Source organism: Enhydra lutris, unplaced genomic scaffold, assembly GCF_002288905.1.
Source record: "Enhydra lutris kenyoni isolate GAN:26980312 unplaced genomic scaffold, ASM228890v2 scaffoldscaffold7, whole genome shotgun sequence".
Classification (NCBI taxonomy): domain Eukaryota; kingdom Metazoa; phylum Chordata; class Mammalia; order Carnivora; family Mustelidae; genus Enhydra; species Enhydra lutris.
Genome location: NW_019154091.1, coordinates 8146971 through 8286777, shown reverse-complemented (window position 1 = coordinate 8286777; position 139807 = coordinate 8146971). Strand labels below are relative to the sequence as shown.

The window sequence follows — 139807 nt, the reverse complement described above, 5'->3', positions numbered from 1 at the left end:
GTGAAAAACAAAATATTTCCAAAGGGCGGGAGTGATGCGGATAAAAGAACACCTGCCAAATCAGATGTTTGAAAAATAGTTCTCCGAACGTCAGTTGGGGGGGGTGTGGTCTTCAATTTGGAGCAACTCCTCCTCATATTCTATCGGCTTTGGGATTAGGGTTAGGTATCAAATTTAAGGAAGTGACCCCCAAAACTTAGTTATCAAAATAAATAACATGTTAATGCAATTTTTTAAGAATTCCAGGGGGAAAAGTCCATGGTGAACAAAATATTAGGATTTTAATACAGATGGGATCTGACTGTGCGCCCCATGACCCCAAGAGTGAGCACCTCCCTTGCCACACCTTCGTTCCGACCCACGGATCTCATCTTTATGTACATTTTTGATATTTTGTTCATCGTGGAATTTTTGCATTCATTTTTATTTTTAAAAATAATGAAATAAAATGTTGTTTGTGTTTGCCCTCCCCTTAGGTTTTGCACCAAAGGTAAACGTTTCCCTTGCTTCACCCTAATCCTTGTCTTGACTTTTTACACTTTTTAATATTATTATTTCTCAATGAGCTTGTGTAATGTTTACAATGAAAAAAGTAATAATGATTCTTTCACAGGGGAGGAAAAAAGGATATTCAGGAGTTTATATAAAAAGGTGTGTCCACACAAGAACAATGGGACAAACATCCCGTTTCAAGCTGTCCATTTAAATTTATGCCTCAGGGGGGAGGGGGGTTGGGGGGGGGTTATGGACATTGGGGAGGGTATGTGCTATGGTGAGTGCTGTGAGTTGTGTAAACCTGGCGATTCACAGACCTGTACCCCTGGGGATAAAAATATATTAGATGTTTATAAAAAATTTAAAAAATAAATAAATAAAATAAAAACTTAATAAATTAAAAAAAAAATTTATGCCTCAGGTCTCTCAAAGAGCCATTTTGAAGAGACTCCCGGAGGCATTTCTAGCAGATGATTAAAGATGCCCACTATGGAATGGAAAAGCCAGCTTGATATTTACAGATGGTTTAATATTTACAGATTTGATATTTACAGATGGGTATTTACAGATAGTGAGCAAGATCATTTAACATTCAAAAAATATTTATTGAGTACCTCCTATGTGCTAGACACTGTTCTGGGTGCCCCAAACAGGGCAATTTAAAAATGACAGCAACAACAGCAAAAGACAGAAAAACATACTTTCTTCGTGGGGCCTACGTTTCAATTACTCAGCAGCTCTGAGCCTCAGTTCCTAATCCATCAAGTGGGAATATAATTTCCCCTCTTCAAGCTTTCATGAGGTTTCAATGACATCATGTGTATAAACCGGCAGGCAGGGCGCTCGGCCCACACAGCAAACTCAGTAAGTGGGAGCAATTTTGTGTTAATATTTACCAAGGAGAATGTGATTTTCCTTCCAGTGATTATAAAAACGAAAATGGAAAAGAGGAAAGAAATTATGCTAAAGCTTATAAAGGAGAAAAGATTAACAGAAAGCCTAGGTCATTAATGTTATACTTTTTCAGATTACTGAAGATTTTTTTCCGCAGGCATTGGGTTCATTCTGACAGTGGAAAAGAAGGGTCGGTGAAAAATTGACGACAGTCTGCTGGGTTGATGTATTTGGAATTTGGGTGGCCAATAGTAAAGATTTGTAGGTTTTTGTGTATTTATGTGCTCTGCACTCATCCAAATCCCTAAGATTCTGCTCAGTTATTTGACATACATTTCCTCTTTCAATTCTCCTATCTATTTAAATTCATTCCCCTATCCAGCTCCACTTTCGTTCACTTTGTCTTAAGTCTACCTGGAACAAAAATCTTCATCCCTGGGTTCTGGCACTTTTTCCCTCCTAGAAAAACCAGAGGTTGTCGTTCCTCGAAGCCAACTGCTAATAGCAGGTATCTGCTCTGACTCCATCTTTCCAGTAATTCATAAAACATGTGAATGGAACCAGCAGTCTCTAGAAGTTGTTATACATAAATATGTACTTCATCTCCCTATTGATGAATGAAGGGTTGGTGAAGAACCCAGGGGAGAAGAAGAGAGGCAGCTATTTCTAGAAGGGACTGTAAAGGTCTCTGAACTAAACCAATATAATGGGCCAACCAGGAAAAGAAAGTCAAAGCCAGTGAATGTCTTAGTTGTGCAAAATCAAAGTAGCGTGACTACACAAAGACTCTGTACTAAAACAGGGGGGAAATGTCATTGGATTGCATAGCAAATGCCTGCCAATTCACACCAAAAATATATGTTAAAAATATGAAACGTATGTTCAAATCCAACTTCTGGCAGATGAAAAAGACGAGGGGCTCAGAAAAATGAGGGCCTTAAAATGGTGATGTGTGACTTCAGGCCGTCATTTTCAGAGGTGGCAGAGGCCATTTGTGAAAAGCAAGGACTGTCATTATGTTCCTTAATCCCCATGCCTCAGTTTCCCCGTCTTTCAAAAGGGCGGGTAAGAATGGCGCCTACCTCAGGAGATGGTTAGGCGAGTTAACATGTGTCCCCCCACACTTTGGACAGCATCAGGGGCTCAGTGAGCACCACAGCCGTGTAAGCCCATGGGGAAAGCATTCTAGAGAGGAGGATGCCTGGTGTGTACGAGGAACAGCAAGGAGATCTGTGGAACTTCAGCGAGGTGAACAAAGCGCAGAGTGACAGATGAGATCGGAGAGATCATGAGGGCCCTGTGGGCCATTTTCTCGTTTGCCATTCCTCATTTCCAAGTGAGAATCTGGAATGAGCCACTCTGCCTGGGAGCTGCGAAGAGACTGTACAAGGGGGTGAGGGTGGAATGAGGCCCCCTGCTGGGAGGCTACCGTCAGTGGGAGCAAGAGACCGTGGAAGTGGTGAGAGGTGGTCAGATTCCAGATACATTTGGAAAGGACTGGCTGATGGTCTGGGCGTGGGGTAGGAGATAAAGAGCCCGGGAAAGAAAGGATGGAGTTGCAATGGATGGCGACAGAGCGGCTGTGGGAAAAGGGACAACTGGGAACATCAAAGGTTCAGTTGGGAATATGTGACATTTCAGATACATTAGACATCCAAGGGGATGTGGGTGTAAAATACACTGTTCTCCAAAGTGAACACCCATACCGGTTGATTTAATGAATGCTAGCATTCCTCTAACATTATGCAATTCAGATGAATTGCATTATGCCGAGTCAGATGTTTGATGTATATCATCACAGGGGGAGCGTGGATGACACTATGGAAAGACCATGGCCTTGACGGCAGGCAGGTTTGAATCCTGCCTCTTGCTCTTACCAGCTCTTTCTCTTAGGCCTATCTGAGGAAACTCCGTGCATCTTAGGTTCTTCTATCCAGTACGGATGTTCTCAACCACAGGTAATGCATGCAATTTGCCTACTCACGGTAGGCTGATAGGGAAATAATTGCCTATAATTTCCTAAAGTAGATAATCCAGATCTGTCTTCTCTCTAGTCCGCTCTGTCTTGCAAATAACTACCAGCATTGAAAAGGAGGGATAACTGACAACCAACTTTTTTAAGAAACCCTGAACTCAAATTCTCAAAACTGATTCATTTGCGAGGAATCTCAAGCCATATCAGTGCAAGTGCGGGGAACCTGACCCACCTTCGCGCACATTCTTAACATTCCAAGCGTCGTGGAAGTAGAAAAAGAGGAGTGGGGTTTTACAATGCTCAACCCCAAAGTCCAAGACCAGCTCCGAATACAATGAACGATAACAGTATCTACCCGATATTATCCGAAGCAGTTTCTGTTTGATTTTCTCAACAACTCTCTCAACTCAGGGAAAATGGATTTCCAGTCTCTCAGTAGGACATAAAAAGCTTTGTTGATCTCCCATATACAAACAAAGATTAGACAGATTCAGACCAAAAGCCTTGAGGTTTTTGCCCACCTCTTTTCCACCCACTTGGACAAATACTAGGAGAAAAGGCTGTAAACTGTGTCCTTGGATGGTGTGGAGAGACCAGACTTAGCAATTTTTTGTTTACCTGAGAGCCAGGAGCCAGTAGGTCCTTGGCCTGTTCAATGACCTGCCTCTTTCGATTAGGTCAGAAGCAGAGCACAGTGATGAGGAAATTACCTTCAGCTTGACCTTTAAGGCCCTGCTGGCGTATTCTGTGTAGACTTTCCTGTTGACATTTCTGACTGCCCCTTTCGCAAACTGAAAAAACAAAAAACAAAACAAAACAAAAGGCCCCCTGGGGGTTGTAAAAAGTACTGTGTGAACAAAGAAGTGCTATAGGGATGTTGGTAATCACTGAGGAAATTATCTATAATTATGTATTTAAAAATGACCGAGGAGGAGAGAAGCCCACCCTTGTCCTTGCTTGTGCAAACCTTTTGCTTGCAGGGGTTTCTCAGGCCGTGCCTATGTCACCCACAAATCATCCCCGGGAATAGAGTGACCATTCCTTTTTGACTTCCCCAAAACGTATAAGCTTTCAGTTCATGGTACATTCTGTGAACTCAGGAGGGGACCTCATGGCCGGAATCTTCTATTGAATTTAATTGACCAAGAAGAGAAAAAACAGGATTAAAATAAACTAGCTCAGCAGCAGAATAATAATAATGATCATGATGATAACACCTATTATTTAGAGCTAGAGACTGGGCGAAGTGTTTTCCATTTCATCTTCTCTAAAACTCACACAAGACCATAAGATAGAAAGAAACAATTACCCTATGAGAAGATGGATGGAAAACTGAGGTTTGGGAAAATTAAGGACATTTCCCAAGGTCAAACAGCTCATCAGTGACAGTGGGATTAAGACCAGTTTATGGAAGACCAAAACCTTCTCTATTTCTATAATGTCACTCCTTCCTTTACACCTACAACCTCCTAAGTCTGCAAATATGCCTGTAATAGCAAATGGAACAGATTCAAGTCTTTAGCAGAAATGTTAGAGAGAAAATTTAATATTTCTCTATGAATTAGTGACTTTATATGTTTGCGTTTCACTATTTCTATTTCTCTTGTATTATTTCTCTCTATATACCTTTCTCTTCAAAACTGTGTATAGGCACACCCATCTGTTTGTGATTTTATGTCTGAGCTGTGAGTAATGTATGGATTTTTTCCACCCATCTGGTCTCTTTTACTCACATCCTCTACCGACTTCTTTTCCATTTTTTTCCTTTCTTCTCTCTTTCCTACCAATTGGTTTCTCTCTTGTAAGACCAAAATACGAAGCTAAAGTATATTCTTATTTATTGTGTTTTATCTAGAGGATTTTTTTGCTTTATCTTGTTTTTAAGTGGCTTTTAAAATAACAATTGACTTACTTTTGTATTTTATGATTTTACAGGCCTCAGCCTGCTTTGATGGTCTGTTATTCCTGTTTGTAAAGTGTCTCCCTTTAGACTGTCGTCTTTGCGAGGCAGGGAAAGTGACTTTCCTGTCTCTATGTTCCACAGCCTAACACAAAGCTGCTACTAAAAGTGTATAAACAGAATAAAATAACTAAGAATTAAAACAGTGCCTGCCAGTGTTTTCACAGCAGCTGATAGGTGAGAAGAGATGCGGGTGAAAATTACCGACCATCTTCCTTAAACAAGTTTGATTCGGTCTCCAATCTTGGTGGCAAATTGAGAGTAGCAACCCCCCACCCCCCACCCCCCACCCCCCACCCCCGCCCCAGATCCAGTTGGGGTGAGGATGGGGGCGGACACGGAGCTGAAACCACTTTTACCTGCAAGAGTTCGGATCCAGGAGCCGGTCCAAACCTATCCTTCAGGAAGACGTTAGGGGACACTGGGCAGAGGCGCCAGTGGATTCTCTGGTCTCGGCTCTGTCCTCCCCCGCCAGGATCCCCCTTCATCTCGGGGACCTTCTGGTAGGGGATTCCGGAGCGGAGCTGGCCAACCGAAAATTGTGAGCGGCGCGCGGCACCCGTCACCCTGCTCCACGGCCGCGCGGACCCAGGGGCAACTCCCCCACCGCACGCCCCTGCTCCCCACCTTCGGGTTCCTTCTGCCGACCGCCCGTCCCGTTCGAGCCGGCGGGGCAGAGGTTCCCCCACGCTGCCTCTCCTGGGTCTCTACGCCCGGTTCCCGCCCCAGCTCCTGGGGAGAGGTTTGCCTCTACTCAGCCCCACCTGGGCTCCCCGGCCTTTCGGGGACCCCCTTCCTCCTGGCCTTGTGTTAAACGGAGCCCACCTTTATCTCTCCCGGTAACCCAGCGTCAGGTCCCTAATCTAGAAAGTAGGGACTACGGTCTCCATCACATTTACCCAGAACATCGGGCGACCAAAAAAAGAGGCGATTCCAGGATCACGTTTATTACTAATCCCCCCCGCCCCCTCGGGTCGTCGGCCCCTGCTCTGCAGCCGCGCCGGCCGGAGGGAGGCGCGCGCTCCTCCGCGGACGGGCAGGGCGGCGGCGGCGAGCGCCGGCCCCGACTCCACCCTCCCTGCCCCGCGGCGCCGCCCGCGGACCGGCACTTTCCTTCGCCCGCGCACCCGCCCGGCGGCCTCCCGGAGACCCGCGGCGCGCGGCGACATGGCTGGCGGCCACCGCCTCCTGCTGGAGAACGCGCGGCAAGTGGTGATGGTGTGCGCCCGCGGCGAGCGCTTCCTGGCGCGGGACGCGCTGTGCCGCCTGGCCGTGCTGGAGGGCGCCAGCCTCGTGGTGGGCACGTAAGTGGCCGCGCGCTGGGGGCAGCGGGCAGCCGCGACCGGGCCTGGCCCCCTTTCCCTAACTTGGGCGCTGTGGAGGGAACCGCGTAAAATCCTGCATCCAGGGAGCCACCGCAGGCCTTTTAGGCACCTGTTGCTACTTACCTTCGAGGAGCCATTCGGTGAAGAAACGCTCTCAGGCTGAACCCCCACCCCATCCCCTCTCCCCAGATCTTGGGAATCAGCATCTCTGTGATGGAGTGCTGGGACTTTAAATTTTTACAGAACACCCTCCAGCCCACCCCACTTCGTATACTAAATTTGAGAACCACGGAAGACGTTCAGATGGTTTAGGGTGAAAGGAAATTCAGAAAAAGAGGACATTTTCAGTTTTTTCATTTAACCCTCTGTGCTTCCTGCTAGACATGAATAAAAGAACAGCCAGAGTTTGAGGTAGGGGGCGAACCTGCAGTAGGAGTGGGGTTTGGATGCTGATGTGAATTGGAGAGCCCCACGGCCCGCGATTGTGCAAGATTGTCTCAGCCCTTATCTGACGCCGCTTAGGGTTGTGCAAGAGCCCAGCTTTGAGGGACCATGTGTTTTTAATTAACGAAGGGATAAAAACATTCTCAGTGTTACTGTTGAGAATTTGTTACAAACGAGTTAACAGAACTGCACAGAGGCAGGAATCCAGGGCTAACTGAGGCCATACTCCATGGAGTTCTGAGGCTCTACTGTCGCGCCCCTGTGCGCAACCCTTTCTCACTCCATCATCCAAGATGGCTGCTCCACCACTCCGTATGGAGTCTACCTTCCAGATGGTGGAAACAAGGAAGTGAAAACAGTCCTATTGGTTAGAATTTAGTCACATGGCCACACCCGGTTGATGGGAAACCCAGAAATGTAGATTTCATTCTGGGTGTTGATGTGTTCAGCTAAGATTTAGGAATCTAGCCCTGTGGGGAAAGGGGAACATTGATCTTGGGGAACAACTAATATTCTATACATATGATTTGACTTTTGGGCTTGCGTGTGGCTGGAGTCATTTTTTTTCTTCAATAACACAGATGCAAGAAGGACATAGGATAAAGTTGACTGATAGCAAAAGACATGGACAACATATTTTAAATCATTAGTCAGCTTTTCCACAGTATTTCCCCAAACTTTAGTAATTATTTCTTGATTTTTCTTCAGGGATGGGTTTATAAAAGCCATTGGTCCTGCTGATGAGATCCAAAAAATGTTTTCCGAAGAATCTTTCGAGGAAAGGATTGACTGTTCTGGGAAATGCATCTTGCCGGGTACTAACCTCTTTTTTCAGTAAAGCCCTGCAACCAGTTTTAGTAATGTAAACAGGAAGAGCTTGTTCTAAATAGGGTGTCAAATCATATTAAAATATAATAATAGCTACCGTGCTTCGCATTTCTACTACTGAATGTCTAGCTATTTTACAAACATGTTTTCATCTTGAATCCTTCTAACTGCCCTGTAAGGTAAGTATCATTATCTACATGTTACAGGTTAGAAAACGCCAGTATAGGGATGAAATACCTTACCCCAGATTGTCGGACAGGGAAAGGGCCCCTGCTTCCCACTCACATGCCGAAGAGAAACCAGTTGTGTTGTGTTTAGGTTCAAAAGCTGTTGAAGAGGGGCGCCTGGGTGGCTCAGTGGGTTAAAGCCTCTGCCTTCGGCTCAGGTCATGATCCCAGGCTCCTGGGATCGAGCCCCGCATCAGGCTTTCTGCTCAGCAGGGAGCCTGCTTCCCTTCCTCTCTCTGCCTGCCTCTCTGCCTACCTGTGATCTCTGTCTGTCAAATAAATAAATAAAATCTTTAAAAAAAAAAAAGCTGTTGAAGAACTTTACTAATCTACCTCATATAGGAGGCAGCTAGGGCAAACTGCTGTTTCTAATACCAGAATAGATTCTAAATTTACATGGAGTATGAAACAAAGAACACATCTTTGGGCAGAAAAGTGGGGAAAGAGGGAATCCCTAGAGATTTTACTGAAGTTTATTTATATCTTAGTGATTGACACAAAATCAGTTTGTTAACCATCATCTCCCACATTGTTTTATGGCTTCATGAAATCCTCTGAAACAAGTTTCACAAATTTTGAGTCCTACACAAAACAGAGAGGCTAAGATTTATATTTTTAAAATGTTTACTATGTGTATCTGATAGAGCTTCTGTCTTCCAGCTCTGGGAGTCAGGAAATGAAGTCAGAGTGAAACGTTATGAAAAAGAGCAGAAAATACTAGAAAGCAATCTGAACAGAGATTCTTTTTTTTTTTTTTTTAAGATTTTATTTATTTATTTATTTGACAGAGAGAGATCACAAGTAGGCAGAGAGGCAGGCAGAGAGAGAGGAGGAAGCAGGCTCCCTGCCAAGCAGAGAGCCCAATGTGGGACTCAATCCCAGGACCCTGAGATCATGACCTGAGCCGAAGGCAGATGATTAACCCACTGAGCTACCCAGGGGCCCTGAACAGAGATTCTTGATCTTTGTCCAATTGCAACCACTAATGAGACATTTAATTCACAAAGTATTTTAAATATTCTGGAAAGACACACTTTACTTGAGTTGTATCTGGATAAACAAACGAGTCACAGAATTACTTTATAGTTTCTCTTCAATTAAACTGCATTTCTTTTTTGAAGAAAGATTCATATTCCTGATTCCATATTTTTCCTTCTCAAAGTTGGGAGAGATTATATTCTCTTTTCACACACAGATTATTCCTTGGCGATGTAGTCCTTGGTTTTGCTCAACTAATAGATATGACATCCTGTTTCCAAAAGCTTGTTTGGTGAGCATGGACTTAGTGGGCAAAAGGACCTGTCTTTCTTTAATGGATATTCTCATCATGCCAAATCACGCTCTTCCGTTAAAGCCTTCTAGACCAACCATGCAGAGAGTGTTGTTGTTTCCTGTCTGTGGAGGGAACCCATAGACAAATTCTTCTTCCTCTCTCCTCCTCCAAGATGGCTGACCATCATCTTGCTTTCCCAAGAGTGGCATGGGGTAGTCTGCCTACTATCTAAGGGCTTTCTATTTCTCAGCTTCAAAGATGATTTGATTTATTGATTACAGGTTTGGTGGACGCACACACACATCCAGTATGGGCTGGTGAAAGAGTTCACGAGTTTGCAATGAAGGTAACTGCCATAAATGATGATAAATCAAAATAAGGCACAAATACAAATCTTTTTATAAAGATTTGATAGGCTAACAGGCTTTGCAACATATGTCTACATTTGTTTTTTTTTTTAAAGATTTTATTTATGTATTTGAGAGAGAGAGAGACTGAGAGAGTGAGAGAGAGAGAGAGAGAGCATGAGAGAGAGGGGCAGAGGGAGAATCTGACTCCTCGGAGAGCAGGGAGCACGATGTGGGACTCGATCCTGGGACTCCAGGATCATGACCTGAGCCGAAGGCAGTTGCTTACCCAACTGAGCCACCCAGACGCCCCTACATTTCTTTTTCATGTATATTTTTACTGGCCTGGACTATGGAAGATAAACTGGAAAAGAAACTAACTTATAACTGTCCAAATACTATGCACAGGCCCAGCAATCATTTTAGGTATAACAGTTTTCAAAAATTTTTAGCAATAAAATCCTTATATATGTATATATGTATGTATGTACATATGTATGTTTTAGAATCCTCCTTTTAAAAAAAAAAGCTGAGCTGCCTTTGGGCACCTGGGTGGCTCAGTCGGTGAACCATCAGACTGGTTCAGGTCATGATGTCAGGGTCCTGGGATCCAGCCCCAGGTTGGCCTCAGCACCTGGCAGGGCGTCTGCTTGTCCCTCCCCCTCTTCCTCTGCGACTCCCCCCGCACTTATACAGACACACTCTCTCTCTCTCTCAAATAAATAAATAAAATCTTACAAAAAAAAACCCAAAACCAAAAACAAAAAACCCCACAAAAAACAGAGCTGAGCTGCTTTGCTCACTTTCTCCTCTCTTTCCTTTCCCACATTTCAGCCCTCTGCCCCTGGGAGCCTTTGAAAGGGCTCCATGATATAGTTTGAAACTCACCATTCATTGGTTCAAACTTGGAAAAATATATTGCTAATCATAAAAATAAATTGTCTTGTATTCCCCCCCAAAAATGACTTATTAAGAAACATAAAGTGTAGTCTATGTCCTGAATCATTAATTAGCCAAGGCCAACCCTCAAACCCATGGTTGCAGCCATTTTCACATTGTTTCTTTCTAATAGATTTAATTTTTTAGAGCAGTTTTAGATTCATAGCCAAATTGAGTGGGAGGGACAAAGACTTAGTGGTCCACCCTGAGGCCAGCTGGGTTGTTGGAACACTGAGATACTTCTGGGCTAGTTGGTAAATTGTTGCTGCTTCCCGAGACCCTCAGTGCTCCCCGCCCCCTCTCCCATTTGGGCCATCCCTGCCATTCCTAAGAGGCCCTGGCAGGGCAGGAGTCTCCATGGCCCTGCTACCCCAGCATCCTTTCTGGTCTGCTGGTGTCTCTGACCTATCAGTTGTTAATCATTTTGAACATCACCCTGGACGGGGATTCTGTGGACCTGCCCACAACCTCCCACATTTGCCCAGCCTAAAGGCGAGCCCTGTGTTCAGTTGGCAGGAGCCACGTACATGGACATTCACCAGGCTGGAGGAGGGATCAACTTCACCGTGGAGCGCACGCGCCAGGCCTCAGAGGAGGAGCTGTTCTGCTCCTTCCAGGAGCGGCTGCAGTGCATGATGAGGGCGGGGACCACGCTGGTGGAGTGCAAGAGCGGATACGGCCTCAACCTGGAGACCGAGCTGAAGATGCTGCGCGTGATCGAGCGCGCTCGGAGGCAGCTGCCCATAGGCATCTCCGCCACTTACTGCGGGGCTCACTCGGTGCCAAAGTAACCTCAGCTTGCGGGTTTGACTGGGGGCATTGATGGGGCATTGAAAACAAAGAAAGAGTCAGGTGGTCCCTAAGTGGGGACGCACTGTGGTGTGGGGCGGGGAGGAGGGTTAGGGAGTCGGACCGGGTGGAGGTGTATCTATGCTTCTGTTCTCGCAGAGAATTCAGTAGAAGCTGTTAGAAAGGTGTCCTGGTTGTAATAGTCGTCTCACAAGGGTGGTTTTTTGTTTGTTTTTGTTTTTAAGATTTTATTCATTTGAGAGAGAGAGAGAACACACAGGCAGAGGGAGAGGGAGAAGCAGACTCCCTGCTGAACAGGGAGCCTGATGTGAGGCTTGATGCCAAGATTCTGGGATCATGATCTGAGCCGAAGGTAGACACTTAACTGACTGAGCTACCCGGGTGCCCCTTGCAAGGGTTGTTTTAAGAAGGCAATCCCCATCAGACCCAACGGTTTTACTGGTCTGCTAATGATGAAGGAGGAAATGGAGATATTCAAAATTCTTTTGGTTAACAGAAAGCAATGTCCTCTACTAGATCCTTTAAAATGACAGATATTACTTTAAATAGTTGCCCGTGACCATATAATTGCACTTTAGAGATTAAAAGTAACACTCCGTAGGTGATAGAGCAAATCTCTAGGTCAGGATGACTCAGAATAGTTTTTATTTTTGTTCATCTTTTTGTTTAGCAGCAAACATGTTTGTTTTCTTGTTGTAAATGGTTTTGAGCTTTCCTTTTACCTAAAAAGTGTCTCCTGTATGGCTTTGTTGTAGAGAATTCTGTCCCTTTCTGCATCTGCTTCTGCATCTTACCTGTCCCAGAATTTCTAGAGCCAAAGGCCCACAGTTCCAGAATTAAAAGGTCCAAAAGAAATCCAGGACTTGGGGGGCACCTGGGTGGCTCAGTCGGTTAAGCAGATGCCTTCAGGTCAGGTCAGGATCCCAGGGGATCAAACCCCTAATTGGTTCCCTGCTCAGTAGGGAATCTGCTTCTCCCTCACCCTGCGCTTGTTCTCTCTTTCTCTCAAATAAATAAAATCTTTACAAATAAAATCCAAGACTTAAAAATTAACAGGACAAAGTCTTAGTGAAGTCTTGAGTTTTGATAACTTAGATATGTAAGTACTACAGGCTTATTTGAAAGTTTCGTGACATATTTTTATATTTATTTAGTTTCGTGCAATTTGGAAAATAACTTTAGTGTTAATTTTTTGCTTATCATTTCAATCAGAGAAAATTAAAAAAATTTTTGAAAGATTTTATTTATTTATTCAACCCAGAGAGAGAGATCACAAGTAGGCAGAGAGGCAGGCAGAGAGAGAGGAGGAAGCAGGCTCCCCGTTGTGCAGAGAGCCCGATGTGGGGCTCGATCCCAGGACCCTGAGATCATGACCTGAGCCGAAGGCAGAGGCTTAACCCACTGAGCCACCCAGGTGCCCCCAAAATAAAAAATTTTAACATTAAATTTATGATTAAGAATTCAGAAAATTAAGTAGAAAAGAAAAATATTTAATATTTCCAATGATGTTTTTGTACATTTTTAGCATTTGTACTTCCGAAATTATTAAAGCTTAAACCGCACTGAGACTTTTGGGACATCCGTCTATAGAAAACTTTTTTTTTTTTTTTTCCGAATGGAACATAAAGTGAATGATAGGCAGTGTAGGGTGGTAAAGAAGTCGTAGGCTTTGGAGCCATACCAGACCTGGGTTTCACTCCAGCTTTGCAACTTTCCCAGTGCATGATTTTGAGGGCATCACTTAACTTTTTTGAACATCTATAAAACAGCTAAATAACATGTAATTCTATATGATTGTCTTGAGAATTAGGGACAACATACATGAGCGCCTGTCTCCTCACAGTTCACCTCTATCTTCCCACCAATACGGTTTTTGCTGAGCAAGAGACTTTGGCGTGCCAAATACAGGACTAAAGTTTTACAGAAATTTTCTCCTTATGCCAATGAGTCTCTGAGGTCTGATCCCCAGTGACACGGTCTGCAGCTCAGAGTATGCCAAATGATGGCTGCGTGACCTGTCCAAAGTTAGGTCGCCAGCAAGTGGTGGAGCTCTGTATCTATCTGACTTCAAAAGCCCAGCCCTTTCCTATGTACAACTACCCCAGAATCTTAGAATTTCAGTTCCTCCCACAACCTTCTTTCCCATGCTTCTACAAATAGTGTGGAAGAAGAAAAAGGCAGAGTGAACAGTAGGGCCCAGCAAAGGAGCCTGCAACTGGGTAGTTAGGGAAGCATTCAGGATGCCCTCCATGTGTCCTTGGCAAGCAGATTCAGTTTTTCAGCCCCCATGGCCTTGCTGGCATTCTCGAAGGCAACATGGCTGGGCCAGAGATGGATGAGCCCTTTGAGTCTCCGTGTACAGGGTCAGTGCCTATAGTAGTCTTATCGACATCTCTGCTGTGTCCTCATTGTTAAGACTCTTGAGGTATAATTTGGATTATTTCTCTACTTTTTGAGGCTTGAGGTCATTTGCTCATGGTTCGTCAGATTCTTCAAGGACCAGAAAACCAATTAAATCAATTTTAAATTTTTTTAAATTAAAAAAATTTAAAATTTTAAATTAAATTTTAAACAATTTTTAATTAAATTAAATTAAATTTTTTAAATTAAAACAATTTTTTTTAAGATTTTATTTATTTATTTGACAGACAGAGATCACAAGTAGGCAGAGAGGCAGGCAGAGAGAGAGGAAGGGAAGCAGGCTCCCTGCTGAGCAGAGAGCCTGATGTGGGGCTTGATCCCAGGACCCTGGGACCATGACCTGGGCCGAAGGCAGAGGCTTTAACCCACTGAGCCACCCAGGTGCCCCAAAACAATTTTTTAATTAAAGAAAAAAAATTTTTTTTTTTGCTTCACATAATCTCATTTTCTCGCCCAGAGGGAAGACCGCATCAGAGGCTGCTGATGAAATCATCAGTAGCCACCTCCCGAAGCTGAAGGAGCTTGCCAGAAGTGGGGAAATCCACGTGGACAATATAGATGTGTTCTGTGAGAAGGGGGTCTTTGATCTTGACTCCACCAGGAGGATTCTTCAAAGCGGAAAAGAGATGGGATTACAGATTAACTTCCACGGGGACGAGCTGCACCCGATGAAGGCTGCGGAGGTAGGGTCGACCTTCTTCTTTTCCTTTGTCAACACTCACGCTATGGAAAACTTCATTAGTGGGTTCAGAGGTGGGAGGAGCCTTACTGAAAAGACAGAGAAACCGGAATTTGTTTGAACAATGTGTGGATCGGTCCAGTCGAGCCTCGGAATCCCTGACCCCTGTTAGAAATATACTTTTTTGCTGGTCGTTTACTTTTATGATCGCCTGCTGGTGGCATTAGTGGAAAAAGAAGTACTTCTGTGATCTTGTTTAGCAAACCCACACCCTGTTTTGGTTGGAACAGAAAGCCACGCTGGCAGAGCGGAGTAAAAATTGCTCATGTTGTGGCTAAGGTCCTCCTGGGGCAGCGGCTAGGGGAATGCTGGGAGAGCACGCCGGTCATGGTCACGTGATGCTCTTCTGACCTGTGTGTCTTGCCCAGATTCATTTATTCACGCTTTCAACAAATACATGAGTGTCTGCTCTGTGCCAGGCTCTGAGAATTCAGCCGTGAATAAGACAGACAGACACAGTCCTTGCAGTTGCAAGTCTAGCTGTCTCTCCAAACCACAGAGCGAAATAAACAACTGCCCTTGGGGCATAAATACAGATGTGTATAATGTGGGCATAAATACAGACACTCCAGACGTGTCCAGTGTGATCTCTTCACATCGCTTCCGGATCTTGGTCCTGTGTTTCCTGCTCAGTGAATGACACCATCGTCTAGTATTGTCTAAGCGGAAAAATTTGGACATCACCTTGTCTCCTTTCCCCGTCCCCTGTCCTGTTTTGGTCAACCAGCAAGTCCTCCAGGTTTGCCTCCTGATTATGTCCAGGTCCACTTCTCTTCCCCCGACCACCTAGTTCAGACCACCATCAGGGGCTCTCAGCAGGATCTCCTGCAACAGCTTCTCTCCCCGTGTCCAAGCCCGCCCGCTCTTTAATCAGTTTAATCCCTGCCCTCAGTGCATCTTCTCTTCCTCTCTGTTGCTGGAAAGCCCTGAAAGGCTCACCTATGCCAGCAGGACAGATTCCCAACTCCGCAGCCATAGGCTTACCCGGATCCAGCCCTTTCTTGCCTGCCATGTTCCTCTTTGTCTCCTCCCCCTCTCGCTTCCCCTGCCCTCTTTTCTGTGAGCCAGCCACCATGAACTGTGTTAGGACACTCGATCCCCCACGCCTCTGCATGTACTTTCTCTTGTCTGAACACCCCTCGCCTGGCTAACTCTACCTCCTCTCCGTGTTTCTTCTTAGCTACCACTTCTCTGGGATCCTTTCCAAACCTCTGCAAGAGGGAGTTACAGACCCTCCCCACACCTGTCCCACCATGTTCAAATTGCCTCCTCGCTCCCTCCTGGACAGTAAAGGGGCTGACAATTGTCCCCGCGCCTTTGCAGCTCTGTCCCTGGAGGTTAGCACAATGCCTGGCAGACAGGTGGCCTTTAGTGAGGACGTAAATGGGGCATGTTTGTTGAATGAATGTGAACTAGGTGGTCAACAAGATACTTTTGGCGGCAGAGAGTGCACTGGTGAATTAAACAGAGGTCAGTACCCGGGATGACCAAATCGAGTTTGGGAGAGTGAAGGTGATTCCAAGGTTAGAAGGAAGCTCCGCCTGGGGAACAGAGTCAGTCTGTGGGGCATCCCACTCCCCAGAGCACCAAACCAGAATTGCCCTTAGACCCAAGCTAGCTGCTGACGAGGGGCCAGCTCCCTCCTGCCCTGCTATGGCTGTGCTGCCTCCCTGAGCCATTGCTTAATGTCAAGAATGAGTCTACTTTCCCTTCCCTTGGAATGCTTAACACAATCACCTTTCAGCCAGGAGCACTCTGTGTGTGTGTGTGTGTGTGTGTGTGTGTGTGTGTGAAAATGTATCAAGCTGAGAAGAAACCCACTTTTTTTTTTTTTTTAAGGAACCCACTTTAATGGTATGTTTTCATTACCATCATAGCATTACCTCCTACTTTTCTTCTCACAGTCGAACCCAGATTTTTCCTCTGGAGAGAAATCAAGCTCAAGTGCATATTCTCAAATGATACATATAATTTCACATTTTTCCAAGGTTGTTTTTTTTTTTTTTTAAAGATTTTATTTATTTATTTGACAGACAGAGATCACAAGTAGGCAGAGCAGCAGGCAGAGAGAGGGGGAAGCAGGCTCCCCGCTGAGCAGAGAGCCCGATGTGGGGCTCGATCCCAGGACCCTGGGATCATGACCCGAGCCGGAGGCAGAGGCTTAACCCACTGAGCCACCCAGGCGCCCCCCAAGGTTGTTTTCTTAACTGATCTGTTTTCCCTGAGTGCAACAGCACTGCAAGATACCTTGCCTTACTGTGTTTTTGACGATGCTGTAAGAATCAGACTTTATTACCAGTGTCACTCTGCGTGAGGAATATTAGTGAGCACTTGGACGTAAGGACAGTTGTTGAAGTAGCACGCTAGCTAATTTTCCAGTGAATGTCTGTCACAAATCTTTTGCCCATCTGGGGGCTTGTGCTTGGCAGAGGCAGTTGCCAAGGCATTTTAGTAATAGATTGGTATTTATTTTTGCAGGAAAAACAATGTTCTGGCCCTTTATTGATTGTTGTTGCTGTTGGTGAACTCTTCCCTCTCTGCCCATTCTGCTTAGCTCGGGGTTGAGCTGGGAGCCCAGGCCATCAGTCACCTGGAAGAAGCGAGCGATGAGGGCATCACTGCCATGGCAACGGCCCGGTGCTCGGCCATCCTTCTGCCCACCACGGCCTACATGCTGAGGTGAGTTGCCCCAGTGGGTGCCAGGTGGGAGGACACAGACCCAGAGGCCTGTCTTATTTCATTGCCTTTCCACATTCCTTAAAAATGCAGATCAGGAAAACTGAGCTCTGGAAGATGCCAGTCCTGGAGCGAGGTTCAGGAGAGAGCTTAGACCCCAGTGGCCGTTGAGTGGTGGGATTATTGGGAAGAGTGGAGCTGCCCCTTCCTTTTCCCACCTCATTTTTGGAATTTCCCAGTTAAAAAGTCAATATGTATTACTTTTATAAGTACCGAGTAATGAAATAGGCTCTCTACTTTAAAAACATGCATCAGGTGTTAGAGATACTGGACAGTGTTCGGAATGTGAAGGAGCTGTTTTCTAAGAGGATGCAAGTGGGTACCACAGTCCTCAAAAATCCCCAGGCGTGGGAGGAAAGAGGAGATGTGTAAGTATATTTTGCGAAATCTCCCCCAGGAATTTTGCTGGTTGCCCTCTATAGACTGAATACACACAACACAGTCCATAGTCCATCTTTATGAATGCCGTTTCAGACGTTGGACAGTGTCTGGAGGCAGTTTGGGTTGTCGCCCACTAGGGGGCACTACTGGCATCTAGTAGGTAGAGGCTAGAGGCCGTAAACCTCCACAGCGCCCAGAACCATCTCCCACCACAGAGAATTATCCTGCCCAAGAACTACCCAGCCACAAATTATGAACTGTGCCATGGTTGAAACACTCTGCCTTAGGCATTAGAAAAGCCAGGCTTCGAGTAACTTTTACATTTATTTATTTATTTATTTTTTAGAGAGAGAGGGAGTGAGGGCACTCCCAGGTGCCTGTGACCTGCGGGAAGGGGCAGAGGGGGAGAGAGAATCTAGAGATTCTTCATGCCCAGTGTGGAGCCTGACAGGGGGCTCGATCTCACCACCATGACACCATGACCTGGGCCGAAATCAAGAGTGGACGTCTAACTGAGAGCCACCCAGGTGCCCTTCGAGTAACTTTTTTTAAGAGAGAAGAGAGGAATATGGCAGTGCTTTTCTCAAATATATTATGACGTTATACCCATACAGGTAATATTACACATTTCTCTTACCGTTACTGTTCTCTGAATTTCAAGAGTAAACTTCATGTAGATTGCAACCAGGAAATATCAATCAATAACCATTCTTGGTATCTTGGCATTCCCAGCAAGTCTTAGTAGTCAGAGTCATCAATCGATACCTAATCTGGTTAATTTTCCATCACCAGGAAATTAATGTTTGACCAAAAAAAAAAAAATTTCCTTTCCCTCCCCTTGAATCTCTTGAAGATGGAGCAAAAATCCGAGACTTGCACTGTGAAGGGCAGCTCAGCAGTAAAAGTCTGAACTTTGTCCCTGCGCCAGAGGTGGCTGCCATCTGTGCTCACTGCAGAATGGGCTGGCCAGCTGGACAACAGGAAACATCACCGAGGCCACCCTTCTCTCTCTGGCTTCTCTGTTCTGGTATTTTTCTGATCTCTCCAACAGGCCCAGCCTGCAGGGCTCTCTGCTGGGCCTTGAATTCTCTCTTGACTCTCACTTCCAGAATAACAGTGGCCTTGTGCCGCTTCCTTTAATCATTATTGTATGCATTTTTGTGTATACTCTTTAAATTGATTTAGGATACGTTCACCTCAGTTTTTCTGGAACTCCCTTGATACTTCTACAGCATCACTTTTTTTTTTTTCTCCTTCAATATTTCTGGAAGGGGAGGGGAGGCCATCCGAATGAACTGTGCATGGGCACCTGAGTGGCTCAGTGGATTAAGTGTCTGGCTCCAGCTCAGGTCATGATCTCAGGATCCTGGGCTTGAGCCCCAGATGGGCTCCTTCTCCCAGCACCTGGGAGAAGCCTGCTTCTCCCTCTCTTCCCCTTTATGTTCTGTCTCAAATAAATAAAATCTTAAGAAAGAAAGAAAGAAAAAAAAGGAATGAACTGTGGAGAGATTTTAAGTTCTACCTTTCCACATGCTTATCCCTGCTTCACCCACCTCCTCTCATGCATGATGCTGATTGAGGAACATTATCTTAGGTAGTTCTGCAAACTGTCCGTCATCGACTGTGAATGTTTCAAGGGCCTCAGTCTTGGCCTGTAAACATGTAGATTCTCAGACAACTGATTTCCATCTATCCCTCTCCCCCAAACCCTGGGAGCCTTGAATAAACACTAGCATAGTTTCTGACAGCTCAAAGTTGTCTGCCTAGGATGACCCAGGCCCCCTTACAGCGCCTGAGGAAGCCCAACCCGCCAGGAAAATGTACTGCTTGTTCCCGCAAAACCAGCTGATTGGCAGATAGGCCCCTGGACTTCCTCTTAGAGCAGTTACTTTACAAAGCTTGCAATTACAAATCCTTTCTCTGCAAAGACTTATATCTGAGATACAAGTCTCTGACCACCCAGGATTGCCTCCTCAAGGACCCGCCCCTTTTTCCTCCCAACTTCCTCTTTCTTTCTTTAAAACGCCCAGTTACCTCTGCACAAATCAAAATTGAGTCCAGGCCACACTGGATCCTTTTCCCTTTCGCAGTAGTTATTACTGAATACTGTCCTCACCCTTTGAGCTAGTGTTTGGCTCCGTTTATCCCTGACATGACTTTTGAGTCACGTCCTAAAGGATAATATTTTGCCAAGGAAATCAAGGAGACACGCAACCCAGGAAGAAGTGCAGCCATTTTACATATAAGATTCTTGGGCCTTCAAGGTTTTAAAGGCCCTACCAGAAATGTTTGAGGCCCCTCTGCCCCTGCCCAGGATGGGGAGAGATATGAATTAAAAAATTGCAAACTGGGGAGCGCCTGGGTGGCTCAGTGGGTTAGGCCGCTGCCTTCGGCTCAGGTCATGATCTCAGGGTCCTGGGATCGAGTCCCGCATTGGGCTCTCTGCTCAGCGGGGAGCCTGCTGCCCTCTCTCTCTCTCTCTGCCTGCCTCTCTGTCTACTTGTGATCTCTGTCTGTCAAATAAATAAATAAAATCTTTAAAAAAAAAAAAATTGCAAACTGGAAGTTAATAAAAACAACATTATTTTAACCTCATTTTTTATATTTGAGAGTCAAAAAAAAGTGTTACTTTTTTTTTTAATGTTAAGTTAGATTTTTCTTCCTTAGCAAGGGTCTCTGGAAGTATGTAAAGATTGCCAAAATAAACACTCCCAAATTAAAGAGGTTAGTCATGGGCAAGTCATTTCAAAAGCAGAGATAAAAATCAGGCATCCTGGGGTTCCACCTGACTTATGTGATGGTTAAACTCATCACTTAACCTTGAGTGTCTGTTTCTTCCTCCAGAACACAGAGGGGTTGGATATCTTGAGTTGGTTTCCATTGCAAACATCTAGTCTATAGAAGCTCTACTTCCAGAGACTTCCATCTTTCTTTTTTTTCCTTCCTCTTAGACTGAAGCAACCCCGCGCTAGGAAGATGTTGGAGGAGGGGGTAATCGTTGCTCTGGGCAGTGATTTCAACCCAAATGCATATTGCTTTTCAATGGTAATTATTTTTAATGTGCCTTTCCAAGCGGAGAATCAGTCTTCCACTGTGTGTATCAATAATTTAAAAATAGTTCCCGAACTGTTAAAATGTACCAAAGATCTAAGAAACGATTTTCTCGAGCAACAGGAAAAAAAGTGTAGATAGCAGGGTCCTTGGCTATTTCTGTGCCACACGAATGCCTCTAGGCAGAGAGAGAGGAGAGAAAGTTCTATGTGCATAATTTTTTGATTCAGCCTTGGGTGTGGTGGTTTGATGATAACTTACCTCCGTCTTGGAGGACAGCACAGGCTCAAAGAAATTTTAGTAAATAAGTGTGGAGGTGGGCTTTCATCTTACATAGATAGTGGTCTTGAAAAGTTGTAAATAAACACTCAGTACCCAGGGGTTCGGCGGGGGTAATCTCTCTAATAAAGGAATCTTTTCCAAAGCATAAGAATCTTTACATGTACATCAAAATGTTCTCATACCAGTGTAGCCGGTTCCTCCCAGATATTTAATTTCCATTATTGGTTGTGCTGCGTTGAGAAATGTCCTAGGTAGCAGCTACCATTTTGTTCCTTTCCTCTACTGCGGTTCTTGCCTGCCTTAGCCGGTGGTCATGCACTTGGCCTGCGTGAACATGCGACTGTCCATGCCGGAAGCCTTGGCCGCTGCCACCATCAACGCAGCCTATGCCCTGGGAAGATCTCACACACACGGATCTCTGGAAGTCGGCAAACAGGGAGATCTCATCATCATCAATGCATCCAGGTGAGTGTTCTCCCAACGGAGCTATTTTATTTTGTGCCCCTTGTGATACGTAGGCTGGGTTTAAATGGCTTTTCTGCTCGATATTAGCATCTGGCCCTGAAGCCTCTGCAGCTTCCCAGTCTCCTTTACCATCACCCCTTTCCAACCAGCAAGTCTCCCTACGGGTCCTCTACCACACAGGGTAGACCAGCTTGTCCGGTCTCTTCATCTGTCTTCCATCTGCCCTAGATCTCCAGGAGTTTGTTCTGTTTACCTGGACTTTGGACTTGTGCCACCTGGCTCGTGTTCTTGTTTTTCTGCTGGCGTTCTGACCTACAGCTGGTTCTGGGCGGTGCGTGTCCCAGCTCCTGCTGGCCACCCTGTGTTTGATTCATTACCTCTCTGGCTTCTCACTCTTACCAGATCCCAAAAGCCTTGCTTCTGTTTTCCTGCCACTGGGTTCTTATTACTCATCCACTGTCTACTGCCAAGTGGGCCTCCGATGCAACAATTTGAGTCTTATTTTTCTCAGTCTGAAAGTTGTAAATCCTTGACTCAGGAAGCCTGTTGCATTCCTTGGTCCCCAAGTTCCACTGAAGAAATCGACTTTAATTCAACTCTTCACTGTCTCTATCGAAAATAATGCTGATGTCACCTTTTACATATTACTTGATTGGATCAAATATTTTCAGGTCAAATACTTCAATAATACCATTAAATAATATTGAAGTTGTAGACTAGTTGTCATAGTAATCAACTGTTTTTTTTTTTTTTTAAAGCCCTTTCTTGATGACGAGGTATAAAGAAGTTTTTAGAGAATGTATTTCCACATTAGCATTTGTTGACAAAGTGATCATTTTGACGTGTAGGCATTAAAATATGTTTGATTTCTTTCTAGATGGGAGCATTTGATTTACCAGTTTGGAGGCCATCATGAATTAATTGAATATGTTGTAGCTAAAGGAAAAGTCATCTATAAAAAATGAAAGATCTAAAAGGAAAGAGAAGACCTTTCGACTACATAAGTCAATGTGGTTGGAGTCCAAGTTAAAATACCATAGTAATTTGCCAGAGTGATGTCACTTAAATATATTTCAGTGCTTTGTTAATCCACTTGAAAAAAACCAAGTCATTAATTTCTTTTCATTTAACACATGCACCTGGACATCTAAGCAGGTAAATCATTTGGATCTCAATCTCAGAACATGAAATCATTTCACAGAGATTTGCTATAAATATTTTGAAGATTAAGATGGTAGCGCATCATCGGAACGCCTTCATGGGGAAAAGCTGATTGGCAGGTAGACATGGCTTGAAATTCCCATTTTGTTTGTGCTTTTCAAGTTTCAGTTCTTAAACAGTACTTTGTGAAAATTAGGGGATGGTGAGAAATCCAAGTGATATGCCCCAAATTAAGCAAATGTAGCCTTCTATTATAAGCGGCTAGTTTGTCCTTTTCCCACATGGTTTGTCTTTCTAGAAGCTCTTCGAATGCATGAGTGTCCCTTGAAGGAAGGTGTCCTTTGAGTTCTAATTCCTTCTGGACTCTAACAGTAGCGCTTCACAAGAGTTCAAGACCCGTCATTTTATACATGGGGACAGGGACTTCCTAGAATGGATGCATTTGGACCAAATCTGATAATGTAATTTTTAAAAATCACTCTGAAGAGTTTGATTATTCACATTATAAATGTATGACAGAATGGATATAGGTCTCAATAAATATATGTTGACACTGTTGTTGTTTCCAGTCCCAGAAGTAGATGGGTGGTATTACTTATTACAGCTTTTAAGGAAATGAACCCAATTACATAATTACACATAAAGAAATCATGGATGACTATATGAATAGGTGTTTCTAAAGGCATATGAGCTTCCTTGAAATCTTTTAAATGTTTCATCATCCTTATCATCCCAATGGCGTTATTAAACTTTGTCCTCTTTATGAATAAATGAATTGAGAAGTGAAGATTAACCAAGGTATCCTCCCTTTCATGTTAACAGAGGATGAATCGATGAGGCTTTACTGTGTTCCATTTTAGATGCTCCTTGTTGGGAGGTTATGGGTAATAGTGTGCATGGCTGTCACTGTCCAGGAACATGGGGTCATTGGACATTTGTCCCTCACAGGCTCGGTCAAGGAGTCTTGAGGGGGTGTGGGAGGCACGTGGTTGCCATGGGTGATGCCTCCCCTATGACCACCTATACAAGGGTAAGAGTTTGGGATGCAGGCAATAAATACAAAGGCCAAAACTAAATATGAGGTCTGTTCAAACCCGCAAGTCTATCTTGATACCTATGGAATAAGTAGGGGAAGTGCATCCTATTCTCTGTCTAGGAGACATTCGCTTGAAACAAAGAGCGTTAATGTCTTTTTCAAATGAAAGCAGAAGAGGATACCCACCCAGAACTGCCTTCGTCCTTCCAGGCCAGTGTCCTGTTAGTCCTGCCACTTGGGAGCTTGCTGGTAATGAGAACCTCGGCCCCACCCCAGACCTCTGAATCGGAATGCGTTTCTTAACCCCCTGCCAGGTTATTTGTATGCTTGTTAAGTGCTACAGTCTCGACCCTAGCCACACCGGCTGTCACACTGTGCCTCAAAACGGTTTGCTTTTGCTGTTCCAGGCTTTGCAGCCCGTTCCTTCTGCCTGGACTGCTTTCCTTCTCTTCTTTATGCGGGAAAGCAGAGCTAGTCCCTCCCCAACCCTACAATGCGCCCATCGTCCATGCTAACCTTCATGGCGCGGTGTTTTAACTGTCTTTCCCTTTAGAATGGAAGTTGGTAGAGGGCAGGGCCCCTCCTCATGCCCCAGGATCTAGCGTGGTGACTGGTTCATAGCAGGTGATCAGTAAATGAGTTCATGGATGGCCGTACAAACATACTGGTAGTCACAGTGAAAATGACTTAATTAAAACACACCAAGTAGGCCAACCCAGGAAGACAGTGTTAAAAAAAATACTTGTTTTGTGGATTGAAAAGAGCATATGAGTTCCTTAATATAATACCAAAGGATGATGCTCATGGGGGAGTAAATTAGAAAAGCAAAACCAAAGAAACAGTTCCATGGTTGGGTGGAGAGGTGGGCTGCCCTTGTTAGCTTTAGGGGTTGGCAGGATTTCGATGAGAAAGCCAGGCTCCAGGATGGAACATTATGAGGTGCTCAGAAGATCAGTGATGAACCCTACTAGCTCCTTGGGGAGCTAGGGCTGGGTCAGATTTCACAGGGCTTTGAATGTCAGCCTTGCTAGTAGGAGTCTCATTCTTCAAGGTAGGAAAAGCCACTGAAAATTTTTGAACAAGTTAGGACCAGGACAAGAGTACTGTAGGAAAAATGAGTCTGGTTTAGTGTGCTCAGTAGGCACTCAAATTCTGTTGTATGAATGGACTCTGACAAGATACCTTGAACCAGTCCTTGGTGGAGAGAGCAGGAGGTATCAGGTGCTAAAAGTCCAGCTGGAAAGCCCTCACATCAGTGAGTGAGATGTGAAAACCGCTACTCTGTGCTCCCCAGTGAGCTAGACCAATGTTTCTTTTCTCAACCTTTTACAGTTGTCAGGCCTCCCCTCACCCCCACCAGGAGGAAACTTAAATTTCTACCTAAGGAATAAGATTTTGTCAGATAGGATTGAGCTTTGGAAGACCACAAACCATCATAATATGCGAGTTCTTCTGCCTCCCAAGAACCAATTTTTGCCTCCCTGTGCACAATATCACCCCCCACTGAATTGAGGGGGGCACATGCCAGATGCCATGGGAGAAAGACGAGGTAGCGTGGCATGCTGGAGGAAACACACATCTGGGGCTTGACATCTGGGCTTTGATTTCTTCCCGAACTTCTCATCTGTAGAAGTTGGATTCCTTCCATCTCTGAAATTCTGGTGCTAGACTGTCTCCTGCCTTCAGGGAATTTACGATCCAATGAGGGCGGTAAGACCGGCATTCAAGAGTAGAGTCAAAGCCAGGGTGCACTGAGAGCGGGTTCTCCTAAAAGGAACTCTGGTGAAACACGGTACTTTTGAAATTGAAATATGTTTTGCCAGATAGCCCCGCAAGCATGAGCACCTTGGTCTTTATTACCGTCAGCAGTAAAAGGATAAAGTCAATGCCAGCCCCTTAGATTTTGATCTGGTGGAAAGTTATTCCAAAATATGAAGGCATGTCTTGTCCAAGTGGTTCGCTTGCAGCTACTGCTGGCTTCAGGAGCCCAGCGTCCTGAGTGTGGGAACTACCCGTGAGCCGTGGAGGTCCGTCCTGGCCCACCCACCCTTGAGATCTGAGGTGCCCTGAGCTGGCAGACGTTCGTTTCCCCTGCTGGACCATTAGCACGAGTTCTCACGCTCTCCATGATGATCCTGGCCGCTACTTCCCAACCTTCCCATCTTCCTGCTTATACATCGCCCCTGTTTGTTTAATCCTCTGGGCCCACTGCCTACCTAGCCTATATGCCGGGAGGGCAAAGACCCGGGCTATCTTGGTCACCGTTTATTTAATGATAGAAATGAACAAATGGAGACTTGGTTTCCTGGCACAGATGTCTTCTGACATTGACGTTTAGCTTCCATTTCTCCTTTTCCTCCCTTCTCTCTCTGACTGCCATCACTCAGAACCCAGCTCAGTCACCTCCTCCAGGAAGCTTCCCTGATGATCCAAAGGTGCTGTGGTTATATGGACACACGCTTGGCACAGTAATGGCCATTTCATGTTCCCAACTGGGTGAAGTCTTTGAATACAGGACTACATGCCGTACCGATGTACTGTATAGCCCCATACGGCACCTCAGAAATAGCAGTGGTAGGGACGATGCCAACAGCTATGGATTTCAAAATCTGACTAAAAACTGCTTGTAAAAATAAGGAAGCATATTAGATCACCCTTGGAAATTCACCAGACAGACAGGCTTCAGGACTGGTTTATTCAGCAGCTCAGGAATGCCAAAGACTCAGATTCCCTCCTTCCTTCTGCTTTGTCACCCAGCCTTGGCATCACCCCATGGCCGGATTCCTTAATGGGCTGGGCTGGCTTTCAACAGCCCTCGGGGTTCTGTGCCTCCTCCTCATTCACCTCAGATAGGTGGATGAGAAAGCCTGGCTACCATGGCTCTCAGGAGAGAAAACATTTTCTCAAAGCTTCCAGTAAAAGTCATCTCCATCTCATTGGCCCAAATCGCGACCTCAACCATTTCTTGAACTGGTCACTAAGCCAAGGGAATGCGACACCTCGTGACTAACCCGGCCTATGCCGCGGCCTGAAACTCGTCTCTTGGCTTTGATTTTTGGTATATTTTTAATGTTTACATTTAGTAAGTTAACACCTTTAACCAAATAACCCCCCAAATGCAAAATGACCGTGCTCTTCATGAGATAATGAGAAGGTTTAATAAAACGGTAACAATCCCGTGACCAGATACAAAGATGAGGCTCAAGTTTAAAGTAGTAATGAGGGGCACCTGCGTGGCTCAGTGGGTTAAAGCCTCTGTCTTCAGCTCAGGTTGTAGTCCCAGGGTCCTGGGATGGAGCCCCATATCGGGCTCTCTGCTCAGTGGGGAGCCTGCTTCCTCCTTTCTCTCTCTCTGCCTGCCTCTCCGCCTACTTGTGATCTCTCTCTCTGTCAAATAAATAAAATCTTAAAAAAAAAAAAAACTGTTAAATAAAGTAGTAATGAAAAGCGTCTTGAATGTTTCAGTTTCTGTGTTTGGTTTTTATGTATGTGGTAGATTGTTACAGGATGGACCGCAGATCACATCCCAACGTCATTGAGTAGCACTCTCCCCGACTGGCTTTGGCCACCAGGACATTAGCAAGTGTGTCACTGGAAAGCACAAGAGCCCAAAGGCTCCGGGGCTTGCCCTCTCGCTGCCCTGAGATGGCAGGAGAAGAAGCCCGGGTGAGCCTGCTGGGAGGAAATCGAGATGCTTCTAACTCTTCCTGCCACTCCCCTGGGATGGAGAAAGGATACCCAAACCAACCACACTTTCTAAGGATGCATGGCCATGTGCTAATAACATTCATTGTCTAAACCTTTCAGAAGCTTGATTAACTGCAGCTCGAATAGCCTTTCCCTAAGGAGGTGCTACACTTGCTTGTAAAAATCTAAGAACATTGTGACAACATAAGACAACAGATGGAGTCTTTCCACGGTTACCTTGACATTTCTTAGCGGCATGTGATAAGCCGTTTCTCACGGAGCTGCCTCGAAAACTTGATCATAAAGTGCCCGGGAAGACCACAGTGGCCTGTAGGGACCCAGCCCTCCCACACTGGAGTGAAGAGCAGCCATCAGACGGCTGGGTTTACTGGCTCGACTGGGGTTCGTGGCTAAGCACGAAGAAGCCTCATTTGTGCCTTTTGACGTTTTGGCAAAGGACGGTACCCAGAACAGCCTTTCTGTAAACAGGCTCCTCAGCCCATTTTGGTCACTGAATTGCTGTGGGCAGCCATTTTCCCTTCGGTGTCCACCTTTTGCTGGAGACCGACCGCCATTTAAAGAGAGAAACCCTATTATGAAATATACTGTTGGACCCATTTTAGGCTGGAAGTAGGTAGGCAAGTTGGCAAGTGTATCTGGCCTACTGTCATTGTTGGAGCCGTGGCTCTGGTCTCCTGCACGGGGAGCCCCTTGCACGCATTCGCACACGTAGGTGCAAAGTCACAGAGTTAGCCTTGCGAAGCGAAGAGGTCATCTGACTCATCTTTCATTTGGGTGATTATACTTAAGTCTTCCCAGATGGTCCTTTGTCTTCTTTTTTGAGGAAAAAACCGATTGGGTAACACAGCCCAGGGCCCCGTGGACCTTTGTCAAGAGTTCCCCCTTTTAAGGGTTATCATTACAGAGAAGGGGTTGGTTACTTCTGAATGTAAGATTCCTTATTTGTGAGACAGGAGGCTTCTCAACGCAGGGTTGTTAGAGGACTGTGAATAAAGTACTAACCCACAGGAAGAAGGTAATAATACTAACCTCTAACTCCAGCTTAAGCATCTGAGATTTTTTTTGAGATGTACAGTGTTTTGCCAGATAGCCAGATAGAGATGTATAGTGATATTTGACAAATATCAGTAAGGGCCACTCTAATAGTAATCCTTTACACAAAACCTCTCGACCTATTGACTATACTCTGAGGCGATTACTAGAAGAAAGAGACGCTTCAGACAAATTATGACTTCAAAAGAAGTTGTTGATGAAGGCCTAGTGAGAACATTCATCATATCATGGTATAATTCAACCAGCCAAAGTTATCTAGTGGAGATCTGGTCAAACTGTAAAAGAAGAAGAAGGAGGAGGAGGAGGATGGGGAGGAGGGAGGAGGGGAGGACGAGGGGGAGGAGGAGGGTGGGGAGGGGGAAGGGAAGGAGAAGAGGAGGAGGAGGAAGAGAAGAGAAAGAGATTCGTAGAAGTCTAATGTTTTTGGAAAAAAATACCAATCTGTTTCAAAATTTGAGTTCAAATGAATGAAGTGGTCTGTGGCCTGTTGATATTGTTAAGGAAGAAAGAAAACTATAATCTGAAAACAACTTCTGTGTCTCAAACCAGGTCAACAAGAACACAGTGCTAGAGTGAGCAATGCTAATGCCGTTACCAGCCTAAACAAAGGAGGTTGTAGAAGGACCGAACAACATAATGGGTTGATCTACTTAGGAGAGTCCTCAGGTCTCTTCTTCAGCATAATATTGCTTGCTGTTCAACCAAGGACCCTCTGATCCACTGATCCATGACAAAGCCTGTCAAAGATCTCCGGACTCGAGGATTTTGGTGGATTTCTTATGTAGAGATTCCAGTGAAAAGGCTGTTGGAGAAACCGGTCTGGATTCTGGAATATGTTCCATTCTGTATTTTTCGATGTATGGGGCAGCAACCTCCCAGACCTGAGAGGGATAAAGCAGGGTCAGAATGTTGACGACACTGTCCTCTCATGTCAGTCAACATCAGCTTCATCGAATCAAACGTCACGAGCTGACCAGGCAGGCACCTAGCAGCTGTTTGCTTGCTTTCATTCAACGCACAATCTGTATCCATTAGACTTTGGTTGCATTAACAGCTTTTAAAATACAAAGTCTAAAGCCTTTCTAAAGTTTCCCGGGAGGGTTTTCAGCTGCTTACTCTTTGGAATCCAAACAAGCCAACACAGAAACAAAACCCAGACAATTCAGTGTGGACGGAATTAAGGAAAGTTGCTCAAAGGTATGCATGTGCGTTTTCTAAAGCAAGCTTTGACTAGCGCAATGGATTTCCTTGTTTGCTGGGTTTCCATGGCACATGTGCTCTACTCCTTACGCCCTTTTAAAAATTTTTTTAAATTTTATTTACTTATTTTGTGAGAGAGAGAGCATGCAGAAGCTAAGGGACAGGCAGAGGGAGAAGCAGACTCTCCTCTGAGTAGGGAGCCCAATGCAGGGCTGCATCCCAGCACCCTGAGATCATGAGCTGAGCCAAAGGCAGACCTGTAACTGGCTGAGCAGCCCAGCGCTCTATTCCTTCCACTCCTGCTGCTCCCACAGCCTCCTGTGAGCCAGCGGCATGGCCTCCCTTAGAACCAGACCCCCAGGAGATTCACATGCACAGGAAAGTTTGAGAAGCGGCGTTGCAGACCCTTGCTTACTCTACAGCTCCACGCACCAGCCTACTCTGTTTCAGGAATCTCCTCTTCTCAAGTTCAGGTCCTGTTTTTGATTCACAGCTGCTTTTTTTTTTTTTTTTTCTTTTTTAAGATTTTATTTATTTGATTGAGAGAGAGAGAGCCTGATTGGGGAGAAGGGCAGAGGGAGAAGCAGACTCCCTGCCAAGCAGGGAGCCCCATGCGGGTCTGGATCCTGGGACCCCGGGACCACAGGATCATGACCTGAGCCGAAGGTAGACACTTAACCGACGGAGCCATCCAGGCGCCCCTACAGCTGCTTTTTTTTTTTTTTTTAAAGATTTTATTTATTTGACAGACAGAGATCACAAGTAGGCAGAGAGACAGGCAGAGAGAGAGAAAGGAGGAAGCAGGCTCCCTGCTGAGCCCAGAGCCCGATGTGGGGCTCCATCCCAGCACCCTAGGATCATGTCCTGAGCCAAAGACAGAGGCTTTAACCCACTGAGCCACCCAGGTGCCCCCCTACAGCTGCTTTTTATCCGCTTGTTGCTAACAACCAAGAAGCATTTCCTTTCCTTTTGTATTACCTTAGAAAATGTATCCTTGCAAAGGCTAAGTTCCTCGAAAACAGTAGGGGGCGCCTCCACAGTCACTGCAGTGTTACAAACTGCCAAACATGGAAGCCCCCTTGGTGTCCATGGAGGGCTGTACGGCACCACTCCAGCCGGTTTTAAGGGTTATCTTGAGTCAAGGTAACAAACTTCTTGCTTGCTGACCTAAGGCCCTTTATCTGTAACAGAATTAACTGACTTTCTTTGAGATTTGCAGACCTCTGGCCTTGGGGAATGAAGGACTGGAACTTTCCCAGGCCCCAGAGGCCAGCAAGTCTGTTGGGAACTGCCTTGGCTTTCTGACTAACCCAGCAATCTGTATCAAAATGGTTTTCTTTTTTAAGGTCACACACATAAATGACTTTCCTGCTTTTTTTTTGTGCATCTGTAGCTCTTGCCCTCCTTTGTAGAAAGAATAGGACACTCTTGCTCCACCTCTGGGTACCAAGGAACTAGACCTCTTTGCTCAACTGACCTCCACCCTCGGCACCAAAAAACTAGAATTTGCACAACCACCAAGCACCAAGATGACTCTGTAGCTGCCATTATCAAGTCTGCAGGTAGGCAAGAAATGTCACAGACCACTGTACTCCCTTAGCTGATTAAATCCCTTTAAATAACTCTGGGTCAGGCAGAAACCTGGGAGTGGGCTTTGGGACAAGAGTCCGGCTTTTCCCCAGGTGGTGGCTGGCCTCATGAACAGAGCTCAAAGTCCTTTCCCATCAAAACTCATTTCTGGAGTCTTGGTCTTTCAAGGGATGGGCAGCCAAATTGGGGTTTCAGTAGCAGACGAATGGATAAAGACAATGCAGGGTGTGTGTGTGTGTGTATTATTCAGCCGTAAAGAAGTAGGCACTCTTGGCATTTGTGACAATCTGAATGGACTGTGAGATCAGTGTACTAAGTGAAATGAGTCAGAATCACAGATACTATGATACGTGGAATCTAGTGCAACGCCAACAAACGGAGCTCATAGATACACAGAACAGACTGACGGTTGCCAGAGGAGGCGGGTAGAAGGTGAGCAGTATGGGTACAGGGTGTCAAGAGGTACAAAGCTCCAGTTTTAAAATAAATAAATCCTGGGGATAGAATATGCAACAGGGTGACTATGGTTAATTAGACTGTATTGTCTATTTGAAAGTTACTCAGAGAGTAGACCGTAAAAGCTCTCATCAGGAAAAGAAAGAAACTGTAACTGAGTACGGTGACAGATGTTAACCAGACTTATTGTGGTGATCGTTTTGCAAAATACACAGGTATCAAATCATTCTGTTGTTCTCCTGAAACAAATATAATGTTATATGTCAGGTCTATTTCAATTAAAAAAGGCTAACCTCTCACACACCTCTCTACGAGCACCAAAGTTGGCAACACGCAAGGCCCCTCAAAGGGTGTAGGGCACAACCTGGGAATGACAGCTGTGAGGATCAGAGGGAAAAGTCATTCCCCAAGAGCAGAGCAATGGTTCCAGGGGAAATCAAGAAATTCTAGAGAACAGGAGGCCCACAAATCACAACAAAAGGCCCAAAGAACTTTAAAAAATATATTTAAAAAATAAATCAGCCTAAGGGTGCCTGAGTGGCTCAGTCAGTTAAGCATCTGCCTTCGGCTCAGGTTATGATCCCAGGATCCTGGGATCGAGCCCCCAGTCGAGCTCTCTGCTCAGCGGGAAGCCTGCTTCTCCCTCTCCCTCTCCTCCTGTTTGTGTTCCCTCTCTTGCTCTGTCTCTCTCTGTCAAATAAATAAATAAAATCTTAAAAAAAAAAAAAGTCAGCCTATGAGGCATCTGTCCCTATCGGATAAATCTATAGTCAATGAAGCCAGAGGAAATAAGCAGTAAAGAGAACCCGAATCTCACCCAGGATGACGGGCGGGACACACCACAGCGCTAGACAGACCCAAACACCTTTGAAGTAAAACCCTAGGACTTGGGATGCCTGGGTGGCTCAGTGGGTTAAAGCCTTTGCCTTTGGCTCAGGTCATGGTCTCAGGGTTCTGGGATCGCGCCCTGCATCCGGCTCTCTGCTCGGCAGGGAGCCTGCTTCCTCCTCTCTCTCTGCCTGCCTCTCTGACTACTTGTGATCTCTGTCAAATAAATAAATAAAATCTTAAAAAAAAAAAAATCCTGGGACTTTGTTTTGTCTTGAGGTCCGTTTAGTCATTGGGCTCGTTGGAGGAGGCAGTGATAACATCATGGAAATAGAACGTGCTTTTGAACAAAAGAGGATATTTTTGGTGAAGGGGATCCATGAACCTTTCATCTCATTTTCTCCTCAGGAGTACCTGTCCCAAACTCCATTTAAAGTCCTTTCTGTTTCTAATTGCTAGATAGTCAATGTTTGGATGCAACATGGGACACTTAAGAGTTTATCAAAGAGCTTTTTAGTTGCCTTGGAAGTTGCTCGAGTTCCTTTTTGTTCACTTCCAAGGAAGAGACAGGAAACAAAAGAATAAGACAGTATTTCTGCAGTCCCCCCTCCCATTTTGCTTTCCCATAATGACCCAAAACTAAGAAGGAAGCCAAGTGGCCAACTTGCCTTCTGCTCAACGAGCAGCCTGTGCGCTGCCTCAATGTCTGGAGCCATGAAGCGATCTTTTATCCAGGGCCTGCACAGAAAGCACATCAGACCATCAGCCCAACACGAACTGTGGCCAGGGTTCACAGTCCTGAAATGATGTCACACCCGGGGACCTGTTTGTCTTTACCTTACAACAGAGCGCACGAGGTCATAGACCTTCTCCAGAGGAGTGGTTGTTCTCAGGGGGCGTAGAAACTCTATGCCCTGGCAGGCTGCGAGGAGCTCGATGGCCAGCACTACGAGAAAAGTGGAGGGGACAGCTGTTTGAAGCTGACTTCATGCTGGGGGGATATAACTCACGTGGAAGTTGTCAGCCAGCTCTTGCCAACTGAGAGATGATTGGCTTTCGGTCTTTTGGTAGAAAGAGCTGCTTTGGTATTTGGTTACTATTCAAAAATTTCCTCTTCTACCCCACTGGCTGGATCTTTAACGTTTAGAAGGGGAGTGCTGTACAGGTAAATGTCTTAGTGCTCTCCTTCTTATGTCATCTGATCAAGATGGATGACATCTGTGTCCTATTCCCATTTGTTTTAGTCTTGCTGCTTCTCTTGGGGCTGAAATACCTGGCACATAGACTTTCGTCAAAGGACTGAAGGAGCCAGGGAAGGAGCAAATCAGTCTTTTGTTGCACTGCATAATTCTACAATGTTCTTTCAAGCCTTCAAACTCAAAGGCTCCCAAGCCCACTAAAACTCAAATTGTAGAAATTGGTATCTTGCCAACTTTAGGTTTCTTGATAAAACAGTCTTTACATGTTTTTTTTTTCCCTAGTTAAGAACTCTTATTAAATGTACCATACCTTGCTATCAGCTTTGAATATTGAAATCTAAATTTCTCTACTTTTGGATTCCATTATTTGCCAAGAAAATAACAAAAAAGCTTCAAGTTGATCAAACCATTTACGTGGTCAACTGAAATGGAGTATTAAAAAGATTTGGCGTCTTATCTTAAAATTTATGAAGCCCATTCCAAACTCTGGTGAGTACAGACAGGACACCATGGGAGGGGATGAAGCAATGGGATCCATTTTGGACCTGGAAGAAACTTCGCATCTTCTCGTGCAGTCCCCTCACTTTATGCATAAGGAATTGGAAACTTCAAGAAGTTGAGCTGGGGTAGACAGGGAAGACATCTGAGATGAAATCTGCACAGCAACCAAGGTAGAATGCAGAAGTGAACCGTGTGAAGGCCTAGGGGAACAATGTTGCAGGCAGATGGGCCAGCAAGGACACAGGTGCTGAGTTAGGGATGTGTCCTTGGTGGGTACAAGAATAACATGGTAGTTCCAGGGTAAGGAATGGCATGGAGAGAGGGGTCAGCAAGAGCCAGAAGCCAGATCATGTGTGATCCTTGTAGGCTACAGGAATGGGGCTGGATTTTGGTTTGAGCACAAGGAACGAACTGGCAAATTTTCAGCAGGAACATAGTGTGGTCAAAATTATAGTTTAAGAACCTCACCCTGATTATTGCATGTGGTAACTGTATTAGAACAGTAGTGAAAACAAGGAGACGATTCAAAAGGAGATGACAGAGCCTTGATTCAGTGTCTTTTGATGGTAAGTCTGATTTGCTGATGAATTGGATAGAGGATCTGAGAATGGACAAGGGTGACTCCTTAAGCTTTTGGCCAGAGCAATATGTTCAGTGGGGACAATAGGAACACACCGTGGTAGGCAGATCATGATAACAGGTGTTGGGGAAGGTGTGGAAAACTCAGAACTTTCAAAAACTGCTGCTAAGAATGTAACATGGTAGAGTCACTTTGGGAAACAATCTGGCAGGTCCTGAAACAGATGAACACAGGTTACCGTATGACCCAGCAACTGCACTCTAGATAAATGAAAACATTATGTCTGCCCAAAAACTTGTACACAAATGTCCATAGCAGCAGTATTCATACTAGCCAAAAGGTGGCCAAAACCCAAACATCCCTCGCCTGATGAATGGATAAACAAAATGCGGTATAGCCGTATGACAGAATATTACTGGGCCATGAAAAAGGAATGAATCACGGACACATGCCACCACATGGACGGACCTTGAACACATTATGCTGACCGGAAGAAGCCAGTTACACAAGATCAGATATTGTAGGCCATTTCTATGGAATTTCCAGAAAAGGCAAATCCGTAGAGAGAGAAAGGACATCTAGGGGGCCTAAGGCTCGGGGCAGGGTGGAGTAGGGAGAATGGGCGAGTGCTGGGTCAAGGGTACAAGGTTTCACAAGGTTTCTTTTTGGGATGAAAATGTTCTAAAATTGATTTGTGGTAGTGATGGCACAACTTTCTGAATATGCTAATAACAACCGAAGTGTACAATTTAAGTGAGTGATTGTGTGGTACATAAATTATATCTCAATAATAAGAGCACATAACTCTCCCACATTTATCTTAGGATACCTTCGTCCTTGCTTATCTGCCATTTCACCTTCTGCTGTTTTGGTTGCTCACAATCAACCACGGTCTGGAAGCAGGTGAGCCTTCTGATGGGTCGTCAGATGCCTCTTTCTGACAATCATCGGAAAGTCAAGAGTAGCCTAACGCTACCTCACAACGCCCGAGGCGTTCGCTCACTTCATCTGGCCGTGTATGCATTCTGTCGTCCCCCCTTCGTCACAAGAAGAGTGAGTAAAGCACAGTAAGCTATTTTGAGAGAGCTCACGTTCACCGAACTTATATTTCAATATATCGTTTTAACTGTTCTACTTGATTAGTTATTTTTTGTCAATCTCTTACTGTGCCTGATTTAGCAATTAAACTGTATCACAGGTATGTCCATACAGGAAAAAAACGTGGTATACATAGGGCTTGGTATCTCGAGGGATCAGGCTTCTCCCGAGGGTCTTGGAACGTCCCCTCCCCCTCCCGGAGAGGGGAATTACTGTAGTGATATTCTTTTGTCTTTCAACGGCTTCTGATACAATTGCAAAAACTTAGTAGCTTAGCTAACAATGCCGAAAGGAAGGCAATTTGTCTTTAAAAAAACAAATAAGCAGTAATTAAGGCGGGGAGAGATTGGCCTAACACAGCTCCACCCTAGAAACTATCTCCCGAAAGATACGGATCTGAATCTTGTTAATTCTTCCACAGTCGTTGGAAAATGTGGGGGACAGAGATAACATGCAGATAGCAAGTTAAAAGTAACACCGGGAGGAGGCTAACAGGTAAAAATCCAGAATGTTAGACTCTGACAGAAGACTGACCTGTTTTTTTAACTACTCTGTGGCATGAAAAAAAAAAATGGGAGAGGGGAGTGTTCTAGATGAAAAGAGGCTTACAACTTTGACCACCAAATTTAAAATGTGGACCTTGAATCCGGATTTGAACAAACCCACTATGCAGGCATTGAGAAATTGGGAAAATTTGAATATGTACTCAACTTGTTATGTGATACCAAGACTCACTGTTGATTTTTTTTGGATATGAGAATGGCATGATGGTGGATTAAAAAAAAGCATTCATATTTAACAGACAAAGTATGCAGGAAGAAAATAACGTGATGGGATTTGTGTGAAAATAATTTGAGAAAGTCAAGGAAAAAATGAAGCAAATGTGCTGTTGAGTTGGTGTACAGGAGGGTTTGTAGCACTAACCTCTCCACTTTTGAATATGTTTTTTTAATTTAAAAAATTAAGCCGACCAGCGAAACTGCTTAGGCAGCAGGTGTGGTTCCTAATCTTCGGAGAGCTTCAGAATCACCTGGAAGACTTGTTAAACCCAGATGGGTTCTGCTCTCTTCCCTAGAGTTTCTGATTTAGCAGGTCTCGGGCCGGGCCTAAGAATTGACCCTTCTAACAAGTTCCCAGGTGATGCCGCTGCTGCCCGTAGGGATCCCACAAGAAGAGCCGCAGATGTGGTCGTTTGTTGGTGGGGCGCGTCATCCCAGACGGGCTGGGTTTACCTTGTTCTACGTGCTCGATGACCCGAAGGGCCTTCCTTGCTGCCCATCCTCCCATGGAAACGTGGTCCTCTGTGGCGGCGCTGGTGGAGAGAGAGTCCACAGACGAGGGGTGGCACAGAACCTTGTTCTCAGACACTGCAAGAGGCCAGGGCAAGGTAAGTAAGCTGCTAATGGGAAAAATTGCCTTGTTGGCTTGCCAGTGTGCCTAACAGCATGGAGTGTCCTCTCCAGGAGCTCTTGGTTGGTATTGAAGCACCAGATGGTCCCAGATTATTTTGGGAAAAGGAAGCAGGTTGGGTTTGTATTAAATGGAAAAGGAGGGAATAGTGAGTTCTGAGATGAGAACTGATAGGAACCCTATTACAAACCCTATTTGAAAACACTGGAAGCGTTTAGCATGCCGGGAGACTAGGGGAAAATGTCGTGATGGACTTTGCCAAGTACTTGAGAACAATAGACTGATTGTGTCCCCAGAGGAGGCGTTAGGATACAGGGTGGTATTTGGGGGTGGAGACTGGGCCCACAGATCTTGTACAAAGAGATTTCATAGCTCAGACTGTTCAGTGGGGGGATTCAAGCAAGGGCTCCATGACTGCCAGATGTGTCTTGGGGAGGGGGAGGAATTCTGGAGATGGCCTAGATCAGACTTTATTGTGCATATGAGTCACTCTAATCTTGTCAATATGCAAATGTTGAGTTTCGAGTGGGGCCTGAGATTCTGCTGTTCTAACAAACTCTCAGTGGATGGCTGGATTCTTGGCCCGGGGACAACACACTAAGTGTGGAGGAGGACCTACATTCCAGAGCTCCTCCCCTGCTCCCAGAGCCTTGGAGAGAGTTTTCTCCCCTACTTTTTTGCTCCCGAGAGTGGCTGGGTGAGGTTCCGTTGTTCTCCCTGCTATAAGGGATCCTGAGATAATCTAGTAATGTAGACCAGCTGGTCGGCTCGTCCTAGACCAGAACTTTCCAGGTTTCAAGCACGGTGAGTCCCAGGTTCTGGGACCCAAAACCTGCTTTAATGGATACACAGTCTGTGGTGAGGCTTATTCAGAAAGAGAAGTTACACGTCTCTGAAAAAGAAAACTACCTGTTTCATTACAACGAAAGCAAGTTGACAAGTTGAACAACTTCAATAGGCAGTTTAGGGAAAGCCAAACACATTCAAACGAAGCTTTCCAAAGTCCCTAATGTTTTCTAAATCAGTTACATTAGTATGAGAAGTTGCTACCCTTAGAGTATTTTAATAAGGAGGTAAGTGAGTAATTAGAAGATACTAGATAGAGGACACGATGAATTCAGGGACTCCTTTGAGTTGTGGTGAGTTTTCGTGTGAGGCTTCAGTGAGGAAGGGGTTAGGAGCGATATTAATAACAGCTAATATTTATTTAGTGCTTAAAACACGGCTGGGCATAGTTCTAAAGCTTTATATGCATTAATTCATTTAATCCTCAAATCAGTCCCATTAGGTAAATTCATCACCCCCATTTTACAGAGGAGTAAACAGAGAGGATTAAGAAACTTGCTCCATATCTCACTCCTGATAAATGACTGAGTTGGAATTTGGTCCTAGAGTCTATGCTATTGATTAAAGACAGGCTCTCCTGCCTCTTGGGTAGGTTTGCCTGAAAAAAATACGGAATGCTCAGTTAATTTTGAATTTCAGATAAAAACAAATAATTTTTTAGTACAAGTATGTCCCGAGTAATTCAAATTTAACTGGGCATCCTGCATTTCCATTTGTTAAATCTGGGAACCATAGTTTAGGATTAAATACAGATTAAAATGAGATCCATATTAATTGAAGCTAGAGCATGGATTTGAAAACAAAAATGCCTGGGTTTGAATTCCGTTCCACTTACTAGCTGTCCAGTGTTGGGTAAGTCACCTAACTTCTCAGATCTTCGGGTGTTCATCTGTACAATGGAGCTAATAATAGTACGTGCCTCGTGGTATTGTTGTGACCATTAAGTGAGCAAATATTAACGAAGCCCTTAGTGCATCCTTTGTACTGGAGCCTGCTGTGATGTGTTACTCACAGTTTGGAGTCAGAGATCAGCCACACTGAAGCTCAGTTTTCATGGAGGGCATCTTCTCATAAGCATTTTTGCACATTGTAATTACATATTTATGATCTTAGTGGCTGGTATATCTAATAGAATGTACCCAAAGCTTAATCACTCAAGTCAGCTCAAGTTTCGCCATTAATTGTAGATACCTTTGTCTTTTTCCTTCTGCTAGTCTTCAAATTAAGATTAAGGAAAAAGCTACAAAGATGAATTTCCTATGTGATATCCAGTTGCGTCCTACAGAGAAATTGTGGAAACCTCATCATTTACAAACTCATTAGGTATTAGTATGTTTCAGTCTAGCTTTGTTCATTCAGTTTTTTTCTAAAAAACGTTCAAGAGACTTCTGCATTTCTGTCGAGACAGGTGGGATGCAAATGAGGTGGGGGGAAAAGATCGCATTCAAGGACAAAATTGGACGTTTTCAGATGAAATGGACAGGTTTGTGTTCTGGGGAATGGGTGGTATTCTTGGGCGGTATTCTTACCGAGGGCTGCCGCGGTGCAGTGCGCAATCATGAACCCGGAGTTGAGACCACCTTCAGCCACCAGGAAGGCAGGCAGCTCGCTGAGGGAGGGGTTACAGAGTCTTTCAATTCTTCTTTCACTAATCGCAGCAAGTTCATGGACTCCAATGGCCAAATAATCTAGGGCCTAGAAAGAGTGTCTCAGTTCACCTGGCTTAAATTGGAATATGCTTTCAGGGTCAGGAGCAATTCTAAAAAAGCTTACTTTGGCTGGGTATTCACCATGGAAGTTTCCTCCAGAAATAGTCTCTCCTCTGCTGGCAAAAACCATCTTGCAAAACAAGTTAAGGCTAATTTTTAACACTCGTAGCCCTTGTACAAATATGGGTGGAGGGAAGGAGTGTCTTTCTACAAGCAGTTGTTGACATAAAGGGACACAAAAACAAACACAGAAACATCAAAACAAATACCCAAAACCTTAAAGATGAATCATGCACACCTAACTAGGGGCCAAGGAAACATGGAACATGAAATGTTTTTTGGTTTTTGTGCTTTTTTCTGAAATTAGAGATTTCTCAAACACCATAACTATCATAATCTAGTGGTTAGTACTTTCCCTCAAAAGTTTGTGTCTGTGGGCTGCCGGGTGGCTCAGTGGGTTAAGCCTCTGTCTTCAGCTCAGGTCATGATCTCGGGGTCCTGGGATCGAGTCCCACATCGGCCTCTCTGCTAGGCAGTAAGCCTGCTTCCTCCTCTCTCTCTCTCTCTCTCTCTCTCTACTTGTGATCTCTCTCTGTCAAATAAATAAAATCTTTAAAAAAAAAAAGTTTGTGTCTATAACTAAGAACAGAGACCAGGACACCAGTTTTATTTCTTCTTCTTGTGCTTGGTAGAATTTGCTGAATGAATGAAGACTTTGTTGATGAACGACCACCAAATAGTCTGGAACAATCAATTCTGGAAAGATTTTCAAACTTTAGTCTACTCAGTGATCCTACAGCAGCATCCATAGCAAAAGGTGGCCAAGAGGCTGTTGCAAACTGATCTCAGTAGGAGCAATTCAGACTCACTGCATTGTAATGCCCTCAAGGATCATCCCATTCTGTCATGTGCTTTGCTTAAAACAACAGGCACCCAGACAAAGGCAGTAACAGACCCTTCTTGTAGATTGCAAAGAGCTGATTTATACCTACTGGACTAAAGAATGCTTATTATCTATCAGCTAGGAACTCACTCTGTGCGAGGAAGGCTCTGACTTCCAAAGAGCTGGAGATGCACATATTATGTTAACTTCATCAAGCTGGGAGTTACCCTTTTCAGTACATACAACTGTGAGCCTCTTGGGCCCAGCGCTGGCTCTTCTCCACCGAGCCACCCCCAATCACAGACCCTAGTCTTCTCTCCATTCTCTGAATCCTTATAGCAAGTAGTCTTTGCAGATACTTGGAACTTAAGCATGTCAATTGTTCTCCAGTTGTTCCAAATTTGTTTGTTGGCGATCAGAGTAAGGCAATCAGAATTTAGCCCCCATAACATCTAGCAACTGTGTAATAGGTGCTCTATTTTTACAATAGAAAAATTGAGAGGAATATTCTTTCAACTAACACCAATATTGCAGGGGAATTCCCAAATTTTACCTTATTGGAAATTCATTGATAATTAAGAATCTTTAATTGAAAAAGGAAAGTACTTTTGGCTGAAATTTTTGCTGGGTCAAGTGGTGGAAGAAGAATTTAGTTAGGAATTATCCCTCTCCCACATCTACTAATTTAATGGTAACTCTTTGTTTTTGCTCTATAAGATACCCTTTCAAGTCTAAATTATGGAGGCACCTGGGTGGCTCAGTTGGTTAAGCGTCTGCCTTCAGCTCAGATTGTGATTCGTGGTCCTGGGATCAAGTCCTGCATCAGGCTCCCTGCTCAGGGGGAGTCTGCTTCTCCCTCTCCCTTTGCCCCTCTGTCTTGCTCATTCTCTCTCTCTCTCTCTCTCAGTCTCTCTCTCCCAAATTAAAAAAAAAAAAGTCTAAATTATGTAAGTGTAGAATGGATATCTCTCCTCTACAAGAACTGATAGATGAGACAAGATTTACACAAACTTCTTGAAAGGTCTGCTCCATTTGGGGCAGCCCAGTGCGTGGAGTGGTGTTGAGGTGAGTGAGCTGAGAATTATTTAGTGTGGGTCTGACTTAACTGTAAAATGACCTGACACTGAGGACCTAAAACACACATCCTGAAGTAAGCTTATCAGAGGAACCACACTGGCAAGGTCCTGTGATAAATCAGTCTTACCCAGCTGCTGTGAAACCTGTCTGCTCACCTCAGCTAGGAATGGCTTCCAAAGTTGTTAACTCAGCACTTTCTCCAGTGTTGAGAACTAAGGCAGATGTGGGATAGGAAAACTATATTGCTAAGGGCCTGGGTGGTCTTCAAAGGCAGTATTGAGTATCTCTGTGAAGACTTTGCCAGTGTGACTCCTGACAGATCACGTCAACATCTGGAGGGAACTACACCATCAAAGAACATTCCAAAGCAGAAATAAGATGGCTCTGTGATACCCACACCATGAAGGAAAGAAGGGCTCTATCTTTGACAAATGGAAGCATTCTTACTATTCTTTGTAAAATTTGGAAACACTGATTGGAGTAAAATCCATATCAAAAATAAAAACTTGAGGTGGGGAAAGCCATAACTCCTTGACGATACTTTGGTAAGTGTTAACAAGTTGCCTTCTGTCTAGTGTGTCACTAGAACCAGGAAGGCTTGCATAAATGCCAGCCTGGGCGGGGTCCCCACAATCCCACTTGTGACATACGTCTTCATCCTCTATCAGCAATCTCAGCCCTGGATTTTAGGGCAAACATCTTCCTGAACTCTCTCAGCCAATGCTGGAAATACATCCTTTAGCCTTGAATGGGTCCACTGGGAAAGCACAGCATGTTAGATTCTGAAGTGAAATTAGGTTCACAGACCTGCCTCTGTCACTTACCCTCTGAACTTCAGGTACTTAGTCTATGAAATGGAGTGACAGAACAGAGATGCTACACGAGACGATCACTTCAGTGGATCTAAAAATCACCAGCTGGAATTCTACAGCTACAGCTTAGTACAGCAGTCAAAAGATACAGGATTATCCGTTGCGCTGTTAAGTTCTGTGGTAATGATGTTCTTCACGAACGCTATCGTGTCATTCACCACACCGTGGACCTAAAATACAAGATCAGATGAGTGAATACGTTGAAAACACGGATAATGGTGTCTGTCACACGGAGTCTGATGTTTGTCTTAGAATAGCAAGGATCTTAATAGGATAGCAAGGAAGAGAGATTTAAACTGGGATTTACTTGGGCTATAAAGCTAACTTAGCAATTCTTTCCAGTAGATGTTTCCAATCACCTAGCTAGAATGGAACTCGCTGAGTCCAAGGAAATGTGGGTGTTTGCTCTGGGGAGGATTCTTTATTACACTCTAGAGTCTGGCACCAAATGAAATATTGTTTCATTCTTGAGAAGTATATTAATCTCTCATCCAACTAATTGCCACATACAAACGAGCAGTAACATCTGCGATGCTAAACACCTCATGCCAGCTCAGGTCTTCTGCATTGTTTTAACTAAAGTTAAGCCTCACAGATTTCTTTATGATGGTTTATATCTGCTGATCAAATGCAGATAAGTTACAACCATGATGTGCCCTTGAATTATGATTCGCCCTTCCTGTGGCCATCTCTGTCAGGCTGGTTCTTGTGGTATCCAAAAGGGAGAACCAGTTAAAATTCCATTAACGGGTTAGGATGATGTTTATTACTAAGAATTTTTAAAAGTTATGTCACTAAACCAAGACAACAAGTTGTCTCTTGTGCTTCTGTACAAGAGAATTGAGCAAAGCAATTCAAGAGGAAACAGCTTATCCTAGAGAATAGAAGCTCTGCGATGACTGGACAAATGGAAGTATGGTACGAGTAATTTTTTAAAGAGGCAGTAAATGGGGTGTCTGGGTGGCTTAATGGGTTAAAGCCTCTGCTCTGCCTTTGGCTCAGGTCATGATCTCAGGGTCCTGGGATTGAACCCCGCATCGGGCTGTCTGCTCAGCAGGGAGCCTGCTTCCTCCTCTCTCTCTCTGCCTGCTTCTCTGCCTACTTGTGATCTCTGTCTGTCAAATAAATAAATAAAATCTTTTAAAAAAATTAAAAAAAAGGCAGTAAAGAAATTTGGATTATAATTGAACATTACATGACTTTTTAACACTCTTTTTCTGTTTTGTGCCCTGAATTGGAAAAAAGATTGTTTTGTTGGTTTACCTGTGGACAGCAGCGTAAGGTGTACGCATCCTGAACATGATCACAGAACCTGTGACTCTCTGCGGAAGGGGACGGCAAGGGACACGTGGTCAGTTTTTTCCACAAAACACAGCACCACATAAGCTCACTCACATGAACACGCCCAGACCTGCTATTTCAGATGGGTGGTGATCTGAGTCCAAGAGTGACCGAAACCGGAAAGCAACTTCAATTTGCCCACGGTGAGGGCGAACCGCATGAATGTCTAGAATTGATGAAAGAGAAACAGTCTGAGCAATTCTTGCATTAGAATGAACTACCATCGATGGGTCAGGACCATCCACAGTGCTGACACAAGCCCTAAAAAGTCCCAGAGCTTCTTACCAATACTCAGAAGCTTAACTCCAAAAGCAAGATTTTCCTCATTGACCGTATTTTTTCTACTTTAAATGTCTGGGTGCAAATATGTGTGGAGCCCACTGGGAATTTAACTCAAGACCCTGGGCTGACCCTAAAAAGATTTAGGCTGATAATGGAAGGGAGCTCCATAGGGGCCAATTTCTGATAGTTTTCAATCATTTTTAGACCGTTTTTCTGTCCTACTACCTAGAATGGTAGGGAGTCTTTCAAATTCACCACTTTCCGGGTAAGCTACAACTTTTGTAGTTTTTCCCTCCCAATTTTCTAATGGGGACCAACACTAATCCTACTCTAATTCTAAAACCCTGTGAACAGATTCCTAACACGCACACAGTTGGATGGGAGTCAGACCTGAGTGATCCGGAATTCTGGGTCAACTCTAGAGTGAGCATCTGTCCGTAAAATGGGGTCATTTCAAGATCAAGTGTGGCATCACTTAGAGGAAGCTGTAGCAATACTGTGTATGCCGTAGGGACTTGGGGATTTTCCTTTTCCCCTACCATCCACCCCCACCACTCTCATGTCTAAAGACCGGGTCCAGCCCACCCAACCAGCTCTGGCCGACTGAACAGTAATCCAGTGGAAGAGCCATGCTGACCGGTATCGAAGGCTTTGGTGGTGCCTTTCAGCACTTCCAGGGTTAAGGCCGCCACAATGTCGGCCTGGCGTGCAATAGCACTGGCTCTCTCCACGGCTTCACAGCCCAGGGAGGTGATCATCTGTGTCCCATTGATGAGCGCCAGGCCCTTTGGAAAGGAAGAGAGAAGTCCTTTGTGGTAGTTGTTGTAACCCATTTTCAAGCTGATTTCATATCTTTTGCTTCCGTAAGAGAAGAGTTAACCTGTCAGCTGAATGACATTTATTTATGTTTTTGAAAGTGCGGGGCAGGAATGCTTAGTAGGCAACAGAAGATTAAGTGCCATCATCTGTGAACCGGTTAGCATAAACCTGGCAAGTGAAATACGTGTTAATGTCCCCGTTCTCAAGGCAGCCATGGCCCTCCGGGGTAGACTGCATATAAAATCTTCAGCTCCTAACGAGGCTCCTTTTTTTTCCACTGGTCCTCATTGTGGACAAGACATCTTAAGACATTTCTGGTCCAAGATTCTTGGTGGAGAGCACCCAAGGGATCTTGACTCAAAGCATCTGTTAGGGATCCTTAGGGATCCCGATTTGCAGTTTACATTCTTAGGTAAGAGAACCCCTAAGCATCTGCGGCATGAAGAATCTTTTGAAGGCTTGGGGAGGAGTCCTTTCTTCAGGGACAAACTTTAAACAGACACGAAAGCCACATTTACTTTAAGAAACCAGTGAGACGGATATGAAGACTGAACATAGTCTATAAATAAAGACTTGTTAAAATGAGGAAATCTTCCTCGAATCTCTTTACCTCTTTCGGTTTCAAAACAATTGGTTTCAATCCATGAGCTTCCAGGACCTGCAGAGTGATTAAGAAGATAAAAATGGGTGTCAAATGAATTTCGAATTTCATTTTTTCTATTTCCAATTTCACAAGGAATTGATAAAATATCCTTAAGCCTAAAGATCTGTCTTATAAAGGTTAGACCTACATAAATTGGTTCTGTTCTTCTACTCTGGTCTACTCTCTTGTTCTATTCTTTAGTCTGAAAGCCGACTTCCAGTTCACGTAATTTTTATACTTAAAGCAGGGGCTTTAGTGTCTGAGGATATAACCCTGCGTTTGAGTTTCTAGGTCCTTTGTATTCAGCTTCCACGTTAGGGACTCACTTTTTCTCCTGCTGCTTCCTCAGCACAGACGAGCACCTCTACTGTACTGAGGCTTTGTTCCCAATTGTCCACAATTCTCTGCCTCCAGAGCTTGACTTAAAAAGTCCTCCACCCTCGGCCTACTGATCTAAGCACTGGCAGAATTATCTTCTCCCGAATAAAGGAGGTGAAACAGTCACTGTGCTAAGGACCCTCGAGGAAGGAAGGAAGGCAGAGTCAGCACCATTCATCGTGTCCATTTCACAAGTGTATTGGGGGTACTTGTTACTCACCAGACTGTTTTGGGGGGTCAGCCTAGGGCTGGCCTAGGAAAATTGAGACAGACTAGCTCAGGGGCAATTCCAGAATGAGAACATGTTAAGCAATCTAGGAAGGAAGTGCATGGGGTTTGCTGGAAAATGAGCACTGAAGATGCTAGGAGAGCAGAAAGGAGGGGTTCAAGGCATTTGGAGGGGAGGGGAAAGACCCAGAGGACTCCTTGGAGGGAGGAGGAGCAGGAGGGAGTGGGAAAGAGAAGAATGAGCATATGTTGGTCCCTCTGTCCCAGACACAGCACATCCCACTCTAGAACCGAGGGGGAGGAATTCGACCAATAAGACTCTTAGAAGCCACGCTGAGTTTAGACCTTATTCTAAGGACAATGGGAAGCATTACAGGCTTAAGCCAGGACATGCTGGAATGTGCTGTGTGAAGGGGGCTGGGCAAACACTATACACAGAGAAATAAAGGACAGGCTGTAGGGAACAAAGGTGATCTGGAACCTATACCCCGCCAAGGATTATCTGTTCCTTAACTTCTTCCTCCCCTTTGGTCCTCTGCCCCTTCACTGAGGGGACCTGTCAGCAGTTGACCTGAGCTAACATGTCAAATAATGCTGTGGGCTGCTCTGGTGGAATCTGGAGATGGATGAGGAAGACATGAAGGTTTTACCAAAAACGAGCCCTTCTGATTCACCACTGGGGTAGGAGCTTGGGGGGAAATGGAACCAGCTGTCCAGAGGCCATACAGTCAGGATTGTGAGCCATGGCTCTGCACTGTGAGACCAGCAACTCAATAAATGCCCACCAGTGTGTGACCTCCTGGATAGGCCCCAGAAGAGTTTTCGTTGCAGAACAAATTGCTGGGATCAACACTGGTCACTGTACCTATTCACCAAGGTGACCACCAAGTCCAGAAGCCCGATGGTAAAGAATGGGAGCTTAGAGCCTCGCCTAGTTTGACTCGTAAGCTCCAGTTTTCATTTATGAAACAGGGATAAAGGTGGCTCCATCACGGGGCTGCCATAAGGACTCAATGCTATGAAGCAGGCACCTGCGGCCGGCGTCTGGCTTAGGGAAACTACCGTGGATGGAAGTTGTTTGGAAAGTCTTACGTATTTCGCATCAGCCCAGCCACTCTTTGGAGACCACATCCTCCCTTCTCCAATGAGCCCGAGAGCAAGATGAGACAGTGGGGCAAGGTCTCCACTGGCACCAACGGTTCCTTTCTCTGGAACGTAGGGCAGGCAGGAGGCTGGGAGAGAAGGAGGCACCCATTACTTCTGGCCATCTTCACTTTACCAGTGAGACCAACCTCCCCCAGCAGGAACTAGTGTCGCTTTGTGACACAAATACCAGGGGAAAGCACAACTAGTGCTTAAGGGACCTGACTGAGCTGCTATTAAAAAAAAAGGGGGAGAGGGGAATAAGGGGGATGGGCTGGAAGGAGCACCCTCCCAGTAGCAAAAAGCCATCTCTTGTAGCCACTTTAAGTTTAGACTGTAAAGACTTGTACTCTGAAAACTATAAAACACTGATGAAGGACGTTGAAGCCAACACAAAAAAATTGGTATATTTCATGGAATGGAAGAATTAATATTGTTAAAATGTCCATACCACCCAAAACAATCTATAGATTCAATGTGATCCCTACCAAAATACCAATGGCATTTTTCACAAACTAAAACAAAGAATCCTAAAATGTGTATGGAACCACAAAAAACCCCAATAGTCCAAGCAACCTTGAGAAAAAAAGAACAAAGCTGGAGGTATCACAATCTCAGAATTCAAAATGCTCTACAAAGCTGTAGTAATCAAAACAGTATGATAGTGACATAGAAATGGACACACAAATCAATGGAACAGAATAGTCAGCCAGAAGTAAATCTATGCCTATATGACCAATAAATTCTAGGACAAAGGAGGGAAGAATATACAGTGGGGAAGATTGTCTTCTCAATAAACAGTGCTGGGAAAACTAGGCCACCTTCTTACACCGTACACAAAAATTACGTCAAAATGGACTAAGGACCTAAATGTGAGACCAGAAACCATAAAACTCTGAGAAGAAAACAGGCAATAACTACTGATATTGGTCTTAGCAACATTTTTCTAGATATGGATCCTCAGGCAAGGGAAACCAAAGCAAAAGTAAACTATTGGGACTATACCAAAATAAAATGTTTTCACAATGAAAGAAATCATCAACAAAATGAAAAGACAACTTACTGAAAGGGAGATGTTAGCAAATGATATGTCTGGTAAGGAGTCAATATCCAAAATAGAAAAAGAACTTACAGAACTTAACATCAGAAAAACCAAATAGTCCAATTAAAAAATGGGCAGAGGACCTGAATAGATATCTTTTCAAAGACATCCAGATGGCCAAAAGACACATTAAAAAAATGCTCAGCACACTCATCATCAGGAGAATGCAAATCAAAACCTCAGTGAGATATCACCTCACACCTGGAAGAATGGCTAAAATAAAAAACTCAAGAAAAAACAAGTGTTGATGAGGAAGTGGAGAAAAGGAAACCCTTGGGCACTGTTGGTGGGAATGCAAAGTAGTGCAGCCATTTTGGAAAACAATATGGAGTCTCAAAAGATTAAAAATAGAAATACCATATGATCCAGTAATTCCAATATTGGGTCCAAAGAAAATTAGAACACTAATTTGAAAAGATACATGTCACCCCTATGTTTACTATAGCATTATTTATAAGAGCCAAGATATGAAAGCAACCTAAGCATCCATTAATAGATGAATGGATAAGGAATAGGTAATGTGTAGGTATATATGTATATACATATATACATGTATGTATACACACCCACAATGAAATATTACTCAGCTATAACCAACAATGAGATCTTGCCATTTGTGACAACATGGATGGACCCGGTAGGTCTTATGTTAAATAGGACAGAGATAAATACTGGGTGATTTCATTTATATGTGGAATCTAAAACAAAACAAAACAAAAGAACAAGAAACAGACTCCTAAATATAGAGAATAAGTTGATGGTTGACAGAGGTGGGGGCACTGGGCAAAATGGGTGAAGGGGAGAGGAAGGGGTATAGGCTTCCATTTATGGAATGAGTAAGTCATGATGATGAAAGGTACAGCATAGGAAATACATATTTTCTTAAAGTTTAGACTCTAGACTCTATCCTCAGAACAATGGAAAGCATTACATATTTTAGACAGGACATACTCAGATTTGCTGTGTGAAGGTGGTTGGGGGTACACTGTATATAGAGAAACAAACCAGATCAGGCTGTATGGAAGAAAGATGACCCCCATCACCATAAGGATCATCTATTAACTTTTTCCTCTTTCTTGGTTCTCTACCCCTTTGTATTCACTGTGTATGGTCTACTCAGACCTAGAAATTTTTAGAAATTGTAGCAATATAGCTTAAAGATCAGGAACTAGCTATTCATTACAGTCTTGTTCCTAAGAACAAGTTAGAAACGATCTAAATATGGAATTAAGGGACCATATGGCCAAAGAGTGTGTGTAGCCATTAAAAGATATTGGGGGTAAAAAAGAAAAGTTATTGGAGAATGTTTGGAAACATGTAAATATTTATACCAGAAAAGTAATATAAAATGTTCTAGAAGGGTAAAACACAACCAAAGTATTCACAGGGGTTCTCTAAGGAGGTAAGCTTAGGAAACGTAGTCTCTTTTTCTTTTCCTTTTTTTTTTTTTTTTTTTTGGCCCAGATTCCTAGGCACCCAGCCTGCTACCTCACCACCACTTATAAACAGACATGTACTGCTTTGGAGGAAATTCTCAGTTACCAAGAAAAAAAAAAAATCCTCTTTTTTCTAAAGTAAACTCAGATTCCTAATAACAGTGTGTTTTCCAACTGCTAAATAATGTCAGTAGGATAAAGGGCCATCCATAGGCCAGCTTCCAGATCATGGTTCACCCAAGGGAATTCTCAGAACTCTAGGCACCCAGAGGTGCCCTATATACCTTTATACCTTCACCCCAAAGAGTTTCCTGAGCCTGCACTGATCTATTCTGTTCATCCTTATCTGTGAGAAGGGATAGTGGCCTCCCACGCATTTCAAATCTTGTCTCCATGTTGGACTTTTTCTATCCTGAGAAGTAAGCTCCAAAGAGCGGAACTGCATTGTAGCCTGGCACCAGATGGCTTCCTGGTCCAAAAGCCTTTGATCTCTTTACACTTCTGTTCTATCTTTGCAAGAAGTTGAATTGCAGTTATTTAAGTCTGGCTATCCCACCATCTGGGGAGCATTAAGATTTCAGATTCCTAGACACTAACTGGAACTACTGAAATGGTCTTTGGGATGAACATCTAGGAATCATGGTGTTTCCCAGATGATTTGATGCAACTTCTCTAACCACATTGGGGCATCATGGAGTTCAAGGTTCTCTCCAGCTTTAAGCTCAGGGACAGACATGAGGGGTTTGTTCCAGACTTAAAGGTACCAATACTAAGTGAAGGGTGATGAAGAATGAGTTGAAGGTACAAAGGATTAAGTGTCTCTGTCCCCACCCTCACCCCCCCCAGTTATCCTTCTCCTCACCAAGCCCATTTCCATTCATCTCCGTTATTTTATGTCGTCTTGTCTCTGCTAATTCCTCCCTATGCCATCAACCAAGAGTGCCTGTGGTACATGCCCAGCCTCAATGGAGGGTCAACCTGGGGATCCATGGCATTACCATTAAATACTTCAATAACTTGCTTGAGGGTCTCCAGGGAAATGCCACTGTACCCCTTGGCTAAGACATTGATCCTTAAAGCCAAGAGCATTCGACATCTCTCAGGGATTAGTGGTTTCCCAACACCTGCAAAACAGAATTGATGTTTTTCTCCTAGAAAATCAAAGTCCTTTCTACCTCCATCTTTCAAATCTTTCCCCAGTTCAGTCCAGTCTCCTACCACCTGTCTCTTCTTGACTCAGATAGTTGGACTGCTCTCTTTCCTGACTGTCCTGCTTCTTAAAGTCCCATCTTCTAGGAAAACGGGAAACCCCAGTTTTGCCTTTTTGGTTCTCTTTCCTAGAATGTTTCAGTGAGCCCCACCTTCCCCAACACCCTTAGAATAGCAACCAGCTTGGATTCTTGACAGACTTTTTTCCATCTCACCTCATCCTGATCAACTCATTCCCTGAGTTCCAGCCTTCACTCCTTCCCTGAATCCACCACTGTGTTGGCACGGCCATGTACATGCTCCTGCCCCAACCCCATCCCTCCACTTGGCCCATTCCTTTCCTGAGATTCAGCTGAAAGGTGGTCTTGTCTGACATTTTCTGCTTCCCTTCCTCCCCTGAAGCAGAACTGGCATGAGTTTTCAGGATGCACTAGCTACTCGCGGCTGTTACAGGATGCCTTGCACTGTGCTGTACTTTAATCACCAAATCAAACAAGACTAGAAGTCATTTGATGTTTGAAATGACTTACCTGAAGAATGTGAACGTACTAAGTTGACCTGGAGCTCTCTGGAAGAGAAAGGGAAAACCCCTCTTAGAGACCTCGCAGTGAAAGTGTCCCTTCAGCTGCAGAAATGAAGGGAAGAACAGGTGAATCTTTGGAGAGACAGAATAAGGCAGTGTGATGCGATGGAAGAGACAAGCAAGCCTGTGTTTTCAATGCCAACTCGTATGCAAGTGAACAGGAGCCTTATCCTCCTCATCTGGAAATTGGGGCAAATGTTAATTATGTCTCTTGTTGAAAGAGATTCCAAAGATGGGGACGGGTGGCATGTGAATGTACGTTTGCTGGGGGGAAGGGGGATCAGACTTACTCTAGCTTATTGACAGGAATTACAGTTCTGGCAAATTTCCCAAAACCTGTAGTTATACCATAAACAACTAGGGGGGGAAAAAAAAACAACAAACAGACATGGTACCATTAGATGCAGGTCATTTTTTTTAAAGTCAATAAAAAGAATTGTGTACACAAAGAGAAAAAGATACCAGTTTTTTCTTTGACGATGCTATCTATGACTTCCCTGGATTTTTGCACCTTCTTTTCAGCAGTTGGGGTGAGCTAGGAAAACACTGGTCAAAGCTGAGCACGTTGAAGGCTCCCATATGCAGTGAAAAAGGTCAGAGGACATCCCTCCCACCCTCCCTGGTACCTTTATTTTGTAGCGTCCTTTCCCCAAGTTGACCAGATCCTCTGTGGTAAGGCTGTCCCCATCTAAGGCAATGTACTACGCAAAAGAAGGGGACCTTGGTGAGCTTGAGCAACTGGGCTGCTTGACCAAGAGAGTAGGGAAGCCTCAAGCAGAACTGAATTTTGACACTCAAGAGATTTTTTTTTTTTAAAGATTTTATTTATTTATTTGACAGAGAGAGATCACAAGTAGACGGAGAGGCAGGCAGAGAGAGAGAGAGAGAGAGAGAGGGAGAGGGAAGCAGGCTCCCTGCTGAGCAGAGAGCCCAATGCGGGACTCGATCCCAGGACCCTGAGATCATGACCTGAGCCGAAGGCAGCGGCTTAATCCACTGAGCCACCCAGGTGCCCGACACTCAAGAGATTTTATTTCTGCTCTGAAACATTAATGTGCTAGTGAAAAAGCTTGGTCTAGAAGAGGCTGAATAAAGAAAGCAAGAAATTAGCATAATACCTTTTCCTAACTTCACAGAGCAGAATAAAGCCCTGTCCTAACTGATAGCGTTTGGTCATAAATTCTGCAGGCCCCAACCCTCCAGAAATGAGCACGACTGCATTTTCTTTACAAAAAGAGTGTTGGCTTGAAGCTTACCTTTTCAGGCTCTCGGTACTTGCTATATCTGAAGCCGGGTAAAGGAAAACACTGGGGAGTGTGAGAAAGCCCCAGCCCCGTCCCAGGGGGGAGTAGCCCCCAGAGCAGACCAGCCAGCCTGCAGGGAAGGATACAGGTAAACTCCTTCTGGTTGTGATGGGATGAAGTCGGGACACATGGCGTCGCCTTCTATAACTGAAACGAGAATACCAGAGAGGCTCCTTTACAGATGGCAAGGGAGAGGCTCCTTCAGCGTTGCTGGCAAACCAGGAGACCACTGTTCCACTGCCTCGCACTTCTATAGAAATGGCTGCTTTAGAACAACCTCACGGGCTTTCAGGTGCTCTTAGCATCTTTTCCAAGGAGGAGAGCAAAAGGTAGAGATGCAGGTGTCAGGTGTGGGCAGGGTTTAAACGGCCGTTCAAGCTCTCACCTGCACCCCACCCCCCTCAAATGCAGCCTCTATGGCATACCGGGGGCAAGGGAAGTCAGCTCGTTTCAGGGTCTGTGGCCTTGCTGTAACAGGTGAATGGGAAGCCTCCCCTCTCCCAGGCATGTGCCCGCCCGCAGCCCACCGCACCTGCCCAGGGATGGCCGCCGAGCCTCCTTCCCAGGCACGCATGGATTCGGACACTCACCCACTTCCACGAACTCGTTGTCCTCTAGGGCCACCTCCAGCAGGTCCTCGTGGTCCAGCAGGCCCAGGCCCTTGCACCGGCGCACGAGGAAGTGCACATCATCCACCGAGGCAAAGCCACCATTATCTGGCTTATTCTTGATGTACCTCCTGACAGCCTCACGGCCTAGCCAGCCGATGGTGAGCTGCGCATCCCGGCAGGGTACGGCCAGCCATTCTCCGCGCACGTGCACCGTGTACCTGGGCATGGCTCCGTGTCCCAAGGGGACCCTGACACCAGTTCCTCTGCCTGTGGCGGCTACCGGGCAGGGAGAGTTTTATCTGGGAGTGACTACTGAGGTGTGGTTGGCTGGGAGGAAAGGGATGGACTTCCAAAACACGCCCCCTCTCTTGCCTTTACTCATCCACACATTGGACAAATATTTATTTAGGGCCATACCAGTGTCCCTTTGAGTTTTCACAGCTGAGCTCCAGGCAGGAGAGGCTGAGCAGGGTATCCCTGCTCACACAAAGCCCTGGCTTCTCCCATGCTGGGGGTGCCAGTGCCTGCTGGGTGCCGTTGTCCTCAGGGCCCCCAATTTCTCCCTCCCCTGGCTTCTGTGTTCTCCTCCACTCTGGGCAGCTTATAAACACCCTGTTCCTGTTTTTATCTGGAATTACTCAACTGTAAAATGCACCTTCTGGTCCACTGTGACACCAGGGAGTGTGGTAATCTTCATTTATTTGTTTATTCCACAAACATGTGTTGAGCAACTACTTCCTGTCACCACCAAGGTTTTCTAAAACTGTCCCCCCACAAAGGGAGACTGCAAAAGTCAGAGATCATTCTCACAAGGAAAGGTCACCATCAGGATGAGCGCTCGAGCTATTATGGCTCGGAAGTAACAGCTCACGCAGCCTTGGGTAGAACTCCAGCTCCACTATTTCTTAGCTTGGAGCAAGTGAAGTTATTAATTAACCTCTGTTTCTTCTTCAAAAGGGAAGAGGTAGACTGCCTCAATGCTGTATTTGCAGTATCTCCTTGGGACCCAGTTCTGGCTCTGCCATTTACTAGCTGTGTGACCTCTGGGCAGGTTATTTGATTTCTTGGGGTCTCAGTTTCTTCATCTCTAAGCTGGAGATAATGATAGCACCTATTTCAAAGGGCTTTAGGAAGGATTAAGTGAGTTTGTATATGTAAAGCCCTTAGTGCAGCACATGGTGCCTTGGGAATGTTCCAGAAGTGTTTGTGATTACTATTATTTGCACTCCAATGCTCTGTATACCTATATTGCCTTCTAAATGTTCTTTCATCTTGGTACATGGATATCCCTAATCCAGTTAAGCATCTTCAGCAGTTAACTGCTCCCTGCACCCAATCTACTTCATTACCAGTAGATTAAGGAAGTCTGAAAAGCATGAAAAAGGAATCAAAGAAATGTGGGCCCTGTTGAAACTAAGCAGCATTTTAGTAATAAGCCAGTTTCTAGAGATTGGATTAGTGCAACAGAAAGATCTTGACATGTGTTTCCACTAAAACTGACTTGTGCTGGGAATAGAGACACGGTTGTTCACAGAAAACACCAACACCCAGAATCTCTTTCCCTGACAGCTTCCTGAGAAGCATACAAAGAGCGAGCTACCCCGCCTTGAAACTTGCATTTCAGTCACCCACATCCTGACCACACTCTGGAATTTATCACCACTTGAATTTGACGCACCTAAGAGATCTTAAATTCCAATACCCTATCTTCTGACTATGACCTTCTAACCTTCCGGTTCTCCCCTTCCTTCACTCATCTTTGCCCTTGGACCTGACCTCTGCTTGGCTCCTCCTTTCTTCACTCCATTTCCCAACTCACTTTCTTTCCTAGGAAGCTGGTGTCCTAGTTGCTTACCTGGGCCACTCTTTCCTGAGCACTTTGAAATCCTTTTATAACTCTAAACCTATGCCTGCACTAAGTAAAACTCAACCCCTGGGTCATCACAACAAGCTGGTATCTGTTTACCCTGGTGGAAGGTTCTGCTACAGAAAGTTATATGATGGTGTACATCACGGCACTGTCTTTTTATGTGCCCCTCTCCCTCAGCAAGTTTCCAGAACATTCACCCTGCTTCTCAACATCCATCTCCTCTAATTTTCAGAGGAGGATCTTAGCTCTTATCTCTCTGAGAAAACCGAGGACCTTAGATGTGAAGTGCAACTTTCTACCCTCCTCCATTCACTCAGCCAACAACTAGTTCTCAAACACCTGTTATATCCCAAGCACTCTGCTAGGTGCTAGGGAATGAACCATTCTCTGCCTTCATGGTGCTACTCTCGGGTGATGGATCCACTCATAAAGAAGACTAATAAGATGTCGAAGTATCCACTGTGCTGTGAGAAAACCCAAACTATTTGGGCATTCCACGGGCCAGTCTCAGCTGAGCCCAGCTTTCACATAATCTTAGGCCAGACATCCGACATGTGAAGGAAGAAGCCTCCAGATGCTACCACCTCACAGAGGTGTGTTTGAAGATTCCAAGTTCATGCCCTCGACATTGTGTATATACCTATACCCGTACTTCTGTTACCCTTTATCCATCTGGAACACACTTCCAACTTCCTTTGCTTAGCTAGGTCTTTCTTATCTCATAAGCCTCAGTGTAGGCCTTCTCTTCCCCAGGACGCACTCCCTAAACCCTTTGGTTGGATTAAGTGCCCCTTCCCCGGGTTGCTTTAGCGTATTTGCTCTTTAGCCATATATAGATATTACTTCTCTTTGTTCAACCAGAAATTATGTGTATATCCCAGCCTGGCACAAAGACATTCATGATATGCTTAGTAGCTGAAGTTGTCTAAATGTGGACTCCACTGAGCTTGCCCTGGGTAAACCTGTGCTGACGTGTGTCTCTAGTGCCCTCTACCTTCTTCACAGCCTCCTTCACTGCCCTTGCAGGGGCCCTGGCCCCGGTTCACTTCCTGGCTCATTTATCAGTGATCACAGGAACGTGACATTAGCCCAGAGCACGGGAAAAGCTTTTGGGGCCAGGGAAGCCTTCAAAAGCATCATCTGAGTCTGTGGATTGGCTGAAGTCTAATCACGTAGAACTTGGTTATATACCAGGGATGTGAGCTGAACTCTCGCCTGTGGTCTTCTTGCCATGGAAGACAAGTGAGAACAGAGCGTTGAGAAACAGAACCACTGAGGTGTGGATGCGTCCAGGAGAGAACGGCTAGGGACAGTGAGCATAGGAGTAGCTCAGCATTACAGGGACGGACAGGAATCTGTGTCTTTGAGACCTGCCCCACTTTATTTATTTATTGCCTTCTGTGTGCTGTACGCACTACATGGGTGAAGGATGTTTGGTGCCCATTAAGGAGATGAATCAGGTTAGACAGGAGAGTATCAGAGGGACTGATGGGAAGTCCTGGGGTTCGGAGTCACCATCTGACCCTGACGGACAGGAGGGCAGGACAAGTCCAGTGGGGACACAGGTGGATCTGGGGGGGAGGGGGAGCACAATGTTCCCCAGAGAGTTTATGCATTTTAAAGGATTTTATTTATTTTATTTATTTTAGACAGAGTGATAGAGAGAGAGCATGAGCAGGGGGAGAGGGAGAGGGAGAAGCAGACTCCCTGCTGAGCCAGGAGCCTGATGTGGGGCTCCATCCCAGGATGCTGGGATCATGACCTGAGCCCAAGGCAGACTCAACCATCTGAGCCACCCAGTTGCCCCGAGTTTATACATTTTAGAAAGTGCACTTAGGCCATGCCCACTGAGTACCTGGGTGAGCAAATCCAACTGAGTGCTCATCTTGTTTAAAAAGCAAACCTCTCAGGGCTCCTGGGTGGCTCAGTGGGTTAAAGCCTCTGCCTTCGGCTCGGGTCATGATCCCGGGCTCGCAGGATCAAGTCCCACATCAGGCTGTCTGCTCAGTGGGGAGCCTGCTTCCTTCTCTCTCTCTCTGCCTGCCTCTCCACCTATTTGTGATCTGTCTGTCAAATAAATAAATAAAATCTTTAAAAAATAATAATACTAGAAGATGAGTTTCAGGGTCAGTGTATGTAAATTCTAAATAATTTGAATATTGAAACTTTTAAAAAAAAAGCAAAACTCTTGTCATGTTGAATTTTTGGCATGTGGCAGAACTTAAAATACTTAAAATTAAAGAACTTAAATAATTAAAAGAACTTAAAATTAAAGAACTTAAAGAACTTAAAATACCAGGTAAATACTATGCTGACACTCTTGTGATCATGCTGGGAAAAATAAATATGTAAGTAATGAAAAATTCTACATTTATAAATTAAAAGGTTAAACTTTGCTAAAATGCACTTTACAAAGAACATGGCCTCGGTGGGGGTGTGGGGGGGAAGGTAGCTCAGCTTTATTTATGAAAATCACTGACAAAACAATAAAAAGCCAGAACAAAAACAACATTTTTAGTTACATATGAGCTGAACTTGTATATTTCTTCGTGAATTAGGTTTAAAAAAGAGAACTATCTGAAATCAGCAGTTGGTAGGTCCTTAATCCACTTTTAAGTCTTTCCCCACCAGCATGGCGGTCACGGGGTGCATACTTGCTTTGTGCTCTTGGTAGGTACGCACAGCCTGATGATGGCTTTTGTCAAAGGCAGCAAGGTCCCTGGCAGGGAAAGAAAGATGGATAATGACTGATTTTGGCAAGTAGTGTTTTATTTGTCAAGTATAACTTTATTATACTTGTGAAGTAAATGAAAAGATTAATCATAACTATATATATCATGGTTCTGTATTTCTCAGAATTCCTGCTAAATCCATAGTCAAAATAACTTCACCAAGATATTCTTAAATTCTGTCTTGTAGCCAAGATACAACTTGTTTCCCATCTACCAAAGCATTGCTTCCTTATACATCAAGCAACTTACTCTTCCAACTCATTGCAGCATTTGAATCAAAAAGGTTTGGCCTTACCAAAGGCTCATTTCTTATAACATTTAAATAACTTCAGACTCTTTTGTGTCTGTGCCTACCCACCAATTATCTCTTACTTACTTTTAAAGATCTTTCTGGGGACCTAAGATTGTTTTCTATTTCTTTCTTTTTCACCAGTGTCTAAACCCATTTGGCCCATAATAGGTAATCCGTAGGTGATGTTTCTAAAAAAGCTAATGAAATTACTTCAAATTTTAAATATTTAGAACTGTTCATTCCTATTCCAAAATTATAGCTATAATCTTTAATAGATTTAAAAATATTATTTTTAGATGGTGTTTTACAAAGCATTTTAGCAACAGGAAAAGCATATAAGATTGTTCTTCCCCATTCCTTTTTTCGTAAGGGGGGAGGGAGAAAGAGAGAATCCTAAGCAGACTCCGAGCTGAGCGCAGAGCCCGCTGTGGGGCTGGATCTAACGGCCCTGAGATCATGACCTGAGCCGAAATCAAGAGACAGAAGCTTAGCCCACTGAGCCACCCCATGCAGTCATCCCCCCAGTTCCTGATCTAAATTCAAAGCACAGTCTGAGCTGGTTCTTACTTGAATAGAGGCCGTGTAAACTTCATTCGCCCTTGCTCAGTCGCCATTTTGAGAGCCAAAGGAATTGCTTCCTCCCATTTCGATTGAATGCAGAGCCGTAACCATCTGGAGAGAGGATTTTGGGGGGGCGTGGGGTAGGAAACGAGGAGGAAGGGGCAGGATATACAGGCATATCTGAAGATTACTTTTGTAATGATGAATAATCCCATTCTAGTTATGCTTACACCACTTTACATTATGTCTTTATTCTGAGAATCTCAAGTCCTCGTATATATAATTCAGTAACTGGAGAAGTGAAAAGGAGTTTGTTCTTGCAAGAGACCATATGTTTTTAAAAAGGTTTAGATTCTGTCGGTGCTCATGTACCTTATCTATATATCCAGTTTCTGAAGAAATTAAACTTAGGTTTAAGACTCACACTACAAATTAGAATTAAGAAAGATTAACCACATAACAAAATTAGAGATTTCTAACTATTCCCATATCAGAGTTCACTTGGCTAGTTGTGGAAGAATGCCCATTACCTATTTAATTTAAGAATTAGGGATTCCTAATTCTTTTTTTTTTTTGATAAGGCAAGAGAAGCTTACAACAAATTCTAATAAAAAAATTAATACTATCATCTTACAGATAGCGCAACTATTCCTCAAAGACCACTATCATTATTTATACAAGTGCAGTAAATTTCACAAGGATCTCTTCAAACTCATGTATGTCTCAGACTGCTTTCCCTTTCTCCACCTTTTAAACTAGTTTCTACTTTCTTCCACAGAGACAAGTTAAAATGATGTACCTGAATCGTATTTCAGAATTGTTAATGGCATTCAAGTTGTACACCTCTTGCATTCGCTTTATGTGCCCCAATGGAAGAGGCGCCTAAGAGCAAAATAAAGAAGTACGATGTATCATTTCAACAGGATTCCTTGGAAGAAAGGAGCTGGAGAGAAATTCTTAGCTGGATTAAAACCCTAAATATTTTATAATATAGAAATAAGTCAGATAAAAAGAAAAACAAATGCACACTACAATAAATTTTGTGCAAACTTATTCTGGATAAGGACGTTCTGCTGGGAGCAAAGGGATAGCTAATTGGTGAGATACACAGAGAATTAGATGAGAATTACTCTCCTCAGACGTTTTAGCATATATGAACACTAACTTTCTAACCCTTTCTAGAGTCTTTCAGGTTCTTCCTTATACCTTATAGATCTTAAATTTATTCCACTCTCCATGTTAAACCACAGTCCCTTAACTGTTTCCTCACTGATTGCCCTCAGCTTTTTTTTTTTTTTTTTAAGATTTTTAAAATTTTTTTGATAGAGATCACAAGTAGCCAGAGAGGAGGGCTGGGGTGGGGGGGAAGCAGGCTCCCCACTGAGCAGAGAGCCCGATGTGGGGCTCGATCCCAGGACCCTGAGATCATGACCTGAGCAGAAAGCAGAGGCTTAACCCACTGAACCACCCAGGCGCCCCACTGCCCTCAGCTTTGTCTTTGCATATTTCCTATGAAGTCTCTTTTGCATGATCTCTATCCCTACAAAACAGCTTTTTAAACTTTTCTATTACAGACCCCTTTGAAAACCTGATGAGTAGTATGGACCCTTTCTTCAGGAAAAAGAGATTTACTGTACAAACACAAACGTCCGTATACAATGGCAGGGGGTTCACAGGCCCCCCCGCCCCGTACCCACCTTACCCATGCTAACAGGTGGAGCAAGTCTGGTGAGGAAAGAAGGGCAGCTCAGTCTGGATAAGCAGGGAGGCTGAGGGGCTGCTGGGCCGGTGGCGACTCTCCTCTCCCAGCACAACCCATCCTACGAAACTCTCCCCACGCTCGGGGAAGCATCTTTGCTGGGAGGGCTAGACCCTTCCCAAATCCTTTGCCCTCAGCTAAACTCCAAGTCCACCCTGGTAGGTCCACCGGTTGAGGTCACCTCCTAGACCCCCAACTTTCACTAATTTTTGCCACACCTCTTCTGGAGACATCCCGTCAGGTGCTGCAGACATTTATGAAACCTCGGTGACTTGATGCCCTAAAAATGGATTCTTGCAAAGCCCCTGTTGCCTTAAATCCTATTCTTCCTTTTGTGTTGCTTCCATAGGAAAGTCTGTCCAGTCTTCTCTACCACTCTCGAGGTCCTCAGGCCCAAGACGGTAAAGACCCCGTCACTTTCTCCCTCTCAAAATGTAGCCTCTCCTTCCCATTTCTCATATTCTTTTAATTACCTGGGTTTGAAACCTTAAAATCTGCTTGGACTCCTTCCTGTTAACCGCCAAATCCAGTCAGTCACAAATCACATGCCTTCACCCTTCAACCCTGCTCATCTGGCCTATTCCCTCCTTTTCTTCCCCCTCACAACGTGTTCTCCAAGTCTCCCCAAGAATTTCTCCACCCATGTTCCTCATATCGATCTACTGGCAGACTCTTTGATAACCACCCTCTCTTCAAATGACTTTCCTGTTAAAAATGTTAGCTATTTCCCTACTCTACCACCTACTAAAACAAAACCCAAGATTCTTAGCTTAGCATTCAAGATTCATCACATCTGATCCCACTAGCCGTTCTAGAATTATCTTCATTAACTTCCACAACATTGAGGCTTGTGACTCCCTGAGACCTCTGCTAATGTTGGGCAAAGCAAGCCCCACTCCCACAAAACCTTTCCTTGACTGCCATTCAGAAGGGAATTCTCCTTCACTGACTCAGCTTTTCTCAAATGGTACCTAAAATATGCCTCCTTTTATTGCCACATTTTGTACGTGTGACCTTTTCTACTAGATTATAAGCTTTTTGAGGACATGGTATATTTCTTTCTTACATATTTTCATATTCTCAACAACACTAAGCATTCAACCGGTGTCTTTAAATGAATGAGTTTTAGAAGTTATTTTTTTCCATTAGTTTTCACGTTAACATTCCCCCCCCCCCACAAACTGGGCTTGACATAAATGCCATGCTTTTGTTACGCCCGTTGTAATTTCTCATGTTTTGGACTCGTACTTACTCTCTGGAGCATCTGTGCTAAAAATTCGTTCAACTGATGAGAAGAGAGATCCTTCAGGTCTGCTGGGGTGAATGAATTTAAATCCTCTTCTTTGGCCTACAATAAATGTTACCTGGTTATCTCCATTCATGTGCGATTTAATAATATTTATTGGCTTATTGGACATAAAAGTAAAGATTAAGAAAAAGACAAATACAAGGACGCCTAAGGTGGTGAAAAAATATATTTCAGCCTTAGCTACTTTAATAGTTTCGAGATGATGTTACTATAACTTAAAGAGCTGACATGATTCCTAAAATCTGTATTACTTAAGAGAAATTAGACTATTACTAGTAAAAGTGGAAGAAACTTTTGACATCCTTTGTACCATTCCAGATATATGGATTTTCAAAGTAAAGAAAACATTAAAAAAGCATATAACTAATTAATAGGCCAATTAAAAAATCTGGGTAAAGGATCAAATTGCACATTCTCTTAAATATCACACTAATGAACTGGTAGGACCACAAACGGAGGTTTCCCTCCATGCCCATACATTCTGCTTTTCCCAGCTAATCTTGGAAATCATCTAAGAAAAAGAAAAGTCGGTCTGTACTTTTCTATTTAGGACTCACTGCCAAAAATCTTGGAGGATATGATTAAGAAATATTAAATAAAGCTTACCAAAGTAAGTATTTTTAATTCTTTAAAAGCAGCTTTAAATTCTTTTAAACTAGGGTTTCCTTTTATTATTTTTAATTTTAACTCCAGTATAGTTAATATATACTGTCATATGAGTTTTAGGTGTACAATATAGTGATTCAACACTTCCATTTATCACCCGGTGCTCAATGGGACAAGTGCACTCCTTAATCCCCATCACCTGTTTCACCCATCCCCCTGGCCACCCCCCAGCCATCAGTTTGCTCTCTCTAGTTGAGAGTCTGTTTCTTCAGTTGTCTCTCTCACTTTTTCCCTTTGCTCATTGGTTTCTTGTACTCCACATAGGAGTGAGATCGTACAGTATCTGACTTATTTCGCTTAGCATTATACTTTCTAGCTCCATTCATGGCCTTGCAAATGAGATTTCATTCTTTTTTATGGCTGATAATAGTCCATTATAGATGTATACCATCGTAGATATTCCTTATCCATCCATCTGTCGATGGACACTTGAGTTGCTTCCATAGTTTGGCTATTATAAATAATGCTGCTATAAACATAGGGGTGCATGTATCCCTTTGAATTAGTGTTTTTGTTACTTTTGGGTAAATACACTAAATAGTGTGATTACTGGATCATAGGGTTCTATTTTTAACTTTTTGGGGAACCCCCTCTACTGTCTTCTACACAAACTAGGGTTTGTTTTTTTTTTTTTTAAGTTGAAAAGAAATATAGGCAGTGTTTTAAAAATCAAACAGGGCCGAATGAAAAATTCCTTTGTTTTTGCTCCGTCTTTCCTCAGTAACCAATATTAATAGTTCCTTGTTTATCCTTCCAGAAAACTTAATGTATAAAAACATATCCTTGTAAAGAAATATTATTTTACACCTTCCTCCCCTTTCTATCCCACTGGGAAACCATACCTTAGTGTCAAAACTTACAGATCTCATTCTCTGCTCAAAAACGTGGAAATTTAAACTATCTATTAAAGACCTATCATAAGTGGTAAAAACATGAAAAGCAGTAGAATGATAAGCCCAAGTTCAAGGTAATGGTTACCCTCTTGGGAAGGCAAGGTGGGCAGAGAGTGGATGAGGTGGGGAGGGGGCGCTCCAACAGTGCCGGTGAGGTTTTCTTTCTTAGGTTGGCGGTGGGTACACAGGCTTTTGTTTTACAGTTGATTTTTACACCTTCAAACAGGTGATATACATTTTTTCTGTTTGCTTTTACTTAATATGAGAAAACCAACTGGACGATCACACAAGGCAACAAGTCACTAGTGACTCCGGAGATGAAAGCGAGCCCTCAGTCTGTCCCTGACACTGCCCACTCCTACTGACACTGCCCTATTTACAGTCCTCCACCTTGACCGCTGAGCCTACAGGAGTTTCTAAGCAGAGATCAGGAGCAGTTCTACCAGGGGGGCTGGAATACATTTTTCAAATGAAAACTGAGGTCCTAACACAACACATTGTTGTTAAAAGACCCAGTGTCCCTTGGATTTCTCTTTCGCTTTTTTCCAACGACACGTCTGTGAACTACACCGAACATGAGATTCAAGACATAGGAAGAATAGCGAACCATGATCTGTGGCAAGAGGTGTTACCAGATTTCTCACCCTGCATAGGGATCAAGCTTTCCTAAATGATTTGTCGTACGTAATTAAATCCCTCCTCTAATCATCACTTAACACCTCTGGTCCCTGTGGTTATGACACTGAATGCCGGAAGCCTACCTCTCCCGGCCAGGTACTGACCATGCACATGCAGACGTGCGTGACTAGCCTGCCTAGGGTGGGGGGCGGAGATAGCGGCCTAGATATTCTCTACCCCACTCGAAAAGATCCTGACCTAGATCTAAAAAGTCAGTAATATCCTGACTTTGTTATGATGTTGTAAGAATCTTCAGAAAGATGTTTATATTTTATTTTAAAGGACAGTATCTCTTCCCTGGGGTTTCTGGTTCCATTTACTTACTTACTCCGATTGGCCTTACTCCTGATTTTTCTTCCTCCTTCTGGCTCTCAGAGAGTTCCCCTCAAAACCCAGAGCTTTCTATGCCTCTTTCTTTATCTCGCCTCTCCACCTAGGCTCCATGTTTCGTTGCTGCTTAAAAAAAAATAAACCTGTTCGAACTGTGTCCCTCCCACCCAGAATGTCCTCCTCTACCTCCTCCATGCCCAAACCATGCTCAGTCCTAGCTGAACTACCCTCTTCTAGACAAAGCTCTCCTCCACGCTGCAGCCAACCTCAGTGCACTTCACGCCAACCCCCCCCAAACCAGGTGCAAGTATTGGCTCTTTCTGGTGACCTCTTGTTACTTCATCTGTGTCTTTTTCATGCTACGCATCACTTCCTGTTCAGTATCATTATTTATTTCTAAACTTTAGGAATAAGTGTCAAAAGGCGACATCTAAATTTGTTGCAGTAACAGCATGAAGACTAGCAGAATATGCCAGCCCCAAATACACCGATTCTTTTAGTGCAGGCTCTTGAAAAACAGGAATGGCAAGGAGAGGTTTTCTCCCAACTGCACACAGACAGATTTTCCAAAAGGAACCCAATTGTCCTAGATCCCCTCCCTGGGAGTTTCATCAATCAGGCAAGATTGACTCTTATCAGGAACAAAAAAAAAAAAAAGCTGACACCACACCCAGACAAACTTTGTCCCAATACTTACTTATTCTTCTAAGGGCCCATTTATCTTTCCTAAAAATCCTTTATTTTCGCCTAAAAGGCTTCTCTTTTCTTACCGAAATGGTATTTAATCCTGAATTCTGAGCCACCTCTGAGTAACTCATTTTTCCGTGGGCCCCTCCCATGAATACATGAGGTAGACACACGGATACCTTTGTTTTTCTCCTGTTAATCTGCCTTTTCTTACAGAGGTCTCCACTAAGAACTCAGAGGGTGCGTGGAAAATTCCTTTTCTTCCCCTACAAGGATTATTCCTACACTTTCCGCTATTTTTCCCAAAAGCATTACCCAGGGCACATCTGCACTCTGTTTTCTAAGGGTTTTGTTTCAGGAAATGCACAAAGCAGCTATTTCTAGGAGCTTCCATAGCGGTCAACACTAACACCGGCAGATAGAACCCAAGTGCCCTTGTTCTTCCCTCACAGGTGACACCAGCACTCACCTAAGATCATTTTAGATTCACCTGCATGGGTAAGGGCTATTTGAAGCAGTATCTTACAAATGACTGATGAGAAAAAGAAGAGAACAGGCAAATATTTCTCCATACCTTTTTTAAGACTTGAAGGAAGAAAAGAAGAACTAATACCACCAATATCTATTTGCTCCCCTGGGCAAACTTAACTTTACACACTGAGGGCTGGTATACTACCTCTTCAGACAAACTTGACTCATGAGTGACTTTTCCAAATACTTGAGTTTGTGAATCAAGTATCCACCTGCTCCCGTCCCCGCCACCGCCTTCCTGAGTAGAGACATATTTGTACAATTCAAAAAGGGGTCAAAATCACACGTTAGTACTCACAGTCATCCACCGTTGACTTAAGGCAAGGCAGGCATTTGTGAGAGTCATATCATAACTGCAAGTGAAAAAATACCAGAGATTCAACTTCATAAAAATTACATGCTTTTCCATAAATGTAAAGTTACAGAACATACTTAATTTTCCAAAGTTTTTTTTAAAAAGACTTTATTTATTCATTTGAGAGAAAGAGTGAGAGTCCAAGAGAGACTGCATGGGAGGGTGGCGGGGCAGAAGTAGACTCCCCGCTGTGCAGGGAGCTCAAAGCAGGGCTAGATCCTAGGACCCTGAGATCATGACCTGAGCTGAAGGCAGACACTTAACTGACTAAGCCACCCAGGTGCCTCCTTGAGCTTTATTTAAGGAGGCACCTGGGTGGCTTAGTCAGTTAAGTGTCTGCCTTCAGCTCAGGTCATGATCTCAGGGTCATTGGATCCAGCCCTGCGTTGGGCTTCCTGCTCATCGGGGGAGTCTGCTTCTCCCTTTGCCTCTGCCCCTCCTCCCTGCTCATGTGCTTGCTCTCTCTTGCTCACTCTCTCTCTCAAATAAACAAAAATAAATAGAGAAGAGAAAGGAGTCAGAAGGAAAGAGAGAGTGAGAGAGAAAGGAAAGGAAAAAGGAAAGGAAAGGCCAATCAGGAACTCCTGACTGTCGGAAACAGGACATCTTCTACCTGACTTCAATATACTGATGTCATCGGAAAACTTGGAAATCCAAGTGGTTACCAGATTAATGAAACACCTGATTATCCTCCAGAGAGAAAGCCTCACCACCTGAGGGAAGACGGTCAGATGCTTCAGTAGCATCCGCTGAAGGTGCTGGGACCCAGGTGGGCACGTTTAGGGTTTGCTGTGTGCCAGGCACAGTTCTAGGGGCTCATGACAACACAAAGTCCTTGCTTTCATGGATATTACATTCTGTTGTTCCAACTATCTTCTGACTTCGTAACCATCCAACAAATCTGCGAGTGCCTATGTGGCAGGCACTGCTCTAGACACCAGGGAAATGATGGTGTCATGAGAGACCCTTGGGAGACTCCGAGTCATCATGTGATGATTTTATTCCTCTCTTTTCAGAAGAAAGTGAAAATAACAAACTCTTAAAGCAAAGCAAATGGCACTAAAATCTGTGTGTTCTTAACTTAGAAAATAAATCCCCTGTGTTGCAACAACAGTGGAAGAGACTGTATAAGGTACAAGAATTCTTGCAAAACATCCCTCTTTGTCCATAAATGATGCTTGCTTGCTGTGAAATGTTTCTATTAGAGAACAGTGGGGGTACCTGCCCCTGTGGGCCTAAATGAAATGAGTTTTGATTAGAAGTTGCCTCTGCACCTCTGAAAGAGAGTTTGAGCCCTAGGGGAGATTATTAGCCAGTTAACGCAGTGCTCTCCTTTGAAGTAGCTGCCAGTTAATCTTCATGAAGTAGTTGGGCTGTGGACTACAGAGAAAGCCTTTTGTTTGTCTCCAAGACCAAATGGGATCAGAGGCAGTAAATTGCTCAGGCAGTAAATCACCTTCAACTAGAACATTCCTTAGCACTGATTTCATAAGGAACAACAGAACCATACAAAACCTCTGCTGATCTCTTTCTGGGTGTCCTGAAATTTCCTTTTCGTTGTCATAAGAACTAGGTAAGGATTAGCCAGGGGAAGGGAAGCAGCCCTTACTTATGGCAAGATCCTAAGAAAAGCAGGGAGCAAAACCAGGTGGGAGCGCAGCTCTCACGGTGCTTCAGTGTCGTGAAGGAGAAAGACTTTATCACACAAATTAAAATTACCATGTGGTAATAGCAATGAAGAGGCCATACACAGCACCAGGAAACCCTAAATAGGAACCGGACTTGGTCAGAGATGTCAAGGAATATTTCCATGAGGAAGTGGATCTTGAGCTGAGATTGGAATGATCTGGCAAAGAGTACTGCCGGAGGGGGGTGGAGGGGACAGCATGGTCCCGGCTGGAACATGTGGTAGTTTGCATCCTCACATGACGCGTGAGGACCAGAGTTTAGGTCTCTGATTCAAGGGTGGTATAAAAGGCAGTATAGCAGAGGGGTAAAGACTGCCAGGGTTTGAATCTCAACCCTAACTACTTACTGTGCAAACTGCGGCAGAAGACCTTTACCTCACTAAGCCTAATGTGCCTCTTCTGGAAATGCGGCTGACATCTTAGAACACTGCCGTAATGATGGACATTACACTTATACAGGTTGTATTTCTTACTTCAGAGGTGTTGAAAGAAAGGAAAATATCTTCTCTGTATCACCATCCTTCAGCTGAAAGGAGGCATTCCATCATGACTTGGAATTAACTGAATTTATAATTCATGGAAATGTTTCTTTTGACCTCAGGGTTAAGGGTCAAACACCTACGACATCTGCTCTGTAACTGGTTACAGCTTAAGGAAGTCATCAAACCCTGTCGAGTATCTTGAGGAGCCCAAGAATTCTGGAGAGTGAGAAGGAAAGCATTAACGGGAAGGACTGACTTGGGTTTTACAGGAGGCATTCCAGGAGAGTAAAGCCACGCATTCCAGTCAACTTGATTGAGAAGATCAACCTGTGAACACAATGAACACCAAGGTTGCTACGGAATAACTTTTTCCATTGGGGGTGCGGTGGGGGAGGTGTGACTATCTAAAACTTTTAGGTCCTCAAATCTATAATTTACCTGTACTAACATGTTAAGATAACTTCTAAGACTCTTTCCTAAAATAAATTTATATTAATCAGCATTATTCTGTTAAATAAAGCAGGAAAATTAATTATATACAAGAACTAAATTTCTGAAACCTACTATTGCAGATCTCTCCAAAATATTCACGTTAGTTCATATTGTTGAGATCACATTTTACATAGGAAAAAGTACCACGAAAGGCTGAATCTTAAATTCTAAACCAGTACTACTATGAAGGAATTCAAATCAGCCTAACAAATAGCCATTAAACACAGGTATACTGGGCATAGAAAATAAGAAAGCTTTTTAAAACCAACCTTATCTTTAAAGTGGGAATACAGGAAATCCTTCCAGTCATCAGTGGTTATGCTCTTGTAGGAAAATTTTTCAACATAAGCCTTTAGGAATCCTAGGAAAACCTCTAAGAGTTTAAAAAAAAAAAAAGTTGATTAATGGAAAGGTAACTATTGAACATTTTGGGGGTGCTTGGTATGATACTTTTGACCAGGGAGAACAGAGAGCTTTCAGAGAATAGGGAAACCAACAAGGGCTTTAGGGAGTTGAAGAATGTTCAAATCAGGTTGTAGGACTTAAGCCAGGCCTTGAAAAATATATGTAATTTGGTGGAAGGGAGAAAAGAAATCTGAATGACAAGAGGCCAATGCAATGAAGAAACAGAGAAGGAACCCACAACATAAATTCTAAAAGTAATGGCCTAGTGTGACCTGAGAGGAGGAGAAGGAGATGGGACAGGCAGAATGCGTGTGGGTGAGGGAGGGGCTTCGAAGTCCATGGACAAAGGATAAGAGCCCAACACCCATCAGTAGGGGAAAGTTACATGTATTCAGCACATCTACATCATGGACAGCTACAGTGACATTAAAGGGTATAAGGTAGATTACTATGTTCTGACAGGATGTATGTGGAACACTGCTGAATTAAAAAAAAAAAAACAAAGGTAGAACAAATGTGTGTGTCTATGTGTATAAAGTGATCCATTTTCTTATTTTTTTTAAAGATTTTACTTAGAGACTGAAAGTGCTAGTGGGGAGGAGGAGAAGGAGGCTCCCCACCTAGCAGGGAGCCTGATGTGGGGCTCGATCCTAGAATGCTGGGATCATGACCGAGCCAAAGGCAGACACTTAACCCACTAAGCCACACACACGCCCCAATGATCTACTTTCTGTAATTAAAATATATTTATTTGTCTGTTTGTTCATTTATGCTTAGAAAAAGACCAGGAACCATGGACACCAAAGTGCTAACATTGGTCATCTGGGGACTGGAAAGGGGCTCAGGGACTCTTCACTTGTCATGCTTAGAAACTTCTGTACTACAGAATTTTTTTCAAGGAGTATATACTATTTTCCTAATTTTTTAAAATATTGATGAGTTTTCTGGGGCGCCTGGGAGGCTCAGTTGGTTGGGCGGCTGCCTTTGGCTCGGGTCATGATTCCAGGGTCCTGGGATCGAGCTCCGCATGGGGCTCTCTGCTCAGCGGAGAGCCTGCTTCTCTCTCTTTCCCTCTGCCTGCCGCTCTGTTTACTTGTGCTCTCTGTCAAATAAATAAATAAAATCTTTAAAAATAAATAAATAAATAAATAAAATACTGATGAGTTTTCTTTAAAGTCATGCAACACAGTTTTGCATTCAACTTATTCAAGGTTTAAAGTAGAGAGGTCACATTAGAAAATGATACGGGTTTTCTTTAGCAGCTACACACAAAATGAAACAAAAGAATAAAATGAGACAAAAACAACAGTTAAAAATTTTCCTTATTCTTCACATTGCCCTCAAAAACAAACAAACAAACAAACAAACAAAAATCAGAAAATGCCAACTACTTGCCTGGACCCCCAAGAAGTTGTTCAAGGTAAAAGAGTAAAGCAAAGCCCTTCTCGTAGGGCACTGAAGAATATGCTACATCGGGGTCCACATTCGTCAGATCAACCACAAGTTTGGTGTAAGGATGTGTATCTCCAAAAGTCTTTATCTGCAAGACACAAAATTAGATGAATGTTCAAATATGGATACTGGTTATTAGCACGCAAGCAAGCTAATAAGGAAGTATGACTTCGCTCAAAGGCATAACTTTAGGGGAACTTACACTGAAAGACTAGAAGTTGTAGGGTATGTTAGCACAAATTTCTCTAAGTCTGTTAATGGAATGCCTACTTGTGTCATGTTCCGTGGTATTTCCTGTTCAGTAGTAGGCTTTATTCTTATAAAAAACTAGGAAAATGTTTCAATGCCTGGTCAGCAAATTCAGCCTTTGGGAGGGAACAATGAAAAATTCAAACTAAGTAATTGTATTAATGGCAAAGACCCAATGAGGTCCTACTGGTCATGAACATGACATTATACAAGATAATGACTAGCATGTATCAATACCATATTATACCAGGGCGCCTGGGTGGCTCAGTGGATTAAGCGTCCAATTCTTTTGCTTTGGCTCAAGTCATGACCTTAGGGTCCTCCAACTGCGCCCCATGTAGGACTCTGTGCTCAGCACCAAGTCTGCTTGGGGTTTCTCTCTCTCCCTCTGCCCCTCCCCTCTGATGTAGGCCCTCCACCCCCGCCACTCTCTCTCTCAAACAAATAAATAAAAGCTTAAAAAATAGAATATTATACCAGTATCTGCTTGATTTTCCACACCTGGCTTTCTTGTTGCTACTTAGGAAAGCTAGTTTACAAACTAAACTTTCAAATGCCTGTACAACTTTGGAGAAATGCTTTTCGAAGCATGACCCACTTACCGAATTCTGTAGTTCTCCCCATCCTCCCAGTGCGTGAAAATGTCTGAACTTTTCTCCAAACAGTCGTCCACAAATGTGGCGCTCTAAATACACAGTATGTCCTTCGTTTAACCTAAAAAGTTTTTTTTTTTTTTTTTTTTGGTAAATAAAATAAGAACAGTGACACAGCTGAAAGGAACAAGAAATTTAATCAACAAGGTATTTTCTTTTTGGCTTTGCTACAGAGTAAAACATTGTAAAGCATGGACACTACTGTCTAAGCAGATTCTGCTCAGAGCTATGGGAAATGCAGCCACCTGGACGGCAGCGGGGAAAAATCCAGCCACAGTTCTCGTTTTCTTTTCCCACGTATTAAAATGTGATGCTACCAGCACTAAGTAAGAAGCACAAGCCGAATACTCTTACTCCTCCTAACACTGACAAGCATTGTGAAATTTTTTAAACTGTCTACCTAAAAGATGACGACAAAGAAAAACAAGATATTTCCGCAAAACCAGTTTGGAGCGGCGGGATGCAGGGAAGGAAATTAATAAGAAGAACCGATAAAGAAAAGTAATCATAATTTAAAAATCTCACCAAAAGTGGTCCCAAGTTTTGTTGGTCACTAGATTTCCTGTCCAGCTATGAGATATTTCATGTGCGATAACCTAAAGTAGAAACGTATAGTAAACAGTGGAAGGGATTAGTAGAACGCATTGCCTTATTCTAAAATAACTCCATACGTAAGCATTCTAGTTCTTTCAGTTCCACATTGTTCAATTTCTTTTTAAAATCAGCTGAGATATTTAGGGAGTTAGTTGAACAAACAAATCATCACTTAGCCAAAGACAAAAGTATAGTTTAAAAAATTAGAAACAAAAAGTTATTTAGAAAATATTAAATGGACACATCACTCCTTTAAAATGCATTTCATAAACATATGAAGAAATCAGACCATAAAATGTTATGACGTCTATTAAATCTAACTGTTAATGTAACAACAACCCCCGAGTTATCTTTTATAACCATATCTTCAACATAACAATACAATGGATATTTTAAAAATCAGCTGAATTCTTAGTTCTTTGAGGGTAAGACTGCGATAATAAATTTTAACTTACGTTGGAGAGTGACTTGTCTCCTGCCTAAAAAAGAAGAAAAGTACCTTAGTATTCAAATTACAGACTACATTTAAAAGACTGCCTACATCAGGATGTATTCCGACATTAATAGTGCACTGTATTTCTATTATCGTACTCAAAGGGGTTCAAGACCAGAGTATGTATTGGGAAAATAAAACCAAACATGCAGGACCAATAAATAAATAAATAAATAAATAGCATGACTCTTTCTCTCCCTCATCTGGGGAATTTTTCCAGGACCAGGAAGCCCAGCATACCTATCTCTAACTTCCAGGAAACATTTCTCCTTCCATTTTAAAAATATCTGTTCTTATTTCCTTTATGTACCTTATTCTCACCTAATTACCCACAGCATACTTAAGAAAAGTCTGCAGTGATTTAAAGTAGCATACAAAGGCATATAAATTATATACTGTAGGTCTAATCCTTCCCTATACATGCTAAAGTGAGTTTTTGTTCGTTTTGTTCGACCCGCCCCTACATGCCGAGTATAAATGGTCTAGTTTCTCTGTCTGGATACAGAATTTGTCCCTACCTTGGTGTGACACCACCTCCCCTCCCCCACCACCCCCATACACCTTTGGTTCTCGTCTCCCTAATGGCTAACTTACTTCCTTTTGATAAAATGAGATGACGAAAATAACCATAATAAGCAATAATATCAGGAAGAGGAGTTATACAAATAAGAGAAAATATTGTTTAAAAAAAAAAAAAAAGATGATCAGGAGCCTAAGGCTCTTCACATCCAGCTGTACATGCGAGGAGAACTTAGCCGTGCACACAGACAGGCTCACACTCACCAGCAGAGTGGGAGTTACGAACGTGAGGCAAGGATTCTCCATGCCGCCATAAGGGAAGGACGGCGGGAGGACTAACAGGTCATACTGCCCCCATACATACGGTCCTCCCAGATCTTCTGCAATTTTAAGCATAGATTCAGTCTGGAAAATGAACGCATATATATTTACATGTCTTAGTCATTACAGTGATGAATTTCTTGAAAGTACATATTGCTTTCTACGAAGGTTATGAATTAAGGATGCTCCTTTTAAATAATACTGATGCAAAAAAAAAAATAGCAACTGCAAAACCACAAAGAATAAGATATTTGATTCTCTGATGTGGTCAGAGAACAGAAACACCATTGCATTTCATACTTAAAGTCTTTTTTTTTCTTAAAGATTTTATTTTTATTTATTTGACAGACAGAGATCACAAGTAGGCAGAGAGGCAGGCAGAGAGAGGGGGAAACAGGCTCTCTGCTGAGCAGAGAGCCCGATGCGGGGCTCGATCCCAGGACCCTGGGATCATGACTTGAGCCAAAGGCAGAGGCTTTAACCCACTGAGCCACCCAGGTGCTGCCATACTTAAAATCTTAAATCTATTGTCTACCAGGATTATTAAAAAGGGTAACTCTATGACTAACCTCAGAAAATTCATAAGCAGACTTTTCCACCTGCTCTTTCTCAGACCAAACCAACGTTCTTGGGCCAATTTGCCTGCAAAATTAAAAAGCTTAATAAAAATGAAGTTCAAGACACATTATTCATTTGGTTCTAGGAAAGAGCTAAAGTAGTATATAAAAAGCCCGACAGTAGGAAGATTTACCATGTGCTCTGGGAGGAGGGGAGGTTTAACAGCTTCTCTGAGATACAGTCCACTGCTGTGTGCACACCAGAAAATACGCAGCTCTCTGAGGAGGCACCGTCTGGGCCACATGAAAACAGAGATGTAAGGTGCCCCCGAAGATTAGCTAACTGGCTCTGGTAAGAACTTTGGGGATCCCCCAGTCAGGCTCAGTAAGGGGTTATTTGCTATGTACTTAAAGGTTGAACACTCACAGAAGAAGAAACAAACAGAAAAAGAAGGAAATCCTGTCACATGCTAGAACATGGCTGAAGCTTGAGGACATTATGCTGAGTAACAACCCAAGCCAGTCATGAAAGAACAAATACTCTGATTCCACTTAGGAGGTCTCTAAAGTGTTCAAACTCATAGAAACAGAGAGTAGAATGCTGGTTACCAGGGGCTGGAAGGAGGTGGAAATGGGAATTGTTGTTTAAAGGGTACAGAGTTTCAGTTTTACAAAATGAGAGTTCTGAAAATCTGTTTCACAACAATGTGGATTTACTGGGCGATACTGATTACTGGGCCATACCCGTAAAAATGGTTAAGAGAGTAAATTTTGTGGGATTTTTAGCCACAGTGTAAAACCAGGAGAAACAAATAGAAGTGCGTATCACTTACAAAGGACTAGAACACAACAATATTTTTTTCATCTAAATTGCGTCCTAAAAATTTTCCGCGGAGCCAAACCCCAGACAACAAGATTTTGCTGAGATGTCGTGCCCCAGAGAGGCAGTAGACTCTAGAGGAGCTGCTTCTCCAAATTTAAAGTGCATACTGATGCATATGATGACATATGCAAATTTTGATTTAGTAGCTCTGGGATAGGACCCAAGAATTTGCATTTCTACCCAACTCCCAGGTGATGCCAAAGCTACCAGTCTCTGGAACCATACTGGGCAGCGATGGTAACCAACCTGCTGTTGGCCAACAAATTTAATGAGAGCCCCAAGTATGAGCTGCATATATCATTTTTAGTTGCCTAGCGGCCACATGTAAAATAAGCAAAATGGAAGCAGATGAAATCAATTTTAACACACTTTGTTTAACCCAATACATCCAAAGTAGTATCATTTCCAGATGTAATCAACATAAAAATTACCGATGAAAGAGTTGACGTCCTTTTTTTCCTACCAAGTGTTTAGCAATCTAGTGCATATTTCACACACATCGCAGGCCCCATGCGGGTCAGCGGCTATCCTGCCTGACAGGGCACATGTTTGCGGCGTGGGCTGCAAAGTCAGCCAGCCTAGATCTCGGTCCTGGCCCTGACCCTTCCTAGCTGTGTGACTGTGAGGCGGTTATTAATACTCACCGAGCATCAGTTCCTTTATAGGTCAGATGGGAAAAGCAATCCCATCTATCTATTCCACGGAACTGGGGGGATTCCGTGCCCTAAAGCTTGGGGGTCGGCACAGGATAAGCCCTTGTAATGGTCGGCACTCTGACAATTCCTAGAATCATCATCTAATGAGTGTTTCCCATAGGCTGGGAGCTTTACCTATATTGGGTCGGTTAATTCTCACAAAAATCCTTTGAGGTACATACTATTCTTTCCAGCCGTTAGGAGAAGAAAAGGAAACTCAGAGGTGAGCTGCCCAAGGATGCTCATAGTAACTGCTTGGAGCTGGAGCTGGGTTTGCCTGACTTCTTGATCTTGTCCACATTTCTGGCAATTTAAAGAAAGTAAGACCTACCCATATTCTTAATTTTCAGCTGTTTAGCAGTAAGACTTAGCAAAAAATTAAGAAGGAAGGGCACCCTAGCTATTGGTAAATTTTTAATAAAATATCTTTTATTTCTATAGTATTTATAGGCTTCCATGTGCTTTTTTTTTTTAAAGATTTTATTTATTTATTTCACAGCAAGAGAGATCACAAGTAGGCAGAGAAGCAGGCAGAGAGAGAGGGGGAAGCAGGCTCCCCGCTGAGCAGAGAGCCTGATGCGGGGTTTTTAATAAAATATCTTTTATTTCTATAGTATTTATAGGCTTCCATGTGCTTTTTTTTTTTTTTTTTAAAGATTTTATTTATTTATTTCACAGCAAGAGAGATCACAAGTAGGCAGAGAAGCAGGCAGAGAGAGAGGGGGAAGCAGGCTCCCCGCTGAGCAGAGAGCCCGATGCGGGGCTCGATCCCAGGACCCTGAGATCATGACCTGAGCCGAAGGCAGAGGCTTAACGCACTTAGCCACCCAGGCGCCCCCTTCCAATTGCTTTAACATATCTTACCTCACTTGTTCAGGGAAAGGGAGATACTGCAATTTCGAGATTGAGGAAATGGAAGTTAAGAGAAGTAACCAGTTCAAACTTGTATTAGAATCCAGATCTCTAACTAAAGGCAGAGCATGCTCACTCTGGAATACCTGGAAAAGCTGAACAGTGACTGGTAAAGACTTTTTTCATTTAAAATTCATTGTTATTTACATTTTATAATTAGATTTGAATATTTGCAGCTTGATATCTTGTGATGTGCATAAATGAGCTGCTAGTTAATCCTGCCAGAGTTTCAAGATACTTCACGCTTAATCTTTTTGTAAACCTCAAAATTTGTTCAAAAGCTCACCTGCTTTCTAAAGCTCCAACAACTAAAGCAATCAAGTAGCAGGGCATGGGCACCTAAAAGGAGCAAAAAATAAATAAATAAACACACACACACACACACACACACACACACACACACACACGAATTAGTGCTTAGAAATGTTAGAGTAAGACAATCCATATTTAAATGTAAATTCCTTTTCAGATCTCACCATTCTCATTTTTAGGGAGTTAAATAGTTCAAAATTGTGATGTAAAACATTTCAGAACATCTATTCTCTTTTATTTTACTAGGAAAGGCAGTCTGACGTGAAAAACATGCCTGCACATAATATTACCAGGTCCGTATCAAGCATTTCTCAAAAATTAGCTTATAAGAAGGAACTGTGTTTTTTCCTAAAGTTTTTCGGGTTTTTCCTTGACGTGAAACAATTTTTTTACTTCCTTTTTTAAAAACCACTCCTGGTATATTTGAGAGACATATAAAATAATCCAGCAGTAAGAGGAAGCTGAAGGTTTGGGAGCTTGGAATCCCAGATACTGGTTGGGAGCAAAATTTTACTGTGGTTCAATTACATGTTCTGTTAAGAAGGTCAATTTAAAAAAAAGCATGTGTAAACACACGCAATTCATTTAAGGTCAAAGATACAAGTCAAATTACCAGCTACATAGGAATCTTAACCTTAAAGACTGTAACAGAGTTTTTTATTTTGTTTTGTTTGTTTTGGTCTAATGTAGGTCCTCTGTTTATAAACACTAACCACAGGCCTGCCCTGTGGTAGGAGGGTGGGCAAAGTTGAAACAACAGAAAACCTGCTGCTAACTGTGATGAGAGAAAATGGGATCAGGCTCTGTGCCCCACTTTGCTTATTCAACGACCCCTTTCTTTAGTCCAACTCTGTGAATAGAGCCCAACATTTCACAAGCACAAAAGAAATGAAGAACACAAAAGACCACAGAAGCTGCTTTCTAAGTTCTGAAATATTTCAATTTGCAATAATCGCGCCTCGGATAAGCCTCATTGGCTACGATAAAGCAATTTTGCTCTCTGGATAGGTAAAAGCTATTTATAGTTCACCAGCAATGAAAACAAAAATGTAGGTCCTCAGATCTTACTTTTTGGCTGAATTTATAGATTTTCCTGCTTGGGTCTTCTGGGTCAGGTGCTTCTCCATCACGAATGGCACTCATAAGTGCCACCAATTCTTTAGGGACAGATACCTAATCAAGAAGAGAAGTCATTTCCAGTTCCAAAGAAAAGATTCTATGTATCCTTAATTTTTATATGTGTAAAATAACAGATTTCCCCCTTCTTAACTATGCGATAGGCAGTGAGCCCAGTAAGTTTGGACTTAGCAGGTTTATAAATAAACTAGCAATAAATAAAACTGGCTTCTTTAAAAATGAACGTGAATTATCTATCTATCCATTCATCCATCCATGTTAAGAGTATTTGGTAGAAACTAGATTAAAATTCCAGCTCTGCTACTTACTAACTGCATGGCCTTGGAAAATGACCTGCCTGAGCCTCAGTTTCCCCATCAAACAAGGGTAATAACCTCACTGGACTGCAGCAAAGAGTAAATTACGGAAGAACAATCCAGCAACCTTCCTGGCAGGGCTGGTCACCTGTGTCCTCCTCCACACCCTCAAAACAGATTCACAAGGTTGTATACTCACTTTAGGACAGCGAATACAGTTTTGAACAGTTTTATATTTAAACCATAAACTTGGAGTTACAAATCAAAAAGCTTTTTAAGGGTCATGATTGTGAGAAACTAAAAATTATTGCCCAGAGCTGTGAAATAACTTTCTCTGGGAATTTGTTTGGAAAAGACACTGACGGAGCAGAACTTAGGGTCATTTAAATGTATACCCAAGCTCTATGATTCTGAAAGTTTTATTTCTAAAGAATGCTAGAATCAAGGACTAGCCCTCCAATATTAATGATCTAGCAAACATACATCCCGTGAAGTTCTAGACTTTCATATTCTTCTTGCCTGGCCCAGTATTTAAAGTTATTTTGGAGGCAGACACAGAATCAGAACTTCCAAAGCCAGTACTACAACAACCATAAATCTAGAGCTAAAAAGCACTCGAGAAATGATTTAGTTCTGCTTCCTCCCTTCGTTTAGGCAGTGGTGTGTAATACAGATGAGACAACTCCAGGTTTTGAGGTCATAACACTTGCCCCAGGTCATGCAGTCAGTAAGTGTTAAAGAGTCCAAAACTGGAGATTCTTTGTCTCCGAGTATACAGTTTTCTACAGCACTATACATACTAGGTGTGGTTCGGCTGTGCGACGATCTTGGAATCAAGAAGCCCCCATAAAGACAGGTTGGTCCCCAATTCTATTTGCTTGGTCCAAGTAGGTCTGGCCTGGGACCTAGTATGTACATATGTAGGTAGGTATGTATTTAGTATCATTTAGTTAGTTAGGACTCACTTATTATTATAGTCCTTTTTGTAAAATGATTAGCAGTACCTACAAGAATCAGGTGGGAACGTTCAGGTAAGTCTGCAATCTAAGCCTGTTAGGGGACCTAGACAGAGGTTCACGTGGCTATAGAGTGCATTTCTAGAACCTATAATCCTACAAATGTTAATTTTTAAAAGTTAAAAGACATTGTCCCCAAATTTTTGTCTTAAGATCTGCTATTCTGAATTTCCTTTAAAATCAGAATAGTATCCATTTCCTCTTACTTTTTGGCTGAATTTATATATTTTAGAAATGTTCAAAACTGCCTTTAGAAAGAGAGATGCAGGGGCACCTGGCGGGCTCAGTCACTGGAGCGTGTGACTCTTGATCTCAGGGCTGTAAGTTCATGCCCCAAGTTGGGTGTAGAGATTACTTAAAAATAAAGTTTTTAAAAGAGAGATGCAAAATGAGGTCCACAGCTTCTTTGTTATTTTTCATGTAGAATTTAATTAAGTAAAATATTACTAACTATAAAAATCCAACTCTTCACTCTGCTTATCATTTATACCACATTTACTTACAGGAGTCATTTAATTTGGTTAATAATTTGTGATACTTACCTCTGCACTGTAGGTTAATTTCACAGAAGGAGTGTCCTGACAAGGAAGAATTGCTCTGCAGTGGATGGCCTGGGAAGGGGGAGGGGAAAGAAAAAGCTATTCCCCTTTCTTATAGATCAAGTTGTTAAGAAATCATTAAAATTGCAGCACTGCCCTTAGACACGTTCTTTTAAAAAAATATGTCTCATATTTTTTTCAGCTCTTTTGAAGGAACAAAAATAGACTTGTGGATAGAAAAGTCTGATTTCCCATTTTATTTTTTTTTTTAAAGATTTTATTTATTTATTAGAGAGAGAGAGAGCACAAGCAGGCAGAGGCAGAGAGAGAAGCAGGCTCCCCACTGAGCAAGGAGCCTGATGCGGGACTCAATCCCATGACGACCCAGGGATCATGACCTAAGCCAAAGGCAGTGGCTTAACCAACTGAGCCACCCAGGCGCCCCTGATTTCCCATTTTAATGTACGGTCAATCCTCACAGTTCAGCTGAAGCATGAAGCAATGTTAAGCATTGTTTCTTGTTCACCGCCCTGAGTAACAGCAGTGCTCAGTGAGATGCTATTAGGGACCCCGAGGAAAAAAAGGGCTCTTTAGTGAAATAAAACTGAGAACCATGCATACTACATTCCTGTCTTACAGAATCATTTGGAGCATTAGCCTCCTGGAGACTGAAAAGACCCACAATAAAGAAACCTGTTTGAATTCTTACACTTGTTTTAACAGGAAACCATCTTGTTCTGGTTAGTTATTAACATTTAATGGGACGCCCGTGTTCTGAGGAGAACTGTGTGGGGAGTGTTGCTAGAGGCTTGACATTCCAATCTTGCAGCAAACTTTGAAAGTAAAAGTTAAGAAGAAAAGGAGGGAAAAGAACAGCCTTTCTCAATACCATCTAGACTCCTATTTACATTTGAGTCTAAGGTTGTGTCTATCACTTAGGAATACTGAGAGGATTAACTGTGCAAAGTACCTAATAAAAACTACAGTAAGTGTTTAATGAAATGAGTTCCTTTAATTGTAAATTATTTAATTACTAACAGAATTAGGTTTTTTCCCCTTTTAGAAGGTAGTTTAATATGTATTACCCTTGTGACAGATTGTCTCTAATGATAGGATTCTTTATTCTTAGTTTTAAAAGAGAAAACAGAAATAGTTTAAATTGTACATTTAATATGTTTACATAACATATACATTTGTTAAAGTATAAGGAAAATCTGGAAATGGCTGCACACCTATCTCAGTGATGGTTACTTCTGGGCAACAGTGTGTGGAGAAGATTGAAAAATCTGACCTTTCACTTTCCATTTCTTTACTGTTAACATTTTTCATAACCAGTACCTATTACTTTCATCTTATTAATTTTTTCCTTTCTATTTTATAATGATTTCTTGAGTGCCCACTCAGGAAATATGACCTAGACAGTCCACTTTAAGTGGACATGATTTCAAACTGAAGGGCGTTTCTTTTTAAAAGTGATATATGAATGTGTTAATAATGAGGTATCAATGAAAATGCATATCATTTTTATTTTATTTTATTTTTTTTTAAAGATTTTATTTATCTACCCGACAGAGAGAGAGAGATCACAAGTAGGCAGAGAGGCAGGCAGAGAGAGGAGGAAGCAGGCTCACCGCTGAGCAGAGAGCCCGATGCGGGGCTCGATCCCAAGACCCCGAGTCCATGACCTGAGCCGAAGGCAGAGGCCTAACCCACTGAGCCACCCAGGCGCCCCGCATATCATTTTTAGAACATAAATTAAAACGCTGTCTTAGGGAAGACCCGAGTATCCATAAGACCACTGTCCACTTTGCTTCAGTAAACTGTGCTGGGAGTCTTTTTGTACAACAAGTCATTCCAGATCTTTTTTACCTGGCACTGACTAAAGAGATAGGGGTGTTCCTTCCCAGAAGTTTGTTCAGGAGTGAGCCACTGAAGAGCCGAAGACTTTGGAGAGGTCTCAAAAGAAATTTCTATAACGACTTCTTGATTTCTGTATGCAACAAACAAATACATTAGTAGAGTATAATTCAATCTAACTGAAGTTTGAATTCATAACACAAAGACTAAATGATATAGATAATAATTTATAAGGTCTTGTTACTGATGGCAAGTCAGCTGTAGGAATGCTGGGTCCTCATGTTCCTACCTGATGGCTACCTCTGGCTGCCTTCTACGCTATTGCTCTAAGTGCTTCAGAAGACGTAACAGGGACCAATATTCGTCAATGACACCACTGTGTGTCACACACTTTGCACCTGTGGTATCACGCAATCTTTCATGACAGCGGGAAAGTGGAAGAAAGAATTTTGGAACTTTGACTACCACACAGCGGTGGGTGCTGGAGCATGACACAGAGTAGTACTGGTCTGCAAACGGGTATGGGACCAGTCAAGAAATGGAGAGTAAGCATTTAGAAGCTTTTAGAGTCACTTTAATGTCTGTTGAATCTTAGGGATCAAAAAAGGGTGCTTGCTTTTAATCTCTTCTTCCTAGTAACTCACTTTTATTGCATTGTATAAAAGAATGGGTCTGTGACAGATTGGAAATAACAAGAACTGGTCCTTGGCCCCAGATAGTTTGAGCAGCACCAATAATGAGGAAATAGCAAAGAGCAGGGGAGAGGAGCGGCATGCCTGTGTGTGAATCGTGACTCTGCCACCTACTGGTGGTGCTGTGAACTGGGCAAATGACTTGGCCATTCTGTGGCAATTCTTGATCTGTAGAATGGGGTCAGTAAGTTACGTGTGGGTGTTTCCCTTCTTTCTCTTTTCCTTTTTTTAAGATTTTATTTATTTTATCTGAGAGAGAGAGAGCATGAGAGAGAATGAGCATGAGCAGGGTGCCCCATGTGGGGCTGGATGCCAGGACCCTGGGATTATGACCTGAGCTGAAGGCAGACACTTAACGCTTAACTGACTGAGCCACCCAGGCAGCCTGCCCTTTGCTTTCTTAAACAGGAAGAGAAGGCATGAAAACATTGGCCTTTGAAAGGTGGGGTCGATCACCTTTGTTTTAGGCCGATGGTTTTCTACCCTTTTTTCCCTTCCTAATTTATCAAGGAGTGGGATATACTCCCAATATGACAATTGTGGCTGCCTCTTTCTTGAGTAAGTTACTTTATTTCTCTGAAGTTCCCATTCCTCATCTGTAAAATGGAAATCAAACCGCAAAGGGCTACCATAAGAATTAGAAAAAGGAATGTGTCGGGGCGCCTGGGTGGCTCAGTGGGTTGAAGCTTCTGCCTTCGGCTCAGGTCATGATCCTGGGGTCCTGGGATCGAGCCCCGCATCGGGCTCTCTGCTCAGCAGGGAGCCTGCTTCCTCCTCTCTCTCCGCCTGCCTCTCTGCCTGCTTGTGATCTCTGTCTGTCAAAATAAATAAAATCTTAAAAAAAAAAAAAAAAGAAAAAGGAATGTGTCTAAGGCATTAGCTTAAGACTGGTACACAGAAGCCATTCTATGTATGTCATTGTCATTATCGCATTAATAAAAGTGGCCGGCCTTTGGGGAAAAAGTGAAAACTGCAGCTTGGAAGGACTTCCCAGATCCTGAAATGCCTCCTTAAGACGGCATGCTCCCATCATCACTCCAGATCACTCCCATGATCAGTAAAGAAGTAACAGTTATCAAAAGTCCTATTCTTGAGTATTTCATACAACGAATTTCTTTAGAGTCTTAAGAACATATAATTTTCACTATAAGCTTTAATCTGAACAGATCAGTAAGAGCACCAATTACTACATACACACAAACTAGAAATAGGAAAGGAAAACTGTCTAAATTAAAAACATTTTCTCCATCATTTAGTTATATAAAAGAGAAGGATAACATTCATACTTGCTCAGAGCAATAGGAAGAGAGATTTCCATTGGTGATCCTTTGTAACTTTGTCTTTCTCCAAGAGTATATTTGACTTCTTGTCCATTGATGACTGCTTTTTCTATCGTAAGGTCCTTTGTATCCAAGGTCTAGAATTAAGTTAGTATTTTTAAATGATAAGAAAATTGCTTAGTATGTACCAGAGAAAAGTAATATTAGATAGAGGTTAACTATAATGATTACAGAATAGAACTAGTTGCTCATAGAAAGTAAAATAGAGTGAAATTACAAGAATTAAAGGAGCCAAATATTAGTGTAGGTCCCATCTCTTGGGACTCTATGCTTCCCGAAAGATTTTTCATTCTAAAGTTTGCATATATGTATAAATGATAATTAGGTAATTCTGGGATAGTCACACAAATTTAAGGTTTTAAATATAAGTCTAATCTAACTTAGAATGTCTTTGCTCCTGTCTCCTAAAACTTCCCTGCCAAAAAAAAAAAAAATCTATAACTTAAGTTTCTTTCATCATGAATCCTTGATGTATCTAATCATATATTTCTTCCTGGAATTCATATAGTCCAGCTCCTATGTACTTTCATATATCCGAAATTTAAAACAAACCTTGGCAGTCATTAGGCAAATAAGTGGGCTGTACATTACCGTTATGTATATAGAAAAAGCCTGACCTGGTGTGCCAAGTCCAACTGAAAGACCTATGGAAAACTGAGAGCCTATCTACTTGCTGTGGCCCATTAAGGACAGTTAAAGACTTTCCTGCTTTACGCAGGAGAGGAGTGGCAGCGAGCATCTGAGTGTTTTCCATCCCCCGAATCCTCTGAGCCCTAGAGACCATACCTTTCACTATCTCTCAACTCATCTCTTGTTTTAGAATCTTCGATCTTCCTGTGCTGTAAGACAGCTTCCAAACAACCTAAACACATCTTCCATCTTACGTTTAAAACTTCTCTTGATCCTTCTGCCCTGATAACTATTCATCCCTTTCTTAAACTCCACGGGCAACCTGTGGCTGCTGTTTCCACTTCTTCATCAATTTCTCCTCCTTCCCTCTCTTCAGTCTGGCTTGCAGCAACTCTGCTACTGAAAGGGTAGGGCATGCCTCCTGATCAAGAGGTCTTCTCTGCTCAGTCATCTGGATCTCCATCCCCTCATAGCCCTTATAGGCCACACCATCTGTTTGAAGTCCTTTCCATGGCTTCTTTGACTTTACACATAAATGGTTTTCTTACTCGTCTAATGCTATCCCCCCCACACCCGACTCCTTTCTAGCTAAAAATGGATTTGTCCCAATGTTCTAGCCTCAATCCCTTGATTTTTTAAAAAAGATTTAATTTATTTATTTGAGAGAGAACGTGAGCAGGGGGAGGGGCAGAGGGAGAAGCAGGCTCCCTGCTGAGCAGGGAGAACCCCTATGGGTTCTCATCCCAGGACCCTGGGATCTTGAGCGGCTTAACTGACTGAGCCATCCAGGTGCCCTGGATCCCTGGATTTTCTTACCATAACCGACACTCCCTAGTTCTCGCTCATCCCGTATCATCAATCAATTCCTCTCTGCCGATGAGTACGGTCTGTTTCTATGGCTGGTATCCCTTCCCCAGGACTGCCGCTGGATCTCTCTTGCCCGCTTGACATTTCCATGGGCAATATTGCCTCATAGTCAGTGGCCTTCTAAAAATTCTAAAAACAAAGCTAGCCTTATGTCCCCTCATCAGTTCTCTCTGCTGATTTCTCCCTTCCGTTAACAGAATCCACAAGGTACCTAAGATTTGAGATATTCAAATAATCCACAATTGATCCCTTTCCCAAGCCCCATGGCCAATTAACACGTTTTTCTTTCACACCGTCCTTAGACTTTCTTCTCTTTCCTTCTACCACCGCTCTCGGTCAGACCCTGCCTTAGAACTACATGTGATGCGGATTCTCTACCTCTGGCATCTTTCTATTGAAATTGGCCGGCAATAGCACCGGGAGTTAGAAGGCCGGCTGCCTCTCTTTCAAGTTAGTTAATTGCACGATAAGCTCAGGAAAAGTTACAGCGGCAATCATTAATTTGATTCCTACCTCTCTACAGTCAGCAGTATTTGGGCAGAAAGAAATCTCCATTCTGTTTTTTGTTTTTGTTTTAAAAGCACCTAAATTTGTTCGGGGTGCCACCTGTTTCCCTCTGATAGGTAATTATTCCTTTCGGGTTAACTTTCTCTCAGGGGTACCTCAACGATTGCTACTCTAAATTAGTAGAACTGACTTAGCTTCTTGCACTTGCATATTCAGAATATTTGGTTTTATTAGGTCTACATCTTATTAAGAATAGGGTTCCTCCTTTTGCCCTTCATATTCCAGGATCTATTTCTGGCTATCGGACTTATTTTAGAAACTTGATTACAATATCTATGTCTGTAACTTCTCATGTTTATACTACTCTTTTATCACGGGATGAATCAACTGACTTCATTTCCCAAGGGGCATATGTGATTATCTGTATTGCCTAAACTGTTCTAATTTAATCAGAAATCAGAAGGGCCAGATTAGGGTGCCTGGGTGGCTCCATGGGTTAAGCCTCTGCCTACAGCTCAGGTCATGATCTCAGGGTCCTGGGATCAAGGCCCGAATCAGGCTCTCTCCTCAGTAGGGAGCCTGCTTCTCCCTCTCTCTCTGCTTGCCTCTCTGCCTACTTATGATCTCTCTTGCTGTCAAATAAATAAATAAAATCTTAAAAAAAAAAAAAAAGAAGAAGAATTGAAAGCAGGGACTTGAACACATATTAAAAGAAAAAAAAAGAAAGGAAGAGCCAGATTATTGTCTTGATTATTTTTTAAAAATCTTTTCAAATCCTCCGTACTTATTAGTCAGTCCAAATCTCTCCTCTAGCATTTACTGTACCACATTAGAATGGTATGTGTTTTCTATTAGATGGAGGATTCTTAAGAAGACGTAGAATGTTACTTAGGCTTGCATTCCCAGAGTTTAGCACAGTGCCTGAAAAAATTGTAGGTATCAATTAATGCATTAAGCAAACCCTGAGCCAAGGGAAAAGAGAAAAATGCACTGTTTAAGCTGTGTATTGCCAAGTCTTAACCTCAACTATCATTCTCAAATAACTTAAGAAATTCCCCCTCAAATTTCACTAATAAATGTTATTAAACAATTGATCAAAAACAGTGATAGAAAAAAAAAAGAAAACTGGGTAGCTGAAAAGTTGGAACTAGTACTTTTCAACAAAGTTTCACTGAATACCAACTATATATGTAAGGCCGAGATACCATAAGTAGTTACAGGAAACAGACTACCAATAGTAGGAAGTTACTAGGGATATAATTTACTGTATCTCACAGTATCCTCTTTGAATAACACCCCAAAAAACACTTCTAAGCAGCTGGCTAATTGCCATGGAATATATAACTAATTCCCTTTTTGCACAGGCTGCTGGGAAGCTCAAGTAAGCCTCCCAACCCACTTCTTTTTCCCTTGGGCTATGTGTTTCGTTTTCCCGATCCTTATTCTCTCTTCCTCTGAATTCTTAAGTTATTTTTAATTATACTGTATATGTTGTTTTAAACAGACTCAAATTCTTTCTGTGACAAAGCATGGCTTAAATAAAAAAGCTTTAGTCCTCAGTATTATGTCTCTATTTACATTTTCTGTTATTTGCAGGGTGCTGCAACTTTTAAAAAAAATTTTTTTTTTTTTAATTGCAGCACCCTGCAAAGTTTGGTTTTGATTTTGGTTGTTTTGATTTGGGTTTTAAAACCCAAATCAAAACCAAACTTTAATTTCGTTTCCAGCTCTAGTGAACACTAGAGGGGTTTGCAGTCAGAAAGATCTGTGTTCACTTCATGGCTTCTGCCACTTACTAGTATATGATCTTGGCCAAGACATTAAAATCTCTTTGAGCCACCAGCTGACAGAACTAAAAAGTTGCAAACTTCAATAAAAGAAACAAATGCTTGGAAGTTATCACCAAAGAATCCTGAACTTGAGCGCAAATAACCCAAACTTCAAAAGGATTTTTAGAAAAGCTGGGATTTAGTCCTAGTAGAGCTCCTTCAACATTTCCCCAGCTTCAAGGACTTCAAGAATGGAGACAGCAAGGACACTTGATGTCCTCACCAAGCACTGCCACTAGGTCCTTTCTATTGGTGGTGGTGAGGTATGGTGTTTTCTCACCTTCAAGACACTGTTAGCACTATTATTAGTGTGGCCCATATTAAGGTTTAGGCACTGCACTCTAAATGAATTCATCCATTAGTTCATCAAACTTTTTGAGTGTCCTCCACATGGCAGGTGCCATACTAAGAACCTGATAGAGCCATGAAACAGTCCTACCTTCAAGAGACTGTATTCTAGTGAAGGAAAGAAGCTGAATTTGAAGAAATAAAACCCAACTCTTGGTCTCAAGCTGTCATTGCAAATAAGCAAACAATTAAAAACAGATGTCACTCTACCAAACTAGCCTTCCTTGTATAAAATCTAACATTATTATCATTCTAGGCTCTAATTTACCAAACAGACATGCCACCCACAAATCATGATTTGAAAGTCTTCTCTCAAGATGTGGGGAATGCAAAAACAATGGGCAGCTTTGAGATTAGGCCACTGAAGGCACATTCTTTTCAAAATTTAGGCATCTTGTCCCTTGCTTCCTCAAGGATCAGAGTTAAACCTTTATTTTTACAAAACAGGTGAACGTGCAAGGTCATACTAAATAGTAATAAACTATCAAAATCTACTTTCTTATAATAAAAAGGGAAATCTCATTGAGATGGGACTTTGGCCAATCCTGCCTGGGCAAAGCTGCCTGCAATGAAAGATAGCATGGTACTTCAAGTTGACCAAAGTACAACCTACAGGGAAATGGTTATCTTCTTGCTTGTAATACCTTATTTTCTTCCTTATAGTGCTTTTGGTGATTAAATATCAACACATAGAGGAGTCGACCAACTTTTCAAATCGGCATTAGTCTAGCAAGATATTAAAGGACAAAGAGTAGGTTACCTGGTCTATTAGTTCATATTAATGAACTCAGAATACACGCCTATGACCCAAGGAGTCAAGAGAACCACCAATTCTTATCTAAACTTATAATTATGCCCAATTAATTGATCCCACTGATTTCCCACCACCAAGCCTACGACATTCAGTGATTAGGTTGCTTAATGGCCTGCTTAAGTAGGTATCCCAATGCTCTATGCACCATACACTGTGGCTGGTCTTTTGCTGTCCCTCTTATTTCCAAAATTCTCACCTATGAAATCCTTCAGGTGAAAGGTACAATCTAAATACTATCACTTTGAGTAAGAACACCGAAAACAGGTTATGTTGTACAGAGAAAATAATTTAATAACATTCCATAAATCTAAACAAGTTTTTCATCACTGAAGTGGCTTAGCGATGTTGTAGAAGTCTATTTCTAAGAAGCGCAATAATTACTCGCTCCTTGAAACCAGCTATGTAATACACTGTATTGAGATATGCTTAGAAAGCCTGAATGGCCCACCCTCATTACATTAACAGAAGAGAAGGGTGATAAAGATACAAGGACCACGATCCTGGAAAAAAAAGAGCTGCATCTAGAGTTAGCAGAGACTGAAAGTATCAAAGCAGTGGAGAGGGGTTTGAGAATGGGTGGTAGAGAGACTGAGGACAGACTCCGATGGGTCGAGGGGTACTATCCTGCATTAGTGCGGGTTGAAATAAGGTGCCTGCGAGGAAAGGGTCGGATCAACATCGACAGGGCATACGGTCTGAGACTTAGATGAGACGATGGCCTGAGGAAGGTGGGCTGGGGACTGGAAGAAATTCGGGGCCCGAGAAGGGAGTTCCGGGCTGCAGGCCAAGAAAATGGGGAGGCCACAGGGGGCTTAGCGTTGGGAACGAGGATAGCGGGGAAGGGAGGATTCGGGCTAAAATGAAGCCTGAAGCTGGATGAGGGCAGGACGTAGATGCGGCGCTGGGCTGTGCCTAAGAACTGAGGAGGGGAGTCTGGCGAGTGGGGTGCAGGAAGGGTCACTGAGGTGTATGCAGCGGGTGACGAAGGGACGCAGAGACAGAAGTGGGATTGGGAGGAGGCGATATAGGGTGAGTGGGGGCCGAGGAAGGGGAGGCTGAGAAATGAGTGAGGGTGAAAGGGAGGTGCGGAATAATGAGCTGCGGGCTGCGGAGGGGCACCGAGGGATGCGCGAGGCAGACCCGAACGTGGGGCTGGGAAGGGGCAGCAGCGGGGTGAGGGACGAGAAGCAGGCGGCCGGGGAGAGGCGGGCACTGGGCGCGCGTCCCACCGTACCAGGCTTCGCAGATTGTCCTCCTGAGACTGCACCGTGAGCGCGGCGGTGCCGGTGAGCACCCGGCGGGTAAAGTCGACGCTGCAGCGCAGGTGCAGGTGCTTGGTTCGGCAGACCGAAGCCGGAGAGGCCAAGGAGCATGTATCCACTACCTCGGGCATGGCTCTGGGGAGTCTCTCCGCACGCGGATGCGCACCCTTAAACCAGCTGCCAGACTACTCGACTGAGAGGTAGAGGAGAGAAGGAGGGAGGTAAAGAAGAGCAAGACCGACTCGTGACGCCCGCCGGGAAGGGAAGTTTCGTAAAGTGAGAGAAGAGCGAGGTATAGCGTGGATGGAACTACAAGTTCCGTGGTGCAGCGCGAGAAGGAGTGCGCTTTGCTTCCTGGGAGTGTGTGTGTGTGGAGGGGAGCTGAGAGGACTGGGAGCATTCCTGAAAGGGGAGGAGGAGGAAGAGGAGGGGAGTGGGGGCAGCTGGAGGATGGGTGGGCTGACGGAAGTGATCAGAAGTGCAACGGGGAGAACAACTGGATGCTTCCATTTTAGTTTCGTTCGACTTCGGTGGACGTTGCAATAACAATGCAAGAATGTCAGAAACTTTGATGACAGCCAATAGTGAGGGCGGGGGAGGGTGATAAGCAATAAAACTCTTGTCGGAGGCGCGGCTTCTGTGTAGTTCCTCGTTAGTATAGTGGTGAGTATCCCCGCCTGTCACGCGGGAGACCGGGGTTCGATTCCCCGACGGGGAGACACGGGAAAGCTTTTGTTTTAATCGTGATGTAAATATTTCTCCCAACGTTTTAAAAGTTAATATGAAAGAAAGTCAAATTAGTTGTCAACTTTACATTTTAAGAGTTGTTTCATTACTGGCTTGCCATGTTGGCAACCCAACATACGCTAAGTTGTGTCAGTTCAACAAATTTTTCTTTATTGCTACTTACATACATTTCCAGGCCCTGGAGAGCAAAAACTGAATAAGCCAATATTCCCATTTTAGAAACCTAGGAAGGTCATTTCAATATACTGTAATGAGAGAATTCTATTATAGGAGTATGTGCTGGTGGCAACACTGGAGTGCAGAGCTGGGACATCTAGCTCAGCTCTGGGGCCCTTTCAGAAGGTGAGGAAGGGTTGAAGGATGATTTGTTTTGGGGATGGGACCTCAGAGTTGAAGCTGTAGAGACTGGAAGAGGGCTGGCCTCAGAGGACTCCAAATAGTTGGATCTTTAATCCTGAATTCATGAATGGGGGCCCCCTGAAGAATTTTAAAGGCATGAGGAACATGGTCAGAGTCATGTCATCCAGAGAACACTGGTAGTTCATTCGGAGAATGGATAGGAGTTATCAAAACCAGAAGCATGTGAGTTAGGAAACTGTTAATAGTCCAGGAAGAAGATGTGGTGGCCTCACATAAGGAATAAGTAAAGATAGAGAAAAGGAGGGGAATGGAAGGAATATTTAAGAGATAAATGGATACACAGATTAAGAAGCCTAAAATGATTCTCAGATTTTTGACTCCGGTGTGTGGGCAATCATTAACCAGAGACAGAGACCATCTGAAGAGGACAGATATAGGTGGGGATGATGTAAATTTAATTTTGGACATTCCAAGTTTGAGAGCGTATGGGACTCAAGTGGAGATGTCTGTGAATCACTTGGTGTTTAAGTCCATGCTCTGGGGAAGTTTATGGTAGATTTGAGAAGGTCACGTAATGTGGTAGGTAAAGCTATGACCATGGATGAGCTCAGACCAAGTAGCATGTGTAAAGAGAAGAGCAGTGAAAATAGGTTGAACTCTGGGAGAGCACGAGCTTTTAACAAAAAAAGGCTGAAGGATGGAGGCAGTCCTCTCACAACGTATGCATATATCAAATCACCACAATGTACACTTTAAAGATCTTACAGTTTTGTCAATTGTAGCTGAGTAAAGCTGAAATTTTTCAGAAGGGGGGAGTAGAGTAAGAAGAACTCATGAAATAAATTCAGAAGAGCCAATCAGCAATGTTAAATCCAGGGAGGACCATTAAAATAAGGAGTAAAAAGCCTCCTTTGGATTCAGCAATGGGGGCGGATGTGGGAAGTTGGTGGTTTTGTTGAGTTCTGTGGAAGTTTTGTGGAAGCTGGATGCCAGAGAGCAATAGGTTAAGCAATAAAAAAGAAGAGGGTAATAGAACACAGGCTGCTCTGTCAAGACGTTTGGCCAATTTGAGAAAGGAAGACAAAAGAGGAATAGAGAGGCGTATGGCATTAAGAAAGTGTTCTTTATTTCTTTAGGGAAAGAGAACCTTTAACATGTTTAGATATAGGGATGAAAGGGTTTCTAGAGAAAATTAAAGATTTAAGAAGTGTAGGAGATAGTTGATAACTTGAGCCTTGGCCAGTGCTCCATAACTCCATTCTGTAGCAAAATGATCTAACAATGAAATCTGGCTCCAGTAACAGAAAAAGATGTTATGTAAGGGGGTGTCCAGGTGTTGGCCCCAGCAAGGCAAAGGAAAACAAAATAAAATTAAAACATGCCAAACCATGAAATCCAATGTCTTATAAATGCAAAAGTCTGAATTTTATATGGCCTAAGAATCCATGATGTGGTTGATATTTGCATACATTTTTTGAGGCCTAAAAATATTCTAGATGTTCCTAAATCAAGGGTGACAAACATGGTGCAGTAGACTTGATTTAGTCAAAGAATACACAATCAAATGATCTTCCTTATGGAGAAAGGATAATTTGTTTTTCTTAATAAAAGAATGTCAATATCATTGACTTCCATTATTGACTACCAGGAGCCCACAGAGTTTATGCCACTGTGTTTAAGAAGATAGTCACAGGCAGGGGCGCCTGCGTGGCTCAGTGGGTTAAGCCTCTACCTTCGGCTCAGGTCATGATCTCAGGGGTCCTGGGATTGAGTTCTGCATCGGGTTTTCTGTTCGGCGGGAAGCCTGCTTCCCCCTCTCTCTCTGCCTGCCTCTCTGCCTACTTGTATTCTGTCTGTCAAATAAATAAATAAAATCTTAAAAAAAAAAAAAAAGAAGATAGTCACAGGCAGCTGCAAATGAATGCCTCAAATTTATTAATAGATTAATCAAAAGACAGATATACAGTAGCAATTATTTTCTAAGATCCTGCTGACACCCAAATATAGAGTGTACAAAATTAGCAATTCACAAACAATAGAAGTGTCCTTCATATCCCGTGGTGGATTGGGAAAGTTTAAAAAATGAAGTTTTCCATTGCTTCTATAAAATAAGGATAATATCAGAGCTTATATACAAAAGGAGACTGTATTAAGGATAAAAATGATTGATAAAAGTTTTATAAAAAGAAGTATACATATATTTACACAGCCATTTGAACAGGAAGTATTCCAGCTTAACTGCTCACCTGGAAAAGTTACTAAACCACCGCAAAGTCTCAATCCTTTTGGGGGAAAAACTGAGATGCCTGTGTTTCATGGGGCTGTTGAAAGGATGAGATGAGATAAAGTATGTGAAGTGCTTAGGGTTGTGCTTGGCATTGTGATTATCTATTACGTGTTTGCCAGTATTATTTCTATGGGTTTTTATTTTGTCTATTTTGTTAATTTTAATACATATTATTCCTTGTTTTGTTAGCAAGAGTTTTTAGGGAGACTTGGGAAATGAGAAGCAACTAAGACATGGGAAACAAACAGATCGTGCCAAAATAGACTTTTAAAAGAGTTTGCAACGATCATCTTTCTGAAATACATTTTTTGAAATATATTTATATTTAGGAAATTCTGGAAATTGTAATAGGTGCATTAACACATGACTTCCTGTTTCCATCATGTCTAGCTCTGCAGGGGTGACATCAGTCAAGCTGAAAACAGCTTGTGTGAGATCTCAGCTCTCTCCTGCTCTTCCTTAAGCTTGAATCCCCATCCAGCCCCCATCTTTCCTGGAAAGAGTTCTCCTTTTCCCTCCCGGGACTCTGTCACCCCACCCTCCTATCTGGGCAGGAGTCTAGTAGAGTCTCATGTCCTAACAGAACAGAGGTGTATGTGATGCCCTTCCAATGGGTGAGAAAGTGGAAGAAATTATTTTAGCTCCTTTTTTTTTTCATGTTTAGCTCACAAAATGATTGAGGCAGCCCAGACCTGTTTCTCCATTTTTCTGTTAAATCTGTTTTTGTTTGTGCAAGAGTTGTATACTTACTATGCATATCTCTAGTGTGTCATGCCAAGAAAAGGTCTGGGCATCTGGGGAGGGCAGAGATAAAAGGAACACAAGACAAAGTTCTTCCAATTTAGTAAAATAGTATAAGGGATCCTCTCCACTTGTCCCCATGCTTCCCCCCATTCTGACCCCTATCCTGACTGAGAGCAGGCTAGATCTGGAAAGCCTCCCACAATGATTTGCTGTTTGTTCCTCTGCGGGTGCCCACTAGCCTGAACTGAATGGATTATCAGGCCATGATGGATAGGATGGCTGGTCACATGACCATCTCTCTTTTGCACATCAAGTATGGTTTCAAGACCCACAGTGTTAGTGTCTCCTAAAAGCCCCATCAGAAACACAGATCTCAGGCCCAGTGTCTGGCCTGCTGGATCAGAATCTGCATCTTAGTAAGATACTCCCAGTGATCAGTGTGCATATTAAATGAAACCACTGCCTTAGAGGCTGAAACGATACTTTTGGGATTGGAGGAAATTCAGTTCAAGAGTTTCTAAGACATGTCAGGACTCCTTTTGGAGTTCTGGCCCTGGATCCTCAAATCAGTACTCCTGTTATCCTCTGTCAACTCCAACACAGCACCTACCAGGCCACGTAAATGTCGGCCTATTTGTCCTTCCCCCTGATGAGATGGCCTGTCCTGAATTTCCAGATGAAATATTTTCCCTCTCTGAGCATGTTCTTTGGATGGATAAACAAAGGTATAAATGAATAAATGAGATTTCCCATGAGGCCCCAGGGATCCTTTTACTCAGTGCTTTATTCTTTGTTGACCCTGGGACACAGAGAAAGCTGCCTTGTGAACTCTGCCTTCGGCTCAGGTCATGATCCCAGCAGGATCCTGGGATCGAGCCCTACATTGGGCTCCCTGCTCAGCAGGAAGCCTGGTTCTCCCTCTCCCACTACCCCCTGCTTGTGCTCCCTCTCTCTGTCAAATAAATAAATAAAATCTCAAAAAAAGAAAGAAAATACCCTTTACCGTCCTCTTGCTAATGGGAAACACTTACTTTACAGAATCTTTATGGACGCATAGTATCCACTCATAAAAGTGCACTCCTCGTAAGTGTATAGCTCACTGAGCTTCGTAAACGGAACACGCACCAGTGCAGTCAGTACCCAGATAAGATACAGAGCATTACCGGGACCCCACTATGGCCCCCTCAAATTCCCTTCTATTCTCTGCAAACCTTGCTCCCAGTGGCAGTCACTGCCTGACTTCCAACCACATAGAACTCCTACCTGATTTGCTAGGTAGATTCCCCTTATTTAAACAGAAATGTACAGTAAGTGCTCTCATGCCTGGATTCTTCAGCTCATTATAATTGCAAGGTTCCTTTAGATTGTTGCATATCGTTGTAGGTCATGCATTCTCATTGCTGTGGAGTGTTACATGTGTGGGTAGACCAGATATATGGACCCATTCCACTGTGGATGGACACCAGGGTGATTTGGGGTTCTCAGTTGTCATGAATGGTGCTGCCGTGCGCCTTCCAGAACACATCTTTTGGTGAACATATAACAGCCAGGTTTTGATGTGCTGCTTTGAAGTTTGGACAGCATAACCCACGCCAGGTGACATTGCTTTGTGACCGCTGCACCAAGCCAAAAATCATTCCTTGCAGCAACCCTGGCTCTGTAATCATGGACACAGACCCAAGAGCTCCCAGCTGGAGCAGGGGACGGTGGATCAAGCAGGAAGGGAAGCTGTTTTCAAGTTACAAGGAAAAAAGAAATCTTCACAAATGGTGATCTAGATCATCTTTCTCCCCCTCTCACACGCAGTCACTACTGTTTCTTTTCTAGTTACACCTGATTGTAAGGTTCGGCTCTAGCGGGCTTTTTTCTGACTCAGAGATTCTCGCGAGACTCACATTCCTCCCGCTGAGCCCCCGACGGTGTTTCATCAGAGCAGGTCCTTACACCATTTATTCTGATGGCTTAAAGCCCAAGTGAGGTTTCACTAGTGCCATTACTGTTTTCAAAAGCCGTATTTCTGTCTCGGGGTGGCTGGCTTGGAGCCTACTTTCGCTCATTTGCCAACATAGCAGGTTGTTGGTATTTGCTTGTAAAATAGGTTTGCAGCAAAGACCAACCTCAAAGGCTTTCCTTCGGAACATTCCTCTCACCTACTGATTTGTGTTTGAGGAACTAACTAGAATTTTGTCATCTCTTACAACAGGCCTCTTGTGCTTGGTATTTGCCGTTGAGCAAACTCATGTAAGAGACTCCCATAGCTGACTTACTCTTCACCTTCTTCCATGGATGTGTGTCTCAGTGTTTCTGGAGAGGAGCCATGCACTTCCCCTTACCTCGCGCCCTGGCTTCCGCCTCCCTTCCCGGCCTCCAGTGCAGCCTCTTCTCCAGCCAGACTCTACATCCTTTCCCACAGCTGCACCTTACCCTGCCCCCCTGGGTCACAGGGTTAGAAGGGGCTCCCTGCCCACTCCTCTCACCTCTGTTCCCTATCTCCCACCCCACCTCCCACTTCTCTAGAAATATTTTCCCTGATGTATTGTCCCTCCCCTGCTGGTCCTTAATTTTTCTGAACAGGAACTTTACACACACACACACACACACACACACACACACGAGTCAGCCCTCATTCTTTGCAGATTTCATATCCGTCAATTTGTCCGCTCACTAAAAGGAATTTGTTACCCCTGAACCAACACTGGCAGCCCTTTCGTGGTCGCCTGCGGGCACACACAGAGCAGGGAAGACTTTGAGCGGCCCGAGGCTCCCATTCTCAGCTGGGGTTGAACAAGGCAAAGCTGAGCCTTCTTGTTTCTGCCTTTTCTCTGTAAACAAGTGTCCTTTTCGTGGTCTCTTTAATATCATGGTTTTCACATTTTTGTGCTTTCTATCCGTCATTTCACTGTTTAAAATGTCCTCTAAGCAAATGCTCAAGTGCTGTCCATGTTCCTCAGCATGGGAAGGCAGGGCTGTGGCCCACGGAGAGCATACACGTGTCAGCTAAGCTTCCTTCCGGTGTGACTCAAGTATGGTGGGCCGCGAGTGTGACGGTCATGAATCCACTGTGCATTCGATGAGGTGCTTTGGATAGAAACACACATAAAACAAGGTCATGTATTGACTGGGAAGTGCAACCAAAAGTTCACAGAACCCTACTGTGTTTCCCCTGGGAGCAGCGGTTCCGGCCTCCCCAGCTCACTCCGTGTTCACAACGACTTACTAGAGCGTCATTGCTGCAAATAAGGAGAATCAACTGCATATAGTCTTTGCCCTTCCAGATGGTTCCCGTTTGTTTCCTTCAGCCTCTCTCTCTGTTCCCAAAAGGAGTTGAAGTGACAAGCTTTCCTTGGGCATACATGGCTTTTCCTTCAACTCTCTCAGGGCACCCAGCTCAGGACAAAGACGGTGGGGCCTCAGTAGATGGGAAGGGGATTGGAAGAAGGGAGGGGAGGGAGGACAGAAAAAAGGAAAGAGGGATGGCAGAAAGGAAGGATGCCCTGTGGAGCCTGAGGTTATTGCTTTGTTGAAGAGAGCTTGGGTTTCCAGATTTTCACAATTTCTTGGTCCTCAAATGCTTCCTCTTTATGTCCTAGAAGAATCATATAATAATAGAATAATAGAATAGAATAATAGATTAACTAGAATAATAGAAAATTAGAAATTACGTGATCTCTTGTGATAGCTTTGGCTTTTTTCTGCTCTTGAAGGAATCAAACAGAGCAAATCATCCACATTCTTTGGAGCTTTAAAAAAATTTTTCCTTCTCCTCCCTTCCCCCCCACACCGACGCCTACTCTCCACCCCTTGTCTTTCTTGGGCTAGGATAATTTTATAATTCCCCAACTCTAGGCCAAAAGAAAGTGGAACTCCTAGTGGACGATAATACACCTCTGTGGTATGATCAGAACCCTTTTGTGGGTAGCAAGTAGCATGGATGTTGGCTTGTCCTTGGGAAGTTCATAACCTTCCTGGGCAAATGAAAACCATAAAATGAAACCGGGAGAGAGCAAAGTGGGAGACTGAATCATTGAAGTGTATTGAGGCAGGCCTGTCCACAAGAGCTGTAGGAGTTCAATGGAAAGGTCTGTGGGCATCTTTCTGGAAGCAGTGAAGCTTGCATGGAAACATAAAGCAGGAGTCTCGTTTTTTTAATTGCCAACCGGTATCCATAAAAGCTGAGGGGTGGGGGCACCTAGGTGGCTCAGTGGGTTAAAACCTCTGCCTTTGGCTCAGGTCATGATCCCAGAGTCCTGGGATTGAGCCCCAAATCAAGCCCTGCATCGGGCTCTCTGATCAGCAGGAAGCCTATTTCCTCCACTCACTCTCTCTCTCTCTGCCTGCCTCTCTGCCTACTTGTGGTCTCTGTCTGTCAAATAGATAAATAAAATCTTAAAAAAACAAACAAACAAACTGAGGGGTACACCCTCAATAAATGTGGGGTTGGGTTTTTTTTTTTTTTGCTTGTTTATAAATCCTCTACTATGTGCTAATGTAATTAATGAATATCTCATGGCACAAGATACATTGAGAGGAGGGGTCATTGTCAATGATAGTGAATATAAATCCTGAATTTTAAATAACCATTTTAATAATTTTGCTTTGCGGGGCGCCTGGGTGGCTCAGTGGGTTGGGCCGCTGCCTTCGGCTCGGGTCGTGATCTCGGAGTCCTGGGATCGAGCCCCGCATGGGGCTCTCTGCTCGGCAGGGAGCCTGCTTCCTCCTCTCTCTGCCTGCCTCTCTGCCTGCTTGTGATCTCTCTGTCAAATAAATAGATAAAATCTTTAAAAAAAAAAATAATAATTTTGCTTTGCATGGCAGGGAGCTACCTCCCTGTCAGATTTGATTTGGTCATCATTGTTTCGTTTTGTTTGTTAAATCAATTTGGCCACCTTATCTGGAACAAAATCATTCGTTCTGCCATTTTCCTTTGCTCACTCGTACTTACATTGTACCTTAGGCATTGAGGCTGCAATTTGTGAAACATGACCATAGAACTTTGAATTACCTGGGTGCCCAGAAAAGTCATGAGCCTGCAGAGGGCTTTGGCCCTGAGCAAAGGAAATGCCAGCTCACTGATAAAAGTTAAAGGGAAAGTAGAAGAATGAAGTATAGTTGTTTATGATTACATCTCACAAGTCATCTCTTGCAAAGCCAACCTCTTACATAAACAAAACTAGAGATTTAATATTTTCTGCCTGTACCCAAATGACTGCCTGCATGTACGCCTCTTTCCCCCTTTGGAAGTTTGCATGGTAATCGAAAGGAACAGTAATTCCAAAGACGTTAATGGTGAAGATCTAGTCAGATACCAAAGGCAAATGCAGGAAAAAAGCTCACACTTCTGGAAACCCTAGATGTATTTCCAGAGAATGAATCCATCACATTTTACCCGAGAGGCTTATGTGCCCTGGGGGTGTCCATGCCACCCCGGCCCGGTGATCAGAGTGGGGATTCATCAGGGCTTTCTGTCCCCTAGGAGGGGAAGAAATAGCTCCCCCCACCCCCGCCCCAGAAAGTTATCTTTGCAGCTTTAACTGAGCTTTGAAAGGGACATATGATCACTTCTCATAATTGACTGGTCCCCCCGGACCGACCCTGATACAGTAGGAGGGAATACACAAAGACACGAATATCAGGAGGCTTTTTGGGGGGCTGGCTACTACCATGAGGTAGGCATTATTTTTACCCCAATTTGCAAAGGAAGAAGCCAAGGTTCTGATAAATAAGTAATTCGCTCAAGTCACTAGCTTAGAACAAACAGAGCTGGGGAGGAGTGTGACCCCAGAGCACATCCTTTTTGAGCATGGCCTTGACCTCTGATCTCACCACAAGCCTTAGCTTCTGACTTCCTTTCTTCACCCCACTGCACGAAACATTGCAAATAAGATGTATTTCCTTTTGCTTAGAGCATTTCAAAAGTCATTGTTTCTTAAGGGTGGAGGTTGGAGGGTTTCCAAAGAAGGAAATCCAATGAGGCTATCTGGCCAAAGTCCCTAACATATACACAGTAATGAAATAATTAATTAAGAAAATGTCACATGGAATCTAGGAATAACAAGACCATTGACCCCGTTTCAGAGCCTGACATTTAAGAAACGATCATAAAGTAGAGTGGGTCATGTGTACATCCTGTTCGATGTCTCTCTTCCTGGTTGTTTGGGTCAGGTTTTCTCAGGAGGCTGGGTGGGCTAAATTGAGCAACGTTATGCTAAAATAAATCTGCAATATTAGATGTTAGGCAACAAAAGCCGGAAAGAGAAACTACATTTCCTATAAAATGTGGAACTGTGGGATAACATCTTGCCAACAGTCTGACTGGCTAGTGGGGAATTTCTGTATGAGAAGGAATGGGAAAGTATATGATGTATAATGTTATCGGTATAAATGATCATGAGAAAGGTAAAGTTTTGTTGTTCTTTTGTTGGGATTTTTTATGAGCCAAATCTGTAGTTGCACTAAATTGTAGGCCATTATTTTGAACTCGGGCACTAATCAACGAACGCATTTTGTTTTATTTAATCATTTAGTTAAGCGTTTCCTATGGGTCAGGCCCTATTCTAAATGCCTGAGACATATGAACGCATGTTTAAACTTCTAAACAAAAATTTGAGGTATGACATACAACATCAGATTAATTTCAGGTGTGCAACAAAGATTTGTTATTTGTATATATTGCAAAATGAGCACCATGATTAGTCTCCTTAACATCTGTCACTGTACATAGTTACAGATTTTTTTTTTTTAAGATTTTATTTATTTGACAGAGAGAGATCACAAGTAGGCAGAGAGGCAGGCAGAGAGAGAAGGAGAAGCAGGCTCCCTTGCCGAGCAGAGAGCCCGATGCGGAGCTCGATCCCAGGACCCTGAGATCATGACCTGGGCAGAAGGCAGAGGCTTAACCCACTGAGCCACCCAGGCGTCCCTACAGATTTGTTTCTTGTGATGAAAACTTTTAAGATCTACTCTTTTAGGAAAAATTAAAATATTCAATACAGAATTATTAACTATAGCCCCCATGTTGTGCATTTTATTCCCATGACTTGTTTTATAACTAGAAGTTTTTACTTTTAGACCCTCTTCATGTATTTTGTCTGCCTCTCCCCTGCTACCCCCACCTCTGGTAAACACTGATCTGTTCTCTGTAACTATAAGCCTGGGTTCTTTTTTTAAATTCCATAGATAAGTGAGATCATATGGTATGTATTTATTGTTCTCTGCCAGACTGCACTTATTATAATGCCCTCAAATTCCATCCCTGTTGTTGCAAATGGCAAGATTTTATTTTTTTATGGCTGAATCACACACACACACACACACACACACACACACACATACACGCACACGCACACACCCTGAACATTTTCTTTATCCGTTCTTCCACAGATGGACTTTCAGGTTGTTTCCACATCCCAGCTATTGTACCTAATGCTGTAATGCAGACGGAGCTGCCTCTATCTTTTCGAGTTAAGTGTTTTCATTTTCTTTGGATAAATACCCAGAAGTGGGATTGCTGGATCATAGGGTAGTTCTGTTTTTGTTTTTTTTTTTTTTACAAGTTCTTAGTTTATTAATCCTCTCGTGACAAATCTGCATGATCACCACAGATAAAGTCACTGCAGAATCTTTGCTCCTTCTGTTGTCCACTCTCCATCTCACTTCTTGCCAGCACCAACACTGGCTGTGGCAGTCCCCTTGACCGCCTTCATTCTGTTCTTGCGTTCCTTTCTCCGTTTTCTTGAGGTCTTCTCCTGCTCACACAGGCCATGTCCTGCAGGGCTATGGCTGGGTTCATTTTTCTTTGCCAGTTGTCTCGCCACCACCCAAATGGGTTCTGAATCCAAATACAAAGATGACATCTGGTATGTTCTTGTCCATTTTGGCTAGTTTTCCCTGAATTTCTGTCTCAGGTACAGTTGCCTTTCTGGGGTGAAGAACATCAATGAGCATTTGTTTCCTCTGAAGTTGTTGGTTGGTCACAAACTGCCTGGTCTGGGTCAGTTTCTGCGTCCTTCATGATGGCGGCCGAGCTTCAAGCAGCTAGGGAGGAGAAGAGAATGACCATATGGTAGTTCTCATTTCTTGAGGAACCTCCATACTGTGTTCAGCAGTGGTGACATCCTATTTGCATTCCTCCCAGCAGTTCAAGGGTTCAAGAACAAGGGTTCCCTTTTCTCCACTTCCTCACCAAGACTTGTTGTTTCTTGTCTTTTTGATAATAGCCATTTGAACAGGCAGGAAGTGATATCTTATTGTGGTTTTGATTTGCATTTGAATTTGATTTTGATTTGCATTTCCCTGATGGTGAGTGACCTTGACCATCTTTTCGTGTGTCTGTTGCTCATCTATATGTGTTCTTTGGGAAAATGTGTATTCAGATCCTTTGCCCATTTTTAAAATTCGGATTGTGTCCTTGCTATTGAGTTATAGTCATTCTTTATGTATTTTAGGTATTCACCTCTTCTCAGATACATGATTTAAAAATATTTTCTCCTATCTGGTAGGTTGCCTTTTCATTTTGGTGACGGCTTCCTTTGCTGTGCAGAAGCTTTATAGTTTGATGTAGTCCCACTTTTCTTCATTTTTGCTTGTGTTGCCTTTGTTTTGGGTGTCAAATTAAAAAAAAAATCATCACCAAGACTGATGTCAAGGAGCTGACTGCCTATGTTTTCTTCCAGAAACTTATGGCTTCATGTCTTACATTTGAGTCTTCAATCCATTTTGAGTTAATTTTTGGTATAATATATGGTATAAGATGATGGTCCAGTTTCATTCTTTTGCATGTGACTGTTTGGTTTCCCCAATACCATTGATTGAAGAGACTGTCCTTTCCCCCACTGTGTATTCTTGGCTCCTTTGTCATAAATTAATTGACCATATATACTTGGGGTTATTTCTGGGGTCTTTATTCTGTTCCATTGAGCTGTATGTCCGTTTTCATGCCAGGCCCTTCCTACTTTGATTGCTACAGCTTCAGAATACAGTTTGTAATCAGGGAACGGGATGCCGCCAGCTTTGTTCCTCTTTCTAAAGATTGTTTTGGCTATTTTGGGCCTTTTGTGGTTCCATACAAATTTTAGAATGATTTGTTCTATTTCTGTGAAAAATACCATTGGAATTTTGATGGGGATTGCATTGAATCTGTAGCTTGACTTGGGTAGTGCGGAGATTTTAACAATATTAATTCTGATACGATGTAGAATAAAAGTGGTGAGAGTGGGCAATCTTGTCTTGTTCCTGATCTTAAAGGAAAAACTTTCTGCTTTTCCCCATTGAGTATGATGTTGGCTGTGGGCTTGTCATAGATGACCTTTATGATTTTATACACTTCTTTTAATCCTGACAACAACCCTGTGAGGTAGGTACTATTACTTTTCCCATTTTACAGATGGGGAAACTGAGGCACAAGTATTGCCCTGCTTATGTTCCAGGTTACCTAATTTACAAAGCAACCTGAGGTGGGGCACCTGGCCAGTTAGTTGAGCACCTGCCTTCAGCTCAGGTCATGATCCCAGGATCCTGGGATGGAGGAGCACATTGGGCTCCCTGCCCAGTGGGGATTCTGCTGCTCCTTCTCCCTTTCCCTTTGCACCTCTCCCCACTTGTGTTCTCTCTCTTTCTCAAATAAATAAAATCTTTAAAGAACAACAACAACGAAGTAACCTAAGGTTAAGTAACCAGCCAAGATTACATAGCTAGTAAGTTTCAGAATTGGGATCCATATGAGACACTAGAGATGCAGATCCTGACTTTGAATCAGGCTCTTTGCCTGGTACAAAAATATGAAGACATAGGTCATTCTCTTTTGGGACCACACAGGCCATTCTTACCACTGGGATCCTGTCCCTCCCATTCTCACCCCTGCTCCCGCCTGACCAGCAAATTTCTGCCCTTTTTGTTCAAGAGTCAGCTCAGGTCGAACCTCTGCTGGAGGCGTCCATGACCTACATCCAGAGTTAGGCGCCTGCTTCTCCATGTTCTTACTATGTTTTATTCATTCTTTTGAGACATTTGGTGCTTTTTAAATCGACTCAGCTTCTAGTCGACCTTCTCTGTCACCAGTTCTGTGATGCACCTCTCCCTGATTTCGGGGGTGGTCCGTGTGATCTGAGACCAGCCAGATCAGAGCCTACCTTTACAGCACAGTTCAGAGACGACCGTGTGAGCCAGATTGATCTAAGCAGAGTGAATCCTGGGACATGACAGGAGCTTGTGGAGAGAAACACATGATTCCACTGTAAGTCTGGAGCTGCCGGCAGCCTTCTCTCTTCACAGTGTATTGGAGGATGAAGCCACACTGAAGAAAGGGAGAAAGGAATGAGAGTGAGAGTTGACTGGTTTGAGCCTCTGGGTCCCACCCCACCAAAATTCAAGATATGCCTTTGGACTTGATGAGCTAATGAATTCCCTATGGCAGCCTATGCCAGTTGGAGTTTTCTGTCACTGTCAACCAAAGGAATAGGAACCAGTAGATGTATTCTACTATGTATCTATAGATCTTCCACTCTACCAGTGTGAACTGGACCATAATCCTTTGAGGGTAGTAGATGCTCAGTAAATATCTGTTGGGTAAATTTAGCTGAGAAGTAGGTTATAGGGACCTGAGCCTAGAGCAGGGACACCTTTATGGAGGCTAATGACTTAGTTGGTACAAAAGGTGGTCAAGGGTCTCAGGTTGAAGTGTGGGATTGAAGGAAAGGAAAAGACAGCAGACAAAGAATGATCTAGGCAGTGATACAGAGGGAGGTGGAACCATAGTCAGATTAAAGCTTGAGTGCCACCCCATTCTGTGCGTTTATGTGTCTGTGTGTTTTAGCAAGCTTCTTAGCAGCCAAGTGAACGAGATATAATATTCCTAGGTGGTTATTGCCTACCCAAATCACCCATCTCTGCCAGATGATCACAGTTAGAAAATTAATGTTGGACAATCAGAGGCTCCCATATGAGCCAATAAGCATGATTATCACACACAAAAAGCTTTTACGAAACAACACATTTAGGTCTTCCTAGGGGTAGGACCAGGAGTTCAGAGGCCCAGATGAGTCAGCGTCTGGTGACAGGCAGCTCCTGGACAACATGATGGAGCATCGGCTCAGAGAGAAGGCCCCGAGTAAAAACGAGACTGGGAGGTGAAGTTAGCCTTGACTTCTGTAACCACCAGCCAAGACGACACCCACTGGGTGGTTATGTGCAACACACCTGACAACGGGCTCCAGGACCCGTGGAAGGGGGAACAAGACCCCTCTTTGCTTCCCATTTCCTCACCTAAGAAAGGAGCCAAGTCCTGCTGAGCCTCAACCTCTCAGGCTGCCCCAGGACCAGAGGGAAAGAGGCGCTGTCTGTTCTGCTCTGAGGCGATTATCTGTTTGCTCTTCTGCTTGGTCACTGATCTGCAGACAGCTAGTGGCAAGGTGGGCTCGGGTGACCTATACCTGAATGAGCCATGGGGAAGGCTCCATACTCTAGGATAAAGGATCTGCAGCAGCCCAGATGGAACATTCTCTGATGACGGAAATGTTCTGGGTGTGGTCCATTATGGTAGCGTAGCCACAGTGGCTACTGAGCACTCGAGATGAATTGATGGCAAGTAAATGGAGGAATTAAAATTTTTTTAAAGATTTATTAATTTATTTGAGGGGGGAGAGGCAGAGGGAGAGGGAAAGAATCTCAAGTAGACTCCCCACTGAGCGTGGAGCCTGATACAGGGCTCGATCTCATGACCCTGAGATCATGACCTGAGCCAAAATCAAGAATTGGCCACTCAGCCGACTGAGCCACCCAAGCGCTCCGGGGAATTAAATATTTAATATAATTTAATTCATTAAAATGAAAATGTGAACAAAGATTAGTGGCTGTTGTATTGGATAGCACAGCTCTATAGCTTCTTTCTCTCTTGTCTCTCCTGCTTTTCCTCTTCTACTTATTTCTCTACCCGGCTCTCTCCCTCTTGCTAAAATAGCTCCTGTGGAATGTGGGTTATTTTTTAAAACCCTTCCAGTCTGGGTCATTGCCCTGACACCGTGGGTGCACACTGAGTCAGTTGAACGTGGTCTCTTTTAGCTAAAGAGGAGGATTCTTGATCACGAGTCAAACACAGAATCCATAAAAAATAAAGCAGTATGCTGCCATTTCAAATTATTAGTATTTTACACAACTTCCCCAAACTGTTTTTTTTTTTTTTAACCTTTTCTTAGGAAGAAACTGTAAGGGCAGGAGAGCGGGTCTGTAAAGAGTTCTGGAGCTAGACTTCCTGATTCAAGATCTCACTTTCAAACGTATTAGCTGTAGGGTCTTGGGAATTTAACTTAACGGAATTTCTTAGTATCTCAGTTTCCCCCTCTGTAAAATAGCAATGACCCTATTGCTATATTATTATTGTGGGTTGTGATGAAGGTGAAATCTTTTTTTGTGTGTAAAGCACATCGGACAGAGCTGAGCACATAGTAGGTGTTAATCAACGTTTACTAATATTATTCCCTCTGCCTAGCACCCTTCCTTGCACAGAGCAGGTGTTCAGTAGATGCTTGTCCAATAATGAATGAATGGATGGATGGAAGAAGTGTGTTGCCACCAGGTGGCAGTAGTGCCTCATTTATAAGGACTAACCAAAGCACCAGACTTTATCAGTGACATTCCCTCCTGAACTGAACGCCTTCCCTCTCCTGCCCCTCCTTTTCCTCTAATCTCTGCCCTCTCTTGTGATGAACCTTTCTTCTTTTTCTCACTGTATTAGTCTGCGAAGGCTACCATACAACAGACTGGGTGGCTTAAACTATAGACATTTTCTTAAGAGTTTTGGAGGCTAGAAGTTCAAGATCAAGGTGTCCGCGGGGTTCATTTCTGGTGAGGCCCCTCTCTTGGCTTGTAGATGGCTACCTTCTCACTGTGTCCTCACATGGTTCCGTGTGCACACAGAGAGAAAGAGCTTCTATATTCCTTCCTCTTCTGATAAGGTTACCACCCATATTAGATTAGGGCCCTATCTTTAACCTTAATTACATCTCTACAGGCCTTTTCTCAAAATACAGTCACTTTGGGTATTAGGACTTGAACATATGAATTTGGGGGAGACACAATTCAGACCATTATACCACTTTTATTTCTAATCTCTGTTCACATACTTCTTTCTTATTTCCTGTTATTCCCCCATCTCTCAACCATTATATGTCTTTTCTAGGGCTGGTTTTACAGGTTGTAACTGAACAACTCTAGGGGGCATCAGTCATATGTTAGCATAGCTATGTATATCGTGACAATATTGAGACAGATGGCAGTAACATGTCTTGAAGAAGGGGAGTCTTTTTCAAATTCACAGAAAGGTCCTAGTGCCCCTCCTTTCCCTCCATTGGATTCATGTCCCTCTCACCATTTTTCTCTTCGGCTTCTCTCCTTCCTTACTCTCCTCTCCAGGCTGAACCTGCTCCCCGATCATAAAGAGATGAATTCATCACAGCACACACTGTTCAGTACCTTAGGGCCAGGCTCTCTGTGGGATGCCAAATGGTGCTTCCTACACTTGCACCTTGAACTAGCCAGTCCGTCCACACCCAGTGGAATGAGCCTCCAACACTCTTGGATCCTTCACGGTCTGCCTTCACCATGGAGCAGACATTAGGACCTAAACCTGGGAGGGAAGGGGGGAATGTGTACAGTATTGTAATGTAAACTAGCATTTTTTAAAAAAGATTTTATTTATTTGACAGAGAGAGAGAGCACACGTGAGTGAGCACAAGCAGAAGGAGGGGCAGGCAAAAGGAGAGGGAGAAGCAGGCTGGCCGCTGAGCAGGGAGCCTTGATGCAGGGCTGGATCCCAGGACTAGAATGGAAGGCAGATGCCCAATGAACTGAGCCACCCAGGTGCCCCTGTAAACTAGCATTCATTGAACACTTACCACATGCTGGGCACAATTCAAATCCCTTTCCGTATATTACATTTAATCATCAAAACTATGCTCTCATTTTGTAGATGAGCTGCAGACAATGTAGCAGAGCCTCCTAATTGTTGCCTTTCTATCTTCTCTTTTTTTTCATTAAGTAATTGAAGCGAATGAATTCTGGCTGCCCCATGGGTACCCAAGAATGGCCACATTTCTCAGGCTCTCTTGCAATTTGATGTAGCCACGCAACTCAATCCTGGCCAGTTGGGTGTGAGTAGAAATAGGTCTGCAGTTTCAGTGTTCTGTCCTTGAAAGGAGGCTGCTTGCTCTCTCTGTCCTCTTTTCCTTGCTTGGACAACGCTGAGGCAGTCGTGAGCCAGCTTTGACTATGAAAGCAAGGACGACAGGATGAAGAAGAACAGAGAAACATAGAGGGAACCTGGTCCCTAAATGAGCTTATGGGACAAAGCCATGTACATGCCTACCCTACATCTATCTTTAGATTATTATGTGAATATGAAATAAACTTCTGTCTTCTTTAAATCACTATATGGTGTCTTTGTTACAGCATCTTAGCCTGCTCGTTAGCTAATATAGAGAGGTTAAGTAACACACCCAAGATTGCAAAAGTAATAAATGATAGCAAAAGGATTTTAACTCAGGTTGGATTGGAATTCAGAGCCCAAGCTAACGGTACAATAACAATCCAGAGCCCAAGCTTAACCTTAACCACTAACTATAATATATATATATATAAAACCACTATAATAAGATCTTGTTCCTCTAAAATTTCATCATCTCCAGACAAGACCACCATTATATTGGGCTTTGAAGGACAGTTCAATGGGCTCTAAAATACCAATAGTATAATCTTTTCACTGAAGACCAGTAAGTCCCATAATTGTTCCCTTCTTTGGGGCAGTAGAGATTTGAGTAAATGTAAACGCAGTGTAGGAGGAGCAATGCAAAAATCCATTACCACCAAGGAACTCTAGGTGTTCTTTAATTCCTCATGCTATCTGATCTGTCGGGATTGAGACAGAGTGGGAAATGGGACAGATAAAATTTGATGGAGTTCTGTGAAGGAGTGTGGGGCAGCAGAATGTCTAGAAAGGAAACAGAAGAGTCCTTTGCCTTGAAGGAAGGTGTGGTGACAGAGTAACACTCCACCTCCACCACCCCCTTCAAAGGTGTCCATGTCCGTGTCCAGATCCCTGGAACTGTGAGTAAATTACATGACAAAGTGATTCCATAAATGAGGGATCTCGAGATGGAGAGAGTATCCTGGATGATTTGGGTGGACCCAATCTAAGCTTAGGGGGCCTCATAAGGCAAAGAGGGAGGCAGGAGAGAGAGTCAGAGACACCAAGATGGTGACAGAAGCAGAGGCGAGAGGAAGAGAGACTTGAAGATGCTACACTGCTGGCTTTGAAGAGGCTGGAAAATTCTCCTCAAGAGCCTCCAGAAGAGTGAAACCCTGCTGACATCTTGGTTTGGGCCAAGTCAAACCCATTTTGGACTTCTGACTTCCAGAACTCTGAGGTAGTTTTTTTAAAGCCACCAACTTTGTGGTCCTTTTTTAGCAATAGGAAATCTACAAGGAGTATGGTTGTCAGGGTCCCTGCAGAAAACAAGTGGGACACATATAGACTTTAATGGTTTAATGGAGGTATGAGCACAGTCAAGGGTACAGAAAAGGGACAGAGAAATACCAGGAGATTAACAACAGCAAGAAGCCTGTACCATCCTGAGGTCTGAAGGCCTGGGGACAAGAGTTGCATCACTGCAGACCAGTGGAGAGCTGGGGTCATAAAGAAGCCACCCAAGAAGAGGATATGGCCACAAAGGCTGCGCTGTGGGTTGGGCGGATGTCCCAGGGGTGTCTGTTAGGTATAGTAAGTTCCGACGGCGAAGAATTCTTTATAAGACCTTTGTCCCTAAGATTCACAATGAATTCCTCACTCAGCCTCTGAAATCAAACCAGACACTATTAACAGCTGACTTAATGAGGAAGGATCTCCATGAGACATATTTTTGTGTCTTTACCTCTTGTTCTAGCTTTTTCTTTGTCTTGACTGTATAAATGCTTTTTGGAATTATGACTTAATGCTTCTTATTTCAATACATCCTTTTAATGAAAAAAAAAACATACATAAATGGATTATAGAGTATAAAAAGAAATGCAGTCACCCATACATGCAAAAGCCTATCTCATCGGCCAAAGCTGTAAGCTGAGTACCACCAGGCACCTTGGGGCAGTGACCCATATTTTAAGCAAAGTAGCAAGGAGGAAATGTAAAGTGTCCCGAGTTTTAATATAGTGCAGAGGGTAGTGGTTACCCCAGTCTTGCAAGTCATACCCAGAATCAGCTGGGGGAATGTACAAGGCAGAATGGGTACTTTGATCTTTTCATAGTTTCCTTCTTGGTAAATAAATTTATATTTTTAAGCTGACTCTCATCTGGCAATTTCCGGCCAACTTTAGTTCTCTGTAAAACTTACCTGGTACTTTTTCCACCTCTGCCCCCAGCCAGTCATCAAACCCTTTACCTTTCGAATTGTCTAGATTGAAATAAAATATTTTAGAGAAATGAAGCCTGCGGTAACGGTCCCTACAGCCCTTCCCCCCAGTATGACATTAATTTAGGCCTCTGTGTTCACTCAAACCTTGCAAGTGCCCCCTGATTTATATTAAATATCACCACATTTGAAGCCTTAGCGGTAATCTAAGTGGAAACAGCTTGCTTCTCTAAAGAAAAAATAATAAAAATCAGAGTAAAATAATTATAAGCGAATTGGAAGAACAGACTCAATTTTGTCACCAATAATTTTTAGAATTTGTAGAGTACGATTTGTTATTACTCCCTGTTTCCACATCTCCAGCCAAAACAAGTTCTAAGCACATTTGAATGTATTTTTATGGATGAAGTCAATGAATTTAACATGATAACTTTTAAACCATTTTAAATCCGGGTAAATTATAGAGTGAAATCCCATTCATTTGAATTTTGCCCATGTTTGCCATGATTTGGGTACAAATTGGTTTAAAGTTTAACTTTTCCAGTTACTGGGGGAAAGAGTTTACTAGGGAAATAATATAAACAAGATTTCAATCTATTTAAGAAGCCAAATGGCTTCCAAGCACTTGAAAAAGTTTTGATAGTTTCAGTTTGCATAGAAATCATTTAGTTTGATAATGACAAATGATTATCAAGTTTCCTGACCTCACCAATATTTACATAGGACTTTCTAAGCTTACAAAACATTTCTGTGAGTCAGGATTTTTGTTCTCACTATGTAGAGACATTCATTCATTTCTTCATTTAACAAATATTTTACTGAATACTTCCTGTGTGCCAGGCATCGACCTGGGTGCTAGAAAGAAAACTGCCAGATTAAACCAAGACCTATACCCAGGTTCCATCCTACCTCCCACACCCCAGTGTCACCCCACTATGTATTGAACCTGAAAGGCCATTTAAGGACAGAGTGTATGTCTTAGCTACTAGACAGAGTGCCCAGTTTCTAGAACTGAGTTTAGCACATAGTAGATGCTCAACAAATGTTTGTTGAATGAAAAACTTCTGACTCCCAGTCCAATGCTCTTTTGCTAAAACACAGCTAATACTTGTTTAGAGATACTTCTGGGTTACGTGCTGGGCTAAGAAGTACATCCTCGAAATAATGCTGAGAAATGGGTAATATTATTCCCTTCACTTAATACATGAGAACAATGAAAAATAGATGAGAGGGGAAAAAAAAGTAAAAGTAACTTGCCCAGGGTCACATACCTAACTAATAAGGGGCAGAACCAGAATCTGGGGGCAGAAATGTTGAATTCTGATGCCTGTGCTTCCTTCCATACTATGCTATACTGCCTCTCAGTGGACTTGAACAGTCAGGTAGCTACGTGCTAAAATTCAAGATCTGTAAAGGCAGGGATTTTGTCCTTTGTTTCGTTACTATGGCATGTCCAGAGCCAAGAATGTTATGTGGAACGCTTTGGCCCCGGGCATGATCTCGAGACATATATATGGACTAAATAGTTTAATTAAAGATGATCTGACAGGACCTTCATTTGGCAGCACTTGTTTGTTCATTCGTTGTATTGTTGCTTCATTGGTAGCGTTGTTTGACATTTGTTGTGCTATCGACAATAGCAGACATTGTCGGTTGCTATTTCCTCCATCACTCCAGTGGGAGTAGCTCTGATTTTGTGTCCATCGTGTTCAAGTATGACTCAAGGAAGAAGCATCCTATTCCTGCTCCCTGGTAAAATCCTAGTGGATGTGAACCAGTGATTTTCAAGTCAATGTGATTTGGCAATGTCTGGAGGCACTGTCGGTTGTCGTAAGACTGGGGTGGGGGCGGGGGGTTGTGCTGCTGACATCTAGTGGGTAAAGCCCAGAGATGCTGCTCCACATTCCTCAGAGCTCAGGAGAGCGCCCCCCAAATAAAGAATTGTCCAGTCCAAAAATGTCAGTAGTGCTGAGGTGAAGAAACCCTGGTGGAAGCCAGTCGTGGTGGTTCCATTCCTCGTGCAGTGAGAGCTTTAGATCTGATCACGTGAGGTGATTCTGGTCAATGAGGCACGAGCAGAAATCCACAAGGGGAGGGTGGCAGGGGATATTGATCACCTCCCCTTGGTCATTGTTCCTTCAGTCCTCTAGTGTCAGCTAGGCATTTGCCTGACCACTGTACTTCTCAGGCTCCCTCATTGCAAGGTATGGCCCGGGGACTGTTTTGGCCAATGAGCTCTGAGAAAAAAGTGTTGAGCCTAATTTCCGGATCATATATTTATATTTTTAAAGATTTATTTATTTGACAGACAGCGGTTACAAGTAGGCAGAGAGGCAGGCAGAGAGAGAGAGGAAGAAGCAGGCTCCCTGCTGAGCGGAGAGCCCGATGCAGGGCTTGATCCCAGGACCCTGGAATCATGACCTGAGCCCAAGGCAGAGGCTTTAACCCTCTGAGCCACCCAGGCGCCCCCCAGATCATATTTTTAAGAAGCAGATTGCTGTGTTCATTTTTCCACTTTCTTTAGACTGGGAGGTGATATTTGTGACCCACCTTGAAGCAAGAGCACAACTCCAGGGCATGGCAGAGTAACAAGATAAAAAGACAGAGTTACATGGGAATTGGTACATGAGAGATAAATAGGCTTTCTTGTTTAAACCATCATATTTTTGAGACTTTCTGTTTTAGTGGCTTAACTTGTATTCTAGCATGGAGTACTTCTGACTAAGCTTTTCCTTTCTGATAAAATACACACATGTACCTACACACACACACACACACACACACATAACTACACAGAAACACACACTCACACACAGAAAATGACTCTTTGTCCAAAGGATGTTGTCAGGTTTGTGTGGAATGTCTGGAACAATGGCTGCCATCTTGTGACCATGAGGTAAGATAGTCAGAGGGTCAAAGCTGACCTTCTAAGTGAGAATGGCATAGGATACTTGTCAAAAACCCAAATCTTTCTAGACATTGTTGAAGCATTGAATTAACTAGCTTTGCTTCTGTCCTGCCATAGGACTTCTTGTTAAGTAAGAGAGTAAATTTACAGTATCATTTAAGCTACGTAGATGTGTTCTTAAAAAAAAAAAAATTATAGCCCTACCCTGATTTTCTCTATGTACTCAAGCATAAAGATATTACATATCATTATAAGAACTCAGATTTTTTTTTACCAACTTATATTGCCTTTCTCCTTATTTCCTGTCCCCCCCCACACCATGAATTGAATCTGTGAGGTTTCTATGTGGAAAAAATGTACAATACCAATCCCTTGAGGAAACGAGGATGCAGGGCAGCAGTTACTGCCACTGTAATAATGCTTCTTGCTTAGAATGAAGTTGAATGGGAGGCTCAGCTTCCAAAAAGTCAAGAGTAGGACTGTCAGAGAGAATTGTGTGGGCTGTGAGCTGCCGCTGTGGTGGTGATGGGGTGTGTGTAGGTGGGGGGAGTCCAATGGCGGTGGGGGGGTTGGTCTTAGGGTATGCCATTTCCATGTCAGTGGTGCCCCCTAGTGTTCAATAGTACACGACCTGCACAACTGCCCTAGGGCATCCCAGATTAGAGGGTGTCTCATGTCCAGTATTTTAAACCAATTATTTCCATCTGCTTGACTCCCACTAAAGCTTCACTCACCCTTTCCCTAGTTATGCTGCATGGACACTCCCTGAAGCCACTAAGCTCATGTTAACAGGCTTGCAATGTAGGCAAACTCCTTAGGTGATCTTGGAATGACAGCAAAGGCTGTTCCCTGGGGTCAATGACAAATCCTCTTTGCTTTCTGCTTGGCAGGGGATGTCGAGAAGGGCCTTTGCTCTCTCTTTAAGGGCTCTGCTTTTCCCATCTGTGCACCACCATGGAAGGGGCGGTGTGAAGGTAAATTTCCATTCACTTCCTAACAGCAGCTGGCTCCTTCTTTTGGACTCATCTTGAATCACTTGCCAGACCAGCCAATTAGTCTTTTCACCTTTCCTGAAGCTTCCCAGGGAAGGAATATCTCAAGCAGCAACTTCCTCATTATCCCACTTCTTCTAAGTGCTGTGATTCTGAGTCCCGCCATGGGAGAGAAGCTAATTTGAACAGACTCTTTATTCCTTCCTTGAAAGACTTGAATCTCAATTTCTCTCTCTCTCTCACACACACACACATAGAGCATCTATACCCTGATCCAAGGTAGGAAACAAGGTGAGAGCATGAGGCATTCAAGAGTACATTTGAAAGTGAAACATAATTTCAGATAGACTGTAGTTTAGAGAGATCACAGTTGTATTTAAACACAGTGTGGCAGGAAAAAGGACTGTATTTTCTGATCCCCGCTATAGGGCACAATAAAGACTTTTTCGAAATTTATGGATTTATTCATATGAAAGAAATTGTGTAAGGGTATAAAATCAAGTTGTATTGTTATACATTTAATAAATTCTCTTTATTAGGAAAAAGTATAATTACGTCTCTCATCCCCCAAACCCAGGAAGAGTGATTGGTTACCTTCCAGTTGGGCCAAAGAGATTCTCCCAGTTCTGTTAACGAGGGCATCTGTTTGAATACTGTTACTTCTCTGATCCCTGAGCAAAGCGTCATAGGCCGGACAGCGTGGGCAGTGGTTTCACCTCCGTGGGCCACGGGAGCAAGGGAAGGGGGTAAAGATACTTGGGGGGGTGGGCTCTGTGCACAGAGGGGTAAACACATTTGTGTTCCTCCACGTCTCTGCTGTCCTGACAGCAACTCCTTTGTGTCTTGTGATTACTTCCCAGGAGAGGGGGGTTTGAATTCCTCTCAAAGGCTGGGGCGTTGGTGGACAGAGGGCGAACCACGCAGAGGACACCTCCCCCCCCACCCCCCGCCAAGGCAAGCTCATTTTCATGTCACTAATTACAACACTGTTGTATTTCAATGAGTGAATATCAGTGCAGCATTCTGGACAGTGCCTGGTCCAGAAAACCCAGCACCTAAAGGCCTGCCACTGCCTTGCATCCCTCTAGTCCGGGACCCTGTGCAAACATGCACTCAGTACGCGGGTTTGGTGAGTGGATGGTTGTTTGGCTCTGTGCACTCTGGTAGCTCGAGTTGTCTCTGAAGATCTCCCTCTTGGTTGCTTCTTTTTCTCGCATGAGCTCAATACCTGAGCTAAATCTTGAACCAAGGGCTCCCCTTCTGGTTCTGTATCACACGAGGAAGCTTCTGATTGTGCCTAAGCTGGGCATCCCTGTCGACCGCAAAACAAGAAAGGAAGCTGGAACCAGCTGGAAAATAAAACAACTGCTACTTCTTGCAGTTGTCTCCAAAAATGCAGTTGCACCAGATTTTATACGCGACAAGGAGGGTTGGTTCCTCTGGGGAGGAGAGAGTCGAGGGTTTCTTCGAGAAGGAACTGACTCCTTCTGTAAATCAGGAAACCTCAAAGGACTGACAGTCCCGGGGAGGGCCTGGCCCCTCCCCAAAATGAGTCATTTGCTCCCGCTGAACGCGGAAGCTCAGGCCCAATTCTGCACCTTTGTGGTGCCCCTGCCCTGACTCCCTTCCCCAGGAATGTGATCTGTGAGCAGATTTACATCTTTCACAAGACACATTTTCAAAAGGAAGGCTCCCTTCCCATAATTTCGCAGCCTCGAAGCTTCTGCAGGGAAGCCCTGCCCTGTCTTGCACCCTTTCCCGGCGACCCTCACCTGTCCCCTTCCGGGGCTCTCTAATTGTGAAACCTTCCGTTTTACAAACCAATGAGAGGCATGCGATGAGGCTCGTAGAGCAAATTGGTGCTCCCTCCTCCTTTTCTCTCGAGCAGGGAGCGCTCCGTGTGTTGAAGAAACCAAAAGTAAGTTGCTAGAGATTGCTTAATGGGGTTCTCTTTTGGGGTGAGGAAAATGTTTGGGAACTAGACAATACTGTGAATGTACTGAGAGTCATGGAATCGTGCACTTTAACATGCTGCATTTGTTGCTATGTGAATTTCACCTCCATGCAAACAATAAATTGCTTTTCCTACCAAGTTGTGGCCCAGAATCTCAGGTAACCAGGTTGGGGGAGATACTGCATGGAGGGATGAGGATACCCAAGGGGAGGATTTGGGGCTTGCCCTCCTCACAGCTGGAGGCCAAGAGAGCAAGCAAGGAAAGAAGGGAAGCCCCGGGGCGGTGGGGGGGGGTGGGCTGATGCAGCTCCCTGCTGAGGCATCAGCTAGCTGTTGAGATAAAGCTAAAATACCTCAAGGTTTACGTTTTCTAGAAGGACAACATTTCTTTTTTTGTGTGAAGAGTCCCCTTCGCAGTCGTCACCTCACCTCGGTTGGTGACAACTGGCCATTCAGGTTCTCCTCATCAAGTTGTTCATTCCATCAGCACACCTGCTGGACAGCCTCTCAACTGGTTGAAAGGCTAATTATCAAATGAAGAAGCCAGTGTTCTCAGAGTTTCCTTTGACTTCTGTCTTTAGGAGAAGCTTCGGGAGGCATCCGGGACCTGGGTTAGAGTTGTCAGAGAAAAATACAGGGTGCCCTGTTAAATTTGAATTTCAGATAAAGGACAAGTATTTTTGACACAAGGCTACCCCAGGCGATATCTGGGGCATAATTATACAGAAAAAGTGTTTGTTCCCTAGCTGTAATTCAAATTTACTGGGATGGCCTGTATTTTTTATTTGCTACATCTGGCAACCTAATACGACCTCTGAAATGTTGAACCGATAAGGTTCCAGGCTATGCTCAGGTCTTGGGTTGAGGGTGGGGATGGTCTCCTCTAGGGCTCTGTCCCATTGGCCTCCCTCAACCCCTGCTGCCATCATGAATATTCAGTCTCTCAGACGATTGTATAGCTTCGAATAGCACAAGCCTCAAGTTTGTAGCACACGCTAGGCCAGGTGCAGTAGTACCCCTGATAACGCACCCCAGGTGGGACACAGCCTGCAGCACTGAAGCTTCCAAGCACATACAGGCTGTGATCAGACAGAACATAAAAGGAGCCAGCTCAAGCCAGCCCTGCGGCAACCTGGCTCCTGAAGAAGATGGTGCTGGCAGGACCCGCTCCTGGTAGAAAAGTTCCTAGAGAGCTGCTCGAAGCTGGCCATTCTGGACTTGGACCTTTCTGTTCCTGCTTTTGTCCTCCTGGGTTATTCTCAGGCCCCAGGAGTTTCTGTGAAGAAGGAGTCTCAGCACAGTTGGAAAGTGGTTTGGCGAATAGTTAGGAACTCACCACGGCCTGACTGTGCTCCCCTGGCTACAAGCTAGACCACCATTATGAATGCCCACTTGCCTCAGCTAAGATCTAGACTCCAGCACTGGACAATCTAAAGAAAAGAACTCTCTGGAAGAACTCTGGAAATGATTGACAGGACTGGTAATAAACAGTACTCTGCCCCCACCCCCCACCACCACTTCATGAAGCCCATCATTTAGCCCCTTTGCTTCATTTGCTTAGAGATGGCAGGCCAGGGGAAAAAAGTCTTGGCCCTCACGATGGAACTTACCCCAGTGTCCACCTGACCCTGCAGAGTTAAAACAAATTTGCTATAGGCTTAGGTGGCAGTCTTGTCGTGTGTGTCTCCCTAAGTGGAGGCAGTCTGCCAGACCCCCCAAAACACACAATGCTTTGGCTCCCACTCAAAAACACCAACATTCATTGCCGACAATGTCCCCACCTACCACCCGTCCCTACCCACCTCTTCCTGGAAAATGTGATGGAGGAGGGGTAGTGGGCCAACTCCAACACCACCTGGCCCTCAGCAGCAGACCTGGACGCTGGCCCGGAAGCAGCCCTGGCCCCGTGCACAGACAACTCCTTGGGGATGTTCATGGGGTGCCACATCCTTATTCTCACAGCTTCAGTTTCCTGTGAGGCTGTGGAGTCACATCTGTTGGTTTGAGTCTCTCTGACCTTGGATGATATGGGAAACAGAGGCCAGTGGGTGAAATTGGGAGGTGAGCTGTGATATGTCACTATCCGGCTTAGGGTGGGACACTTTGTCCCCAAAGAGGGAGCGTGACTTCCCACCACACCCAGTCACAGCACACCCTACAACGGCCCGCCCCTTCTCCTCGTCTAACTCTAAAAATATATGTCACGTCCGATGGCCCAGTTGCCTTCAGAGGTAATCCAAACCTGGTCAAGGAGCTAACACTCAATTCTTTGTCTACTGCTTCAGGAAGTCTTAACTCCCTTTAGGATAGTTGGGTTTTGGAGACTTTTTTTGGTGGAGGGTGGGGGGTGAGTGGAAAGTATAAAAGCATACTTTCAGAGGTTTGCTCACTAAACAGTGTTGTGCTGAAAACTCACAATGATTCCAGCAGCCACTGACTGAAATCGTACACTCGCATTGATTTTCACTAATCCAGAAATCTTGTAAATACGATATGTTTCTCTCAAACATTTCAAACTGGAAGTGACTCTATCACATTTGCCTCGTCAGACAAAACACCCAGCAGCCTCAGCCAGATCCCAAAGGGAGAAGACTGTAAATGAAATTTGGCTCACTCAACGTGGTCCTTGAAGAGGCTAAACAAAACAATCACTAAAATAGTAGGAGAACCTGATCATAGGACAGATCTTCCTTCTTTCCTAGACTCAGCAGAGTAACTGGATTTCCCACTCACACACAACCTGTCAGGGCCATTCAGAGTATTGAAGGAATGAAACAAGAGAGATTCTATTTCCTCTCAAGTTTTCTCTAGGAGCCCTTTGTGGAGGGTCTTTTATGGGTCACTTGTCAAATTTCTCCTCAGCCTGAGGCTCCCTATTTGTCATTCCATACCTGGGAATACTCCAGGCTTGAAAATTCTTCAGGCCTTAATTTTTTTTTTGAAGTTCGGTTCCTCAGAGACATTTTTCCTGACTACCTTAGCTTAGCTTCTGTTGTTAACAATTTCCTCCTGTTCTTGTCACCATTAGAGCATTTACCACAAATGGCATTTTCATGTTTAATTATCTGATGATACATTTACTGTATGGCTCCTTCCTAAGCTAGAAGCTCCATAAAAGCAGTGTCATAGGTTGAATTCTGTCCCCTCAAAAAAGACATCTTGAAGTTCTAACTCCCAGTACCCCAGAATGTGACCTTATTTGGAAATAGGGTTGTTGTTGATGTGATTAGTTCTTAACTTATTGGGGTTCCTACCTATGACTGGTGTCCTTTTATATAAAAAGAAGAGACACAGAGACAGACACACAGGGAGAATGCTGTGAGGATGGAGACAGAGACTGGAGTCAGCCAGTTGTAAGCCAAGGAATGCCCATGTGCTGGCAAACCACCAGAAGTTAGGAAAAGGCAAGGAAGGAGTCTCCCCTGTGGGTTTCTGAGAGAGGATGGCCCTGCCGACACCTTGGTTTCAGACTGACCAACTCCACAACCATGAAAGAAAACAATTTTTGTTTTAAGCCACACAGTCCGTGTACTTTCTTACTGCAGCCCTAGGAAGCAAATATAAGGAGGGATGTTATCCATTTTGCTTCCTCTCTATCCTCAGCACCTAACCCAGTTTGAGCAAAGAGTAGATGCTCACTAAATGTTTGTTGAATCAACAAACAGCAGCCTTGAACTTTCACCTTTTTTAAAGAAAGAATGTCGGTCTGGTTGCTGATGTGCTTGCGGTCAACCAGCAGGATCTTGTTTTACACTCTTTGGTAGGATGGTATCAGGTTTTTTTTTTTTTTTTTTGCTTGTTGTTGTTGTTTAAGATTTATTTATTTATTTGAGGGAGAGAGAGAGAGGGCGTTAGTGGGGAGAGGAGAGAGGAAGAGGGAGAGAGAAACTCAAGCAGACTCCCCACTGAGCACAGAGCCCCATGCAGGGTTGGACCTCATGACCCTGAGATCCTGACCTGAGCCGAAATCAGGAGTTGGACGCTTAACCGACTGAGGCACACAGGTGCCCCAGGGTGGTATCTTTTAAAATAGAATGGCATCATAACAAGCAAAAGAAAGAGCCGTCAAAATAAGTCTGTGCTACCTTTCCTCTGATAGCTCTCCAGAGGCAGAGCACCGACGTTCTGGAAGGAATCTGACTAGAGCTTAGAACTTTACCTGGAGGTTACTGTGTGTTAAACCTGTGCTTCATGAGGAAGTGGGCAGTGGGTGAGTCTATTAGCAACACTTACTAGGGAAGTTGGAGGACTAGTCCCAGCTAGGTGTCCTGGTGGGAATATTGCACACGTCCTTGAGGACTCACCCTGCTCAGCGGTGTGAAGGTTGATAGGATTCACACAGAAATTACTCCCATATTGTGCATAATCTATTCATTCTTCACAAATGGTCCCTGCCCTTATTCAGTGTAATTTAATATAAAATTAGTGGCATGGAACCACGGATGTCAGAACAACTACCCCTTCCTGAGGGAGTCAGCCAGGAGCAATTTCGGTAGAGTGATAAGGGTGGAAACAAAATTTTAGTATGTTAAGAAAGTCCTTAGTAGGGCTAAATTATACTTTCAAGCAGTTTGGGTTAAAGGAAGAAGAAAGAGAGAGATAGTCTTTCTTCTGTCTTCCCATCTCAATTATCAGCATCTATCCTGTTGTTCAGACCAAAACCCTATGGATTAGTTGGGATATGCCCGCTGTCCTAACAAATGACTCCATTATCTCAGGGGCCTAACAGAACAAACATTTATTTCTTATTCATGTAAGAGTCCAGTGTATGTTGGCTGGCGAGGAAGTGTTGGGGGAGGGACTGCCCATGCTCCACACAGCCATCTGGGACCCAGGCGTCATCCACCTGGCTCTGCCATCTTGCACCGTGATACTCAAGATGTGGTCTCCAGGCTAGTGCTGGTTCATGAACTCTTCCCTACCATTTTGTGCCAAGATAATTATAGAACTGAGAGTGTTTAGAAATTATAGCAAATTGACAGAATAATTTCAGGTCCATTGACTCTAATAATAAAAAAATAGAATTGGGCTTATGTTTTGCTTTTTAAAAATTTTTCCAGTAATTATTTTTACTGTATTTTATAAAAGTAGCATGCCACGGTAGATTAAAACTAAAAAGAAAAGATCCTCACCACAGATAGTTTGGGAGCCTCTCTTCTAGGGCCTCAGCCTCAGAGTCCTGGATCTCTGCATAGCCATCAGCAGAGAAAGGAGAAGTCTTGGAGAGGATTGTGTGGGAGGTCTGAGGGCTGGGAGGAGCAGATACTATCTCTGACCAAATCCCATCAGTGGAGACTCAGTCCCACTGGGGCCCCACTTAACTGCAAGGGAGTCTGGGAAATGTAGTCTCTCTGTGTGCCCAGGAAGAAGAGGGAAGAGAGTTTGGTGAACTCATAGTACTTGCCATTCCCTAGGAGCCATCCTTGACTCCTTTCTTTCCCTTCTGACCTACATACAAATCCACTGGCTGTGACTGTCAGCTCTGCCTCCACGATACGGGCCCAATGTGTCCACATCTCTTTTTTTTCCCACTTCCACTGTCCTACTCCCAGTCATCCAACTGGTCTACCTCCACTCTGCCCTCTACTTTTGCATTCCCACTACCTCTTCCTACAACCTTTCTCTGCACAATATCAGGGGTAAAATTTCCACTTATGAGCAAAACGATGATGTCTGGGATTTGCTTCAAATAATCCAGGGATAGGGAGGTTGCTGGAAACACAGATGCTATGTATGGATAATTGCAGGATCTGGGTGATGGGTACATGGAAATGCGTTATATTTTCTACTTTTGTATTTGCTTGAGATTTCTATAATAAGGTGTTCCCAAAAACAAACTTTTCACACATAAATGAGGTTATATCCAGGATGATTGCTTATTGTTGTGTAGTTGTATTTTGCCCCAGCATTCTGGGCTATGGGACAGGCTGAAACTTGCAGGACATCATCTCTCAGGGACACCAGCATCCTCACGAAGGAGTCTCCATAGCAAGCACAGGCGAGGCCATGATCGTGCCTTTCCTCTGTTTAACACCTGTGGATGACATTCCAGTATCATTAGTATATGGTAATTTTGTTCAAATGCCCCAACTTGACAAAATAGTCAGCAATCGGATGTCTATAGTCCTGTTGTTGTTATTATCATTATTATAGGCTGAATAATGGTCCCCGAATATGTTCCATCCTCATTTTTGCAACCCGTGAATGCTCCTTTACATGGCCAAGGGGACTCTGCAGGAGTGATTGAGTGAAGGACCTTGAGATGGGAAAGATTCTCCTGGATTGTCTGGCGTGGTCCAATGTCACAAAGCTTCTTATAAGTGAGAGAAGTGAGGCTGACCCTGCAGGAGCAGCAGTCGGAGGAGATGAGATGCTGGTAGTAGAGGGTGGAGGGCCGTGACTGCTGGAGTGGAAGATGGAGGAAGGGGCCATAAACCCCTTAATGCCAGCAGCTTCCAGAAGCTGGAAAAGGCAAGGCAACAGGTTCTCTAGAGCCTGCAGAAGGACTGTAGCCCTGTGACACCTCGATTTTAGCCCAGTAAGATTTCATGTCACACTTCTGACCTACAGCACGGTAAGATAATACATTTGTGTTATTTTACGCCACTAAATGTGTGGTAATTTGTTCTAGCAGCAAGAGGGGATTCGTACAATGATATTACTTAATATTCTCATGCTGTCAAATCCAGAAGTCAACCTGAGGTGGTGACACATTCCTTGTTGTGGTCTGCAGACCAGGCCCCATCAGTCCTGCCCATCTGCCTAATCTCAGCCCCCACCTTTTCTCTTTCATTTGCTTTGCTTCAGCCCCTTAAGCCTTCTTTCTCCCTTAAACTCCTTCAGGCCCTTGATTTGCCATTCCTTCTGCCTGAAATGCCCTTCCCCCAACTCATCAGAGTCCGATACCTAAGCATTTGGGTTTTGACATCAATGTCATCTCAGAGATTTTCTCTGACTATCCCATTTATAGCAGCCCTTCCCACCCTTCTCCTTTTTAATTTTTATTTTATTTTAATTATTTATTTTAATTCTCTAATCATTTTAAATTATTTAATTATTTAATCATTAATGATTTATTTAATATATAAAATTATATTTTATTATATATTTACTTTATATAAAATTATATTAAAATAATAATTATTTATTTTTATTTTGTATTTTAATATTTATTATTTTTATTTATCTAAATAAACTACATTTTAAAGAACAATTTTAGATTTATAGTAGAATCCCAAAGATCATACAGGAAGTTCCCTTATACTCCCACCTCTGCACCCAATATCCCCTATTACTAACATCTCACGTTAGTATGGAACATTTGTCACGATTAATGAGCCAATATTGATACATTATATGAACTAAACCATACTTTATTCAGATTTCTTTAGTTTTTAGCCCAATGTCCCATCCAGGATCCCATCCAGGGTACCACAGTACATACATTCAGTTTTCTCAGCTGTAATGATGTTCTTTTTTTCCTTGAAGATTTTATTTATTTATTTTTAGATAGAGAGTATGGGGAGGAGCAGAGGGAGAGGGAGAGAGAAAATAAGGGGCTCGATCTCACAACCCTGAGATCATGACCTGAGCCAAGATCAGGAGTCGGACTAAGCCACCCAGGTGCCCCTGTGATAATGTTCTTGATGACCTTGACAGTTTTGAGGAGTACAGGTCAGGTATTTTATAGAATGTTTCTCAACTGTAATTTATCTGATGTTTTTCTCATGATTATACTGGGCTATGGGTTTGGGGGGGAAAGACTATAGAGGTAAATTACCATTTTCATCACATTTTATCAACAGTTTTTATTTATGATCTGGTTTGATTTATGACTATTGGTGTTGACCTTGATCATCTGGTTGAGGGAGTGTTAGTCAGGTTTTCACTATAATATTACTTTTTTCCCTCCATTTGATACTGTACTCTTTAGAAGGAAGTCTGTATGCACAACCCATGTATGAGGAGTGGGGCGTTATACCCTTGCTACTTTTTGAGTTTGTTGTATTTATTGGTTTGATTATGTGTTTTGAACACTGGGTCTGGGCTAACCCACAGCCATTCTCAGCCTTCTTCTTACCTGCTGTTTGCAAGCAGATGCAAAGATGCCATATCCCTATTTTCCCAGTCGCCATCCTGACAATGAAACAGAAGGAAGTCTGTCTTCTCATTTTTTTAGGAAAAGGCTTTTGCTTTCCTCACCAAAGAGATAGACACTATTGTTCTATCGTTTCCTCCTTCTTTCTGTGCTAAAAGTGGAATTCTGGCACTGCCGTGGCCATCTTGTGACTATGAGTGACATAATGGCGAAAAGGCAACATGCTAAAGATACCAGAGCAGAAATACAGAAAAACTCTGGGTCCTCGATGGCAACCGATGCCAGCAATCACCTTCCTTTAGACTGTGTGTCATCGAGAAGAGTTTAAGCCATTGTGAGTGAAGCGTCCATTCTTGTAGTTGAAAGCATTCTCACCTGGTAAGGTTTCTTGTCTTCTCCGAAAAATGAAGTTCTAGAAGGACAGAAACTTTGTCTTGTTCATCTCTGTTTCCAGTGGTTGACATAGAGTAGATACTCAGCATGTTCTTGTATGAATGAAGAGATGAATGACAATTTAAGGGAGAGGTAGGGTCTCGGGGAAGATTTTTTTAAGAGGTAAGGAGATTAGGATAGGGGGAAGGCACCAGAATAGAGAAAGAGATTGAAGGCATAAAGAAAAGAGGTAGGAGAGGAGGGGAGAGAAAAGATAATTCATGAAAGATGGTCTCAGGGGATGGGATCCCATGGTCTGGTGGGGGTGTATGTTGGATAATAAAGGGGGAAACAATCAAATAGAGGCTCTTAATCTCCTCAGTCAGGATGATTTCAAGGATCAGCCAGGAAGCTATGGAGCTTCTCTCAGAAGAAAGCATGTAGTTACATATAACCATATTTTTACATGTAATCTCATGAGATTTGCAGACACTTCTCCCCTAATCATCCATGGCTTCTTAACTTTTAAATGTTAGAACTAATGCAATTAAAAGTAAAATGGGAGAATTGATATCAGGTTACCAACTTTTAAGTGTTCTAACTAAGGCCATTTAAAAAATAAAACAGTTATGGGCGCCTGGGTGGCTCAGTTGGTTAAGCAACTGCCTTCGGCTCAGGTCATGATCCTGGAATACCAGGATCAAGTCCTGCATTGGGTTCCCAGCTCCATGGGGAGTCTGCTTCTCCCTTTGACCTTCTCCTCTCTCATGCTCTCTCTCGCTGTCTCTCTCTCAATAAATAAATAAAATCTTTAAAGTTAAAAAAAATAAAATAAAACAGTTACTGTTTACAATCTCATCTTTTCATCACAGAATGTTTATATTCATCTCAAAAAAGCAGGAAGGATCTAATCTCTTAAAAAGTACTATTATTTATATTGGATAAATTTAGTATCACAAATAACTCACTACATTGTCCTTCATAAAAGCACAGTGTGGGTTTTAAAGTCAAACAATTTGAGTTCAGCTCTGTTCCTGACTTGCTAGGTAAGTAAGGAACTTGGGGAAACTTCTAGACCTCACTAAGCCTTGGTTTCCATCACAGTGAAAAAGGAGAAAATAGAACCTAACTCATAAGATTGTTGTAAAGATTAAATAAAATAATGCCAGTTAACCAAATCCTAGCACCCACAGAGAGCCAATTAACTTATGAACATAAAAATGAATATGAACTTAAAAATGATCATAGATACATAGATATAGATACACAGCTAGAAACACACACAGTGCCATAAGCACACACACAAATAAGACGCTTCTGTATTTGTACTCTGCTTTCTCTCCCTGTTAACAATATATCTTTCTGGTCACTATGTATCCTTGTACAACATTATTTTGAGTGGTTACACTCTATAAACATGGCACCTGGTTGGTGCGGTCTGTCCAGTGTCTGACTCTTTTTTTTTTTTCTTTTTAAAGATTTTATTTTGATTTATTTATTTGAGAGAGAAAGGCAGTGACAAAGATAGCGAGAGAGAACAGAAGTGGGGAGGAGAGGGAGAAGCAGGATCCTGCTGAGCAGAGAGCCTGTTGCTGTTTCCATCCCAGGACCCTGGGGTCATGATCTAAGCCAAAGGCAGCCTATTAACTGACTGTCTAAACTTGACACCCCCAGTGTCAGACTCCTGATATTAGTTCAGGTCATGATCTCAGGGCCCTGAGATAGAGCCCTACATGGGGTTCCAGGCTCAGCAAGATTTCTACTTGGGATTCTCTCTCCACTTCTGCCCATCCTCCTACTCATGCGAGCACACTCACTCTCTCTTTTTCTAAATAAGGAAATAAAGTTTATTTTAAAAAACAGCATAGCATCATTTATTTGCCTGATCTTATCTTGTTTTTTGTTGAATTTATTTCCAGTTGTTTGTAATGATAAATCTGCACTGACCCTCTTTCTAACTAAAGTTTTCTTGTATCTATGATTATTTCATAGAAAAAAATTCTTAGATGAAGAAATGATGGGTCAAAAATAGATACAGTTTAAAAAACTAGACTCTTAACTATAGAGAACAAACTGATGGTTACCAGAGGGAAGGGGGGCGTGGGGAATGGGTGAAATAGGTGATGGGGTTTAAGAGTACACTTACCATGAACACTGAGTAATGTGTAGAATTGTTGAATCACTATATTGTATCCCTGAAACTGATATAACACTGTATGTTAACTATACTGGAATTTTTTAAAAAAATCTAAAGAAAAAATGATACAGTTTATTTGCCTTTTATAAGGATTTATAAGGCACTTTTGACTTCTAGAAATATCATGCTAATTTTTATTTCTCCCAGCAAGTATGAAACTGCTCATTTCTGAATTTCCTTAGGTTACCATTTTGCTCTTCTAAATTTTTCCTTTTGTTTGGAGAAAAATGATATTTTTATTTATATTAATGCGATTACTAGTAAGATTAAGTTTTTTGAATATATATTGGTTAATTATATTAATTACCTCGTGAATTTGCCATTTATATCTTCTATATGTTTTTAGAATATTTGCATTTTCTTATTGAGTAGTAGGAGTTCTTTATAGAATAAGGCTAATCATCTTTTGTCATTCGATTGTGTTGCCAAAGACTGCATCATTTGTATTTCTGAAACCTAAACAGAAGAAAGTATGATGAATGACTTTGACAGTTACCCAGGACTTCCAACTGGGAAGGGTAGCATGGTGAAAAGTCAAGGGGTCATGACATTTTGAAGTGGTGGTCATCACTACCTTGAAATCCCTGCTGGAGATGCAAATAAACCTGTTCAGAGGTGATGGCTGGGTGAGTTAGGAGGGGTTACTCAAAGACCTACAGACGGCCTTGCATGCTAGCAACAATCTGTTTTTTCATAGGCTTGGAGTTTGTAAGCCAATACCTTGGGGTCAGATTATTTAAATAACTTTAGATCCACATATAGCTGTATGAGTTACCTCCCTTTACCTTGAAAACAAGAGTAACTTTGCCATCTTCAACCTTGCCATTGATTAATAAGAGCACAGAACTTTAGCATTATTCTTAGTTTCTTAGTTCTCCAATCAGCAGTGTCTTCCTTTTGTAACAGTTCACATGGTATAGCATTCCTTATGATACAGTAAGCATATTGTATACAAAAAAAAAGAGCACATTCTGTAATCATCGTGACATTTTGCAGAACCAGATATACTAAAAACAGCCAAGTGCATACACTAGACCCTTAATAAGTATTTGTCAAATGGAATGAAATGAAACTTCTCAGAATATCACAAAGCTACAAAGTCTAATATAAAATAGCAAGACTTACTTTTAAAAACTTGTTTCAGGATGTAAGTGAATGGAGTCAGTAATTAACTCTCCTTTTAGAATATGGTCAAAGAAATTATGGCATGCCTCACTTTTTTTTTTTCTCCTTTCTTTCTTTTTTTAATCTTAGATTGGTAGACCAGACTCAAGCTAGTTCTGAGCCATGCTCTTGGCTGGAGAGACTCCATTTTCTGCTCCAGTGGCAGGCTATGGTACCGAAAGTCTCTGTTTCTTCAGTTCTGTGAAGCAAAGCTCTTAAAGTTACCTGGATATTTGCATAACACACATCGTCCTGGGTTCTTTTTGAGGGATTCTAAAGTAAATACACTTTTGGCTTTGAAACTTACATGGCACTAAAGAATGGAATTTAGGGTTGGCTCAGGAGGCAGATTAGATGAGGTATTACAAATTCCCAAGTGTGCCCCAGGATTAGGGTCTGGCTCTTAGAGGCTCCAAGACTTTCCAATTAAAGCTAGGAATATTATCTTGAGTTTATGTTGTTTTCCATTGCTGCTGCTGCTCTCTGCCAAGCCTGAGTTCGTGACAGATTTTTGCCTGCTCTCAAGCAAATAAGAGTAGACAACACTTATGTAGCCCCTTTCTCATATATTAAGAACCAGACACCATTTTTCACATTAACTCATTCTGTCCTGATAACAAACCTATGAAGTAGGTTGTATGAGGACAATGATAGTTGCTATAACAAATAAACCATAAAATTTTGTTGACTTAATCCAATAAATGATTATTTCTCATTGCATGTAACTCACTTGCAGGTGTTTGGTAGAAAGTTTAGGGATCCAGATTCCTTTCATTTTGTAGCTTTCCTATACCTTCAAGCCCCGAAGTCCTTCTCTTCTAACCAGCAACTGGAGAACAAAAAAAGGATTTTCTGTTGGAAGTTTTTAATGGGTGAGGCCTGAAGGCAGTGCGTGTCTGATCATGCCATTTGCCAGAACCCAGACACATGACCTCATCTAACTGCAAATCACAAAGACAGTAATTTGTTAAAAATTACTGTCTATAGGGCACCTGGCTGGCTCAGTGGGTGGAACATGCAAGTCTTGATCTCGGGGTTGTGAATTCGAGCCCCATGTTGGGTGTGGAGATTACTTAAAAATCTTTAAAAAATACATTCTAGATATATTTTCCAGATAAAAGAGAAGACGGTTTTAGTGAACACATAGGGTCTGCTATAGTCCACCCTTAGGTTACCAAATAACCTTACTCAACTAACCCTTCTGCGCATACAAACAACACACTCATTCCTTTCCCCAAAGAGACAACCCAGTGCCCCTTACAGTTACTGCATTTAGCTAAAAATCCTGTATTTCTGAGTGATGTCTTGCCTTTTCCATCAGGATGGGGTGTTTTCCTCACTGTCCATTGACCACTGAACTATCATTCATATCCAACATAGAATGGTGGGCGAGGGTGGGATAAAGTAACACCTATGCCCATTTGGAAAGGGAAGATGGAGACACACAGCAATGCTGAGGTCTGACAATGGTGATGTCGCAGTGGGAAGGCATTGTGCTGTGACCCTGTCTTGGGAGTTAGAAGTAAGTTCCTTGGTTCATCCCTTCTTAATACAACCTGGTTTTCCTCTCTGGGAGGAATGCCCTGTCTTTTGCTTTCTGCAGTCCTCTCTCCTCTCTAGAAGATTCTTCCTTAACTGTTACCCTCCATGGCCACCTAGGAACCCATGGGGTGGGTGTTGGTGAGATTCAGAGGGCTTTTTTGAGGGCTGCAGAGACTCTAAAGCCCATTTCCTGCTTGTGCAAATTTGGAGACTCAAAGTTTAGTTCAAGATTCTAATAATCAGGGGCGCCTGGGTGGCTCAGTGGTTTAAGCCGCTGCCTTCGGCTCAGGTCATGATCTCAGGGTCCTGGGATCGAGTCCCACATCGGGCTCTCTGCTCAGCATGGAGCCTGCTTCCCTCCCTCTCTCTGCCTGCCTCTCTGTCTACTTGTGATCTCTCTCTGTCAAATAAATAAATAAAATCTTTAAAAAAAAAAAAAAAAAAAGATTCTAATAATCAGAGGCCTTTTAGTCTAGGTGCATTTTTTCCTTTGGGAGTAAAATTCCTTGAAAACTTAGAATGTGCTTGTCTTTGCTTCCCAGCAATCCCATGAGCAAAAACTCATATCCAGAGGTTTTTCCTATACATACTTCTCAAGCTTCATTTGCTTATTTGCTTCCTCACTCATGCTTCTCTCTCGAGTTAAGAGTGGCTGTCTTGAGACTGTCTGTAATAATAGTCATGGATGGGAATGTCACAACCTTCATCAAATCTTTGTTAGTAAGTCTGAATAGAAGGGGCTTTTGTTGCTCAGGTATATTGTTTACTATTTGGGATCCAAAATGGATAGGCTTTTCTAACCCTTGAGAGCTAGTGTTTCTAGATCCTGTGGCCTCTTTTATGTCTGTTTGCAAACCAGCCAAGCTTTCTGAACGCATCTCTTTCTTGTAATTCTTGCTAAGAGGAGAGTTGTGCAAATAATTACTTCCTCAATTCTGTGCCCTAGGTGTCTCCCTCACTTCACCCTAGTCCTTGACCTGGGAAAGGTCAACACACCACTACCCCTGGGACTATAGGCTTAGTAGGCATAATGTCTGCCATCAAAGGCAACAGTTGTACCAGATATTTGCCACTTTATGCAATAGGTTTCCTTCTTCCCAGCTTCTTAGATCCCTTTCTTCACTAATTATCACTCAACAGCTAAGCCAGTGCTGTGTCATCCCAGATTTTGGTTATAGTAGCAGTCTGGTTCTGGGTACCAGTTTTTGTATTGCTTGGCATACCTCTAGATGCTATACCAAACCCTGGAATCCCAGCTTAAGACAATAGTAGTTATTTCTTCTCATAGCCAAGCCAACGTAGGCATCTTCTATGTGGTGGATTTAGGGCTTATGGTACTCCACCACCTTGACTTCTGCCATACTCTGGGGCCATGGAGTCCTTCGCTTCCAGACAGTAAATCTGTGAAGACACAGAGGATCATCTATGGGAGGGTATTAATGGCCAGGCCTGGAGGTGGTACACATCAGTTCTGTCACATTCCATTGGGCAGAACTCAGTCATGTCTGTATCTAGTGCAAAGGAGCCTGAGGTTTATAACCTCGTCATGTGTTCGGGGACAATAGGGACCAGGCTTTGGTGAACACGTGAGAGCCTCATCGATAAACATTTACACACCCCCTCAAAACCTGAGCCATAACCCGACAACTTCACTGTGTTTTCATAACATGTTGGTCTCAATAAGGTCGGAAAGTGTCCTTATGGAGGTCTAAGCGCTTGAGTATATCTGAGAGTGAGAGTAAGGACTTCGGGTTGTTTTTGTTTTTGTTTTGTTTTTAAGATTTTATTTATTTACTTGACAGGCAGACAGCGAGAGAGGGAACATAGCAGTGGAAGAGGGAGAGGGAGAAGCAGGTTTCCCACTGAGCAGGGAGCCCGATGCAGGGCTTGATCCCAGGACCCTGGGATCATGACCTGAGCCAAACACAAACACCTAATGGCTGAGCCACCCAGGTGCCCCAGGACTTTGTTTTTAAATGTTGGGTTATGGCAACCATTTCCTAGGCACATTTTCTATATGGATAGAGTCAAACTTAGAAAAAATTTGACATGTACTTCCTTCCTCCGATTTTTGTCTCTGTAGGTAAACCATGGATTGTCTGGTGTCAGAGAACTTGTGCTAGTGGGCCATAGGGAAATAGTGTCAGCATGGGGAGCATTTAGGGCTTTGTCAGAGTAAAGGGCTGGGTTCCCCTTTCTTTAGGAATATTGACTGATGATGTGTTTGCCGAGGGCAGGACTTAAGTGCATGTAGTTTTGGAGTGTGATCCCAACAAGTGCAATGAAGGAGGTGGGGGATGTAAGTCAGGGAAGAGAGAAAACCCAAGAAATAGGCTATCGTCAGGGGCAACAGAGACTCGGTCCCAGCGGAGATCTCCCGAGAAACCATGTAGGACCTGCTTCAGAATCGCCCCCCTGGAAGTCAAGGAGGCTGGGGCATTTTTCCGACCACGCCCATCCATGTTGGTTGAGGGTTGGCCCTGGAGCATGAAGTACGGTCTCCCCTCGCTGTGGGTGATATTTAGAAGCAGCCTAGCAGGCGCCTGTGACAGGTGGAGAGGAAGACCTCTGCAGACACGTGGGAGGGGAAGCCATGAGCCTGGCCCAGGAGCTGTCTGTCCATTCCTCAGGAGAACCCGGGTGGACCTGAGAACACGGAGCACCTGCTGAGATGGGAGGAGGCCCAGGAAGCGAGAAACAAGGACTCACACGTAACACAGGCTCTCAAAATCCACCTAGCCGACTTCACAGGTTATACCTGTCCTCTGGGTGGGACTGAACTGTGCCTCCTCTGTGTATTAACTAATATTCACAGCCAGCACTAATGCAACATTCCCTGTGCCAGGAGGGCTTGACAGAAATTATCTCATTTCATATTCATTGACCATCTACATGTACCAGGGGAGAAGCAAGAGATGAAGAAAACTGACTCTCTGTACTTAATTTAAACTCTGGCAGGAGGGAGAAAGTGAACACAGAGACTTTATACAGTAGAGGATGTATTGGGGTCCAGAACAGTTACAAATAATTATGAGGTCTCTGGGGCATGAAGCTGATCTCTGGATGGTAGATCAGTTGCCCTTAAAAGAAGAAGGAATTTGAACCTATCCTTGAAGGGTGGGTAGGAGTTTAAAGTGTATTAGGGGAAGTGCATTTGTGGACAAAGTGACAGAGTATTTGGGAAGATGGAGGGGAGGGGAACAAGATGGGCATTGCCAGGAATGGTCACAATATGATTGAACCTAGGAGTGAGACAAATCTATAAGCCAGATGTGATACCAAGGTTGGAGGAAGCCACATCAAGCATTAAACTGGGGTTAGAGAATGTATCCAGTGGAAAGCAACAAGCATGTGGAAGAGAAGTTTTGGGGAGGAACGAGATATAGAGAGGTGGAGGGAAGTGATCCAGGATATTACCTTGATTGCTAGATGTCTGTAGCGATCCATTCAATCACTCAATATATACCCCTCATTCATTACTTTCATGCATTCAACAAATATTTATGGAACACTCACTATGTTCTAGCCACACATTTATATAAGAAGACTCAGTAGAGTAGAAATCTATGACCTCACAGAGCAGACACAGACAATACCATATTTTAAAAAATACCTAGTATGTCAGATAAGTGGCAGGGAGAAAACCAATCAGGGAGGAGTGACAGGGAATACTACCTGGGAAAGAGGGCTGGTATTTTTTTTTTTAAAGATTTTATTTATTTGTTTGACAGACAGAGATCACAAGTAGGCAGAGAGGCAGGCAGAAGCAGAGGGAAAAGCAGGCTTCCTGCCGAGCAAGGAGCCCGATATGGGACTCAATCCCAGGACTCTGGGATCATGACCTGAGCCGAAGGTAGCTGCTTAACCAACTGAGCCACCCAGGCGTCCCAGTTTTTTTTTTTTTTTTAAGATTTTATTTATTTATTTGACAGAGAGAGATCACAATTAGGCAGAGAGGCAGGCAGAGAGAGAGAGAGAGAGGGAAGCAGGCTCCCTGCTGAGCAGAGAGCCCGATGCAGGGCTCCATCCCAGGACCCTGAGATCCTGACCTGAGCCGAAGGCAGCGGCTTAACCCACCGAACCACAAAGGTGCCCCAGAGGGCTGGTATTTTAAAGAGGGTGGTCAGGGATGGCCCCACTGAGAACAGGACATATGAGCAAAAGAGCTGAAGTTGCAGGGGAGTGAGCCATGTGTCTACCTAGTAGAAGAATGCAATTACAAAGACCCCAGGCAGGAACAATGCCTCCCAGTCTGGAAACAGGAGAGAAGCTACGCATGGCTTGAACAGAGTGAGTGAAGAGCACAATGGTTGGTGTGAGGTTCGAGAGGGGAAGGTAGACCGGATGGTGAAGGTCAGTGGTTTTCACTGGGGTGGCACTGTTTGATAGTATTTCTGAAATTCATGGAGCTGTATTTGTTCTAGTGTAGCTGTGGCTAAATAGTTCCATGTTAAAATGCATATTTTATTGTGGATAACTTTCTTTAATTTTTGCTCTGTGTTTTAGATGGGGCATTGTAAGATTTTCTTTTTAAAAAATGATGTGTGGAGGGTGGTGACGTTATCCTTAAATTCCATTTCTGGGCTGCAAAGGATGCGTTACACAATATTTGCTACTCAAGGAGCCTTTGAGTCAGACAGGGTCAAGAGCTTCTGAGGAAAGACCACAAAAGCCACTGTAAGGGCTGTGGACTTGACTCCAGAACAGAATGGTCTGAGGAGCGTTAAACAGAGAATGACCATGATCAGACCTGAGATTAATCTAACAGCTCTCACTGGCTGCTGTGTGGAGACTAGAATGCAGGAGGTGAAAGGAGAGAACCAGGAAACCAGTTGAGGTTACTGCAGCATCTTTGTCTGTCCGGGCCGCTTAACAAAAATACTACTGACTGGGGGACTTCTAAGTAACAGACATTTATTTCTTACTGTCCTGGAAGCTGGGAAGCCGATGATCATGGTGCTAGAGGACTTGGTGTCTGGTGAGAGTCCAGATGGCTGTCTTTTGGCTGTCAACTCACCTGGAGGAAGGGGCTCATTTATAAGGACACTAATCCAACTGGCAGGGGTGGAGTCGTCATAACATAATCACCTCCCAAAGGTCCCACCTCCTGATACCAGGGGATTAAGTTTCAAAATGAATTTTGGGGACACACAAACATTCAGAGAATAGCATGAAGTAACAGAGCAGAAGATGGTGGTGACTTGGATGGAGATGGTAGCATGGAGTGAGTGAGAAGTGGTCTGATTCTGGAATATGTTTTGAAGGCGGGACCTATAGGCTTTTCTGACAAATTTGATGGTGGAGTGTGAGAGAAAGAGAGGAATCAAGAATGACTCCAGGGGCACCTGGGTGGCTCAGTGGGTTAAGCCTCTGCCTTCAGCTCAGGTCATGGTCTCAGGGTCCTGGGATCGAGTCCTGCATCGGGCTCTCTGCTCACCCGGGAGCCTGCTTCCCCCTCTCTCTCTGCCTGCCTCTCTGCCTACTTGTGATCTCTGTCAAATGAATAAATAAAAATTAAAAAAAAAAAAAGAATGACTCCACATCCTGAGCATTGAAGGACAGTGGTATCATCAACTGAGATGAGAAGCCCATATGAAGATAAGTTTTAGGAAAACACCAGAATTTACAGGACACCAGCTATGTGCCCGGCACTATTTTCAACACCAGGAATTTTCACAGGTATGATGTGCCACATTGCATAAAGAAGTTCTTTGGGACAGAAGCTGAGGCCAGCAAGGACGAGGCTGGTCTGACATGCAGGATTCCAGTTAGACTGTATGTCCCCTGAGGTCAGAAGCAGGGGCTGGCAACTCGATCACTTGGCCACCCACTTAATACATGTTTGGCAACTATCTGCTTAGTGAACGATGATTCATTGTCTCTAATTCCCGTAGTGATTCAAGTCAAAATGGAATAAAAGTCTGCCCAATGTGAAAGCATTAAGTTTTAGACTCACTGTTCTGATTTTATTTATTTATTTATTTATTTACTGTTCTGATTTTAGACAGGGGTTTTCTATAGCCCATTCTAAATCTTCTATGGCTGCAGCCTCTCCAGGTCAGACACACTGTTTTATCTCTGTATCCACAGGGCCAACCATCTAGGAGGTTTTTTTGAATGAAAATTTATGGAATGGAATATTTTATGTGTTTTTAAAGAATACATTTCATTAGGCATATTTTTATGATATAATTAGAGTATCCATTTGATGTAATTACACAATCCATTTCATTCATTTCTCAGAGCTTTACTTTCCATCTTAGAATTATTGTATATATATTCTTTATTAATTATCATTTTTATGACACTGTAATAGTCTATTGTATCTGGATAAACTATAATTCCATTATTTATTTCTTCATTATTCAATATTTATGATTCTTCCAATCTATCAAAATAATAAATAAGACCTCAATGAAACTTTCCTTAATGTAGCTTTTAATATTCTTTAGGTTACTCTAGTGAGGTGTTAAGATTTCTTGGTCAACGACTGTGGTAGACATCATTAACATTTACCAACATCTGTTTCTTCACTGCTTTTGGGCTTGCAGAAAACTTCCTGTCTTAGCCTTCTTGCCATTGGGTAGAGCCATGTGATGTGACTAGGTCTGGCCAAAGAAATGTGAGGGGAAAGAACAGGCAAACCTCACCTCTCCCAATGTGAGGAAGGTATGTTGAGTGAGGAAGGTATGTTGAGTGAGCAAGAAGCCGGTATTTGTTATGGTAAGTTGCTAGGATTCTAGAGTTAATTTGTCACCGTAGCTAATCTATTCTATCCTGACTAATACACAGCCTTTGGACCTTATTATGGGTTAGGGTATAACCCCAAAAATTGCATGATGGTTGATACAGAGTAGATACTCAAAGTGATTCAGTGAGGCTGGTTGCCAATAATACATGAAAATACCAATTTCATTGCTATCAGCAGTCATGGATTTATTATTTTTTTGTTCTAGCCAATTTAATAGGCAAAAATCTTGCTGTGACCGACAGAAAATTGGCTAATTTCTTGGCTATTCAGAAGGCTGCATATTTTTCCCTCTGTTGTTAGCCATTTCCTTTTTTTTGGTATTGTTTGTTCAAACTATTTCATTCATCCTCTGTAACTATTTATCGAAAACCTTATTGTTTTAGATATTGGGGATATAGTGGTAAATGATTTCGTTATCATAGAACTTTTGTTCTCGCAGAGAAAAATGACGTGTAAACAAATGCTTACATATTTTAGGGAGTGGCAAGAGCTATGAAAATCAAGGTCAGCGGCTTCAAGATAGATTAGTTATGTCTTCACACAGGGGGTCATGCGGCATCTTTCTGAGAACATCACTTTTGAAGAAAGGGGATGAGCTAAGAAGATGTTGGGTGGAAAGAATTCTCAGGCTGAAGTAACAGGGGCATACTTGATATTTTGGGGCCATAGCGAGAAGCCAGTCTGGCTGAAGCAGAATTAGCAATGGGAGAGTAGTAGGAGATGAAATTGAAGTGATAACAAGCTAGAATATGGAGGTCTCCTAGGCTACTGGTTTTGTCTTTTGGCTTTTCTTTGGAGTGATATGGGAGCTATTGGGGGCTTTTGAGCTGTAGGCGGCGGGGGTGGGGGAACGTGTGTGTGTATGTGTGTGTGTGATATGGCTTGCTATTTAAAAGGATTACTCTGGCTTCCCTGTAGATGAGATGACAGGGGAGCAAGTAGGGGACAAGTAGGAAGCTCTTGCAGTATTTTGGTGGAAGATGAAGACAGCTTAGACCAGGGTGATGTCACGGATAAAGTAAGAAGGGATCAGATTCTTGCTGTACTTTGTAGTGGCGCTAATAGTGTTTGATGATAGACTGGACACGGGGCTGACTCAGAGACACGAAGGAGTCAAGAATGATTCCAAGGTTTTTGACTTGACCAACCAGAAGCATATAGCTGCCGTTTATTCTCTTGCTTTATTGAACCATATTTGATATTTTTAGTGACTCCAGAAAGAGCCACAGGACATCAGAGGAGTAATGTGCTGGGGTGGACATAATGCTGGCTTTCTGGATCCAGGGGTCATCTGATGGACTGACAGCTTCCGGGTCTGAACGGGGTCCTTGCAACAGGGCAGCAGCTCCTGCCTTCTTCGGCTCTCCTTGCCATCTCCTTTTCACTCCCAGAAACTTGGCCTCTGGTGTGACTATCTCTAATGGCATCAAGGGTTTCCTGATATGCAGGTGCACAAGCCATCAGTGCCAGAGGAGGTGAGAGGAAGCACAAGAAGGTGGTACTCTAAGACCTAAGGGAGGACAAGAAGGTCCTCTGGGAGGAGGGCCAGGAGGTCCTGGTAGGTGATGTGGGCCCGTCTGGTGACAACCCCTGTGCCACCTTTGTCAAGACACTGGTGGCCAAGGACTGCCGCTACATCCTCTCTGATGTGAACTAGGAGATAGAGGAGAGCAAGAAGGGGACCTTGGGTTTATCCCTGGGACCCCCGAGTCTGCAGTCCTTAGAGCTGGATCATACATGCCAGCTCCCAGGATATCATCCAGAAGAAGCTGGTGGGGATCAAGCATGAATGACAAGCAAACTGTTGGGAAGGTCAGGGGCCAGTACATCCTGGCAGAAAAGCTGGGGGCAGCACCCTTCCTCCCTGGAGGGGCAGCCTTTGCGAGCCCTGTCTAGCCCCCTGCCTGGAGCATCCAGCAGCCCCAGACCAGCCTGTCTGGATGGCACGCTGACCTGCTCTTGCTCGACCAGAGGAGCTGAGGGCAATCTCTTCACTGCAGCTGACACAGCACCCAGCCCCACCTCAGGAACCTTCTTCTTCCTTCCGTCCCTGAAGGCTCTAGCCTCTAGCCTTCCTAAACCACTTTTGATCTGATTTCTCTTGGCTTGAAGCAGACCCAGGCACTGAAGTTTATGTGGTGGTGGTGGGGGGTGGGGGGTGGGGGGGTCTGGATTTTTTCAGCAATAGTCCTGCTCCCCACTTGTTCTTCCTCATTCCCATACAGCCCACCTCTAACCACAGTAGTGACTCCGCTCTGTTTAGTTCGGGGTGTGAAGGGAATATTGTGGACAGGACCCCTCGCTGTCGGACTAGTTCCCCTCCCCCATGGTTGCATGGTTGCAGCCATTTATGGAAGTGGGACAGTAAGAGACCTTCAATTAAAACACACACACACACGCACACACACACACACACACACCCCAATTAAAAAAAAGAAAGCAATTGTGGTCTGCTTATAGCCATGTTCAAGGGTGGGCCTATGACCTTAGATGCCTCCATCAGAGGCCCAGGACATACATTTAATAATTTAGGACGGCTATTCCTTCCACTAGAAATGAACAAGGAAGCATGCTCCCTGAGGCTTCCAGGAGTCCTTGAGCTTTGAGAGGAAGCAGCCTTAAAATAAACCTGACATCCTAGAAAACACAGAAAAGAGATAAAAGAAAGCTGGGTTCTTTTGTGACATGTCTGAGTCACGATATCCAGCCTGACCTGAAATCTACCCAGAGGCCGTTCAGTGACATGAGCTAATTAACTCGCTTTTCTTGTGTATGTGAGCTTGGGCTGTGTTTTCCGTTACTCGCCACCAGGCACATCCTAATTGACATAAGCAGCTTTCCCTGTAAATGCTGTCCACAACTCTCCGGCAGAATGTTCTCGCCACCTGGGATCTCAGAACACAGGAAACAGTCACCCC

The 139807-nt window shown here is 43.4% G+C and overlaps 3 protein-coding genes, 1 non-coding gene and 2 pseudogenes across 5 annotated transcripts; 3 read left to right on the top strand and 3 right to left on the bottom strand.

The window, feature by feature from the left end:
* The first annotated feature begins 6459 nt into the window (after positions 1 to 6459).
* LOC111142134 (amidohydrolase domain containing 1) lies at positions 6460 to 23461 on the top strand. Its single transcript, XM_022495114.1, has 9 exons — positions 6460 to 6628; positions 7802 to 7908; positions 9703 to 9767; positions 11217 to 11494; positions 14396 to 14621; positions 17232 to 17356; positions 20746 to 20839; positions 21432 to 21592; positions 22470 to 23461. Exons 1-9 carry the CDS (start codon positions 6492 to 6494, stop codon positions 22555 to 22557), a joined length of 1281 nt encoding a protein of 426 aa, XP_022350822.1. The 5' UTR covers positions 6460 to 6491; the 3' UTR covers positions 22558 to 23461.
* Positions 23462 to 28887: 5426 nt separating this feature from the next.
* Positions 28888 to 54143, bottom strand: LOC111142184 (histidine ammonia-lyase). The gene is made up of 20 exons (XM_022495194.1): positions 53858 to 54143; positions 53354 to 53414; positions 53220 to 53247; positions 52590 to 52664; positions 52426 to 52498; positions 52254 to 52320; positions 51911 to 51948; positions 51170 to 51295; positions 47583 to 47722; positions 45852 to 45899; positions 45060 to 45207; positions 44211 to 44306; positions 44063 to 44121; positions 42889 to 42969; positions 40032 to 40097; positions 39788 to 39953; positions 37235 to 37369; positions 33462 to 33570; positions 33293 to 33362; positions 28888 to 29431 (listed from the first exon to the last, which is right to left on the bottom strand). Exons 1-20 carry the CDS (start codon positions 54102 to 54104, stop codon positions 29291 to 29293), a joined length of 1974 nt encoding a protein of 657 aa, XP_022350902.1. The 5' UTR covers positions 54105 to 54143; the 3' UTR covers positions 28888 to 29290.
* Positions 54144 to 58183: 4040 nt separating this feature from the next.
* LOC111142099 (leukotriene A4 hydrolase) lies at positions 58184 to 90644 on the bottom strand. Of its 2 annotated transcripts, none has more exons than XR_002640238.1 (19): positions 90355 to 90644; positions 84072 to 84202; positions 82106 to 82226; positions 80240 to 80308; positions 78317 to 78421; positions 77223 to 77275; positions 74459 to 74531; positions 73833 to 73973; positions 73012 to 73035; positions 72488 to 72558; positions 71912 to 72023; positions 71004 to 71148; positions 69473 to 69576; positions 68968 to 69038; positions 66481 to 66539; positions 62345 to 62440; positions 60133 to 60215; positions 59340 to 59444; positions 58184 to 58467 (listed from the first exon to the last, which is right to left on the bottom strand). XR_002640238.1 is itself a non-coding variant. In XM_022495053.1 (19 exons), the coding sequence occupies exons 1-19, from the start codon at positions 90511 to 90513 to the stop codon at positions 58350 to 58352; spliced, it is 1836 nt and encodes a 611-aa protein (XP_022350761.1). In that variant the 5' UTR covers positions 90514 to 90644; the 3' UTR covers positions 58184 to 58349. The 2 variants fall into 2 exon arrangements, 1 of the variants encoding a protein (XP_022350761.1); XM_022495053.1 differs by having other exon boundaries at positions 66485 to 66539.
* A 384-nt stretch (positions 90645 to 91028) lies between these two features.
* On the top strand, positions 91029 to 91100 carry TRNAD-GUC. The gene has a single exon. It is a non-coding gene; the product is annotated as a tRNA-Asp (tRNA).
* An 11069-nt stretch (positions 91101 to 102169) lies between these two features.
* Positions 102170 to 118713, bottom strand: LOC111142322 (annotated as a pseudogene).
* Positions 118714 to 138331: 19618 nt separating this feature from the next.
* LOC111142321 lies at positions 138332 to 138984 on the top strand (annotated as a pseudogene).
* Positions 138985 to 139807: the final 823 nt, after the last annotated feature.

Coding starts and splice junctions, on each gene's coding strand:
- LOC111142134 (XM_022495114.1), top strand. CDS start 6,492: ATGGCTGGCGGCCACCGCCTCCTGCTGGAGAACGCGCGGCAAGTGGTG. Junction 9,768..11,216: donor TTCACGAGTTTGCAATGAAG/GTAACTGCCATA, acceptor CCCTGTGTTCAG/TTGGCAGGAGCCACGTACAT. Junction 20,840..21,431: donor ATGCATATTGCTTTTCAATG/GTAATTATTTTT, acceptor TGCCTGCCTTAG/CCGGTGGTCATGCACTTGGC.
- LOC111142184 (XM_022495194.1), bottom strand. CDS start 54,104: ATGCCCAGGTACACGGTGCACGTGCGCGGAGAATGGCTGGCCGTACCC. Junction 47,723..51,169: donor AGTTATTGAAGTATTTAATG/GTAATGCCATGG, acceptor CTTCTCTCCCAG/CCTCCTGCCTGCCCTACGTT. Junction 33,571..37,234: donor CATCGAGCACGTAGAACAAG/GTAAACCCAGCC, acceptor CTTTTCTCGTAG/TGCTGGCCATCGAGCTCCTC.
- LOC111142099 (XM_022495053.1), bottom strand. CDS start 90,513: ATGCCCGAGGTAGTGGATACATGCTCCTTGGCCTCTCCGGCTTCGGTC. Junction 72,024..72,487: donor AAAACTTGGGACCACTTTTG/GTGAGATTTTTA, acceptor AAAACTTTTTAG/GTTAAACGAAGGACATACTG. Junction 66,540..68,967: donor ATGCCTCCTGTAAAACCCAA/GTCAGTCCTTCC, acceptor TTTCACTTGCAG/TTATGATATGACTCTCACAA.